Genomic DNA, 144,179 nt, shown 5'->3' on the forward strand with positions numbered 1-144,179 from the left:
CGGGGCTGTGGACACTCCCTGAGGAGGGGGGCGGGGCCATGGACACTCACTTGAGGAGAGGGCGGCGGGGCCGTGGACCCTCACCCAAGGAGAGGGGGCGGGGCCGGGGTCTCTGGGCAGTGGGGCAGGCTCAGTGCCGGGCCCTGGTGAAGATGCTTTACTGTCGCACTCACACTGTGGAGAGAACAGCAAACAGGGAGCGCAGGCGGTTGGGTGCGCGCTGGGGAGCTGTCCACAGCCTCTGCCGTGCCCGCCCTGGAGGCGGAAGGGCCTGCGGCTGGAGCCCTGGGCCTGGGCATTACAGAGGTGACGTCACACTCAGTCCTTGATGAGGGAAGCCCCTGATGGCGGGCGGATGCTGGCTTCGTCCAGATTTAGGCTAGACCTTGAAAAAAAGGAGGGGTGAATTGTTGACTGGACACAAAGTCCGATGACTAAGCTGGTGTCCAGCTGGGTGAGAGGGTACCAGTGGAGATGCAGGCTGGCTCAGCCCTGGCCACACAGACACACAGACACACTCAGATGCTCAGGTGCCTGGAGGAGGTGTCCATGAACACTGAGGGCAGAACACAGTCTCCCGGGGCTGGGAGACGGGCCATGTGTGACCTGTTTCCAGATGAGGGTCACCTGTGGGAGGAAAGGGCCTGGGCTCAGGCCCTTTCCAGGAAAACATAGCAATTATTTTTTTAAAGGTTTATTTATTTATGCATACAAGAACTGGGGTACAAGCCAAAGGTTGGGGGGGGTGGGTGAGAGGATTTACCAGAGACAGAGTGGGGAGCAGAACAGGCGGATCTACTGAAACACACTGCTGAGGGGAGCAGCGGGGAGACAGGAGAGGTCTGCCTCGCCCAGTGGGTCACTCCCTGGCCGGGGATTGAACTCATGCCTTAGTGGCTGGCGACAGCTTCACACTGCTGAGACTTAACTCTTGCACCACCAGGGAGGCCCAGCTATTAATTGTTTTTCCTGAGTTTGGCTCAGTGAGCCCCTTCTTACCTGTGGTTTTGAACATGGAACTTCTAGATCTCAGAGAGCCTGGTGAGTGGTGCTTGCTGAGCCCCTCCCCCAACTCTTGCACCTCCTTCGCCTAGTGGGTTGAAACTACAGTGGTCTAAATGCCAGGTGGAGCCGCACAAGTTCTTCCAGACAGCTGTCCTGGAGACAGGAGTGCTTGAAGACAATCTCTCATGTTCAACTAATCTTTGACAAAGTAGTAAAGACTTTGCATTGGAGCAAAGAAAGTTTGTTCAATAAATGGTGCTAGGAAAACTGGGTTGCTACATGCAAAAGAATGAAGCTTGACCACTACCTCAAACCATACACAAAAATCAACTCAAAATGGATTAAAGAATTAGACATAAGACCTGAAACCATAAAATACATAGAAGAAAATATAGGCGAAACACTACGTGATTTGCACATCAAAGACATCTTTACAGACACATCACCCAAAGCAGTGATAGTGAAGGCAAAGATCAACAGCTGGGACTACATCAATTAAAAGAGCTTCTGCACAGCAAGAGAGACAATAACCAAAACAAAGAGAAACCCCACAGATTGGAAGAAAACTTTTGCACACAACACTAATGATAAAGGACTGATCACAAAAATCTGCAAAACGCTGATGAGACTCAACAACAAAGAAAATAATCCTGTCAAAAAATGGGCAGAAGAGCTAAAAAGAAACTTCTCTGAAAAGGAAATGCAAATGGCCAACAGGCATATGAAAAAATGTTCAACATCACTTTTAATCAGGGAAATGCAAATTAAAACTACCTTGAGATACCATCTCACGCCAGTGAGAATGGCACATATTAAAAAAAAAAAATAGCAACAACAAATGTTGGCGAGGATGTGAAGAAAAAGAAATTCTCCTGCACTGTTGGTGGGAGTGCAAACTGGTCCAACCACTATGGAGAGCTGCGTGGAGATTCCTCAACCTACTAAACATAGAGCTTCCATATGATCCAGCAATTCCACTCCTAGATATTTACCCAAAGGACACAGAAACATCAATTCCAAAGAGCACCTGCACCCCTATGTTTATAGCAGCACTGTTTACAATAGCTAAGCTTTGGAAACAACCCAAATGCCCAAAAATAGATGACTGGATCAAGGAGATGTGGTACATATACACCATGGAATATTACTCAGCATTAAAAAAAGAGAAACACACGCAATTTGCAGCAACATGGATGGAGCTGAAAAGGATCATGCTCAGCGAAATAAGCCAGAAAGAAAAAGAAAAATACCGGATGGCCTCATTCATAGCAGGAATCTGGAAAACTTAAATAAGGGAACAGAAAAATGAATAACTATAAAAAAGTGAATATCAAAATCAACAAAAAACTATGAACCAGAGACATTCTATGGAGGGTGGTGGTCGGGGAGGGGAGGGATTTGGGTCAAAATAAGGGGGTTGCAATTGTATGGGGAATATAAAATAAAATTTATTAAAAAAATTTTTGGAAGGACATTAATGGTGATGTTTGAACAATATTGTGTTACTGTGTTGTACATTTAAGATTATTAAAATGGATAATTGCATGTGTATTTTACCACAATAAAAATAAGCAGCCATTGATTAAAAAAAAAAGAGAGAGAGAATAAAAAAAAAAAAAAAAAGCAAAGGGCAAATAGAAAACACACGGTCAGGATCTGACCCGGGAAGGGCGTGAAAACCAGGCGGTAAGGACTGTGGTCCCGTCACCCCCGTGGTGTGGTGACACTCGGGAGCAGCCATGAGCGGCTGCTCAGGCCACGCTGGGGAGAATCTGCACGCAAGTGACTCCTGGGCCGTGTGACTGGGACCTGGAATGGACTCCAGCTTGTGGCCCCTGGGCCTTCTCCTTGCGAAGCTCACTCAAGGACAGACAACGGTAGAGCCACTGGGAGAGTGTGGGGCACAGTGGCCTGCCCAGGAGAAAGGGCGAGAGGGGCAGAGCATCAACAGCTCGGTCCTCAGGGTCAGGGAAACGTGCGAGAACCACGGCCCTGCAGGGCAGATGCCGCGGAGAGACAGAAGTAGGCGACACCGCCCTACTCTCCTCACAGGATGGTTAAATAAGGAACAACACCGTCCCCAGCGCAGACACACAGTGAGCGCCAGAGTTCTCTGCAGGACAGTCGGGAAGGAGACCTGCCGCACATCGAGGGGCGACCTGGAACCTGAGGGGAGCTGCCCGTGAGCCTGAGGACAGCCCACGGCTTCAAAGTCATAAATGTGAAAAACAGAAATGTAGCTCTTCACAGTGATGCATTCTCCTTAGAGCTATTTTATTTCAAAATACTCTAGCCAGGCAGTGGAGAGACTCGATTGAAACAAGACGTGATGGCAGTGGACATGTCCGGCAGCCGCAGGCTTCAGTTGTCCATTCTGACTCCTTAAGTATCACTTTCCGCCCATCTCTGGCAGATTCAGGAGGAGATTCCTTGTCTTTTGAACAGAAACAAGAATGTGTCTTAGAGGAAGATGTTCCTGTAGGAATGGTGTGGGGGGGACCCCACTCACCTGTCTCCCCTCACCTCCACAGGGACGGGGCCCTCATCTCCACTGAGGCTGTGGGAACCGAGTGTCCAGATCCGGGTCCTGTGACCGTGTGCTCCTGAGGACAGAACCCATTCACCACCACTTGGTTTCGGTAAACATTGGTGATGTGTGAGTTCTAGAACATTCTTTCTACACCAAATACATGTTTTTAACCATGAGTTGGATTCAGTTTATGAACATCACGCAGGGAGAGGTTTGGCAAAGGATTGCATTATGTTAGGACAAGAGCACATTGACAATATGAGAATATGAATTTGGAATGAAAGAAATATACTAATGGGAAGCATCTTTACTTTGTGAATGATGTATGTATAGTTAGTGGGAAACTGAACAAATGTGGGTGAATAATTGATGATGCCTTATTTGTTGGAGAATAGGCCTTTTATCACTCTCCCCACAGCCCACTTTAAGGCTTTATTGCTCAGACTGCATATGACAGGACTAAAGGTGGGGGGTACCACCGTGTAGAACATAGAAATGTCCAGGTCAGACATGGACGGGGTCCCTGAGGTCGGCTTCAGATAAGGAAAGCAACCAGTGGAGAGAAACAGCACCACAACCAACAGGTGGGAAAGGTAGCTGGAGTAGACTTTGGACTGACCTTCTGTGGATGGGATCTTCCTGACAGCAGAGAAGATGTGGACATAGCAAATTACGATGAAAATAAAATAGCAGATACTCAACACCGCACTAATCAGAAAGGGAACAAGTTCACTCATTAAATTTCCTGAACAAGAAATAGCCAGTAGTTGGGGAACATCACAGAAGAACTAGTGGAACAAGTTGGACCCATAGAGGACAAGGAGAAGGTTCCAGCTGTGTGCAACACAGCCTGGAGACCCCCACCCAGCCAGGACACAGCTGTCAGCTGCAAACACCTGTCCTTGCTCATGATGAACTCATAGTGCACGGGGTGGCTGATGGCCGCCTAGCAGTCAAGGCTCATCACCGTGAGCAGGGTCATCTCTGTACCTGCTGATATAACTATCATGGAGACCTGGAGGACACAGCCCGGGAAGGAGATGGAGCTGCTGTGCCTCAGAGAGTTGGCAATGAACTTGGGGACCATGGCTGAGATGAGGCAGAGATCCGTCAGGGACAGACTCCTCAGGAAGAAGTACATGGGGTAGTGGAGGTGCCGGTCCAGGGTTGTAATGAGGATGATGAGCCCGTTCCCCAGCAGGATGCACAGGTAGATCAGGGCGAAGAGCAGCGGGTGCAAGAAGCACATGGTCCCCTTGTGGGGCACCCCAGGAGGATGAATTCTGTCATGGTCATTAGATTGTTCAACCCTAGAGCCTTCATCTGTGTAAAAGAGGAAAGAGAAACAAAATCTTAATGTTTCCGATATTGAAAATAAAATGGGTTATCAATGCAAGATAATAACTCAGTTCATTTTCTACATAACGATTCCTTCGAGTTCTATGGACACTAATATCATCTATGTCTTCTGTTTTATCAACCAATTTATTACCACCTCATGTGCATATGTCATTATTACACTCTCCACATAAGTCCTGAAAATTCATGAAATCTAAATATTTCAACTCTCCCCTACAAAACTTGAACAATTAGAAACTCATATCTGTCAAAAAAGCCAATAGACAAAGCTCCCCCACTACCCCCTAGTCTCATTGTTCCCGCCTCATGCCCAGGCCCCAGCGTCTCCGCCCAGCACACCTCCCAGAGGTTGTCCAAGGAAACACACACTTTCCCTTGGGAGGAAGGTCCCTGACAGCTGGAATCTGGTCCGTGTCCAACACGCGGACACCAGCTCCAGAGCTCAAATAGCCCAGCCCTGAGGCCCTGCTTTGTCCATGAGGCAGTGCAGGACGGGGTGGAAAATCCTGTGAGTGCTCAGAGGTGGCCCCACGAGCCCCGACCATGGAGTGAGAGGCCGGGACGCCCTCTGTCCTGCCATGGGGACAACCTCAGGAGAGAGATAGGACACAACAGCAGAAACTTCCCCCCAGACTGCAGGTATCTGCCCCAGCCATTTGCAGGGGAGAATCCACTCACACTTGACAGTTTTCAAAGTCAAGCTTAATTCTAGACTTGAGAAAGCACTCTAGGTAAACTATTAATTTTCTAAATCATGACAACTGATGCTGAAGGTGCCCACATTGCTTAATATCCCACTGCCCTGTCAGCCTGGGCGAGACTCAATGAGAGAAAACATTCTTTTTTTAATTTAGGATGGTCAACGATATTGACTTAATACATTGATCATATTAAAATAAATTGATTTATGGGAGATGTGACGATTAATGTTAATACCTAGGATTTTAGCATCAGCACAATCAGTGTGTTTTGGATACTAAACAAAAACACAACAATTAATGGAATTAGACTGTAATGAAGAAATGCTAAAGAAAATTAAAATAATACTTATTTTTAATTTCAGAATGTTAAGCATTTCTGTCCTAAACATCATGACAGACAAGAGTCAAAAGATACTCAATAACATTTTCAGCAACATATTGACCACTTAATGGCTCTGACACAAACATGAGGCTGGCAGGGACGTGTGACTATTTATGGATGTTAACTTGAGATTTTTCCCCAACTCCATTCTCAGGGATTGTTTGTAATATTTTAAATAAATTCACAATATTTAAGGAGGTCCTGCAGGAGATAGATGTCAAGTGTTATTTTATCATTTTAAATTTGTATATAAATCACTCAAGAGATATCAACATCATTAACAACTAAGTACCCTAATTTATTTCCTTGTTTTTATTAAATTTCGGGATTTATTCCCACCAATGTGTTGAATTATTTTATATTACCATATTCTCCTAAAACTCCTGCCTCCCCAGGGCCTGCCCCTCCATCACCCCACAGAGAGGGGAGAGTATGAGCATGGGGAGGGTGAGGAGAGAGGACAGGGCTGCCCCGTGTCCAGGTGTCCCAACTCACATACGGGCCTGGGGGGAGGAGCAAACCTGCACCCGGGGCACCCGGGTCCCTGGGACCAGCAGGGACAGCCACATGCACAGACCGTCCGGCTCAGACCCAGAGCGGCCTCCTCCCTGCACAGATGTGCATGAGTCTGAGGGGGACAGTGGGACTGGGAGGGACCCAGGGGTGGACGAGCCCATCCTGCAGGAGGGACGTATGGGTGTGACCCAGGAGGAGAATCTGCAGGAAACATGGTCTCTGGGTCCTCAGATGTGGGGAGTCAGGGGCAGGTTGATCAGGAGATGCGGGGGCGGACCAAGAGGCAGCAGTGGGGCCACAGGGGCAGAAATCTGACAGAGGAGGCATCAGGACACACCGCACGGGGACGCCGAGCCCAGATCATTCAGTTCCAGGACAGTGTCGGGTCCTGGGGAGTAGGAAACGGGGACGCACACACCACATCTCCCTGCACACTCGTCCCTGTGGGGCCTCCCCAGAGCAGGGCTGTGCTGGAGGAGCAGGGCCAGGCTCTCCAGGGTGGGGAGGGGCTGGTCATGGTCAGGTGTCCTCTGGGGCTGTGCCCTGGACATCCTCTGGGAGGTGTGCTGGGTGGAGATGCTGGGGCCTGGGCAGGAGGGGGAGCAGCAAGACTGGGGCAGTCAGGAGGCACAGTCAGTAGGGTTTGTTGAGAGGTTTGAGACTGTAATTCTTAAAGTTCTATAGGGTCAATTGAAATCTTCAAGCCTTCACCTATTTTCAGGACATGTTTGGACAGTGTGATAATGTCCCCTCACAGGAGATGGAAATGAAAGTTTGAACACAGCAGCACACGCACATGAGGGTACTAGACTCCGTGGGACGTAGAAGGAGTGATTACCAGCTAAATAGATTGAACAATTATCCTATGCTGATAATGCACTTATGTTCAATATTGGAAGATTTGACAAAGTTTTCTTCCTCTTTATTTTGTTATACAGATGACGGCTACAAGGGGGATGAATCTCTCAGTCATGAAAGAAATCATCCTCCTGTCATTCCCCACCCAGGGGACCATGGGCTTCTTGCACATGCTGCTCTTCTCCTTGGTCTACCTGTGCGCCCTGCTGGGGAACGGGCTCATCGTCCTCATCACCACCCTGGACCGGCACCTCCACACACCCATGTAATTCTTCCTGAGGAGCCTGTCCTTCTCGGACCTCTTCCTCATCTCATCCATGGTCCCCAAGTCCATTGCCAACTCTGAGGCACAGCAGCTCCATCTCCTTCCCTGGCTGTGTCGTCCAGGTCTTCATGATGATTATTTCAGTAGTTACAGAGCTTTACCTGCTCATGGTGATGAGCCTTGACCGCTATGCTGCCATATGCCACCCCCTGCAATATGACGTCATCATGAGCAGGGACAGGTGTGTGTGCAGCTCACAGCTGTGTCCTGAATGGGTGGGGGTCTCTATGCTGTGATGCTCATAGCTGGAACCTTCTCCTTGTCCTACTGTGGGTCCAACGTGGTCCACCAGTTTTTCTGTGACATCCCCCAGTTATTTGCTATTTCCTGCTCAGGAAATTTAATGAGTGAACTTGTCCCCATTCTCATCAGTGTGGTCTGGGGTATCTGCTGTTTAATATTCATCACCATTTCCTATGTGCACATATCTGCTATCAGGAAGATCCCATCCACAGAAGGGACAGCCAAAGTCTGCTTCAGCTGCCTTCCCCACCTGCTGGTTGTGGTGCTGTTTGTCTCCACTGGGCTCTTTGCTTATCTGAAGCCGACCTCAGGGACTCTGTCCGTGTCTGACCTGGTCATTTCCATGTTCTACAAGGTGGTGCCTGTAGGAACATAAAGTGTTAATGTTGTTTTGCCATGGACATTGGAAGATGTGCGACCACCTTTTGGCCTCTTGATCTGGGAGCCTGGCCAGCGCCCAGACCGGGAGCCAAGAGATAGGGATGGTTATGTAAGTGTTCTGTTAACGATGTCCAGGACCACCAAGAAATATGGCTGGTTATGTAACTCCGGGGCATCTTGCACAGAAACGTGAACAGCCCACCATGAATCCCTGAGCTTGGATAATGGCTGTATCCGACCTTGAGATATAAAAACACAGTGGTCGCCTAGCTGCTGCTGAACTTGGATACATCTCCCGTGCTGTTCTCCGGAGTACTGACTTTTTGCCTCTGTGATCCTGTTTTCTGGAGTGCTGACTCTTTGCCTCCGTGATGCTGATTTCTGAGGAAACTGTGCAGTATGTATTCAATGTATGCATGTTCATAGGTTTGGTTGAGTTTGGGGCACTGTTTATAATTTTGCTCGCACATTGACTCTGTTGCTCACAATAAATCATTTTTCCTTTAATACAGTGTGGTCATTGAATCCCACGGAATCGAGCTTCCCTCAAACACCTGTGCACAGGGCTAGCAATTATATTTTATTGCTAGTTACAGTGCCCGCCACCTTTAATCCCGCCATATACAGTCTGAGGAAACAAGCCATGAAGTCGGCTGTGGGAAGACTGATGAAGGGCCAGTACACCAGCATGTGAGGTATCATTGTTATCATTAACTAATTATCATTAACCAATTTACATTCATGCGCCCCTCAGTTATTTAGATTTTACATCCATTACCAGTCACCAAGTTAAAGTGATATAAGACTTTTCATTACAGATTTCCTTTGCAAATTTTAACATTGTTCTATTCTTCAAATCTCTATTTCCTAAAATAACACAGCCATTTCCAAAACACCCATCCATGTGACATACATCATATGAATTCTGTTCTTTAAATGTCATGGCTTTTATGTGAAAGCATGTTCTAGAACTCACAAACCCCCAACATTTTCATGAAATTCAGCAGTGGTGAGGGGGTCTGTCCTCGGAAGCACACGGTCACGGGACCCCAGTTCTGGGGCTCGGATCCCACAGCCTGTGTGTGTCTCCCCTGAGGCCCGTCCCTGTGGAGGGAGGGAGACAGCTGGTGGGCCCCACCCACCGATTCCTGATGGGGCAACTTCCTCTGAGAGACATTCATGTTGCTGCTCAAAGGTCAAGTAGAAATGACACTTGACATGAATCTCCCAGAGATGGATGGAAGTTTCTGAAAGAATCTGATTCTGTGATTGAACCTGTACTTGATGTTCATTTGTACAGCGTCTGATCTGGTTACAGCACCTTGAGGGTGTGGTTTTTTTAATGCAAATTATTTTTGAAGAACTATGTTTCACCTTTAAATTTTAAATGTTTTAGACATTCATTGTTGTTTTGTTCATTTTTAGGGGTTCCCGTGGTTTTCTAGGGTGTTTGTGTAAGTCCTACACCAGGTCTTCTTTCCTCTTTCTGGTAAGTCTGGGATTATGTCACTTTCTACATCATGTAAAGTGAATCAAGGCAATATCTGTAAATTTTATTCTCTGGCATCTTCTGTGCTGTAAACGCCAGGGCCTCATGGCTGCTCACCCACCCTGAAAACATGAGCTTGGGGGAGGCTCCTGCCTCACGCGTCCTCTCTGCAGCAGGACACGGTGTCTCCAAACACGCCTGACGGATCATAACAGACTCAGTCCAGACAATATTTGTCTTATGAAATGTATGTTTTTTAACATACTTTAAAATGCATGTTAACCTCCAGACTGCGTCCATTGAGATTTCAGAATAAAATTGTGTGGGGAAGTCTCCCAAGTAGCTCATCTTTCCATGAAAGACCCTGATGTCAGGTGTCTCCCCCCTGGGCCTCCATCACTCTCGGGCCATGGCCTTTACACACTTTCTGTCTTGGCTTTGAGCGAAGCCTCTAGACTCTGTTGAGAAGAGGATTTGACCCCACGAGAGTGGTGATGTGGGATCATGTTAATAATTGTCATTTGTCAAGTCTTTGCTGTCTTGTTTTGGGGTTCCATTGCTGCCCCTCTGTGTGTGCGTACCCCTCTCACACTCCACAGAACACCCTAGTGAACACCCTCCTGACTCCACAATTCAAAGACAGGGAAACCCAAGGATTAATAAACAAGTGGTCCCCCCACACTAGAGAGCTCCTGGGCCTCAGAAACCGCTGTGAGCACAGGCCCTGCATGGGGAGAAGCCATGTGCACCCCACACCTCTGACAAGAGCGAGTGTCAATCCACACAAGTGGGTCCCCACCACAACAGGGAGCAACACCCCAGTCCAGACAACGACCAGGCCTAGGTGGACAGTCTCTAAGGAGGATGTGCCGGTGCCTGCAGAGTAGCAGGCAGGTAGATTCAGGTCCAGACCCTGCTCCGAGCTCGCTGGCGCGTCCTGACCCCTGCACGGATGTGTTTGTTCCCGTCCCAGGATTTGCTCATCCTGCAGGGCCAGTGGAGTCCAGGGTGTGATCGTGTCATTATTCTGCGTTAATGTCTAATAAGCTGTGCAGACTCTGTCCTGCTGCTTCCTGGGATCTCTGAGAGCTGCTGATGACGATGCTAAAGCTCCTCACACTCAGCCCTCACTTTCCATCACGTCAGCGGGTGCTGGACACCGGGGTCCACATGGTGGACAGACTCGAGTCTGAGTCCGGAGAGATTAAATGTGGGGATGTGCTCCTGGGCTGAGAAACTTTTCTCAGCTGGGGTGAGCAGGAAGGACTGACCATTCTCTTCATGGGCTGAGGAGTTTCAACCAGAAGAGTTTAAGTGAGGAAGCAGGATCCCCCACAACCAACCTGAGCAGCACCCCAGCCCCTCCTGCGCCCCACATCCTTCTCCCTAAGGCCAAAAAATACACCCTGTCTGGCACTGATCCTGCCTGCCCCTACCACACAGGCAGAGCAGGGGAAAGGCAGAGTTGTCTCCCGGGCAGTGTGGGGGTCCAGAGCATCGGGCTTCACAGTTCCCAGAGGCAGGATACCCCAGGGGCGGTCATGTGTCGACCATGAGGACGAGGGACGGTCATGAGGGAGCACTGGTGGGTGGACGGGGCCTCAGTGTCTATCCACCGAAAGTCGCATGCAGGGATCCTTGGAGTTGGGAGAAGCGCCAGGTGCCATCACGTCTGCGGCCATGGCCAGACACCACTGGGCAGTGCGTGTCCCTCACTCCAGACTTGGCCAGCCCTGGGCCCTGAGTGGAAGCCACAGGTCACCCCCCACCCCGCACTACCCTCGGGACCGTGTCCACCTCACAGAGCCCTTTGGGCACAAATATCTGCATTTCAGTCAAAGACGAACACGCACCTGGGACGTTCCGGGACTTGTCATGTGTGTCCTCCTGTCCTGCGGGCGCCCCGGGGCCCGCATATGAAAGGATCACTTCCCATCAGGGGAAGAAACAGACTTAAGTCACTTTGTATCTATCCTGCAACTGCCTCATGGTTCCTGCATCTACCATGGGCATGGCCAGCTCTGCGCTGACCACTGTTCAGTTGGCTCCCATGCCAGAGAGTGATTCCCGCCAGTCACTGTCTGGAGGAGGCTCCTCGCATGTAGGTTCCTCAGTGTCCCCTGAGCCCTGTCCTCCCTGCCACGGCTGTCCACAGATCCCTTCCACCACCCAGAGGACCCCAGCCCCATCATGTCCACCCTGCCCGCACCTCTGCCTGGATTGTCCACATGAAGGCGATGTCCAGGCGACATCAGCAGCAAGTCAGGCTCTCAGGCACTAGAGGGGCCGGCAGGAGCGACAGGACAGGGATCTTGTTGCGGCGCCAATAACTCGCACTTCAGGGTACAGGTTCTGCCCTGTGTCGTCCATGTCCGGGGTGTCTGTAGTTGTCCTTCTCGCCCTGTCCCCCACTCTGCCCCACCAGCCAGTGCTTGCCCCCACCTGCCAGGACCAGGAGGGCCCACCAGGGTAGGGGCAACTTTCCTGCTCCCTGTGGATGCGGCTTGTCCTGGCTCTGATGACGGGGCCCTCCTGGTCCCCGTGGTGGTCAGGGGAGGGGATGGGACCTGGAGAACAGGATAAGTTACATTGCTTCCCACAAATAGTCCACCAGCAAAATTGCCCCTGACACACTCATACACCAATTATCACTGTGATGTGCCACAGGACCACACCAATTAAGACCGTGACCTGAGAAAGGGTGCTTGTCCCTCTGGAGTAAAGTCACTTGATGGATGGATCTTGGACAGTGTCCAACCCGCGGACAACAGTTCCAGAGCTCAAATAGCCCAGCCCTGAGGACCTTCTCTGTCCATGAGGCGGCGCAGGATGGGGTGCAATATCCTGTGAGTGCTCAGAGGCTCCCCACAAGCCCCGACCATGGAGTGAGAGGCCGGGACACCCTCTGTCCTGCTATGGGTACATCCTCAGCAGAGAGACTCGACACGGCAGCAGGAACATTCTCCCCAGAAAACAGGTATCTGCCCCCAGCCGTTTGCAGGGGAGAATCCATTCACAATTGAGAGTTTTCAGATCAAGCTTCATTTTAGACTTTAGAATGTGCCGTAGTTAAACTATTCACTTTGTAAATCGTGACAACTAATGCTGACGGGGCCCAAGTCGTCATATTCCGCTGCCCTGTCAGCCTGGGTGAGACTCGGTGAGAGAAAACATATTCTCTTGTAATTTACGATGCTCAAACACAATGACTTTTAACACATTGAGCGTATTAGAAGATTGTGACTTATGGGAGATGTGACGATTTCTGCTGCACACCCAGGATGAGCATCAGCACACACAGTGGGTTCTGGGCACTGAATAAAATCACAGCTATCAATAGAATTGGATGGTGAAGAAGACAGTCCAGAAGGAATTAAAAATTACACTTATTGTTCAATTCAGAATGTTATGCCTTTTCTCCTGAACATGATGAAAGATATGAGTCAGGAAGATATTCAGTATCTTGTCAGCGACTCTGTTGACCCCTTCATGAGTCTGGCACTAACATGATGGTGGCGCCGACATCTGTCTATTTGTGGATGTTAACTTGGGATTTTTCCCCAACTCCACACGCAGGGATTGTCAGTGTAATTGGAAAATAAGTCACAGTATTTAAACGGGGCCTGGAGGAGATATGTCAAGTTATTTTATCCATTTTAAACATGCATTTAAAGTCACTCAACAGATGTCAACATTTTTCACCACCACATATCCTGATTTATTTTCATGTTTTTATTAAATTTTTGGAAATATTCCCATCAATGAATTGCAATTATTTTATATTACGATATGCTCCTAAAAATCCTGCCCTCCTCTTGGTCTGCCCCTCCATCACCCCACAGAGGGAGTCGAGGATGAGATTGGGGACAGGGAGGAGGGGAGTGGGCAGGGCTGCCCCGTGTCCAGATATCCCCACTCACGCACGGGCCTGGGGGGAGGAACAAACCCGCACCCGGGAGACTGGGGTCCCTGGAACCTGCAGGGACAGCCACACACACAGATTGTCTGGCTTATCTCCAGAGTGGCCTCCTCCCTGCACAGACGTGCATGAGTCTGAGGGGGACAGAGGGCCAGGAGGGAGCCGGGGTGGACGAGCCCATCCTGCAGGAGGGACGTATGGGGGTGACCAGGAGGACACTCTGCGGGAAACGTGATATCTGGGTCCTCAGATGTGAGGAGTCAGGGGCAGGGAGATGAAGAGACGAGGGGATGGACCAGGAGGTAGCAGTGAGGCCACAGGGGCAGGAATCTGACAGAAGAGGCGTCAGGACATACCACACTGGGATGCTGAGCCCAGATCATTCAGTTCCAGGACAGTGTCGGGTCCTGGGGAGTAGGAAAACGGGGACCTGAACACCCCATCTCCCTGCACACCCGTCCCTGTAGGGCTTCCCCAGACCAGGGCTGTGCTGGAGGAGCAGGGACAGGCTCTCCAGGGTGGGGAGGGGCTGGGCATGGTCAGGTGTCCTCTGGGACTGTGCCCTGGACAACCTCTGGGAGGTGTGCTGGCGGAGATGCTGGGGCCTGGGCAGGAGGGGTAGCCGTTGGCCTGGGAATGACTGGGCAAGGGTGGTCTGTCAATTAAGTTCATTGAGAGACCTGATATTCAGGTTTTATCAAGGTCATTTAAAATTTTCATTTCTTCTCAAATTTACAGACACATGTTTTACAATATATCAATAGTACATTCACATGTAAAAATATAAATTTGCTTAGATAATGATAAATCATAAATAGATTGTGTGCTTCTTATGTGTTGATAACCCATTTTATGTTCAATATTAGAAGACTGACAATGTTTTCTTCCACTTTTTTTATTTACACAGATGACAGCTCCAGGAGTGACCAATCTCACGGCCGTGACAGAATTCGTCCTCCTGGGCTTCCCTACCCAGGGGACCATGGGCTTCCTGCACCCTCTGCTCTTCTCCCTCGTCTACCTGTGTGCCCTGCTGGGGAATGGGCTCATCGTCCTCATCACCACCCTGGACCGGCAACTCCACACCCCCATGTACTTCTTCCTGAGGAGTCTGTCCTTCACGGACCTCTGCCTCATCTCAGCCACGGTCCCCAAGTCCATTGCCAACTCTCTGAGGCACAGCAGCTCCATCTCCTTCCCGGGCTGTGTCGTCCAGGTCTTCATGATGGTTATTTCAGCAGGTGCAGAAATGACCTTGCTCACGGTGATGAGCCTTGACCGCTATGCTGCTATCTGCCACCCCCTGCACTATGAGGTCATCATGAGCAGGGACAGGTGTGTGCAGCTGACATCTGTGTCCTGGCTGGGTGGGGGTCTCAATGCTGTGATGAACACAGCTGGAACCTTCTCCTTGTCCTACTGTGGGTCCAACGTGGTCCACCAGTTTTTCTGTGACATCCCCCAGTTACTGGCTATTTTCTGCTCTGGAAATTTAATGAACAAACTTGTCGCCATTCTCGTTAGTGTGTTTTTGGGTATCTGTTCTTTTATTTTCATCGTCATTTCCTATGTCCACATCTTCTCTGCTGTCAGGAAGATCCCATCCACAGAAGGGAAGGCCAAAGTCTACTCCACCTGCCTTCCCCACCTGCTGGTTGTGGTGCTGTATTTCTTCACTGCATGCTTTGCTTATCTAAAGCCAACCTCAGGGACCCCATCCATGTCTGACCTGGTCATTTCTATGTTCTACACGATGGTGCCCCCCACCTTTAATCCTGCCATATACAGTCTGAGGAACCAAGCCATGAAGTCAGCTGTGGGGAGACTGATGAAGGGCCAATTCCTCAAGATGTGAGATATCACAATCTACAATTACAACCCCATATTAATTCTGCTTTTCCCCTCTAAGTCTTAGATGTCATCATGTAAGACTATATAAGTATAGTCATGATGTCATCTATATAAGTCATCATGTAAATCTATATAAGTATAGGTTTCTTGTGTTAGGATTATTTCCTTGTCACAAATTTATATTCTCATAATCCTCACAATACTCCTGTTTCCTATTGCTGCATCCTTCCCCCAACCCTTCCCTGTGTGATGTTCATAAACTGAATCCAGCTCGTGGTTAAAAACTTGTATTTGGTGTAGAAAGAATGATCTAGAACTCACATTCACCAACATTTACATAGTGTGAGCAGTGGTAAAGGGGTCTGTCCTCAGGACCACATGGCCCCAGGACCCCAGTCCTGGGGCTCAGTTCCCACAGCCTGTGTGTGTCTCCACCAAGAGCCTTGTCATCATTGATGGCAGGTGAGACAGAGAGTGAGGCCCCCTGTCCCTCATGATTCCTCACGGGGCGTCTTCCTCTAGGAGAAGTTCCTGTTGCTGCTCAAAGGACAAAGGAAACCACATTTGACACTGCCAGAGGTGGAAGGATGGATGCTTCCTTGGTTATTAGGAATCTATGAGTGAAACCTGGAATGGATGGAATGTTAATTTCTGTGATGCCAGTTTGGATGCCAACCTGACTGTACCACTCGATGTGGCGTTTTCAAAAGTAAAGTTAGATGAATTATCTTTGAAGAACTACATTTCTACGTAAAAGTTTATAATTTGTAACTTGTCATTGTGTTGATTTTTAGGTTTCCTTACTTTTCCTGAATGTATCTTTTTTTTTTATTATTGATTTATTTGTACAAGCACTGGGTACAGTCAGAAATGTGGGAGGGAGAGAGAATTCACCAGAGCCAGAACGGGGAGCAGAGCAGGCAGAAGGACAGAAATACACTGCTGAGGGGAGCAGCCGGTGGCAGGAGAGGTCTGCACACCATGTGGGACCCTCCCCGGTGGCCGGGGAGCAGCCGGGGATTGAACTGTCGCTGCAAAAGCTGCAGACAGCCTCGCAACCCAGCACTCAACCACTGCGCCACCGGGGAGGTCCCTCCAGATTGTATCTTGATCCTCTACCAGGTCTTCTCCACCTTCTTGTAGATTACACTTAAGTTCACTTTTCTTCCACTTGGGAACAATATTACTTTTTATTATGTAAAACATTATGCAAACTAAAGTACAGCATAATTGCATTTTTTTTACAGTCCTACATACCTGCACTGCACGTACGGTGGTGAGTTCATATTGTTCCCCTAACACAGAAAATGTGAGCTGGGGGGGTGACATTGCTCCTCTCTGGAGCAGGTCACTGTGTCTCCAAACTCTCCTGACTGATGAGCACATTTTGTCCATGAATCTATTTATGATAATAAAATGTAGTTAATCACCAGACATGACTCGTCCATTCAAATTCAGAATGAAACCTGTGCTAGAAAATCACTCAAAGTAATATTCATTTCAGTGATAGCATGAGAGCACATGGCCTCCCTGGTTGCACAGTGGGTTGAGCGCTCTGCTCTGAAGCTGTGTGCAGCCTCTGCAGTGCGGTCTCGATTCCCGGATGGCCAGGGAGAAACCCACATGGTGGGGCAGACCTCTCCTGTCTCGCCCACTGCTCTCCTCAGCAGTGTCTTCAGTCCATCTGCCTGTTCTGCTCCCTACTCTGTCTCTGGTGAAATCTCTCACCCTCCCGCACCTCTGACTATACCCCAATTCTTGTATAAATAAATAAATCTTAAAAAATAGACATGAGATCACAGTCCCCATCCACTTGGGATATGACATCATTCCTTGATCAGATTCCTGTTGATGCATTTTCTATTTTTCCTTGAACAAATCCAGTAAGAGTCTGTGAGAAGGGATATTTACCATGAGTGATTCATTGCAAGTCACATTAATTTCTTATTTGTTCTTATCAAAGGAGCAGTCTCATTTAGACTTTTTACTGTTTTAGCTTTGACTCCCCCACGTGCACCAGTGTCCACTCAGAATCTACTAAATTCCCTGCAGTGCCCAGCCCCTCTGTCAACACTCCTATGTTCCTCCCCGGTTCTGTCTGGTAATGAGCAAATTTTTGCACTCAGTCCAAAATTTCCTTTTGCTGTTTCGGATGAGGTTGCTCCATCCTGTGGTTGTCCTGTTGTCAGTGTCTGAAGACATCTCCACGCCATTCCCAGGAGAGGTGAGAGGCCATTTCTCTCCCTCCCTCAACTTTTTGCTCTGTCCAGTCTATTGATTGGTCCCTTCTCACAGGTGACAACAGTTTGGATTTCTATTTTTCTTATTATTAGAACAATTTGGAATGGGTTAAAATTTGCATTAGATAAACCCTTCAAATACCAGAAGGAACACACAGGTGCTGCCCACTGCACACTCACCCCACAGATGAACTTGGGGACACACGCCAAGGACCAGGGAAGAAGAGCACGTAGGAATAAGTGCCCCCCCACACACACTAGAGAGTTTCTGTGCCTCAGAAGACGCCATCCCCAAAATGGGTCCCTGCACTGGGAGAAAATTGTGCATATCACACATCTGACATGGGCAAGTGTCCAAAGTACACAAAACCTACAAACCCAGTAACAGAAAGAGACACCCCAATCCAACACAGCCTCAACCCCCAGAGACATTTTCCTGGGGAAGTTCAGGAGCCTGCAGCCTCTCACACCTTTTATTAAGGTTGTAATCGTCACGGCTCCTGAGTGCGTCCACCTGCCTCACACCTGCAGGACATGAACATGCCTTGATAGTCACAGGTGCCGGCTTGTACTGCATAAAGTCTCCTGCATTCCTGATACTTGTTTTTGATTTTAATATTGGATATACTCTGAGTCTCCTGAATTAGTTCTGTCAGGTGATTTCTTGAGGGATCTGACTGTTGCAAATTGATCCTCTTCATCCATCCCACTTGCTGTCCTGCTGTTTCCCCTCAGAGTCCTCCCAGGAGACAGAGCATCTGAGTCTGGTTTCTGAGTCTCACTCGTGGGCGCCCGGGGCTGGACGCTGCTAGCCGGGACAGTGGGAAGGACGGACATTACCTCCTGGGCCGAGACATGACAACAGTCCCGGTGACCACGCGGGTTCTCACAACACTCTCGAGCAGCTCCCCAGCACCCTGACCCTGTACCTTCTCCCTGAGCCCCTAAATGACACCCCGCCCGGGTGCTGACCCCGACTGCCCTGCCTCCCTGGCTGCCTGCTGAGCAGGAGGGAAGGGGGTGTCCTCTCCCTGGGGGCTTGGCTCCGGGAGGCTTCCGGGGCCACCGTCGGTCAGTGTGGACGGTCACTGGTCAAAGGTGACTTGAGAAAACACTGACAGCATGGTGCTAAGAACCGCGATGCCCCGGGGAGACACAGGCGAGCCTTGGGGGCCGCAGGCTGCCCAGCCGCAACCTGAGCTCGGAGGCGACGCCCCTGCCGGCCTCTGGGCGCTGGCCCCGTCTGCCAGCTTGCCAGTGCGCCCGTGGCCCCCCACCCCTGACCCCGGGCCCCCCCCCACCAAGCTCACGGCACCCACGTGTGACAAGGAAGCAAGGGCTCCCCCACCACCCGCAGTGTGGCCTGCACAGACCTGGATGGGCCTTGTCCCGGCCCCAGTTTCCTCAGAGCAGCGGCAGATCGTTCCTCTGTCACACGAACAACACATGAGACAAAATGGAAGAAGTTTTCTTTATCGTGGATGAAGAGAGGCCGCGGGGTGTATTCACAAGACAGAGGAGGTGACGTCAGAGGCAGAACATGCAGGACCCTAAACTGCATCTCCCTCACCCTCGCGTCCCTGAGGGAGAAACCTGCTCACACCCAAACAGACAACACTAACATTCTCTTCCTCTAGAGCAGCGGGCCTGGCCGCTTTCCCTGGACGGCTGCTGGCTCGGGCCTGGCCCGGGGCCTGAGACGGCGGCTGGGCCGAGCCTGGGGCTAGGTCTCCGGCGCCTGGAACCCGAGGCCGCTGGCCAGGGGAGGACGTGTCCTGGCCCCGCGTCAGGGTCCACATGCTTGTCCCTGGTGGGGCCGCTGATGCCCACACCTCAGAGCGCATGACATGTGAGAAAAGCAAAGACAGACACGCCAGGGCAGGGACAGGAGGCCGGCAGGAGGGAGACGCCACAGTGACCATCCTTAGACAAAACCTCAGCTGGGACGGGAGAGGGAGCCGCAGAGGGTGCCGGCCCTGATGGCCAGTGTGGTCCCCAAAGCGCCCACTATCTGGGCCGGTTGCCTATTAAAGGATGTAACAGAGGGGGTGGCGGGTGGTGTTCTCAGGAAATGGACTCAAAACAAGCGGCCTCTGTGGAGGATGCAGGGAGAATGATGCGCCCGTGCCCACCAGGAGTCCCAGCGAGGGGACACTGCCCGTTCCACACTGAGGGGTGGGGAAGAGAAAGCGACGACGCCTCGGCGGGGGCAGGTGGACTCCCGGACATGGGCAGGAGGACAGTGACCTGCACCTCAGGTCATCCCCGTGGGCAGAAGTGGGGGGAAGCGGACCTGGTAGAGGCCAAGGGCAAAGCTCTGGGCCTCCTGCTGCAGGAGGGTGTCCCCCGAGGTCACGCCACCAACTGACCTCAAAGCTGGGCTTGAGGGACTGGAGTCCCTCAGCCTCCAGGAGTCTTCAGTGTCCTTCTGTCCAGTCTCGGTGTTCCAGGGGCCCTGCCCACAGGTGCAGCCCGGGGTATGGCGGGATGGCTGGGCACTAGCCCTGGGTTGACGTGCCAGGTGTACCCAGCCTGGCATGAGCAACAGGAGAGTAGGCCCAGGGCACTCCCTGTCATCATGGTGGCTCCAAGCCCAGATGCAGTGGCTGGACCCACGTCTCAGCTGGGCAGTGAGGCGCCTGCATCCCGGCCCAGATACCCTGAAGTGCTTGGGGCATGCAGCATCAGGCCCACCAGTGCCGGCTCTGGCTGCGCCTCCCCTGAGCAAACTGCTGATGAGCCTGCATTGGAACTACAAAAGACAACAACTATACAAAGAGTCTTGATAATGAATAAATAAATAAATAAATAAATAAATAAATAAATAAATAAATAACAAGAACAAAAAAAAATGAGTAAGACAGGAATAAGCACACTTTCATACTTCAGTCCATACAATAAAGCTCGAATAACCAAAACAGCATGGTACTGGTGAAAAGCAGACACACAGCCACCTGGATATAAGGAGGGCCCAGGAACCCACCCTCATCAGGATGGACGGTGACTCTACGACAGAGGAGCCAGAGCAGGCAATGGAGCAGGAAAGTGAGGAGATGGTGCTGGGAGAAGCAGACAGACACACGCAGCAGAGTGAAGCAGGTTCCACCCCACCCCCTACAGAAGAGTAAACTCAAGCAGATAAACACCTGTTTCCATGTGTGATGTCACCATCGTCATGCAGCAAACCTAAAGATATGACACCATGAGCAGAAACCCTAATATTCTACTCCATTTTGTTAAGGTTAAAAGTAAAATTATTCAAACCTAATAACAGTTCTAATGTAAGTGCTGTGACAGGGGATGGGGTGGAAAAGAACCGCAGGATACACAATTTCAGAGACGAGTAAAGTTTCTCTTCCCGCAGGGCTGGTGACCCCCGTGGTCACTCACTTCTGCTGGACGTCCATTGTCTTTCCACCCCACTCCCCTCCCTGGGCTCCCTCCTGCCTCTGTCAATGTCCTTTCCCTCCCGCCCCCGGCCTTTCCACATCCCCCTCACGCCCATCCCCAGGGCCTCTCCATGAAGGGCACATGGGGGGTGACGGGCGACTGTCCAGCTGTCTAGACAGGGACTCAGGGCACTGTTATGACTGATGGTGCCCACCACGGCAGACCTGACAGGTGGGAAATGGAACCTGGACATGAGGATTTGTCTATTCACGTCCATAGAGGCGTGAGCCAGACACAACATCACATCTACACACCGAGTGTGATAATTACTCGCTGAGACACACTGCAGGACACTCCAATTAACACAGTCATTTAAACACACACTTTCCATATGGAGGAAGGTCCCTGAGGGCTGGAATGTGGACATTGTCCAACAAGCGGACACCAGCTCCAGAGCTCAAATAGTCCAGCCCTGAGTCCCTGCTCGGTCCATGAGGCAGCGCAGGATGGGGTGGAACTGCCTGTGAGTGCACAGAGACTCCCCACGTGCCCTAACCAAGGAGTGAGAGGCCGGGACACCCTCTTTCCCGCCATGGGGACAACCTCAGGAGAGAGACTCCACACGGCAGCTGGATCTTTACTCCCAAGACTGCAGGTGTCTGCCCCCAGCTGTTTGCAGGGGAGAATCCACTCACAATTGAGGGTTTTCAGATCAAGCTCCATTTTAGACTGGAGAATGTGCCATAGTTAAACTATTCACTTTGTAAATCACGACAACTAATGCTGACGGGACCCAAGTCGTCATGTCCCACTGCCCTGTCAGCCTGGATGAGACTCAGGGAGAGAAAATATATTCTCTTGGAATTACGATGCTCAAAGATACTGACTTTTAATACAATGCTCTTGGTTTTGATATATGGGAGATGTGACGATTATTGCTTCAAACCTGGGTTTTTAGCTTCAGGACACTCAGTGTGTCTTGGGCACTGAATAAAATCACAATGATGAATGGTATTAGACTGTAACAAAGGAATTCCAGAAGAAATTAAAAAAATAAAACTAGTTGTTAAATTCAGAACGTTGTGCCTTTGTGCCCCAAACATTATAACAAAAATGAGTCAAGTAGAAAATCAATAATTTTTGCAGCAACATGTTGATGACTTCATGTCTCTGACATGAACGTGACTCTGGCAGGGACGTGTGACTATTTATGGATGTGAACTTGTTTTTTTTACCCAACTCGATACACAGGGATTGTCCGTATAATTGCAAAATGAGTCACAGTATTACTTTATTTATTTTAAAGGTTTATTTTATTTATTTATGCAAGCACTGGGTACAGTCAGAAGCGCGGGAGGGCGAGAGAATTCACCAGAGCCAGAGCGGGGAGCAGAGCAGGCAGAAGGACGGAAATACACTGCTGAGGGGAGCAGCGGGTGGCAGGAGAGGTCTGCGCGCCATGTGGGACCCTCCTCTGGTGGCCACGGAGCAGCCGGAGATCGAACTGGAGCTGCAGAGGCTGCGGGCAGCTTCGCAACCAGCGCTCAACAGTTGCACCACCGAGGAGGCCCTGAGTCACAGTATTTAAACAGGGCCTGGAGGAGACGTGACAAGTTATTTTATCCATTTTTATATGTACTTAAGGTCACTCAGCAGATGTCAACATTTTTTAGCACCAATATCCTGATTTATTATCCTGTATTTATTAAATATTGGGAATATTCAAACCCATGTGATTCAATTATTTTACATTACTATAGTCTTCTAAAAAACCTGCCTCCCCAGGGCCTGCCCCTCCGTCACCCCACAGAGGGGGTAGAGGATAAGATAGGGGGGAGGAGAGAGGGCAGGTCTCCAACGTGTCCACACGTCCTCACTCATACACAGGCCTGGGGGGAGGAACAAACCACCACCCGGGGGACTCGGGGCCCTGGGATGGGCAGGGACAGCCACACACACAGACCTTCTGGCTCAGCCCCAGAGGGGCCTCCTCCCTGCACAGACGTGCAAGAGTCTGAGGGGACAGAGGGGCCGGGAAGTACCCAGGCTGGACGAGCTCATCCTGCAGGAGGGATGTGTGGGTGTGACCGAGGAGGAGACACTGTGGGAAACGTGGTCTCTGAGTCCTCAGATGTGGGGAGTCAGGGGCAGGGAGATGAGGAGACGAGGAGAAAGACCAGGAGGCAGCAGGGAGGCCACGGGGGCAGGAATCTGACAGAGGAGGCGTCAGGACATGCCGCACGGGTACGATGAGCCCCGATCATTCAGTTCCACGACAGTGTCGGTTCCTGGGGAGCAGGAAAACAGGGACCCGCACACCCAACCTCCCTGCACACCTGTCCCTGTGGGGCCTCCCCAGACAGGGCTTTGCTGGAGGAGCAGGGACAGGCTCTCTAGGGTGGGGAGGGGCTGGACATGGTCACGTGTCCCCTGAGGCTATGCCCTGGACAACCTCTGGGAGGTGTGCTGGGCAGAGACCCTGGGGCCTGTGCAACAGGCGGGATCAGCACAACTGGGGCAAGGAGTGTAGCGTGGGAGCTCTGTTGAGATTTTTGTCAAATACGAGATTCTATTTTTTTCATGTTTTGTAGGGGAAAGATAAAAATTTCAGTTTTCACCAATTTTCAGGACTTATGTGTAGAGTGTAATAATGACATATACACATGAGGTGGTAATAAATGGGTTGAATGAAACAGCACACATAGATGATATTAGTGTCCATAGAACTGGAAGGAAAATTATATAGAAAATACATTCAGTAATTATCTTATATTGATAACCCATTCTATTTTCAATATTGGAAGACTTAAGATTTTTCTGCTCTTTCCTCTTCTATACAGATGAAGGCTCCAGGGGAGACCAATCTCACGGTCGTGACAGAATTCGTGCTCCTGGGGTTCCCCACCCAGGGGACCATGGGCTTCCTGCACCCGCTGCTTTTCTACCTGGTCTATCTGTGCACCCTGCTGGGGAACGGGCTCATCGTCCTTATCACCACCGTGGACTGGCACCTCCACACCCCCATGTACTTCTTTCTGAGGATTCAGTCCCTCACGGACCTCTGCCTCATCTCAGCCATGGTCCCCAAGTTCATTGTCAACTCTCTGAAGAACAGCAGCTCCATCGCCTTCCCGGGCATTGTCGTTCAGGTGTTTGTGCTGATTATGTCAGCAAGTGCAGAGCTTCACCTGCTCACGGTGATGAGCCTTGACCGCTAAGCTGCCATCTGCCACCCCTGCACTATGAGGTCATCATGAGCAGGGACAGGTGTGTGCAGCTGATGGCTGTGTCCTAGCTGGGTGGGGGTCTCTATGCTGTGATGAACACAGCTGGAACCTTCTCCTTGTCCTACTGTGGGTCCAACATGGTCCACCAGTTCTTCTGTGACATCCCTCAGTTATTGGCTATTTCCTGCTCAGGAAATTTCATGAACAAACTTGTCCCCATTCTCATTAATGTGGTTTTGGGTATCTGCTGTTTCATTTTTGTCATCATTTCCTGTGTCCACATCTTCTCTGCTGTCAGGAAGATCCCATCCACAGAAGGGAAGGCCAAAGTCTACTCCACCTGCCTTCCCCACCTGCTGCTTGTGGTGCTGTTTCTCTCCACTGGATACTTTGCTTATCTGAAGCCGACCTCAGAGACCCCATCTATGTCTGACCTGGTCTTTTCTATGTTCTACATGGTGGTGCCCCCCACCTTTAATCCTGTCATATACAGTCTGAGGAACCAAGCCATGAATTTGGCTGTGGGGAGACTGATGAAGGGCCAGTACACCAGCATGTGAGATATCTTTCTTTTCCTAATTTTTTAAAGAGGTATGTATTATTTATTTATTTATTTATTTGTTTGTTTGTTTGTTTGTTTATACATGCACTGGGTACAGTCAGAAGCGCGGGAGGGTGAGAGAATTCACCAGAACCAGAGCGGGGAGCAGAGCAGGCAGAAGGACCGAAGTACACTACTGAGGGGAGCAGCGGGCGGCAGGAGAGTTCTGCACGCCATGTGGGACCCTTCACTGGTGGCCGGGGAGCAGCCGGGGATCGAACCAGTGCCTCAGAGGCCGCGGGCAGCTTCACAATCCAGCGCTAAACAGTTGCACCACCGGGAAGGCCCTCTTTTCCTAAATTAATTACACTATCTACATTCAGGAATCCAGCAGTTATTTAGATTCCCCTCTAACTATTACCATCACCATTTTAAAGTAAATAAGACTTTTCATTACAGATTACCTTTGACAAATTTTAACATATTTCTATTCTTCAAAAATATATTTCCTGGGCCTCCCAGATGGCACAACGTTTGAGCTCTGGGTTGCAAAGCTGCCACAGTCTCTGTAGTGCTAGTTCGATCCCCGGTCCCCGGCTAGGGTCCCACATGCAGTGTATTTCCTCGTTGGCCTGTTTGATCCCTGCTCTGGCTCTGGTGATTTCTCTCACCCTCCCGCACTTCTGACTGTACTCAATGCTTGTATAAATAAATAAATAAATAAATATTTAAACAAATATATTTCCTAAAATAATGCAGCCATTTCATTTCTCCAAACTCATGTCTGTGTGGCAATCAATATCTGAATCCTAGTTTTATAAATATTATGGCTGGTATATGAAAGAATGTTCTAGAACACACTCATCTCCAACTTGATTTACATGAAATCAAGAAGTTGTAAAGTGGGTTTGTCCTTGGGAGTACACGGTCACGGGACCCCAGTTCTGGGCGCTCGGTACCCACAGCCCCTGTGTGTCTCCACTGAGGACCCTGCCTTGTGGAGAGGAGGGGAGGGGAGACAGAACTTGGGGCCTCCCTACCCTCATGATTCGTAATGGGGCAACATCCTACAAGAGAAATTAATTCTTCTATTCAAAAGTCAAGTAGGAATTGCACTTGAAATGAATCTCCCACAGATGGGTGGAAGTTTCTTAAACAATCTGTATACCCTACCTATTGTAAACAGTGCTGCAATAAACTAGTGGTGCAGGTGTCCTCTTGAATTAATGTGTTTTTGTCCCTTGGGTAGATCCCTAGGAGTGGAATTGCTGCATCATATGGAATCTCCATTTTTATCAGGTTGAGGAATCTCCACACAGCTCTCCATAGTGGTTGGACCAGTTCATACTCCCAACAGCAGAACACGAGAGTTCGTTTTTCTCCACATCGGATGCCCCCTCATCGATGACTGGATCAAGAAGATGTGGTCTATGCACACAATGGAATATTACTCAGCAATCAAAAAGATAAACCCATGCCATTCACAGCAACATGGATGGAGCTGGAAGGGATCATGCTCAGTGAAATAAACCAGACAGAAAAAGAAAAATACCAGACAGTCTCACTCATGGCAGGAACGTAGAGGATCCAAATAAGAGAACAGGAAAAAAAAAAAGTAATTGTAATGAAGTAACAATCAACACCAACAGGCGACTATAAACCAGACTCACTACAACGGGGACAAGGGAGCAGGATCAAAACGGGTGGGAAGGGCACAGGGGACAGCAGTGATGCTCGCCAGGGAGTGGGTGCTGGGTCTCACAGGGACTACACCTGTGATGAAAAAGCATACATTGTGCAAAAAATGAAGAACAATGTAAAAATATACAAAAATTAGTAAAAATAAAAAAGAATCGGAGTCTATGATTGAAACCTCTGTTTCATGGTCATTTATACTGTGTTCGGATTTGATTACAGTCCTTCAAAATCTTGTTGTTGTTGTTTTTTTGTTTTTTTTTTTTTTTAAGTGTGAACTATTTTTGAAGAACTACGTTTCGTCAATTAAGTTTTATAATTTTTAAGACATTTGATGTGCTCTTGTGTTTATTTTTAGGAGGACACATTTCAGGGGTTCACAAGGTTGTCTGTTTATGTTGATGTCCTGCACCAGGTCTTCTTCTCCACTTTCTGGTATGTCTGGGATTATGTCACTTTCTACATCATGTAAAGTGAAGCACGGCCATATCTGTAAATTTTATTATCAGCAGCTTCTGTGCTGTCAACGCCAGGGCCTCTTGGCTGCTCACCCACCCTGAGAACATGAGCTGGGGGGAGGCTCCTCCCTCACGCACACACTCTGCAGCAGGACATGGTGTCTCCAAACACGCCTGACAGATAATAAAAGACTCAGTCAGACAATATTTCTCTTATAACATGCATGTTAATGACCAGACTGAGTCCATCGAGATTTCAGAATAAAATCTGTGTGGGGAAGTCCCCCAAGTTGCTCATCTTTCCATGAAAGACCCTGATGGCAGGTGTCTCCCCCCTGGGCCTTCATCACTCTCGGGCCACGGCCTTTACACACTTTCTGTCTTGGCTTTGAGCAAAGCCTCTAGACTCTGTTGAGGAGAGGATTTGACCTCCCAAGTGGGGTGACGTGGGGTCATGTTAATAATTGCCATTATTCATGTCTTTGCTGTCTTGTTTTGGGGCTCCATTTCTGCCCCTATGTGTGTGGTGCCCACCTCACACTCCACAGAACACCCATGTGAACACCCTCCTGCCTCCACAATTCAAGACCAGGGAACCCCAAGGGTAATAAACAAGTGGCCCCACCACACTAGGGCACTCCTGGGCCTCAGAAACCACTGTGAGCACAGGCCCTGCGAGGGGAGAAGCCATTTGCACCCCACACTCCTGACAAGGGCACGCATCCATCCACACACGTGTGTCCCCACCACAACAGGCAGCAGCACCCCAGTCGATACGTGGAACAAGGCCTAGGCGGACAGTCTCTAAGGAGGTTGCCCGGTGCCTGCAGAATCGCGGGCAGGTGGATTCAGGTTCCAGAACCTGCTCCGAGCTCGCTGGCGTGTCCTGACCCCCTCATGGATGTGGTTGTTTACGTCCCGGGATGGGCTCATCCTGCAGAGCCAGCGGAGTCCAGGGCGTGATTGTGTCATTATTCAGCGTTAACGTCTAATAAGCTGTGCGGACTCTGTCCTGCTGCTTCCTGGGACCTCTGAGAGCTGCCTACGAGGACGCTTCAGCTCCTCACACTCAGCCCACACTTTCCACCATGTCCCCTTTCCTCAGCGGATGCTGGACACCGGGATCCACACGGTGGACAGACTTGAGTCTGTGTCTGGAGAGACTTAAATGTGGGGATGTGCTCCTGGGCTGAGAAGCTTTTCTCAGCCGTGGTCAGCAGGAAGGACTGACCATTCACTTCATTGGCTGAGGAGTTTCAACCAGAAGAGTTTAAGTGGGAACGCAGGATCCCCAAAGCCCCACGAGCAGCACCCCAGCCCCTCCAGCCACCCACAACCTTCTCCCTGAGGCCTAAAGGACACCCCACCTGGTGCTGACTCCACCTGCCCCTACCACACAGGCAGAGCAGGAAGATGTGGGTGTCTTCTCCCGGGCGGTCTAGGGCATCCAGAGCATCGGGGTCACAACACCCAGAGGCAGGATCCCCCAGGGGTAGGCATGTGTTGTTTGCAAGGCCAAGGCGGGGGGGACATGTGGGCACACCAGCGGGCAGACGGGGTGCGGAGTCTGTCCCCCTAAACGGCACCAGTGGGGAACCCCAGAGTTGGGTGAAGTGCCAGGTGTCCTCCCGTCTGCGGCCATGATCCGTCCATGATGGGCAGCACGTTATCCCTCACCCCGGACTCTGCCAGTCCCAGGCTCCGAGCAGATACTCCCTGACCTCACCCCATGCCCTTGGGGCTGCCTCCACCTTGCAGAGCCCTTTGGGGAATTCTGGGACTGTCCTGTGTGTCCTCCTGTCCCGCGGGCCCAGCTGGGACCTCACATGAAGGGGTCACTTCCCATCAGGGGAGGAAAAGGACTTTGGTCACTTTGTGTCCCTCCCCTGGCCTCAGGGTCCACACAGCTCCCCCAGCGCGGACAGCTCTCCTCTGAGCACTGTCAGGTTGGCTCTGACACCAGAGAGGGACCTCCTGCTGGCTGCTCGCGTAAAGTAGGCTCCTGGCATGCAGGTTCCTCAGCATCCCCTGAGTCCTGTCCTCCCCTCCCAGCGGCTGACTACGATCCCCGGCTGCTGGCCATGCTCCGGCGGCCGAGGCGGCGGCCTGGGTGGCACAGACAGACCCAGACCCCTGCCCCCCAGGGGACCCAAGCCCAGCCGTTTCCACCCCATGCTCACCCGGGCAGGACGGTCCACGTGAAGGCGATGTTCACGCGGGGTTAGCAGCAAGTCAGATTCTCAGGCACTAGAGGGGCTGGCGGGAGCGTCAGGACAGGGAGAGTAGGTGCGGCACCAAAAACTTGGCTTCAGCGTCCAGCTTCTGCCACTCTCTTTCCCAGACTGGGGAGTCCACTCATTGTCCGGCTCGCCCTGTCGCCCATGCTTCCCACCCCCGCCCTGCCAGTGCCTCCCCCACCTGCCAGGCCCATAATGCACCTGCGGGTATCAGCTACTTTCCTGCTCCCTGTGGCCGAGCTCATCCTGGCTCTGACAACGGGGCCACCACGGTCCCCAAGGAGCTCAGGGAGGTGATGGGCCTGAGTCGGGACCAAGTCCTGTCCTCACAGGGGTAAAAAAAATAAGGAAATGGTCTCCGACACACTCAGGGCACTAATGATCACTGGGATGAGCCACAGGACGACGCCACTTAAGTCAGTGACCTGAACAAGGATGCTTGTCCCTCTGGAGTAAAGTCACTTGATGGATGGATCTTGGACAGTGTCCAACCCGCGAACACCAGTTCCAGAGCTCAAATAGCCCAGCCCTGAGGCCCTGCTCTGTCCATGAGGCGACGCAGGACGGGGTTGAACATCCTGTGAGTGCTCAGAGGCTCCCCACGAGCCCTGACCATGGAGTGAGAGGCCAGGACACCCTCTGCCCTGACATGGGGACAACCTCAGGACAGAGACTCGACACGGCAGCGGGAACTTCCCCCCAGACTGCAGGTATCTGCCCCCAGCCGTTTGCAGGGGAGAATCTGTTCACAATTGAGAGTTTTCAGAACAGCTTCATTTTAGACTTTAGAATGTGCCGTAAACTATTCACTTTGTAAATCATGACAACTATTACTGATGGGGCCCAAGTCATCATGTGCCACTGCCCTGTCAGCCTGGGTGAGGCTCAAGGAGATAAAACACATTCTCTTGTAATTTACGATGCTCAAACACATTGACTTTTAATACTTTGAACATATTAGAAGATTATGACTTGTGGGAGATGTGACGATTTCTGCTGCACACCTGGGATGAGCATAGGCACACTCAGTAGTTTCTGGGCACTGAATAAAATTGCAGCAATCAATAGAATTGGATGGTGATGAAGACATTCCAGAGGAAATTAAAAATTACACTTATTGTTCAATTCAGAATGTTATGCCTTTTCTCCTAAACATGATGACAGATGTGAGTCAGGAAGAAATTCAGTAACTTGTCAGCGACACTGTTGACCCCTTCATGGCTCTGACACTAACATGATGGTGGCACTGACATCTGCCTATTTGTGGACATGAACTTGGGATTTTTCCTCAGCTCCACACTCAGGAATTGTCAATGTAATTGTAAAATGAGTCACAGTATTTACACAGGGCCTGGAGGAGATATGTCAAGTTATTTCATCCATTTTAAAGATGTATTTAAGGTAACTCGACAGATGTCAACATTTTTCACCACCAAGTACCCTGATTTATTTTTTATTTTCATGAAATTTCTGGAATTATCCCCACCAAAGTGTGACAATAATTTTATATTGCTATATACTCCTAAAAATCTGGCTCCCCAGGACCTGCCCCTCCTTCACGCCACAATAGGGGGAGAGGCTAAGACTGGGGAGTTGTGGTAGAGAGGACAGGGCTGCCCCATGTCCAGGCATCCCCACTCACACACGGGCCTGAGGGGAGGAACAAACCCGCACAGGGGGACCCAGGGACCTGGGACCGGCAGGGAAAGCAACACAAACAGACCATCCATCTCAGCCACGGAGTGGCCTCCTCCCTGCACAGATGTGCATGAGTCTGAGGGGGACAGAGGGGCCGGGAGGGAGCCGGGGGTGGACGAGCCCATCCTTCAGGAAGGACGAGTGGGTGTGACCCAGGAGGAGACTCTGCGGGAAATGTGGTCTCTGGGTCCTCAGATGTGGGGAGTCAGGGGCAGGGAGATGAGGAGACGATGGGACGGAACAGGAGGCAGCAGTGAGGCCACAGGGGCAGGAATCTGACAGAGGAGGCGTCAGGACATGCCGCACGGGGACGCCAAACCCAGATCATTCAGTTCCATGACAGTGTCGGGTCCTGGGGAGTAGGAAAACAGGGACCCGAACACCGCATCTCCCGGCACACCCGTCCCTGTGGGGCCTCCCCAGACAAGGGCTCTGCTTGAGGAGCAGGGACAGGCTCTCCAGGGTGGGGAGGGGCTGGGCATGGTCACATGTCCTCTGGGGCTGTGCCCTGGACAACCTCTGGGTGGTGTGCTGTGCAGAGATGCCAGGGCCTTTGCAGGAGGGGGAGCCGCGGGCCTGCGAATGGCTGGGCACTGCTGGTCTGTCAATAAAGTTCACTGAGAGACCTGATATTCAGGTTTTATCATGGACATTTAAAAATTCATTTCTTCACATATTTATAGACACATGTTGGGAGAATACATCAGTAGTACATTCACATGAGATAAAATATGAATTTGCTCAGATAACTGTAAAGCATAGATTGCGTGACTGTTATATATTGATAACCCATTTTGTGTTCAACATTGGAAGATATGACAATGTTTCTTCCTCTTTTTTTTGTACAGATGATGGCCCCAGGGGTGACCAATCTCACGGCAGTGACAGAATTTGTCCTCCTTGGGTTCCCCACCCAGGGGACCATGGGCTTCTTGCACCCACTGCTCTTCTCCCTGGTCTACCTGTGTGCCCTGCTGGGAAACGGGCTCATCGTCCTCATCACCACCCTGGACCGGCACCTCCATACCCCCATGTACTTCTTCCTGAGGAGTCTGTCCCTCACGGACCTCTGCCTCATCTCAGCCACGGTCCCCAAGTCTATCGCCAACGCTCTGAGGCTCAGCAGCTCCATCTCCTTCCCGGGCTGTGTCGTCCAGGTCTTCATGATGGTTATGTCTGGAGGTATAGAGCTGACCCTGCTCACGGTGATGAGCTATGACCGCTATGCTGCCATCTGCCACCCCTTGCACTATGACATCATAATGAGCAGGGACAGGTGTGTGCAGCTGACAGCTGTGTCTTGGCTGGGTGGGGGTCTCTATTCTGTGATGCACACATCTGGCACCTTCTCCTTGTCCTTCTGTGGGTCCATCGTGGTCCACCAGTTCTTCTGTGACATCCCCCAACTAATGGCTATTTCTTGCTCTGGAAATTTAAAGAGCGAACTTGTCCCCATTCTCATCAGTGTGGTCTGGGGTATCTGCTGTTTCATTTTCATCATCATTTCCTATGTCCACATCTTCTCTGCTGTCAGGAAGATCCCATCCACAGAAGGTAAGGCCAAAGTCTACTCCACATGCCTTCCCCACCTGCTGGTTGTGGTGCTGTTTCTCTCCACTGCATGCTTTGCTTACCTGAAGCCAACCTCAGGGACCCCGTCCATGTCTGACCTGGTCATTTCTATGTTCTACACGGTGGTGCCCCCCACCTTTAATCCCGTCATCTACAGTCTGAGGAACCAAGCCATGAAGTCGGCTGTGGGGAGACTGATGAAGGGCCAGTATACCAGCATGTGAGATAATACTGTTTTCATTAATTAGTAACACCACCTACATTTATGGACCCAGCAGTTATTTTGATTTTCCCTACAACTATTATCAGTCACCTTATTAAAGAACAGCAAGACATTTCATTACAGATTTCCTTTACAAATTTTAACATTGTTCTATTCCTCAAATCTATTTCCTAAAATAATGTATCCATTTCCAAAACACCCATCCATGTTACATACATGACGTGAATTCTGTCTTTAAATACTACAGCTGGTATGTGAAAGCATGTTCTAGAACTCACACATCCCCAATATTTTCATGAAAATCAACAGTGGTAAGCGGTCTGTCCCCGGGAGCACACGGTCATGGGACCCCAGTCCCGAGGCTCAGTTCCCGTAGCCTCTTTGTGTCTCCCTTGAGGCCCATCCCTGTGGAGGGAGGGAGGCAGCTGGTGGGCCCCACCCCAACTCCTGATGGGGCAACTTCCTCTGAGAGACATTCATGTTTCTGCTCAAAGGTCAAGTAGAAATTACACTTGACATGAATCTCCCGGAGCCGGATGGAAGTTTCTGAAAGAATCCGAATCTGTGATTGAACCTGTTACTTGATGTTCATTTACACGGCGTCTGATCTGATTACAGCAACTTCAGGGTGTGGAATTTTTTATGTGAATTATTTTTGAAGAACTATGTTTCATCCTTTAAATATTATAATGCTTAATACATTTGTTGTTGTGTTTATTTTTAGGGGTTCCCCTAGTTTTCCAGGTTTTTTGTGGATGTCCTATAAGAGGTCTTCTTCCTCACTCTCTGGTATGTCTGGGATTATGTCACTTTCTACATCATGTAAAGTGAGGCACGGCAATATATGTAATTTTTTTATTCTCCAGCAGCTTCTGTGCTGTCAACGCCGGGGCCTCATGGCTGCTCACCCACCCTGAGAGCATGAGCGGGGGGGAGGCTCCTTCCTCACGCGTCCTCTCTGCAGCAGGACACGGTGTCTCCAAACACACCAGGCGGATCATAACAGACTCATTCCAGACAATATTTCACTTATGAAATGTGTATTTTTTAACATTCCTTAAAATTCATGTTATCCACCACACCGAGTCCATTGAGATCAGAATAAAATCTGTGTGAGGAAGACTCCCAAGTAGCTCATCTTTCCATGAAAGACCCTGATGGCAGGTGTCTCCCCCCTGGGCCTCCATCACTCTTGGGCCACAGCCTTTACACACTTTCTGTCTTGGCTTTGATTGAAGCCTCTAGACTCTGCTGAGAAGAGGATTTGACCTCCTGAGTGGGGTGGCGAGGGTTCATGGAAATAACGCCAATTGTCACGTCTTTGGTGTCTTGTTTTGGGGCTCCATTTCTGCCCCTCTGTGTGTGTGGTGCCCCCCTCACACTCAACAGAACACCCATGTGAACACCCTCCTGCCTCCACAATTCAATGACAGGGAACCCCAAGGGTAATAAACAAGTGGTCACCCCACACTAGAGCGCTCCTGGGCCTCAGAAACCACTGTGAGCACAGGCCCAGCACGGGGAGAAGCCACGTGCACCCCAAACTCCTGACAAGGGCGAGTGTCCATCCACACACATGTGTCCCCACCACAACAGGGAGCAGCACCCCAGTCCAGACCAGGGCCAAGGAAGACACAGAAAGCCTCTTAGGAGGATGCCCAGTGCCTGTAGAGTCCCGGGAAGGTGGATTCAGCCTCCAGACCCTGCTCTGAGCTCGCTGGCTCGTCCTGACCCCCGCACAGATGTGTTTGTTCCATCCCAGGATGGGCTCATCCTGCAGGGCCAGCGGAGTCCAGGGTGTGATCGTGTCATTATCCAGTGTTAACATCTAATAAGTTGGGCAGACTCTGTCCTGCTGCTTCTTGGGACCTCTGAGCTGCCGATGATGACACTTCAGCTATTCACACTCAGCCCATACTTTCCAACGTGTCCCCTTCCCTCAGAGTGTACTGGACACCAGGGTCCACTCGGTGGACAGACTCAGGTCTGTGTCCGGAGAGATTAAATGTGGGAATGTGCTCCTGGGCTGATGAGCTATTCTCACCCGGGGTGAGCAGGAAGGACTAACCATTCTCTTCATGGGCTGAGGATTTTAAACCAGAAGAGTTTAAGTGAGGAAGCAGGATCCCCCACAACCAACCTGAGCAGCACCCCAGCCCCTCCAGCCACCCACGACCTTCTCCCTGAGGTGGAAAAGACACCCTGCCTGGCGCTGTCTCCCGGGTGGTGCATGGGGTCCAATGCATCGGGGTTCCCAGAAGCAGGATCACCCAGGGGTGGTCATGTGTCGACCATGAGGACGAGGGGTGGTCATGAGGGAGCACTGGTGGGCGGACGGGGCCACAGTGTCTGTCCCCCTAAAGGTGCCTGTGGGGATTCCTGGAGTTGGGAGAAGCGCCAGGCGCCATCACATCTGTGGCCATGGCGCCGGACACCGCTGGGCAGCGCATGTCCTTCAACCCGGCCTCGGCCAGGCCTGGGCCCTGAGCGAAAGCCGCAAGACACCCCCCCCCTCACACTGCCCTCAGGACCATGTCCGCCTCACAGAGCCCTTGGGGCACAAATATCTGCATTTCAGTCAAAGACGAACACGCATCTGGGACGTTCCGGGAATTGTCATGTGTGTCCTCCCATCCCGCGGGCGCCCCCACGCCCGCATATGAAGGGGTCACTTCCTATCAGGGGAGGAAACCGACTTGAGTTACTTCGTATCCATCCTGTGACTGCCTCATGGTCCCTGCATCTACCCCGGGTGTGGCCAGCTCTGCGCTGACCACTGTTCAGTTGGCTCCCAAGCAAGAGAGAGATTCCCACCGGTCACTGTCTGGAGGAGGCGCCTCGCATGCAGGTTCCTCAGTGTCGACAGAGCCCTGTCCTCCCCGCCACGGCTGGCCACGAATCCCCCCTGCCCCACAGGGGACCCCAGCCCCACCATGAGCACCCTGCGCACACCCCGGGCCTGAATTGTCCATGTGAAGGCGATGTCCAGGCGACGTCAGCATCAAGTAAGACTCTCAGGCACTAGAGGGAAGGGCAGGAACGTCAGGACAGGGATCTTGTTGTGGCACCAACAACTCACACTTGGGGTCCAAGTTCTGCCCCATCAGGGTCCGGGGTGTCTCCTCGTTGGCCTGCTTTCCCTGTCCCACACTCTGCCCCGCCCGCCCTGCCAGTGCCTCCCCTCACCTGCCAGGCCCAGGAGGGCCCCCCGGGGTGGTGGCGACTTTCCTGCTCCCTGTGGATGCAGCTTGTCCTGTCTCTGATGATGGGGCCATCCTGGTCCCCATGGTGGTCAGGGGAAGGGATGGGGCCTGGAGAACAGGATAATTTACATTCCTTCCCACAGAGGAATCCACCAGCAAAATTTTCCCTGACACACTCAGACACCAATTACCACTGGTATGTGCCACAGGAAGACACTAATTAAGACAGTGACCTGAAAAGGGTGCTTGTCCCTCTGGAATAAAGTCACTTGATGGATGGATCTTGGACAGTGTCCAACACACGGACACCAGCTCCAGAGCTCAAATAGCCCAGCCCTGAGGCCCTGCTCTGTCCATGAGGCGGCGCAGGACGTGCAACATCCTGTGAGTGCTCAGAGGCTCCCCATGAGCCCCAACTATGGAGTAAGAGGCTGAGACGCCCACTATCCTGCCATGGGGACAACCTCAGGACAGAGACTCGACACGGCAGTGGGAACTTACCCCCAGACTGCAGGTATCTGCCCCCGCCATTTGCAGGGGAGAATCCACTAACACTTGGAAAATTTTCGATGTCAATCTTCATTTTAGAATGGAGAATATGCCACAGTAAAACTATTCACTTTGTAAATCATGACAAATAATGCTGACGGGGCCCTATTGTCTTGTCCCACTGCCCTGTCAGCCTGGGTGAGGCTCGGTGAGAGAAAACACATTCTCTTGTAATTTACGATGCTCAAACACATTGACTTTTAATACTTTGAACATATTAGAAGATTGTGACTTGTGGGAGATGTGACGATTTCTGCTGCACACCTGGGATGAGCATCGGCACACTCAGTGGGTTCTGGGCACTGAATAAAATCACAGCAATTAATAGAATTGGATGGTGATGAAGACATTCCAGAGGAAATTAAAAATTACACTTATTGTTCAATTCAGAATGTTATGCCTTTTCTACTAAACATGATGACAGATATGAGTCAGGTAGAAATTCAGTAACTTATCAGCAACATGTTGACGTCTTAAAGGCTCTGGCACTAACATGATGGTGGTGCCGACATCTGCCTATATGTGGACGTGAACTTGGGGTTCTCCTAAAAATCCTGCCCTCCCCTGGGCCTGCCCCTACGTCACCCCACAGAGGGAGTCGAGGATGAGATTGGGGGTGGGGAGAGTAGAGAGGGCAGGGCTGCCCCATGTCCAGGCATCCCCACTCACGCACAGGCCTGGGGGGAGGAACAAACCTGCACCCAGTGGACCTGGGGCCCTGGGACAGGCAGGGACAGCCACACGCATAGACCATCCAGCTCAGCACCAGAGCCACCTCCTCCCTGCACAGATGTACATGATTCTGAGGGGGGCAGAGGGGCTGGGAGGGACCCGGGGGTGGACGAGCCCATCCTGCAGGATGGACGTGTGGGAGTGACCCAGGAGGAGACTGTGGAAAACGTGGTCTCTGGGTCCTCAGATGTGGGGAGTCAGGGGCAGGGAGATGAGGAGACGAGGGGATGAACAAGGAGGCAGTAGTGAGGCCACAGGGGCAGGAATCTGACAGAGGAGGCGTCAGGACATGCCGCACGGGGACGCGGAGCCCAGATGATTCAGCTCCAGGACAGTGTCGGGTCCTGTTCAACAGGAAAACAGGGACCCGCACAACACACCTCCCTGTACACCCGTCACTGTGGGGCCTCCCCAGACCAGGGCTGTGCTGGAGGAGCAGGGACAGGCTCTCCAGGGTGGGGAGGGGCATGGTCACGTGTCCTGTAGGGCTGTGTCCTGGAGAACCTCTGGGAGGTGTGCTGGGCTGAGACACTGGGGCCAGGCAGGAGAGGGTGCCGTGGGAATGGGGCGAGGAGCATAGCATGGGAGCTCTGTTGAGATTTTTGACAAATACGAGATTCTAATTTCAAGTTTTATAGGGGACAGATGAAATTTTCAGTTTTCATCCATTTTTAGGACTTATGTGGAGAATGTAATAATGACATATTCACATAAGGTGGTAATAAATGGGTTGAATGAAACAGCAGACATGGATGATATCAGTGTCCATAGAACTGGAAGGAATAATTATGTAGAAAACACATTCAGTTATTATCCTGTATTGATAACCCATTCTATATTCAATATTGGAAGAATTAAGATTTTGTTTGTCTTTCCTCTTTTACACAGATGACGGCTCCAGGGGTGACCAATCTCACGGCCGTGACAGAATTCGTGCTCCTGGGGTTCCCCACCCAGGGGACAATGGGCTTCCTGCACCCGCTGCTCTTCTCCCTGGTCTACCTGTGCGCCCTGCAGGGGAACGGGCTCATCGTCCACATCACCACCCCGGACCGGCATCTCCACACCCCCATGTACTTCTTCCTGAGGAGTCTGTCCTTCACGGAACTCTGCCTCATCACAGCCATGGTCCCCAAGACCAATGCCAACTCTCTGAGGCACAGCAGCTCCATCTCCTTCCCGGGCTGTGTCCTCCAGGTCTTTGTGCTGGTTATTTCAGCAACTGCGAAGCTTCATCTGCTCACAGTGATAAGCCTTGACTGCTATGCTGCCATCTGCCACCCCCTGCACTATGACCTCATCATGAGCAGGGACAGGTGTGTGCAGCTGACAGCTGTGTCTTGGCTGGGTGGGGGTCTCTATGCTGTGATGCACGCATATGGAACATTCTCCTTGTCCTACTGCGGGTCCAGCGTGGTCCACCCGTTCTTCTGTGACATCCCACAGTTATTGGCTATTTCCTGCTCAGTAAACTTTATGAACAAATATTTCCCCATTATCATTAGTGTGGTGTAGATTATCTGCTGTTTCATTTTCATCGTCATATCCTATGTCCACATCATCTCTGCTGTCAGGAAGATCCCATCTATAGAAGGGAAGGCTGAAGCATACTCCACCTGCCTTCCCTACCTGCTGGTTGTTTTGCTGTTTGTCTCCTGAGGAACCAGGCCATGAATTCAGCTGTGGGGAGACTGATGAAGGGGAGACTCACCAAAATGTAATAGAGAAGATGACATCATGGCTCTATTACAAGACATTTATTTTAATTTTTTTCATCATGCTTTATATTGTAGTAGATAAGTTTAATTTAATTGTATAATGAAAAAATAAGCTTATTTTTAAATTATATTTAACATACTTCATATACTCCTATAGCTTATATTTTGCTCTTTTGAGTACTGAATGTTCTCTGGTATTCCATGTGTACTGGGGTAATTGGTCCTCAACATCTTTCTGCTGTTCTCCATTCTGTGCTCCCGGCTGAGGGAGGTGATGGTTGGATTTCATCTCAGTCATCAGCAGAGGTTCTCTCATGGGGCAGCATCTCCAGTCTCTATGGTGCTTCCCCTATCATGTCACTGATCAGGGATCATGGATAGGACAGAGGCCCCTTCTCTTAGTGAGTGAGGCCTTCACAGAATAAATAAGGCCTTGGGATCTGTAGTGGAATCTGAATAGTCATGACCTTCTGACGATAAGGACCACACCTGATGTGGTAGAGAACCTTCGGGAAGCTCTGGTGTGGGTGATGATGGCATTTACCGTAAACACACTCAGCATACAGTGGACACCAGAAATAAGACAGTGAGTGAAAGCAGTTAATTTCACGTGCAGTATAATCACTAAAAAGTTATGAATATATATTGGGTAGGGTTATTTAAGAAACAATAAAGGAACTTAGGAAGCTATAATGGTAAAAACAAAATAATAGTTAGTCGACTACACAATATTCTAATATTTCCAGAAATAGTTGAGTAATGGCACTCACAACATCATGCCACTCTTTACACAAGTGTTTATCCACATTTATTTAATTACCAAGAACGCCTGGGAATTTGAGGGCAATATCTTTTTGGGCACATTATTATGGCATCTCAGAGTGTTTGTGTTTCCATATGGAGTTGTTCAAATGAGAAAACTCACCAGATTTACATATCATAAATAATGCTATCCTTTAGTGTAGATGTAAAGACATAAAGAATTTGAAGTAGTGCCTCCCAGGTGGCGTAGCAGTTGAACACTGGGCTGTGAAGCTGCCAGCAGCCTCTGCAGTGTCGGTTAGATCCACGGCTGTGGGGTGAGGGTCCCATGTGGTGCACAGACATCTCCTGCTGCCCGCTGCTCCCCTCAGCAGTGTATTTCGTCAGTCTGCCTGTTCTGTTCTCAGCTCTGGCTCTGGTGAATTCTCTCACCCTCCCGTGCTTCTGACTGTACTCACTGCTTGTATAAATAAATGAATCTAAAAAAAAAAGAATTTGAAGATTTAAATTTGGGAAGTGAAATGCCCCAAATGTGTGGCTGCTGTCTGGCCTCAGCTCTTGTCTGCTGACTGCATCGAACCATGCTTTCCCATTTGTGACGTCCAATGTTTGAAAATTTCACACCAAAATATTTCATGATAAAATGTAATTCCAACTGGATATCAGATATTTAACTCATTCTCAGACATTCATGCTCTGAGGGTGCTAATCATGTTGATCTTGCCTTCAGCCCAGGCGAGTCCCATGTGTGCACAATGTCAGATTGGAGGCAGCCAGGAATAGTTAAAAAGATAGCAAAAACTCGATATATAAACTTCTAGGTTGACGACTTGCTACTGTTCTTTTAAATCATTGGCATTTTTATTTATCAATAAAAATATCAATTTTATTTATCAATAGTATTTATTAATACTTTCTTAATACTTAATTATTGATACTGTCATAGCTTACTGGTCAATAAAAGTTATGGAATATAATAAGAATATGTTATGGGATACAATGAGAATTCAAAACATGTATTGAATGAAGAAGCTGAATCAGACTATTATAAATTTATACTAAGACTATTCATATTAAGATGTATAAATTTATACTAAGACTATAGTAAGTCTATTCATTTTGTCACCTTTTTATAACAGAATTGAAATTTTTTAATTAATAAAACATTAACTGACTCTAGATTGTATGACTTTAAATATTTAAGCACAATTAAATTTGTTGTGGACGTATAATACACACTAAGAAAACTAAAGATTCCACTGTAAAAACAAATTAAATCAATAAGCCACTACAGTGTAGCTAGATTGCAAAATCAACACACAAAAATGAATTCCCTTCTTATACCCAAAAATTGAACTAGAAGAGAAGTGAAAAAAACAATCCCACTTACAAACATGAGACTAAGTACCATGGAGTAGACACAACTAAGGAGGTGAAGATACAAGAAAAGGGCAAGGCATTGTTAAAAGAAATAGAAAAGACAAATAAATGGAAATATATTCCCTGCTCTGGGCTTGGAAGAATCAACATTACCAAATGCCCATCTGACCCAAAGCAGTTTACAGATTCAATGCAACCCTAATAAGGACTTCAATGGCATTCTCCAAGGACATAAAACAAACATTACAGAAATGCATATTCAACAACCAAAAATCCTGACAAAAATGAGGAAGCATGGTGGAGGCAGCACACTTCCAGACTCCAGGCCATACACTAGAGCTCTAATACTTAAAGCAGCATGGCTCTGGGACAAAAACAGACACACAGACCTCTGGAATATAGAGGGCAGTCAGAGGAAACAAGCCATGAAGACAGCTGTGGGGAGACTGATGAAGGGGCAACTCAGCAAAACGTAACAGAGAGGTTGACGTCATGACTCCATTAGGAGACACATATTGTAAGTTTTCACATTATATTCCTCGGCTGCTCTGGGAGGCCCAGTGAGGCCCCGGGGCCCTGTGCCTGGTGGACACTGGCTGGAGCCCCGCGGCCCAGAGTTCGCTGAGGTGTGCTCAGACGCACAGGGTCCCCCCCCTGAACCCCAACAGGAGGCCCAGCAGGTGAACACAGCACAGCCCCAGTACGGGGTGTTGTGCAGAGTGTGAAGCTCTATCTGGGCAAGTGCAGCCAGCCAGGCATGGCCCCCTGAGGGTGTCGGGGTGCACGGGAGTTCCCCTCGCACCCTGCCTCAAGCCACCCCTGGACCTTTTTGCCTCTCCCTGAGCAGCGTCACCCAGGCCACTGGGAACGCTGACTGGGAGGCGCCTCCCTGCCCCATTGAGTCTGTTTCTTTGGGGCTGTGCTGAGCGCCCCTTTTATTCATGCTATGGCATGGCCCGGATGTGGCTCAATGTATAGAAATAAAAACCTGTGTCTAAGTGACCAAAATATCATTTTCATTAATTATTTTTAGGCAATATGGCTGTTTAGCACGATAAATCTCTTCATGTAATAACATTTCTAGACTCTTAGGGACTTAGAGAATCATGTCTCAAGAAAAGGTAATATATTGAACATAAACATAGTTTCTTTGCTGATTTTAAGAAAATAGCTAAAAATCATGAAATATTTTCATTAAATAAAAGAAGTATGATCCATCAACAAAATGAAAATGTAACTTATCAAATGGAGGAAGGTATTTGCAAATTATATATTTGATAAGAAATAATTTCCAAAAATATTAACAACTCATACACCCCATAGCAAAGTCTCAACAATCACACTGAAAATCAGGCAGACAATCTGAACAGACATGGCCACAGGCCCTTGAGAAAGTGGTTGACATCACTCATCCCCAGGGAACACAGTCAAATCACAAGGCAACAAGGCCTGTCATCTGGGAGTCAGGGGATGTGGGGAGAAGGGAGCGCCTGGGCACTGCTGGTGAGGGAACAGATCTTTGCCCTCATGTGGAAAGCTGTGGAGATTTCTTTTAAAAAATAGTAACATAAATGTTATATGACCCAGTAATTCCACTCTACAGATAGATGCATATTGGACAACAAAGAGACACAAACCCCCATGTCAGTACAACAAACAAATGAAATAAATAGTAGAAAAATCCACAAAAAAAAAGAGAGTTTTTCTTTGAAAGATAAGATAGGCAAGCCTTTAGTGAGACCAGGGGGGAAAAGACAGGAGCTGAATAAAATAAAAAATAAAAGAGGGATTGCAACTGTTACCACACAAATAAAAAAGAGAATAATGGCTGATTGTGAACAATTACCTATCATGTAACCTGGCAGGAATGCCTGAGTCCCTGAAGCATGTTTTGTGCCAACATTGAATAATGGAAAAATGGATCAGACAAGCCAATTAAGAGACCATGTGATTGAAAAACTAGTTAGAAAGTTCCCCAAGAGGAATGAAAACCAAGTGCAATTAAGCGAAACAGCGCTCAAAATGATAGAGGTCGTAGCAGAAAGCAGCCTTGGAGACACCGGGCTTTGCAAAGTGGTGGCAGGGGGCCAATTATCCACAATAGAGGTCTTCATTAAAAAGAGACTCTATCTTGAAACCCTTGGTAGCATCTCAAGATCTTTTACAAAATTCAAATGAGCAGCTTTATATTAAATTGGTATAATAATGGGTGGAGGTCCTTTCTGGAAAAAACGACTCCTTTACAAACGAGTATTCAAGACCTTTCAAATCCTCTGCATCCCCTTCCCAAGGAAGCTCAGCTGAGCACTGGCTCTGCCCCTGACACAGACTCCCCTGCCAATGTCCCACTTCCAATGATGAACTGAGAGACTGGGGTTGCACAGGGAGTGTGTGAAGCTTCTGATTTGAAAGCAAAGGGGAAAGTAACTTGATATTAACCGACAGAAGAAACCCAGTGGAAACAATGTGTTGCAGTGAACAGAAGAAAAAGGCTTAGAAAAGTGTATTCATATTCTTTGTCACTTTGAAGTGGGGAATTTAGCTTTTCCCTGTTGAGTTGCACGAGATCCTTATACATTATATTTTAATCATTTATCAAATATATGGTTTGAGTTGTACGAGGTCCTTATTCATTATATATTAATCATTTATCAAATATATGGTTTGCAACCTTTTCTCCCACTCCCTGGAAGCCTTCACATTCTGCTGAGCTACTCCCTTTGCCCTGCAGAAACTTTGTACTTTCATGTAGCCTGGCATGTTTATTTTCTTTCTTGTGGATTGTGCTTTTGGTAGCATTTTCCAAAGATCACTCCCCACACCAATGTAAAAAATGCTTTCCCGTGTTTCACTAGGATTGTTACAATTCCACCTCTTATGTTTAGTGTTTAATTCATTTGAGCTGACTTTTATGTAAGGTTTGAGATAAGAGTCCAATTTTTTCTGTTGATTGTGGATGTTGCATTGTGCAATACCACAGTGATGAAGACACGGGAGTCGTGGACCAGGCTGCACAAGGCAGGATGCTGCTGAGAGCAAGATCCTGGCTGTTTTTATTGGTAGAATAATCACAGAGCATCAGCTATGTGCATAGGAGGACAAGGAGAGAAGGATGGGTGAAACTCAGGAATGTTATCTAGGGCTTGGGGGACATGAGTCTGCTGACCATGTTATCACCTTGATGGCCAAGTGTTGTCATAGAAACTAGACCCCGGGCCCCCTGGGCATGGTCCTAATCTTATCAACTGATCAGCTTCTGGGGCCCCTTGTCATGCATCGGTCCTTGCCCCCCCCCCCGGGTTTTCCCAGTCATACCTCATGATGCATGAGTTGGGGGTAAGTTTATCAATCCGTCTTCAGCCCCCTGGGTATTCCCGGTCATACCTCTTGATGCACACCCTTCCCAGAGTGATCAAGATTTCTGCTCTTGATTGATAGGAAAGGCACCTTGTAAGTTTTGGCTCATATGACTATGACTGGACAGTGCTGACCTTTGTATAGGGCTTCATCATTATTAGTAATAAGAGCAGAGGGGATGTCTTGTACTGGGAGGTAACAGATGAGGAGTCAGAAATGATGTTATTGACTGGGAAGGAAATGAAGAAAGATCCAAAATAGCAGCTGCTAGTTCAGCATGTGGGGCCGAAGGATAAGGCACAATGCAGGAAGTTGGCCCCGGGGCAGCAGCCTGGGCTCCAGACCAAGACTCAGCAGCCTGGAGTGGAGGCGCCGTCCACGAGGGTCGAGAGAGCCTGGGGATGGGAAAACTGACCATGACATTGAAGGAATGACAAGAGAGAAGCTGTGGGGATTGAACGCATTTATTGGGTGGGGTAGAAGAGAAGAATGATCCACCATAATCCTGGACAACAATTTGAAATTGCTGTGACTGAGCGAGGAGCCCTTCTGTGTCCTGCTCGCAGAGGCCCATGTTAATAGAGCCGGGATCACAGCTGGATAAGGACTGACAACGAAAACGGCCTTTTTGTAATAAGGAACATCTTTGAGAAAAATAAGTAGATAATTGATTTTTTGGCTGGGAGGGAAGGAAAAGCCTTTCAATAATGTGAAAAGGTGAGGTCACAGTTTTTCCACTTATTGAAGAGACTGTTTTTAATTTCCCCATGTGTATCTCACTGGAAGGCCAATAAGGCAAGAAAAAAAAATAAAAGGAATCCAACATCAGAAAAGAAGAATTAAAATTGTGTCTCTTTGGAGACAGAATAGCCTTCTATAAGCAGCCCAAGAAACCCCCTCCAAAGACAATCAGGACTGACAAACTCAGCAAGGTTACGGGATACAAAACCAACTGATAAAAAATAGTTATGTTTCTGTACTAATGATCCAAAAAGAAAGAAACTATTCCATTTAGACAAACCTCAAAAAGAGTACATATGGAGGGAGATGTTGAGCCAAAGGGGTAGAAAATCCACATGCTAAAAACTATAGACACCAACAAATAAAATTGAAGAAGATACACTACGTGCAATGAGACCCCAACTTTATGAATCAGAAGGAGAAAGTGTCAAAAGGCCAGGAGCCAGCTACCAATTCAAGGCACACCCTGTGAGAATTCTGGCAGCCCTTTCACAGATGCAGAATAAATAATTTGAAAACGTCACAGAAACACAACCCTGGGCCACTCAAGGCAACCCTGAGAAAGGTCGAAGCTGGAGGCACCCCCTTCTCATCTTTAAATCCAAAGCTGACGCCATCCGGGAGGTGGGATGGGTCACACATCACCAGCCATGCCCTCCTGCTGGGCCACCTCAGAGTCTCCCACCATTCTATCCCACCCCCTGGTCTTGGCCTCTTGTGACCTCACAACAACATTTCGGACACAGGACACTGTATGTTTTGCGAGGCGGTGCCATGGGAGGGTCTGGCCTCAACCTGGGATGAATGAAGCATCGGAAACGGGGCCCACTGCAGACCAGCCTGCAGGAAAGAGCACAGAGGCGACAGGAAGCTGGGAGGGCCCTGCACATCACCCACTTGCTGAGATTTCCTGCAGGTGCCTGCCGCTGAGCAGCCCACGGGTGCAAGGGCACCGTCTCGAGGAGCAGGTCACGTGGTCACAGAGGGCCAGGAAACTGTCCAGGGCCGGAGGGAGCAGCAGGAGGGTGAAGTAGCCGAGCACTGCAGGCCCTTTGTCTGTCTTTCTGTCTGGGTGTCAGAGAAGCCAGCATTTTGAAAGTTAAGAGTTTTCAGAGAATCAAGCACATCCTTGCCCTGGCACATCTTAGGGCCCCACACACGTCACTCTCAGCGCCCTCTCGGGGTGCCATGCTCTGTGGGTTTAGACAACCCCACATGGCCGGAGTCGGGATCCTAATATTACAGGAGTCCACGGAACTCTCTGCTCCCCGTTTCTCCCCGCCACCCCACCCACTCCAGCCTTTTGACTGTCTTGGTAGTTTTGCTGTTGCAGGATGTCGCAGAGTGGGAAGAGATGGACACGTGACATTACTGGCCTCTGAGCCTCCCCAGCTCCACTGCCCACGCTGCTGACAGCTTGTCCTCTCCAGCCCCGATTGGCCCCACGGTATGCCTGGCCTCAGGCCTGTCCTCTGGGACCTGGGCCTTTGCGTACAGGCTCACTCCAAGGAGACGCCTTTGCCTCCCCTGCCCACCGCAGCGGGGTTCTCCTGCCCAGACACGAACAACCTCCACATGTGGGCTCATAGTCCTGCTGCTGGTTCTTTGTTTTCCCATGTAAATCAGTCTTCGGTTGCATTTTAACTCATATATAGTCACCAGTTTTGCACTCAGACAACTTCTCATTCCACGTGGATTAAAACATTCCAGAATAGTCTCTGCTAAATAAATCCTTTCCCAAACTAAATGAGCACATGTGACAAGAGGACCCAAGATTTTACAAATTCATTAATATTCAGCTGTGGCCTTACTGCACCGTGCACGCGTGCTCACTCTCAGGAGAGGTTCTGAGGTCACAGGGGCTCCGGCGTCACTGAGGTTCTGGGGTCAGTGGGGTCCAGGGGACACGGGGTTCAGGGGTCATTGGGGTGCAGGGGTCACTGGGGTTGTGATGTCACTGGGGCTCAGGTGCCACTGGGGTTCCGGGGTCACTGGGCTTCTGGGGTCTTTGGAGTGCAGAAATCACGGGTTCAGATGTTGGGGCAGCTGTGGTCACTACCGCTCATGGCTCACTGGGGTTCAGGACCCAGCCCTGACAAGGTTCTTTCTTCCTGGCCCTTAGTGACCACACAGGACACCGTGCTGACCCCAGGGACACTGGAGCCACCGGGACCTCAGAAACTCTCCTGAGAGTGAACATGTGTGCATTGTGCATTAAGGCCACAGCTGAATAGTAATGAATTTTTTAAATTTCACGACACAACCCTCGCGGCCTGTCCCCACCCAGGCCAACAAGTATCTCCAATGTATGGATAACTCCTGGGCGTGTCCCCCAGCGCGAACCACTAATAAGTCCTGTCCAGAAGCACGCAGGCCTGATGCAACACCAGCCCAGAGACAGCCCAGCGACGGCCACCCTGGGCGCATGCAGGCTGCGCTGGCCAAGGAGAGACACACCCGCTGGACACATCTTGGCTCCGGCGTGGGTGGGGCTGAGGTGGCAGTTCGGGGGTGACACAGGGATTTCTCACATGACAGGAACATTCCCGGTCCCGAGGTGCCAGCTCCAGCCTGCTGTCCTCCGGTTCTGCTGCCCTTCCTGTCTCTCCCACTGTTCCTCCCCGTGCTCCTTCCTCCTGTCTGTTTAACCCTCCTCCTGCCCCCCCCACCTGCCAGGCCCCAGGAGGGCGCACAGGGGGTGGCGGTGACTTGGTGGCTTTCCAGCTCCCTGTGGATGGGGCTCACCTGGGGCTCTGAGGGGGCCAAACCGGGTCCCTGCTGCGGTCAGGGGAGGTGATGGGGCCTGATGGGGGGGGGACCAGGTCCTGATCACGGAGTCCCCTAGGACGCCCTGATGGTGCTGCTCACTCGGGAGGCTCATTACTGGGGACGCCACCAAGAAGTCCACGGGGACAAGGGACACCCGGGCCCCTCAGGCGAGGTCCCTGAGGAAGGGGAGCCGGGGACAGTGAATATTAATAAATTTTTTAAATCTCACGACACAACCCTCGCGGCCTGTCCCCACCCAGGCCAACAAGTATCTCCAATGTATGGACAACTCCTGGGCGTGTCCCCTGGCGCGAACCACAAATAAGTCCTGTCCAGAAGCACGCAGGCCTGATGCGACACCAGCCCAGAGACAGCCCAGCGACGGCCACCCTGGGCGCATGCAGGCTGCGCTGGCCAAGGGGAGACACACCCTGGGTCTGAGGGGGCAGCAGGGGATGGAGATAATGAGCCCTGGAGCCCATCTGTGGAGTCAGTGAGCCAGAGGCCTGGACCCTTGACATCAGAGGCCAGCGCCATGGAGGGCAGCGAGTGACCAGGCCATCAAGAGAGGTTTGCGTTTCCTCCCATCTCTGTGAGGGCGAGTTTCGTGGGAAGCCACTGCTGGGCCCGCGGGCCCGTCCCTGCAGACTGGACATGTGGGTCAAATAAGGGGGAGAAGATCCCCTTGTAATTATTTTTTTTTCTATTCAGTATAAATATATATACCATTGAACTGCATTTCAAAGTGTCAGCCTTTCAATATGAACAACTGACCTTATTTTGTTGTCCTACAAAAGGGAATTTTATTTTTTTCTATTTTGAGGTAATGTGTTTTACAACCAAGTATCATTTCACAAAGCATTTTGCATTTCAGAGGAACAGTAGTTAAAATATTCATCTTATAAATGAAAGCTAATATTTAAAACTCACAGTTCAATTTCACAATGCCATATTTTCTGGGATGAATTTCAAAGAGGGAATTATTATTATTATTATTTTTTTTTACTTTTCTTCAACTAAAGGGCTACTGCAGCTTAGGTTTTTAATATATTTGTGGTCATATAATATTTTAATTATGGTCTATCTGACAATTATTGCTCATAACAATGATATTTCGGCATTGAGAACACTGAGATGAAAGTGCATCGCATGTTAAATATCATACATACGAGTGCTATTTAGGAACAGTGAAGAAGAATCTTAAGAGGACGTTAAAATTCACGTTAGTAGTTTAGAAGGGAAAGCTTCACATGTTCATCCCCAGAATATGACACAATCGTGAGTGAGATATTCATAAATTTTTAAGGCGATAAAAATTGATCTTATTTTCCTTCATACTGAAGTGATACTCACATGTAGAAATCAGTCTATCATGGATGTGAACATTTTACCTGATTCCACACAGCAACACAGCTATATAAAATATAATATTATCAACATAAATATTATTTTAAGTCACTGAAAAGGTTTTCCCAGAGGGCACAAAACAGCAGGTTCTGAATTTGTTTTCTTGTTTCCATTACAATAGCAAAAATTGTTCCTCTAGTCTCATAAAATAATTATAAATCACCACATTCTCCTAAAAAGCCTGCCTCCCCAGGGCCAACCATCCATCATCCCATGGGGAGGGGATGAGATTGGGGAGGAAGAAACCGGGCAGGGCTGCCCTGTGTTCAGATGTCCCCACTCACGCACGGGCCTGGGGGAGGAACAAACCCGCACCCGGGGAACCTGGAGCCCTGGGAACGGCAGGGACAGCCACACGCACAGACCACCTGGCTCAGCCCCAGAGCGGACTCCTCTCTGCACAGACGTGCATGAGTCTGAGGGGGACAGAGGAGCTGGGAGGGACCCGGGGTGGACGAGTCCAACCTGCAGGAGGGACGTGTGAATGTGACCCAGGAGGAGACTCTGTGGGAAACGTGGTCTCTGTGTCCTCAGATGTGGGGAGTCAGGGGAAGGGAGATGAGGGGACGAGGGGAAGCAACAGGAGGCAGCAGTGAGGCCACAGGGGCAGGAATCTGACAGAGGAGGCATCAGGACACGCTGCATGGAGATGCTGAGCCCAGATCATTCAGCTACAGGACAGTGTCGGGTCCTGGGGAGCAGGAAAACAGAGAGCAGTACACCCCATCTCCCTGCACACCTGTCCCTGTGGAGCCTCCCCAGCCAGGGTTGTGCTCGAGGAGCAAGGACAGGCTCTCCAGGGTGGGTAGGGGCTGAGCATGGTCACGTGTCCTCTGGGGCTGTGCCCTGGACAACCTCTGGGAGGTGTGCTTGGCAGAGACGCTAGGGCCTGGGCATGAGGTGGGAAAACAAGATTGGGGCAGTGGGGAGGGGCTGTCAATCAGGCTATGAGATCAACCAGAGCATAATCCCATGATCAGCCTCTACACTCTATACCCTGAGAGTGACTGCTAGGACATGCTTGTGACTGTCCCTGTAGGTGTCATCTAGACTCAGACTGTAAGGTTTCACATATGTTGTATTCTGCTCAATATTTTTATGCAGGGGCCTCCCCGGTGGCGCAATGTTTGAGTGCTGGGTTGCGAAGCTGCCCGCGGCCTCTGCATCACCATTTTGATCCCCGGCTGCTCCCTGGTCACTGAAGGAAGGTCCCACATGGTGCGCAGAACTCTCCTGCCGCCCGCTGCTCCCCTCAGCAGTGTACTTCGGTCCTTCTGCCTGCTCTGCTCCCCGCTCTTGCTCTGGGGAATTCTCTCACCCTCCCACACTTCTGACTGTACCCAGTGCATGTATAAACAAACAAATAAATAAATGAATAAATAACACATACTTCCTTTAAAAAAAAAAAGAGAATCAATGTGAGAATGTAATTAAAAAAATATTTTTATGCAGATGATGGCTCCAGGAGTGACCAATCACATGGCTGTGACAGAATTTGTCCTCCTGTGTTTCCCCACCCAGGGGACCATGGGCTTTTTGCACCCTCTGCTCTTCTCCCTGGTCTACCTGTGCGCCCTGCTGGGGAACAGGCTCATCGTCCTCATCACCACCCTGGACCGGCACCTCCATACCCCCATGTACTTCTTCCTGAGGATTCTGTCCCTCACGGAACTCTGCCTCATCTCAGCCACGGTCCCCAAGTCCATTGCCAACTCTCTGAGGCACAGCAGCTCTTCTCCTTCCCGGACTGTGTCTTCCCGGTCTTTCTCTGATTATTTCAGGAGGTTCAGAGCTTCACCTGCTCACAGTGATGTGCCTTGACCGCTATGCTGCCATCTGCTACCCTGCACTATGACACCCTCATGAGCAGGGACAGGTGTGTGCAGCTGACAGCTATGTCCTGGCTGTGTGGGGGTGTCATCTCTTTGATGCTCACAGCTGGAACCTTCTGCTTGTCCTACTGCAGGTCCAACGTGTTCCACCAGTTCTTCTGTAATGACCCCAGTTATTGGCTATTTAATGCTCAGGAAATTTAATGAATGAACTTGTCCCCATGCTCATTGATTTGGTGTTAATAACCTGCTGTTTCATTTTCCTTGTCTTTTCCAATGTCCACAACTTCTCTGCTGTCAGGAAGATCCCATCCACAGAAGGGAAGGCCAAGGCCTACTCCACCTGCCTTCCCCACCTGCTGGTTGTGGTGCTGATTGTCTCCAATGCATTATTTGCTTATCTGAAGCCGACCTCAAAGACCCCATCATTGTCTGACCTGGTCATTTCTATGTTCTACAGGGTGGTGCCCCCACCTTTAATCCCGTCATATACAGACTGAGGAACCAAGCCACGAAGTTGGCTGTGGGGAGACTGATCAAGAGTTCATTCAAATGAGATATCACATTGTACAATTATACTCGTCATTTATACAGATTCTCCCTCTAACTTTGATACATCATCATTACAATGCAGTGACTCCTGTTATTAGGTTTTAATCCTTTGGCAGAAATTTATTCTCAAATTCTTCCATAAGGTGTAGTTTCCAAAAATATTGCAATCCTTTGCCAAATCCCTCCCTGCGTGATGTTTATAAACTGAATCCAGCTCAGGACTAAAAACATGTACATGCTGTAGAAAGAATGTTCTAGAACTCACACATCACCAGCATTTACATGCAATGAAACAATGGTAAAGGGGCATCTCTCCTGGGAAGCACCTGGGGAAGGGACCCCAGTCCTGGGTATTGGTTCCCTCAGTCTGTGTGTGTGTCCACTGAGGGTCCTGCCCTTTTGGAGTGGGAGATAGCTGAGTGGGGGTCCCCACCCCTCACCATTCCTAATGGGGCGTCTTCCTCTAAGAGATAGTCACACTTCTGTTCAAAAGAAAAAGAAACTGCACTTGAAGGAAGGATGGATGGAGGGCGAGATGTGAGGCCCTTTCTCTCCCTCCCTCGCCTCCTGTTGTATCCAGTCCCTGATTGCTCCCTGCTCACGGGTGACCACTCACTGTGGCTTAGACCTGTGCTGCCCCTAGTATTACTGATGCAGAGCAGGTTTCATGGTTAAAGTCTGAAAAAGACACAAAACTGTAAATCACCAGAAAGAACATGGCGGAGCCCTACTGGACACCCCCCCATAAGTGGACTTGGGGACACAAGGCCAAGGACAGAGAAACCGGCAAAAGCAAGTGGCCCCACCACACTAGCGAGCTCCTGTGCCTCAGAAGACACCATCACAAAACAGACCTGCACCAGGGGAAGCTGTGTGCACATCACATGCCTGGCAAGGGTAAGTGTCCAAAGTACACAAAACCTCACGAATGCAACAACAGGAAGGACACCCCAACCCAACACGGCCTCATGCCCCCAGAGACGCTTTCCTCATAGGCGAGGAGGCCGCGGCCTCTCACACTTACTACTGAGGTTGAAGCAGCCCGCTGCTGAGCCGGTGACCGAGTCACAGATGCTGGTTTGTGCTGCATAAAATATCTTGCATTCCTGATGCTTCTTTTGATTTTATCATTGGATAGAATCTGAGTGCCCTGAATGAATCCCGTCACGTCATTTCCTGTGACGTCTGACAGTGTCAAACTGATCCTTTCCATCCCTCCCGCTCGCTGTCCCCTGTCTCCCCCCAGGGCCTCCGGGGCGACAGAGCACCTGAGTCTGTTTTCTGACACTTACACGTGGGCTGGACGCTGCACAGCCAGGACAGAGGGAAGGACGGACATTCTCTTCACTGGCTGAGAAGATTCAGCTAGAAAAGTTTTAGTGAGGAAACGGGGTCCCCGTGATCCCCACCAGAAGCACCCCAGCACCTCCTGCGCCCCACGACCTTCTCCCTGAGCCCCTAAAGGACACCCTGCCTGAGGCGATGACCCCACCTGCCCCTGGCATCCACGAGAAGCAGGACAAAGGGGGTGTCATCTTCCGGGGGTCTCAGAGGTCCAGAGCATCAGAGGTCACAGTGGCCACAGGCCGAAGTACACTGCATGGGTCGTCCTCCAGTCCAAGGGGGACGGACACGGGGCCGCAGTTGTGTCCCCCTAAACAAGCCTGTGGGAATCCCCGGAGTTGGGAAAAGCGCCAGGCACCCTCCCCTCTGCGGCCACAGCTCGTCCCTGCTGGGCAGCGCATGTCCCTCACCCAGGCCTCGGCCAGCCCCGGGTTCCGAGCAGATGCCCCTGACCCCATCCCCCCTGCCCTCGGGGCCACGTCCGCCTTGCAGAGCCCTTAGGGCACAAATATTAACATTTCAGTCAAAGGCAAACACGCAACGGGGAGGTTCAGGGATTTGACCTGTGTGTCCTCTCGTCCCGCAGGCCCATCCGGGACCATACATGAAGGGGTCACAACTGTCAGAGGAGGACATGGACTTTGGTCACTCCGTGTACCTCCACGCCCGGCCTCACGGTCCATATAGCTACCTCAGGGTGGCCAGCTCTGAGCTGACCACTGTCCGGTTGGCGACAATGCCAGAGAGAGATTCCCGCCGGCCACTCGTCTGGAAAAGGCTCCTCGCCCCCTGCGTGCCTCAGTGCCCCTGAACCCTGTCCTCCCTCCATACGGCTGCCCCCGGGTCCCCCCTGCTGCTGGCCCAGGCTTGGTCAGCAGAAGCAGACACGGACCCTGCCCTCCCTCCTGGCCGCCCATGCCCTCGGCCACCCAAGGGACCCCAGCCCGGCTGTGTCAACCCCATGCCCCAGGCAGGATTGTCCACATGAAGGCGACCTCCACGCGAGGTCAGCAGCAAGTCAGACTCTCAAGCACTGGAGGGGCCAGCAGGAGAGTCAGGACAGGGATCTTGTTGTGGCACCAACAACTTGCGCTACAGGGATCCAGCTTCTCCCCCGTCTCATCCAAGTCCGGGCTGTGTGCTCATTGTCCTGCTCAGACTGTGCCCCACTCTACCCTCCCACCCCCCCACCCAGGGCTTCCCCCCACTTGCCAGGCCCAGGAGGGTATATGAGGGTGGCGGCAACTTTCCTGCTCCCTGTGGACGGGGCTCGTCCTGGCTCTGACGACAGGAGTCCCCAGTCCCCGCAGCGGTCAGGGGAGTTGTTGTGACCTGAGGAGGAACCACAGTCCTGGCCACACAGGGGTAAAAACTAAGGAAATGATCTCTGACACACTCAGGGCACTAATGATCACTGGATGTGCCACAGGACGACACCAATTAAGACAGTGACCTGAAAAAAAAGGACTTGTCCCTCTGGAGGAAGGTCCCTGAGGGCTGGAATGTGGACAGTGTCCAACACACAGACACCAGCTCCAGATCTCAAATAGCCCAGCCCTGAGGCCCTGCTCTGTCCATGAGGCAGCACAGGACAGGGTGCAACATCCTGTGAGTGCTCAGAGGCTCCCCACGAGCCCTGACCATGGAGTGAGAGGCCAGCATGCCCTCTGCCCTGTCATGGGGACAACTTCAGGAGAGAGACTCGACACGGCAGCACGATCGTTCCCCCCAGACTGCAGGTATCTGACCCCAGACGTTTGCAGGGGAGAATCCACTCACACTTGAAATATTTTACATATCAACCTTCATTTTTAGAATTGAGAAAACTCTGTCGTTAAACCATGCATTTTAAAAATAATACAAACTAATGATTTCTAAATGAGCACAAGTCACTCAATGTCCCATTGCCATATCAGCCTGGGGAGAGACTCAATGACAAAAAATATATATATATATATATATATATATATATATATATATATATATTAAGATGATCAAAGATACTGAATTTTAATACATTGATCACATTAGAATATTTTGATTTATGGAAAATGTGACGGTTTTTGCTTCATACCTGGATTTTAGCATTCAGAACACTGAGTATTGTTTTGTACTGAACAAAATCACAACAATTAATGAGATTAGATTGTAGCAAAGAAAGTCCAGAGGAGGCGCAGCAGACCCCTCCTGTCTCCCCGCTGCTCCCCTCAGCAGTGTGTTTCAGTCCTTCTGCTTGTTCTGCTCCCTGCTCTGTCTCTGGGGAATCCTCTCACCCCTGCACCTCTGGCCTATACCCGGGTTCTTGTATAAATAAAAATTAAAAAAAAAGAAAATCCAGAGGAAATTAAAATTACATATTGTGAAATTCAGAATGTTATGCCTTTTCATCCTAAATAGTATGACAGAGAGGAGTCAAGTAGAATATCAGTAACTCTTACCACAAAATGTTGACCACTTCATGGCCCTGACACGAATGTGAGCTGGCAGGGACGTGTGACTATAGACGTGAACTTGGGATTTTTTGCCAACTCCCTCACTCATGGATTGTGAGCGATTTTGTAAAACAGTCACAGTATATAAACAAGGTCAGGAGGAGATAGATGTCAAAAATTATTTCATCATTTTAAATTTGTATACAAAACACTAAACAGATGTCAAAATTCTTGATCAACACGTATCCTGGTTTATTTCCTTATTTTCATTATTTGGCATTATTCCCAACAATGTGTTGCAATTATTTTATGTTACTACATGATCCCAAAATTCCTTCTTTAAGTGGAATGGGATGAGGAACAAAGAGGGCAGGGCTGCCCCGTGTCCAGGCGTCCCCACTCATGCACGGGCCTGGGGGGAGGAACAAACCTGCACACGGGGGACCCAAGGCCCTGAGACCAGTAGGGACAGCCACACGCACAGACTGTCTGGCTCAACGCGGACGGGCCTCCTCCCTGCACAGACATGCATGAGTCTGAGGGGGACAGAGGGGCCAAAAGGGACCTGGGGGTGGACGAGCCCATCCTGCAGGAGGGACGTGTGGCTGTGACCCAGGAGGAGACTCTGTGGGAAACGTGGTATCTGAGTCCTCAGATGTGGGGAGTCAGGGGCAGGGAGATGAGGAGACAAGGGGATGGACCAGGAGGCAGCAGTGAGGCGACAGGACACGCCGCACGGGGATGCTGAGCCCAGATCACTCAATTCCAGGACAGTGTTGGGTCCTGGGGAGCAGGAAAACAGAGACCCGCACACCCCACCGCCTTGCACACCCGTCCCTGTGGGGCCTCCCCAGACCAGGGCTGTGCTGGAGGAGCAGGGACAGCTCTCAAGGATGGGGAGGGGCTGTACATGGTCATGTGTCCTCTGGGGCTGTGCCCTGGACAACCTCTGGGAGGTGTGCTGGGCCAAGACGCTGGGGCCTGGGCAGAAGGCAGGAGCAGCACAACTGGGGCGAGGAGCGAAGCATGGGAGCTCCGTTGAGATTTTTGACAAATACAAGATTCTAATTTGTTCAAGTGTTGTAGGGGACAGATAAAATTTTCAGTTTTCACCAATCTTCCGGACTTATGTGGAGAGTGTAATAATGACATATTCACATGAGGTTGCAATAAATGGGTTGAATGAAACAGCAGACATAGATGATATTAGTGTCCATAGAACTGGAAAGAATAATCATGTAGAAAATACATTCAGTTATTATCTTGTATTGATAACCCATTCTATTTTCAATATTGGAAGAATTAAAATTTTGCTTCTCTTTACTTTTCTATACAGATGATGGCCCCAGGGGTGACCAATCTCAAGGCCGTGACAGAATTTGTGTTCCTGGTGTTCCCCACCCAGGGGACCATGGGCTTCTTGCACCCGCTGCTCTTCTCCCTGGTCTACCCGTGTGCCCTGCTGGGGAATGGGCTCATCGTCCTCATCACCACCACCGACCGGCACCTCAACACCCCCATGTAATTCTTCGTAAGGGGTCTGTGTTCTTGGACCTCTGCTTCATCTCAGCCATAGTCCCCAACTCCATCTCCAACTCTCTGAGGCACAGCAGCTCCATTTCCTTCCTGGGCTGTGTCATCCAGGTCTTCATGATGATTTTTTTAGCAGGTGCAGAGATGACTCTTTTAACAGTGATGAGCCTTGACCGCTATGCTGCCATCTGCTACCCCCTGCACTATGAGGTTCCTCATGAGCAGGAACAGGTGTATGCAGCTGACAGCTGTGTCCTGGCTTGGTGGGGGTCTCTATGCTGTGATTAACTCAGCTGGAACCTTCTCCTTGTCCTACTGTGGGTCCAACGTGGTACACCAGTTCTTCTGTGACATCCCCCAGTTATTGGCTATTTCCTGCTCAGGAAATTTGATGAACAAACTTGTCTCCATTCTCATTAGTTTGGTTTTGGGTATCTGCTGTTTCATTTTCATCATCATTTCCTATGTCCACATCTTCTCTACTGTCAGGAAGATCCCATCCACAGAAGGGAAGGACAAAGTGTACTTCACCTGCTTTCCCCACCTGCTGGTTTTGGTGCTGTATTTCTTCACTGGATGCTTTGCTTATCTGAAGCCGGCCTCAGAGACCCTGTCTGTATCTGACTTGGACATTTCTATGTTCTACACGGTGGTGCCCCCCACATTTAATCCCGTCATATACAGTCTGAGGAACCAAGCCATAAATTTGGCTGTGGAGAGACTGATCAAGGGCCAGTACACCAGCATTTGAGATATCACTGTTTTCATTAATTAATGACACCATCTACATTTATAGACCCAGCAGTTATTTAGATTTTCCATCCAACTCTTACCAGTGATCATTTTAATGTAAAATAAGACATTTCATTACAGATTTCCTTTGCAAATTTTAACATTGTTCTATTCTTCAAAAATATATTCCCTGAGCCTCCCAGGTGGCACAACCATTGAGTGCTGGGTTGCGAAGCTGCCCATAGTCTCTGCAATGCTGGTTCGGTCCCTGGTCACTGGCGAGGGTCACACATGGCAGGCAGACCTTCCCTGCTGCGCCCGCTGCTGCCCTCAACAGTGCATTTCGTCAGTCGGCCTGCTCTGCTCCCTTCTCTGGCACTGGTGAATTCTCTCACCATACCACACTTCTGACTGTACCCAGTGCTTGTGTAAATAAATAAATAAATCTTAAAAAAATATATATTTCCTAGGGCCTCCCCAGTGGCGCAGAGGTTGAGTGCTGGGTTGCGAAGCTGCCCGCATCCTCTGTAGCCTGGTTTGATCCCAGGCTGCTCCCCGGCCACCAGAGGAGGGTCCTGCATGGCGCGCAGAACTCTCCTGCTGCCCGCTGCTACCCTCAGCAGTGTACTTCAGTCCTTCTGACTGTTCTGTTCCCCGCTCTGGCTCTGGTGAATTCTCTCACCCTCCCGCACTTCTGACTATACTCACTGCTTGTATAAATAAATAAATAAATCTTAATATATATATATATATATATATATTTCCTAAAATAATGCAGCCATTTTTCAAAATTCATATCTGTGTGGCATTCAATATGTGAATCCTAGTTTTTTTTTAAATATTATGGCTGGTATATGAAAGAATGTTCTGGAACTCACTCATCTCCAACATTTACATGGAATCAAGCAGTTGTAAAGGGGGTTTGTCCTTGGGAGTACACGGTCATGGGACCCCAGTTCTGGGCACTTGGTACCCAAAGTCCCTGTGTGTGTCTCCACTGAGGACCCGCCTTGTGGAGGGGAGGGGAGGAGAGACAGAAAGTGAGGCCTCCCAACCCTCACGATTCGTAAAGGGGCAACATCCTCCAAGAGAAATTCATTCTTCTGTTCAAAAGTCAAATAGGAATTGCACTTGAAATGACTCTCCCACAGATGGGTGAAAGTTTCTTAAACAATCTGAATCTGGGGTGTTTCTGTAGCCTACCTATTGTAAACAGTGCTGCAATAAACTAGCGGTACAGGCGTCCTCTTGAATTAACGTGTTTTTGTCCCTTGGGTAGATCACTAGGAGTGGAATTGCTGCATCATATGGAAGCTCCATTTTAATCAGTTTGAGGAATCTCCACACAGCTCTCCATAGTGGTTGGATCAGTTCATACACCCACCAGCAGTGGAGGAGAGTTCGTTTTTCTCCACATCGGATGCCCCCTCATCGATGACTGGATCAAGAAGATGTGGTCTATACACACCATGGAATATTACTCAGCAATCAAAAAGATAAATTTGTGGTATTCACAGCAACACAGATGGAGCTGGAAGGGATCATGCTCAGTGAAATAAGCCAGAAAGAAAAAGAAAAAAAATACCAGATGGTCTCACTCATAGCAGGAACGTAGAGGATCCAAATAAGACAACAGGAAAAAGAAGTAATTATAATAAAGTAAAAATCAACACCAATAGGCGACTATACACCAGACTCACTACAATGGGGACAAGGGAGAAGGATCAAAATGGGTGGGAAGGGCACAGGGCATGGCAGTGATGCTCATGGTTGAGTGGGTGCTGGATCTCACAGGGATTACACCTGAGATGAGAAAGCATACATTGTGCAAAAAATGAAAAATTATGTAAAAATATATAAAAAAGTATCAAAAATAAAAAAGAATCAGAGTCTATGATTGAAACCTCTTTTACATGGTCATTTATATGGCATTCTGATTGGGTTACAGTCCATGAAAAGCATGTTATAAAAAAATGTGAACTATTTTTGAAGAACTATGTTTCTTCTACTAAGTTTTATAATTTTTAAGATATGTGTTGCTCTTGTGTTTATTTTTAGGAGTTCACATTTGAGGGGTTCAAAAGGTTGTTGATATCCTGTACCAGGTCTTCTTCCGACTTTCTGGTACTTTTATTTTCCAGCAGGTTCTGTGCTATAAATGCCGGGGTCTCACGGCTGCTCACCCATCCTGAGAACATAAGCTGGGTGGAGGCTCCTCTCTCACATGTCCTCCCTGCAGCAGGACATGGTGTCTCCAAACACGCCTGATGGATCATAACAGACTCAGTCCAGACAATATTTCTCTTATAACTTACATGTTAATGACCAGACCACATCCATTGACATTTCAGAATAAAATCGTGTGGGGGAAGTCCCCCAAGTTGCTCATCTTTCCTTGAAAGACCCTGAAGGCAGGTGTCTCCCCCCTGTGCCTCCATTACTCTCAGGCCACAGCCTTTACACACTTCCTGTCTTGGCTTTGAGTGAAGCCTCTAGACTGTTGAGAAGAGGATTTGACCTCCCGAGTGGGGTGACATGGGGTCATGGTAATAATTGCCAATAGTCACATATTGGCTGTCTTGTTTTGGGGCTCCATTGCTGCCCCTCTGTGTGTGTGGTGCCCCCTCACACTCCACAGAACACCCTAGTGAACACCCTCCTGCCTCCACAATTCAAGGAAAGGTAACCCCAAGGGTAACAAACAGGTGGCCCCAACACACTAGAGAGCTCCTGGGCCTCAGAAACCGCTGTGATCACAAGCCCTGCACGGGGAGAAGCCACGTGCACCCCACACTCCTGACAAGGGCAAGTGTCAATCCACACACATGTGTCCCCACCACAAGAGGGAGCAGCACCCCAGTCGAGACCCAAAGCCAAGGCCTAGGGGGACACTCTCTAAGGAGGACATGCTGGTGCCTGCAGAGTCACGGGCAGGTGGATTCAGGCTCCAGACCCTACTCTGAGCTCGCCGGTGCGACCTGACCCCCACACGGATTTGTTTGTTCCTTTTCCGGGATGGGCTCATCCTGTGGGGCCAGCAGAGTCCAGGGCGTGAATTGTGTCATTATTCAGCATTAATGTCTAATAAGCTGGGCGGACGCTGTCCTGCTGCTTCCTGGGGCCTCTGAGAGCTGCTGGTGACAACGATACAGCTCCTCACACTCAGTCCACACTTTCCGTAGTGTCCCCTTCCCTCAACGTGTACTTGACACCGGGGTCCTCACAGTGGACAGACTCGAATGTGTGTCAGAGAGATTAAATCTGGGGATGTGCTCCTGGGCTGAGAAGCTTTGCTCAGCTGGGGTGAGCAGGAAGGACTGACCATTCTCTTCATGGGCTGAGGAGTTTCAACCAGAAGAGTTTAAGTGAGGACGCAGGATCCCCCACAACCCACGTGAGCAGCACCACAGTCCCTCCAGCTACCCATGACCTTCTCCCTGAGGTCTAAATGACACCCCACCCAGTGCTGACCCCGTCTGCCCTTACCATGCAGGTAGAGCAGGAGGAAATGTGTATCATCTCCTGGGCGGTCTAGGGCATCCAGAGCATCGGTAGTCACAGTCCCCAGTGGCAGCATCCCCCAGGGGTAGGCATGTGTCGTCTGCAAGGCCTAGGCGGGGGGACATGTGGGAACATGAGCGGGCAGTCGGGTTGCGGGGTCTGTCACCCTAAACAGAACCCAAGGGGATTCCCAGAGTTGGGTGAAGAGCCAGGCACCCTCCCATCTGTGGCCATGGTCCATCCCAGCTGAGCAGCATGTGATCCCTCACCCAGGACTCAGCCAGTCCTGGTTTTCGAGCAGATATTCCCTGACACCCACCTCCTGCCCTCAGGGCCGCCTCCGTCTCAAATTGCCCTTTGGGGAGTTCTGGGACTATCCTGTGTGTCCTCCCATCCTGCGGGCCCAGCTGGAACCTCACATGAAGGGGTCACTTCCCGTCAGGGGAAGAAACAGACTTCGGTCACTTTGTGTCCCTCCCCCAGCCTCAGGGGCCACACAGCTCCCCTGGGCGCGGACAGCTCTACGTTGACCACTGTCAGGTTGGCTCTGATGCCGGAGAGTGACCTCCTGCCAGCTGCTCGCGTGGAGGAGGCTCCTTGCATGCAGGTTCCTCAGCGTACCCTGAGTGCTGTCCTCCCCTCCCAGTGGCTGACCACGATCCCCCAGCTGCTGTGGGGGCTCGGGCGGCCAAAGCGGTAGCCTGGGTGGCACAGGCAGACCCAGACCCCCGCCCCCCAGGGGACCCCAACCCAGCCGTGTCCACCCCACACGCACCTTGGCAGGACTGTCCACGTGAAGGCGATGTTCACACGAGGTCACCAGCAAGTCAGACTCTCAGGCACTAGAGGGGCTGGCGGGAGCGTCAGGACAGGGAGAGAAGCTGCAGCGCCAACAACTTGGCTTTGGAGTCCGGCTTCTGCCACTCTCTTTCCCAGACTGGGGAGTCTGCTCATTGTCCGGCTCACCCTGTCCCCACGCTGCCCCACTGACCCCAGCAGTGTCTCCCCCCACCTGCCAGGCCTGGAGGGCACACACGGGTAGCAGCGACTTTCCTGCTCCCTGTGACTGGGTTCATCCTGGCTCTGATGATGGGGCCACCTGGGTCCCCACAGCGGTCAGGAGAGGTGATGGGCCTGGGGGGACAGGTCCTGTCCTCACAGTGTGAAAACTAAGGAAATCCCCTCTGACACACTCGGTGCACTAATGACCACTGAATGTGCTAAAGGATGACACCAATTAACACAGATAAAAAAAAAAAAAGTATGTGTCTCAGCTCTGGAGGAAGGTCCCTGAGGGCTGGAATGTGGACCATGTCCAACATGTGGACGCCAGCTCCAGAGCTCAAATAGCCCAGCCCTGAGGCCCTGCTCTGTCCATGAGGCAGCACAGAATGGGGTGGAACATCCTGTGAGTGCTCAGAGGCTCCCCATGAGTCCCGACCATGGAGTGAGAGGCCGGGACGCCCTCTGTCCTGCCATCGGGACAACTTCAGGAGAGAGAATCAAAACGGCAGCAGGACCATTCCACCCAGACTGCAGGTGTCTGCCCATGCCATTTGCAGGGAAGAATCCACTCACACTTGGAAAATTTTAGATGTCAAGCTTCATGTTAGACTGGAGAACGCAATGTAGTTAAACTATTCACTTTGTGAATCATGACAAATAATGCTGATGGGGCCCAAGTCGTCATGTCCCACTGCCCTGTCAGCCTGGGTGAGGCTCAGGGAGAGAAAACATTTTCTCTTGTAATTTACGATGGTCAAAGACACTGACTTTTAATAGGTTTTGATACATGGGAGACGTGACGATTTTTGCCGCACACCTGGGATGAGCATCAGCACCCTCTGTGTGTTCTGGGCACTGAATAAAATCACAGAATTTAATAGAATTGGATGGTGATGAAGACATTCCAGAGGGAACTAAAAATTACACTTATTGTTCAATTCAGAATGGTATGTCTTTTCTCCTAAACATGATGATAGATATGACTCAGGTAGAAATTCAGTAACTTGTCAGCGACACTGTTGACCCCTTCATGGCTCTGGCACTAACATGATGGTGGTGCTGACATCTGTTTAATTATGGACGTGAACCTGGAATTTTTCCCCAACTCCACACTCAGGGATGTCAGTGTAATTGTAAAATGAGTCACAATATTTACACCGGGTCTGGGAGATATGTCAAGTTATTTTATCTGATTTAAAGATGTATTTAAGGTCACTTGACAGATGTCAACATTTTTCACCACCAAGTACCCTGATTTATTTTTGTGTTTTCATGAAATTTCTCGAATTATTCCCACCAAGGTGTGGCAATAATTTTATATTACTATATTCTCCTAAAATCCCTGCTTCCCCAGTGCCTGCCCCTCCGGCACTCCACAGAGGTGCGAGAGGGTGAGATTGGGGAAGGTAGGAGAGAGGGCAGGGTTGCCCCAAGTCCAGGCGTCCCCTCTCATGCACAGGCCTGTGGGGAGGAACAAACCCGCACCCGGGGGACCCGGGGCCCTGGGATCAGCAGGGACAGTCACACCCACAGACCGTCAAGCTCAGCCCCAGAGCAGCCTCCACCCTGCACAGAAGTGCATGAGTCTGAGGGGGACAGAGGGGCCGGGAGGTACCCAGGGTGGATGAGCCCATCCTGCAAGAGTGGTGTGTGGTGTGACCCAGGAGGAGACTCTGTGGGAAACGTGGTCTCTGGGTCCTCAGATGTGGGGAGTCAGGGGCAGGGAGGTGAAGAGATGAGCGGCCGGAACCAGAGGCAGCAGTGAGGCCACAGGGGCAGGAATCTGAGAGAGGAGGCATCAGGCTATGCCGCACGGGGTCGCCAAGCCCAGATCATTCAGTTCCAAGACAGTGTCGGGTCCTGGGGGCAGGAAAACGGGGACCCGCACACCCCACCTCCCTGCACACCTGTCCCTGTGGAGCCTACCCAGACCAGAGCTGTGCTGGAGGAGCAGGGACAGGCTCTACAGGGTGGGGAGGGGATGGGCATGGTCACTTGTCCTCTGGGGATGTGCCCTGGACAAACTCTGGGAGGTGTGCTGGGTGGAGACGCTGGGGCCTGGGCAGGAGGGGGACCTGAGGGCCTGTGAATGACCGGGCACTTGGTGTCTGTCAATTCAGCTCACTGAGAGACCTGATATTCAGGATTTATCAAGGACATTTAAAATTTCATTTATTCACAAATAAATGGACACATGTTGGGATAATACATCAATAGGGCATTCACATGAGTAAAAATATAAATTTGCTCGGACAACGATAAAGCATAGATTGCACAACTGTTTTATGCTGATAACCCATTTTGTGTTCAATATTGGAGGATACGATATGTTTTTTTCCTCTTTATTTTTTATACAGATGATGGTTCCAGGGGTGACCAATCACATGACCGTGACAGAATTCGTGCTCCTGGGTTTCCCCACCCAGGGGACCATGGGCTTCTTACACCCGCTGCTTTTCTCCCTGGTCTACCTGTGTGCCCTGCTGGGGAACGGGCTCATCGTCCTCATCACCACCCTTGACTGGCACCTCCACACCCCCATGCACTTCTTCCTGAGGTGTCTGTCCTTCGCGGACCTCTGCGCCATCTCAGCCACGGTCCCCAATTCCATTGCCAACTCTCTGAGGCACAGCAGCTCCATCTCCTTCCCGGGCTGTGTCCTCCAGGTCTTCATGATGGTTATGTCAGCAGCTACAGAGATGAGCCTCCTCACAGTGATGAGCCTTGACCGCTATGTTGCCATCTGCAACCCCCTGCACTATGAGGTCATCATGAGCAGGGGCAGGTGTAAGCAGCTGACAGCTGTGTCCTGGCTGGGGGGGGGGTTCTCCATACTTTGATGCACACAGCTGGAACCTTCTCCTTGTCCTGCTGTGGTTCCAGCATGGTCCATCAGTTCTTCTGTGACATCCCCCAACTAATGGCTATTTCCTGCTCAGGAAATTTAATGACTGAACTTGTCCCCATTCTCATTAGTGTGGTCTGGGGTATCTGCTGTTTTATTTTCATCATCATTTCCTATGTGCACATCTTCTCTGCTGTCAGGAATATCCCATCCACAGAAGGGAAGGCCAAAGTCTACTCCACCTGCCTTCCCCACCTGCTGGTTGTGGTGCTGTTTATCTCCACTGGATGCTTTGATTATCTGAAGCCGACCTCAGAGACTCCGTCCATGTCTGACCTGGTCATTTCTATTTTCTACACAGTGGCGTCCCCCACATTTAATCCCGTCATCTACAGTCTAAGGAACCAAGCCATGAAGGCGGCTGTGGGGAGACTGATGAAGGGGAGACTCGCCAAGGAGTAACAGGAAAGTCGAGGTCGTGGCTCCATCACAACACTCTTATTTTAAATTATCTCATAACACGGTGGACAGAACTGTGAGAGGAACCAGGGATGATGGAGGAGGTCTCACCGGGGATGGTGGTTAAGTAGAAAAAGTGGATTTAAATATTATCCTTCTCCAGGAGTTGGGGTCCGAGGTAGGTGTCTGTGGAGGAGGAAGTCAAGGCAGGTTTAGTCTCTGAACTTGGGGTTTCGTGCGTTGGGGCCCCAGGTTTTTGCAGCCTGGAGCCCAAAGACATGTCAGGGGGAGTGCCCTGTATCCTCAGAATTCCCACCAGACCTTTGGGCCATAGGTAGGCCGGCCCTGCTAGTGACCATCATGGGATCCCCATCTGCCAGGTCTCAGGGCCGTTCCATGGAATCCCTCAGTTCCCTGGTCTTTTGGGAACTCTCTCCTGGACCGAGGACACTGACCTGTTACCCACAAACTCAGGGTCCTGCAGGGAGGAGCTGACTCTCCCATGGGCAGCAGGGTCCAGCCAAGCCAGGGGGCAGTTGCCCTGGGTGTCCTGTCCGGGTCAAGCACTAACTGTCCTTTGCCCAAATCCCAGGGAGATATCATCAGACCTGGAGAAGTGATGACCGCCAGAGTTCTGGCTTCTCTGATGGCCTTGGGCCTCGCTAAGCAGCCCATCCTGTCCCCTGGGGAGCTGGTCCTGGGGATTGTGGCGTCACATGTTGGTGTTTCAGGGAAAGGAGAGAAAGGCCCAGGCAGGTCTAGGATACGGGTGGGCGGGTCCAGCCTTTGTCATAGACACAGTGGCGCTGCCCCCCAGCAGCAGTGGACAAAGGACTGGGGTGGACGTTGTATCCTGTACTAGCCCTAGGCTGACTCCAGGAACCCCAGGTGGGGGTGCACACCCCTCCGGAACTACTGGCAGTGCGTGGCCTCAGCGTGGCAGGTCCGGAAGGGGGTGGACAGGCTGCCAGAGGGTCCAGGAACTCGGGTTGTGGCAGGGCCTCAGGAGCAGTGACCACACACACCCACGGCCAGGATGGGGCCCCCGACACCGCCCACCCCAGGCCTCCAGCTTCACTTCCCCCAGGGTAGTGCCCTCTTGCTGGGAAGCTCTGGACTTGGCCTGGTGGATGTTGCGGACATAAATGGGACAGTGTGTGGGCCCAGGACTGTCCATCCCCTGTGTCCTCCACCAGTATCCCCTGTTGTCTAAGACCCTGACCTGTTGGGGCCGTGAGGTTCTGAGGAGTCCCACACCCGGAGAGGGTCCCCTACTCTGCTGTGTCAGAGCCCAGTCACAGACCATCCCAAGAACACTCCGACAGTGCCGCCTCAAGACAGACCTGAAGTGGAAGATAAACACAAGCTTCCCTCACACATGACATCTGTTCAAATGTGATGAGAGATTCACAGGCACTGAGAGTAAATGGCATTTTTAAATAAAATAATTCTGAGAGATGTGAACAAATTCCCATGTCAGAAGACCCAGGTGCTTCCCCCTCTCACTCCTAGGGGATTGCTCGGTTTCCCTCCCCCACCCCCCCCTCTGGCCTCCAAGTGCCCGTCCCCACCTGCCAGGCCCAGGAGGGCGCACAGGGGGTGGCAGCGACTTTCCTGCTCCCTGTGACTTGGCTCACCTGGGGCTCTGACAATGGGGCCATACCAGATTCCCCCTTCTGGTCAGTGGAGGCTGATGGAGCCTGAGGATGAGGATCCACAATCCAGTCCTTACAGGGGTCAAAGCAACAAAACTGCACCTGTCGCACTCAGCACACAAATGGTCAATGAATGTGCTATAGGACGATGCCAATTAAGACAGTCAACCTTCTGGAGGAAGGTCCCTGAGGGCTGGAATCTGGACAGTGTCCAACACACGGACACCAGCTCCAGAGCTCAAATAGCCCAGCCCTGAAGCCCTGCACTGTCCACGAGGTGGCGCAGGATGGGATGGAACATCCTGTGAGTGTTCAGAGGCTCCCCACGAGCCCCGACCATGGAGTGAGAGGCCGGGACGCCCTCTGTCCTGCTATGGGGACAACCCCAGGAGAGAGACTCGACACGGCAGCCCAGGAACTTCCACCCCAGGCTACAGGTATTTGCAGGGGAGAATCCACTCACATTTAAGAGTTTTCACATTCAAGCCTCATTTTATACTGGATAGTTAAACTATTCACACTGGTAATCACTACAACTAATACTGACGGGGCCCAAGTCGTTGTGTCGCACTGCCCTGTCAGCCTGGGTGAGACTCGGTGAGAGAAAACATATTCTCTTGTAATTTATGATGCTCAAACACATTGAGTTTTAATACATTGATCATATTAGGAGATTGTTACTTATGGGAGACGTGACGATTTCTGCCACACACCTGGGATGAGCATCAGCACACTCAGTGGGTTCTGGCTGCTGAATAAAATCACAGCAATTAATAGAATTGGATGGTGAGGAAGACATTCCAGAGTGAATTAAAAATTACACTTATTGTTCAATTCAGAATGGTATGCCTTTTCTCCTAAATGTGATGATAGATATGAGTCAGGTAGAAATTCAGTAACATGTCATCAACACTGTTGACGTCTTCATGGCTCTGGCATTAACATGATGGTTGCGCCGACATCTGTCTATTTGTGGAAGTGAACTTGGGATTTTTCCCCAACTCCACACTCAGGGATTGTCAGTGTAATTGCAAGATAAGTCACAGCATTTAAACAGGGCCTGTGGGGGATATGTCAAGTGATTTTATCAATTTTAGAGATGAACTTGAGTCACTCAACAGATGTCAATATTTTTCACCACCACATACCCTGATTTATTTTCTTGTTTTTATTAAATTTCGGTAATTATTCCCAACAATGTGTTGTAATTATTTTTTATTATTATATTCTCCTAAAAATCCTGCCTCACCAGGGACTGCCCCTCCGTCACCCCACAGAGTGTGGAGAGGGTGAGATTGGAGAGGAGGAGAGAGGGCAGAGCTGCCCCATGTCCAGATGTCCCCACTCACGTACGGGCCCAGGGGGAGGATCAAACCCGCACCCAGGGAACCCGGGGCCCTGGGACCGTCAGGGACAGCCACATGCACATACCTTCCAGCTCAGCGCCGGAGTGGCCTACTCCCTGCACAGACATGCATGAGTCTGAGGGGGACAGAGGGGCCGGGAGGGACCCGTGGTGGACGAGCCCATCCTGCAGGAGGGATGTGTGGGTGTGACCCAGGAGGAGACTCTGCGGAAAACATGGTCACTGTGTCCTCAGATGCGGGGAGTCAGGGGCAGGGAGGTGAGTAGATGAGGGGACAGACCAGTCATCAGCAGTGAGGCCACAGGGGCAGGAATCTGACAAAGGAGGCATCAGGAAATGCTGCACGGGGACACCAAGCCCAGATCATTCAGTTTCAGGACAGTGTCAGGTCCTGGGGAACAGGAAAACAGGGACCCACACGCCCCACATCCCTGCACACCCGTCACTGTGGGGCCTCCCCAGACCAGGGTTGAGCTGGAGGAGCAGGGTCAGGCTCTCCAAGGTAGGGAGGGGATGGGCATGGTCACATGTCCTCTGTGGCTGTGCCCTGGACAACCTCTGGGAGGTGTGCTGGGCATAGAAGCTGGGGCCTGGGCAGGAGGGGGAGCCGTGTGCCTGGGAATGACTGGGCACTGGTGGTCTGTCAATTCAGTTCACTGAGAGACCTGATATTCAGGCTTTATCAAGGTCATTTAAAATTTCATTTCTTCACAAATAAATGGACACATGTTGGGACAATACATAAATAGAGCATTCACATGAGTAAAAATATAAATTTGCTCAGATAACGATAAAGCATAGATTGCTGATAACCCATTTTGTGTTCAATAAAGGAAGATATGACAATGTTTTCTTCCTCTTTATTTTTTTATACAGATGATGGCTCCAGGGGTGACCAATCTCATGGCCATGAAATAATTCATCCTCCTGGGGTTCCCCACCCAGGGGACCATGGGCTTCTTGCACTCGCTACTTATCTCCCTGGTCTACCTGTGTGCCTTGCTGGGGAACGGGCTCATCATCTTCATCACCACCCTGGATCGGCACCTCCACACCCCCATGTACTTCTTCCTGAGGAGTCTGTCCTTCTCGGACCTCTGCCTCATCTCATCCACGGTCCCCAAGTCCATTGCCAACTCTCTGAGGCACAGCAGCTCCATATCCTTCCCTGTCTGTGTCCTCCAGGTCTTCATGGTGGTTATGTCAACAGGTACAGAGATGAGCCTCCTCACAGTGATGAGTCTTGACCACTTTGCTGCCATCTGCCACCCCCTGCACTATGAGGTCATCATGAGCAGGGACAGGTGTGTTCAGCTCACAGCTGTGTCCTGGCTTTGTGGGGGTCTCTATGCTGTGATGCACACAGATGGTACCTTCTCCTTGTCCTACTGTGGGTCCAACGTGGTCCACCAGTTCTTCTGTGACGTGCCCCAGTTACTGGTGATTTCTTGCTCAGGAAATTTAATGAACAAACTTGTCCCCATTCTCATTAGTGTGGTCTGGGTTATCTGATGTTTTATTTCCATCGTCATTTCCTATGTCCACATCTTCTCTGCTCTCCAGAAGATCCCTTCCACAGACGGAAATGCCAAAGTCTACTCCACCAGCCTTACCCACCTGCTGGTTGTGGTGCTGTTTGTCTCCACTGCACTGTTTGCTTATCTGAAGCTGATCTCAGGGACCCCGTCCATGTCTGACCTGTTCATTTCTATGTTCTACACGGTGGTTACCCCCACCTTTAATCCCGTCATCTACAGTCTGAGGAACCAAGCCATGAAGGCGGCTGTGGTGAGACTGATGAAAGGCCAGTACCCCAAGATGTGAGATACCACAATCAAAATTTATAGCCATTCATTAATTCAGCTTTTCCCCCCAACTCATAAATGTCATCATTTATAAGCATCAATATCTTGCAATAGGATTATTCCCTTGTCACAAATTCATATTCTCATAATCCTCACTAGACTCCTTTTTCCTAAATAGCTGCATCCTTCCACCAACCCCCCCCCGTGTTATGTTCATAAACTGAATCCAGCTCATGGTTAAAAACTTGTATTTGGGGCCTCCCCGGTGGTGCAGCGGTTGAGCGCTGGGTTGCGAAGCTGCCCGCAGCCTTTGCAGTGCCGGTTCAATCCCCGGCTGCTCCCAGGCCACCGGAGTAGTGTACCACATGGCATGCAGTCCTCTCATGCAGCCCGCTGCTCCCCTTAGCAGTGTACTTCGGTCCTTCTGCCTGCTCTGTTCCCCAGTCTGGCTCTGGTGAATTCGTTCACCTTCCCGCGCTTCTGACTGTACCCAGTGCTTGCATAAATAAATATAAATAAATAAATAAATAAATCTTTAAAAAAAAAGAAACAAAAACAAAATTTGTATTTGTTGCAGAAAGAATGTTCTAGAACTCACATTCAGCAACATTTACATAATGTGAAGCAGTGGTAAAGGGGTCTGCCCTCAGGACCACATGGCCACGGGACCCCAGTCCTGGGGCTCGGTTCCCACAACTTGCGTGTGTCTCCACCAAGGGCCTTGTCCTTGTTGATGGCAGGGGAGACAGAGAGTGAGGCCCCCCATCCCTCATGATTCCTCACGGGGCATCTTCCTCTAGGAGAAGTTCCTGTTCCTGATCAAAGGACAAATGAAACCCCACCTGACACTGCCAGAGGTGGAAGGATGGACACTTCCTTGGTTAGTAGGAATCTATGAGTGAAACCTGGAATGGATGGAATGTTAATTTCTGTGATGCCTGTTTGGATGCCAATGTGACTGCACCCCTTGATGTGGTGTTTCCAAAAGTAAAGTTAGATGAATTATCTGTGAAGACCTCCATTTCTACTTAAAAAATTATCATTTTTAATTTGCTGTATTCATTCTTAGCTTCCTTAATTTTCCAGATTCTATCTTGATTCTGTGCAAGGTATTCACCTCCAACTTCTTGTAGATTAAACTAAAGTTCACTTTTATTCTACTTGGGAACAATATTATTATTTTATTATTAAAAGTAAAGCATGGCATATTTGCAATTTTTTATAATTCTACACATCTGCACTGCATGTCAGAAGGTATCACTCTTATCCTAACATTGATAACATGAGCTGGGGTAACTTTCCTCCTCTCTGGAGCAGGTCACTGGGTCTCCAAGCTCTCTTGACTGATGAGCACATTTTGTCCACAAAACTATTTATTATAATAAAATGTAGTTAATCACAAGACATGCCTCGTCCATTCCAATTTCAGAATGAAACCTGAGTTAGAAAATCACTCACAGTAATATTTGTTCCAGTGATAGCATGAGAGCACAGTGCCCATCCCTTGGGATATGACATCATTCCCTGGTCAGATTCCTGTGGATGTATTTTCTGTTTTAACTTTAATAAATCCAGTGAGTGTCTGTTGAGAAGGGATGTTTACCATGAGTGTTTCACCCCAACATCACATTAATTTTGTTATTTGTTTTATCAAAGGAGAAGTCTCATTTATACTTTTTACTTTTTCACCGTGGGTCACTCTTCACTCCCCCACATGCACCAGTGTCCACTCAGAATCTACTAAATGCCCTGCAGTGTCTGGCCCCTCCGTCCACACTCCTATCTCCTCCTTGTTTCTGTCTGGTAATGAGCAAATTTTTGCACTCAGTCCAACATTTCATTTTGCTGTTTGCCCATTCCCCAGTTCCCCACCCGCAGCCCAACGGCACCGCCTGCACTGACCCGGGTGGGCCTCGGCCCGGCCCCTGTCTCCTCAGAGCAGCTGGCAGATCGTTCCTCTGTCACACAAACAACACATGAGACAAAAAGGAAGAAGTTTTATTTATTGTGGATGAATGGAGACCGTGGGGTGTATTTGGAAGAAACTTCAGAATCACCTTCAGTTTCTTGGGGCTGCAGCTTCTGGGACTGCTCGTCAGGGCAGGTCCCTCATGCTGGCTCCGTCCTCCACCTTCCCTCCTGCGCCTGCAGGGGAGGTTCCCCAGCGCCCGCCCACGAGCTTGTTTGTTGTGTGTGACCCTGACCTGGGGGGCCTGTGAGGATTTGGGGAGACCACACCCGGGAGAGGGCCCCCCACTCTGTGGTGTCAGAGCCTGAGGCACACCCACCACGAGGACACACCAGATGGCACAGCCGCAGGCCAGACCCCCATTGTAAGGTCACCACCCGCCTCCGTCAGACACACCCGTTCACATGTTGTTCCATTTCCAGGCGCTGAGGTAAATGGCCTTTTCGAATAACATAATTCTGAGAGACGTGAACAAACCCGTGTCAAAAGACCCAGGTGCTTCCCTGTCCTGCTCCTGGGGGATTTCTTGGTTGCCTACCTCTCCCCCCCTCCTCACCCCTAACCCCCTGCCAGGCCCAGGGTGTGCCCAGGGGTGGCGGCAACTTTCCCACTCCCTGTGGACGGGGCTCGTCCTGGCATGACACTGGGGCCACCTGGTCCCCGCGCGGTCAGGGGAGATGGGGTTGAGGGGGACCAGGTCCTGCCTTTGGAGCTTCCAGGGAGCCCCATGTGCTATGTAAAGGTCAGCATGACGCTATGTCAATTTTTCTGTTTTTTCTTTTATTTTTTTAAAGATTTATTTATTTATTTTACACGAGAACTGGGGTACAGGCCAGATGTGTGGGGGGTGAGAGGACTCACCAGAGCCAGAGCAGGGAACAGAACAGGCAGACTGACTGGAACACACTGCTAAGGGGAGCAGCAAGCCAGACAGGAGAGGTCTGCACGCCATGTGGGACCCTCGCTGGCCAGCCAGGATCGAACTGGCTCTCAGAGGCTGCGGGCAGCTTCACAAGCTGTGCTCAACCGCCTGTGCTGCCATGGGAAGCCCTGGTCAGATCTCTTTAATATTTTCTATTTTCCTGTGGACCAAACTTCTACATCTCTGTTGAGCCGGAAGTTGATGTCATCAGTGACGTCACATGAGGTTATGCGAGTTTACAACTTGCCACCAACCAATAAATGCATTATTCACGGGGTTTGTTGCTTATTTTGGGGGTTAATTTCCCACTCTGCAGGCACAGTGCCCCCCGCAGTTCACACAACACCCTGTTAGTGCCTCCTCTTCTTCCATGCCCGTCCCCTTGCTTCTCTCTGTTACCTCAAGAAACAGGACATTTTTTCACTAATCCTGACATCTGCTTTTGCTGCATTTGGTGATGGAGCTTCTCTGTATTTCTGTTCCACAGACGAGTGAGACCATCTGCATCTGTCTCTCACTCTCCGGCTCATTTCACTTCTCAAAACCAACTGAGGATCCAGCCACGCTGTCGAAAATGACACAATTTCATCATTTCACAGCTGGGTGGTCCCCTCTGAGCGTGGACCGACATTCTGTATTCACTGCCCTGTGGCCAGAACTTGGCGGGGGGCAGGACCGGCCTCTGTTGATAGTGCGGCTGTGACCACAGGAGCACGTGGTCTGCCACGACTCCCCCCCAGAGTGCTGTGAGGACACACTCCAAGGAGAAGGGTGCCGAGGGCACATGGACAAGTGGCCCCACACCCCAGGGAGTGTTTGAGCCTCAGAGACACCATCCGCGAAACCAGCCCCCTCTCTGGGTCTTGCGCATGTGTCTGTGATGTGGACAACGGGGCCAGAACATGGACACACACATGTTAATGGGGACCGTGTGCCAAGGCACGAGGGGGATGAGGGCAGTGTCGTCTTAGACCCAGAGGGCGGGAGAGGCCAGAGAAAAGCTGCGGGAGAGCCGGTCAGCCCCCGGGTCAGCGTGACAGGCCTGAAAACTTGACCAAGGCCACAAAAGCATCTTCCTGCGTGAGAACCGACCATGACCCCCGCGGCCTGCGATGGCCGCACAAAGGGGCCCAAACCAGGCTCCCGGAGCCCGTGTTGGAAGATACATTAGCCTTTCAGGACGATGGTAATGCGGGCGTTTCTCACCTCACCAGAGAAGCCGTTTTCATGTCGGGCCCGACAACAGGAAGGAGCCGCAGTGACGCCTCCATCCCCGCCATGTCTCCGAGAGAGTGATGTAAATGGTCTAGAAATGGCGGAGGACGTCGCACAGAAAGCGTCTCCAACCAGCCTCTCCCCTGCGGCCACACGCCCCGCCGTGGGACGGTCGTGTGGAGGTGGTGACGGCGGCTCCGGGCGCGGCAGGACGTGGAGACCGTCCCACGCACGTGCCACACGCAGCCGCTCTGGTCAGCATGAGGCGTGATCTGCTCGCTGAGGTGCGGCCCGTTCCAGGCCCCTCACAGTCCAGGCCACACACACAAGGCCTCTTCCCACGGGGCAGATGACAGGGCGGGCGTGCTGCCCACCCAGGAGCCACACGCCGCGCACAGCCGCCCATGACCGCGGCCCCCGCCACGGCCCCTCCCCGCGTGAAGACCACGGAGAACCCCCCACGAGCAGCAGCTGTCACACCCCACAGACGGGCGGGCGTGAGGCGGAGCAGCCACGTGCACATGACCAAACACACACGCTGCAATACGTTAGGGCTTGAAACCCCACTTCGAGGGTCCAGTTTTCTTCCCTCTGTCGTTCATTCTGGTGAATTTCTCTTTGTCCTCCTTCCCTCTTTCCATCCTCCCTTAGTTCTGTCCTACTTTGTTAATTTCCCTTCCTCCAGCCTCAACCTCTTCACAAGCACCTCTGCAGATCCCCCCAGGAAGGGCGCACAGGGGGTGACGGTCATTTCCCAGCTCCCTGTGGACGTGCTCATCTGTGGCTTTCGACGGGGCCACCCCTGGGTCCGCCGTGGCTGGTCAGCGGATGATGAAGGAGGCCTCAAATTAAGATTAATTACAAGCTTTTTACAGAGTGCAGACTACACGCAAAATCGCCTCTGACAACTCAGTGAACCAATTATCACTGAATGTGGGACAGGACGACGCCAATTAAGACAGTGAACTCAAAAAGGGCATTTGTCCCTCTGGAATATAGTCACCTAATGGGCAGAATCTGGACAGAGTCCAACACACAGACACCGGCTCCAGAGCTCAAATAGCCCAGCCCTGAGGCCCTGCTCTGTCCATGAGGCAGCGCAGGAGAGGGTGGAACATCCTGTGAGTGCTCAGAGGCTCCCCATGAGCCCCGACCATGGTGTGAGAGGCCAGCACGCCCTCTGTCCTGCCATGGGACAACCTCAGGAGAGAGACTCAATACACCTGGAAGTTTCCACTCATACTGCAGGTGTCTGTCCCCAGCCATTGTCAGAGGAAAATCTATTCTGATTATAAAGTTTAAAAATTTCAAAAACTTGAAACTTCATTTTAGTTTTGAGAAAGTACCATAATTAAAATACTGATAAATAATGAAAACTATTAAAATAAAAGGTGGACAAAAAGTTGAATTTCACAATGCTGTATTTATCTACAATATGTTTCAATGGGGGAAAATATTTTTTCTTTACATTGTTAGAAATATTATGGCATTTTTATACGTTTAAGATATTAAGAAACATTGATTTATGGCATAAGACAATTATTAGTTCATAGCTGTAATTTTAACATTCACCACATGAAGTGGGAGTGTGTTAAGTAAGGAATAAATCACAAATGAATGAACTTAAATTGAAATAAAGATATAATGAGAACAAAATTAAAAATGATACTTCTTATTCTATTCCAGATTGTTGTTCAATTTTGTCCCTAAATACTATAAGACATGAAAGACAAGTGGAAATTAAATAACTTTTACAGAAACACTGTGGACTGTTCGTGGCTTGGACACTGAAGTGAGGATGAGTGTGGAAATCTGAGTATTTTCAACGTGAACTTGAATTTTTTAACTCCATCGGTGATGAATTCTTATTCATATTTTAAAATGGAGAAGTGACAGATTTTAAAAGAACCAGGAAGATAATATTTATCAACATATATTTATTTTAAATCAGTGAAATGTTGTTTACATGCAGGATCACCAGTTATCCTGATATATTAACTTGTTTTTATTGGAACTATTTGGAATTATTTCCACAAATCTATTACAATTATTTTATATTATTACATTCTTCCAAATATACTTCCTAACCAGGGCCTGCCCCTCCATCACCCCACAGAGGGAGGACAGGATGAGATTGCTGGGGAGGAGAGCAGGCAGGGCTGCCCCGTGTCCAGACATCCCAACTCACGCACGGGTCTTGGGTAGGAACAAACCCGCACCCGGGGGACCCAGGGCCCTGTGACCAGCACACCCCACCCCATCTCCCTGCACTGACCTGTCACCGTGGGAGACTCCCCAGCCCAGGGTTTTGCTGGAGAAACAAGGACAGGCTCTCTAGGGTGGGAGAGGGGCTGTGCATGGTCAAGGGTCCTCTAGGACTGCACTGGACAACCTCTGGGAGATATGCTGGGCTGAGACACTGGGGCCTGGCAGGAAGCAGAAGCAGTGGGGCTGTGGTGGTAGGGAGCGGTTGAGTTTGTTGTAAGTTGAGTTGGTTGACACATATAAAATTTTAACTTGTTAATGTTTTGTGCAGAGAGTTGAAATTTTCAGCTCTTTACCAAATTTCAGAGACAAGTTGAACAACATCATAATGATAAATGACATGGAAATGAAAGGTTGAAGACAACAGGACACGCAGAGGAGAATATTAGACTCCATAGGACCTAGAAGAGGTAATTAACCCGTAGAGAGATTGAATACACTATCCTATGCTGATAACCCATTTCACGTTCAATACTGGTAGATTTCACAATGTTTTCATTCTCTTTATTTTTTTAAACAGTTGACGTCTCCAGGGGTGACCAATCTCACGGCCTTGACAGAATTCATCCTCCTGGGGTTCCACACCCAGGTGACCATGGGCTTCTTGCACCCGCTGCTCTTCTCCCTGGTATACCTGTGTGCCCTGCAGGGGAACGGGCAGATCATCCCCATCACCACCCTGGACCGGAATTTCCACACCCCCATGTATTTCTTCCTGAGGAGTCTGTCCCTCACGGACCTCTGCCTCATCTCAGCCATGGTCCCCTAATCCATTGCCAACTCTCTGAGGCACAGCAGCTCCATCTTCTTCCTGGGCTGTGTCTTCCAGGTCTTCATGCTGGTGGTTTCAGGAGCTACAGAGCTGACCCTGTTCACAGTGATTAGCCTTGACTGCTATGCTGCCATATACCACCCTCTGCACTATGATGTCATCATGAGCAGGGACAGGTTTGTGCAGCTGACAGCTGTGTCCTGGCTTGGTGGGGGTCTCTATGCTGTGATTAACTCAGCTGGAACATTCTCCTTGTCCTACTGTGGGTGCAACGTGGTCCACCAGTTCTTCTGTGACACCCCCAGTTATTGGCTATTTCCTGCTCACAAAATTTATTGAAGGAACTTGTCCCCATTCTCTTTGGTGTGGTGTTGAGCACCTGCTATTTAATTTTCATCATCATTTCCTATGTCCACATCTTCTCTGCTGTCAGGAAGATCCCATCCACAGAAGGGAAGGCCAAAGTCTACTCCACCTGCCTTCCCCACCTGCTGGTTGTGGTGCTGTTTGTCTCTGCTGGATACTTTGCTTATCTGAAGCTGACCACAGAGACCCCGTCCATGTCTGACCTGGTCATTTCTATGTTCTACACGGTGGTGTCCTCCACCTTCAATCCCGTCATATACAGTCTGAAGAACCAAGCCATGAAGTCGGCTGTGCGGAGACTGATGAAGGGGAGACTCACCAAGGAGTAATAGGAAAGTCGAGGCCGTGACTCCATCACTCCAAGAGTGATGACACTCTTATTTTAAATTTTCTCGTAACATGGTTGACAGAACTGTGAGGGGAAACAGGGAGACTGTTTGAGGCCTCACCGGGGATGGTGGTGTAAGTAGAAAAAGTGGATTTACTTATTATCCTCCTGCAGGAGTTGGGGGCAGGGGCTGGTGTCTGAGGAGGAGGAAGTTGAGGCAGGTTTAGTCTCTGAACTTGGGGCTTCCTGAGGTGGAACCCCAGGTCTTTGCAGCCTGAAGCCCACGCGGGTGTCAGGGGGAATGCCCTGTATCCTCAGAATTCCCATCAGCCCTTGCGGCCGTAGATGGCCTGGGCCCTGGTAGTGACCATCACAGGATCCCCATCTGCCAGGTCTCAGGAATGTTCCACGCGACCCCTCAATTCCCTGGTCTGTTGGGAAGTCTCTGCTGGGCTGTGGACACTGATCTTGTTACCCATAAACTCAGGGACCTGCAGGGGGGAGCTGACCCTACCATGGGCAGCCAGGTCCAGCCAAGACGGACGGCAGGTGTCCTGGGTGTCCTGTCCGGGCCAAGCACTAACTGTCCTTTGTCCAAATACCAGGGGACATCATCAGACTTGGACGAGTGACCATGACCTGGGCTCCAGCTTCCCTGACAATCCCAGGCCCTGCTGATCAGCCCGGCCTGTCCCCTCAGAGCTGGTCTTGGAGACTCTGGCACCAGCAGTTGGGGTTTCAGGGAAATGAGAGAAAGGCCCAGGCAGGTCTGGGACATGTGTGGCGGGTCCAGCCTCGGTTCACAGATACAGCAGAGCTGCAAGCTGCCCTCAGTAGACACAGGGCTGGTGTGGACACTGCATCCCGCACTGGTCTAGCAGGCCAGGCCAATACTAGGCCCCACGGACACAGGTGCACACCCTGCCGGCAGCCACTGAGTGGTATGTGGCCTCAGAACAGGAGGAGCCGGAAGGGGGTGGGCAGGCCATCGGGGGGTCCAGGAGCCAGGGCTGCCACAGGGCCTAGGGAGCAGCGCCCACGTGCACCCACAAGCTGGGATGAGTCTCCAAACCCACCCAACACAGGTCTCTGGCTTTGCCTCCCCCATGGCGGCACCATCTCCTTTGGCAGCTGTGGGCTTGGCCTGGCGGACTTTGTGGACACGGGGGGACAGCGCGTGGGGCCTGGGACTGTCCATCCCCTGTGTCCTCCGCCAGTACCCCCTGCTATCTGTGCCTAGCCTAGTGTGGCCATAAGGAATCTGGGGAGACCCACATACAGGAGAGGGTCCCTCCACTCTTCTGTGTCAGAGCCGAGGACACGCTGGATAGTGCTGCCTCAGAACTGACCTGCAATGGAAGATAAACACAAGCTTCCCTCACACATGACAACAGTTCAAATGTGATGACAGAGTTACAGGCATTGAGAATAAATGGCATTTTTAAATAAAAGCATTTCTTAAAGACATGAGTCAATTCATGTGTGAGAAGACCCACGTGCTTCCCCTTCTCTCTCCTGTGGGTATTTCATCCTGGTTTTTCTCCCTCCCCCTCCTGCCTCCACACTGCCCCGTCCCACCTCCCAGGCCAAGGAGGGCGCACAGCGGGTGGTGGTGACTTTCCAGCTCCCTGTGTACAGGGCTTGTCCTGGCTCTGACAATGGGGCCACCCCCAGTCCCCGAAGCAGTCAGGGGAGGTGATGGTGCCTGAGGAGGTCCTGACCACACAGGGGTAAAAACTAAGAAATTGCCTCAGGCACCCTCAGTGTCCTAATTGCTCACTGGGATGTGCTACAGGACAACACCAATTAAGACAGTGAACAACAGAAAAAATATATGCCCTTGTCCCTATGGAATAAGGGCCCTGGTGGCTGGAGCCCCCAGAGAACAAGCACATGGAGACCAAGAGGACAGACAACAGCTCCTCAGGCCCCTGGTCCTGCAACTGAGTCATCCCAGCGGCCAGAGGCTTAAATATTTGGAGATTTCTGAGGAATCTACAGTTACCATGCTGGGATTCTAACATTGTATCCCATGATGCAAAGATTCCAAGAGACGCCAACTCCACAGGACAAGTGGACTTTCCTCACAGGCTGTGGGGGCTGTGCTGGCGTGTGTTCGGGAAAGTCACTTGGGTTAAGGGGATGGTGTTAAGTGACGGAATCCAGAGTTGGAAGAGACCCAGAGGCCCTCCAGGGTGGCCTGGACCCGAACGCAGAGCTGACCCAGTCACCAACGTGCCGGGCAAGACCACAGGCGCAGGGCATGGGGCAGCGGCCGAGGCGGGTGAGGCCTGTGGTGCCGGGGTGGTGGGTTTGGAGACGCTATGGCTGTGCAGCTACCCCCTAGGTTGTGTGCACCCCGTCATGCAATGTTACCTCAGCGATGAAAAGATTAAAAAAAATAAATTAATATTTCTTAATCATTTTAGAATGAGAAAAACTATATCAAATCATTCATTTTACAAATAATTGAACTTAAATATCTAAAGGGATATTGTTGTTCTCTGATGCACAAATTGCTCTATTTAACACCAACTTATTCTAGGACGAGTTTCAATGGATTTTTTTCCCTTTAATTGAGACTGTAACACTGATGGAGAACTTAATCGCTTTGTGACCTCATTTAGTGTATTTATGACAACTGCTGAGTTGTGCGACTGTCAGGACCGCACACCACATCGAGCACACTGAGCCGAAAGTGTGTTCAATAACAAGGGAAGTCATAACACCTGAGGAGAGAGTAAGGAATGAAAGGACACTTGAGATAAAACAATAATGCTGAGAACTGAAAATGCTGGTGTTACACTTTCCAGTCCCGAAACATTAATGACATACACGTGAGTCAGGGAGAAGCCCACGGGCTCTCTGAGGGGCCATTTCCTGCCCAGTTTAGCTCTCGCTGGACATGGTGGTCAGCAGTGGTATCTGACCACCGGTGGACATGCATCTGGCTCTGTCAGCAGGGCTGCTGTTGTCTTGTAGGCCATAATGCCCGACAGAGATGCACCCCATCTCATGTCATCACTGCAAACAAGATTTAAGTCTTTCAAGACTTTTACATCTATGACTGGAATTTGTCCCACATTGTTTTGTTGTTTCAATACAATGTGACCCATTGGGTCCTGTAATAATTATAACATTTCATGTCACAGCTTCCCCGATCTACCCACCAGCTCCTTCTGTCGCTCCCCACGATCCATCGAGCAGAGAGCTCAAGCACAACATTCGAGGGTCAAACCGTAAAGAGAGAGCAGGTATGTCACATAGCACAGGATTAACACCTCCCTCACTTACGTGTGGGCGATACTGACAGAACCCTCACCCGGGGCACCAGGGCCCTGGGACCGGCAGGGACAGCCACACACACAGACCGTCTGGCTCAGCCCCGGAGCAGCCTCCTCTCTGCACAGATGTTCATGAGTCTGAGGGGGAGAGAGGGGCCAGGAGGGACCCGGGGGTGGACAAGCCCATCCTGCAGGAGGGACGTGTGGGTGTGACCCAGGAGGAGACTGTGTAGGAAAAAGTTTTTAAGGCATAAGAGATGGGAGGAAGGTTGTTTGAATGGCAAAATAACAAATGGAATTACTTAGTGCCCAGGGGTCCTGCAATCTCAGCTCAGGGAGTGTGGAATTGTAGGGACTCCAGTGCCCGGAGAAGCGTGACAGGGATCTGGACATTAAGACAAGTCATTTCAGGAGAGGCTGTGTGCTGAAAATGAGGAAGACACAGCTACATAAATCTCTCTTGAAATTTTGGATGTTAGAGTTTCTCTAAATTGAGTGCTTTGAGGATACAGTAAATGAAAGATTTGGGGGGAGAGAATGAGCTCACGGTCCCTAAGGCTTGTTGACAGTTCAGCTTCTTGGACATTGTGCTGACCTCGGCTGTTTGAAGATGGGAGAGGAGATGGGAAAGCAAGATCGGGGCACAATGTAGCAGTGCTGGTTGCGTCCTGTTGTTTTATTGAAAGAACTGGGAAGGCTATGCTAAGGTTCTGATGGGGTGGGCTGAAACTTCATAGCCTTCAGTGCCTTTCATGGACAACATTGCACATGAAACAGTGCATAGCTCAGCAGAGCACCACTCGGGCAATGAAAGGTGCTGAGGCTCAAGGGATGGAAGGAATGATGATGGTGTGTCCAGAGCCGTCTGGAGCATGTGTCATGTTGTGCATGCTCGTGATGAGTTAAGTTTTAACTTGCCATTTCACCTTCTGAGAAACCACTGCATTTTCCTGTAAATCACGAGAGACTGGGAGGTACGATGGGAGGAGCTACCACGGTATAAGAAGAGAACCACAAGAGAGTAGAGAGGATATTGCGAGAGGAGTAGCAAGAAGGCCAGGGAAGATAGAAAGACAGGGAAAAGAAAGACATGGAAAAGTAAGAGAAGGTAAAGAAAAAATAAAGAAGCAACCACTAGCGTCAAGTTGTCTCAAGCCCCTCATTTCAATCCTCAGCCCTTCTTTTTTCGTGCCTAAGAATCCCGCGGGTCGGGACAATGGTGAATGGATGGTGAGGTTATCATATAGACACGGACACTTAGGTCTAACATGGGGAGACTGGACGGTGGCATTTTATTCCTCTTTGTTTATACAGATGATGGCCACAGGGGTGACCAGAATTCATCCTCTTGGGATTCCCCACCCAGGGGACCATGGGCTTCCTGCACTCGCTGCACTTCTCCCGGGTCTACCTGTGCGCCCTCTGGGGAACGGGCTCATCATCCTCATCACCACCCTGGACCGGCACCTCCACACCCCCATGTACTTCTTCCTGAGGGGTCTGTCCTTCTTGGACCTCTGCCTCATCTCAGCCATGGTCCCCAACTCCATTGCAAACTCTCTGAGGCACAGAAGCTCCATCTCCTTCCCGGGCTGTGTCCTCCAGGTCTTTATGCTGGATTTGTCAGCAGGTGCAGAGCTGACCCTGCTCACAGTGATGAGCATTGACCGCTATGCTGCCATCTGCGAACCCCTACACTATGACATCATCATGAGGAGGGACAGTGGTATGCAGCTGACAGCTGTGTCCTGCCTGGGAGGGGGTCTTGATGCTGTGATGCACACAGCTGGAACCTTCTCCTTGTATTACTGCGGGTCCAACATGGTCCATCAGTTCTTCTGTGACGTCCCCCAGTTATTGGCTATTTCTTGCTCAGGAAATCTGATGCATGAACTTGTCCCCATTCTCATTAGTGTGGTGTTGAGTATCTGTTCTTTTATTTTCATTGTCATTTCCTATGTCCACATCTTCTCTGGTGTCAGGAAGAACCCATCCACTGAAGGGAAGGCCAAAGTCTAATCCATGTGCCTGCCCCACCTGCTGGTTGTGGTGCTGTTTCTCTCCACTGCATGCTTTGCTTACCTGAAGCCGACATCAGGGACCCCGTCCATGTCTGACCTGGTCATTTCTATGTTCTACACAGTGGTGTCCCCCGCCTTTAATCCCATCATATGCAGTCTGAGGAACCAAGCCATGAAGTCAGCGGTGGTCATGCTGTTCAAGGGGATACTCACCAAAATGTGAAAACTCTACTTCTCCTTTACAATAATAGTTACCTTGTACAGCTCTATTTCCAATAGTTCTTAATATTTTAATTCAAATATTTGTTTTCCAAGACTTGAATATTTGCAGTACTTTCTAAACAAAAATAGTGTGAAGGAGATGCAGGTTTTCCATACTCTCTTCAACTCACAAATGCACCGTCTCCCTCCCAAAGCAGCATGATTCATCAGAATCGTGAAGTTTTAACCAAGGATGTGTCCACTTTGGCGCCTCGTCTGGGGCTTCCCCCTCGGTGTTTTGCATTCTGTTGGTTTGTGCCAATGCATCGTGACAGACACTCATCATCATCACAGCACCCAGTGCGACTCACCAGTCACCCGACCATCTGCACCCTGCCGCTGTCACCCTCTACACCTGCAGACCACTGATCTTCTCCCTGTCTCCATCGTTCAGGTCTTTCCAGAACGCCATGGAATTGGACAGGTCCAACTTTTCAGTTCAACTTCTTCTACTTCGCAGAATCCAGCTCAGCTTCCTTCACTTCCTTCTTAGGCAGGGAGCTCCCTCCGCTCTCACTGGGTGACAGCCATCCTCTGCGTGCCTGGCCACCATTTATCCATTCTGAGGTGTGACTCACTTCCTTCCAAATTTTGGCAAGAAGAATAAAGTTACCGTAAACACTTGTGAAGCTTTGTGTGAGTGTAGAAGTTTCTCCCGCATTTTGGTTAATACAGAGTAAGTGAACACTTGACCGCGAGGTGAGAGACACTTCAGTTTCCTCAGACCCCCATTAAACTGTCTTATAAATGTGTGTCCAGTGGGCTTCTTCCTATAGGGGACATGTGAGAGGCCCTGATGTTCCTTTCATCATTAGTGTGTGGGGTTCAGTTTCTGGGCAAGTGTGTGGGGGCATCTCAAATGTCCTCTGCTGTTCTTGGTGATGGACGAGGGGAAAAGACTTTCAGCAGCCTGCTTGGCCGATGCCTGCTCTTTGGAGTGTCTAGTGAGCTTACCGGCCCCTCTGGTGGAACCGTCTCTGTTCTTTATTTTTGTTTGTTTTTTGTGAGACCCTCGCCAGAGGTGGGGCATCGAACTGTAACTGCAGAGGCTGTGGGCAGCCTTGAGCCCAGCGCTTAACCGCTGTGCCCCCAGGGGAGGCCAGGAACTGTCTCGGTTCTTGTTGAATCCTACAAGCATTTGCTTATTTTGTAAGAAGATCTTTTGTCAGGTGCATCTTTGGTAGGTATTTTCTCACAGAGTGTGGCTTTTTTCTCCTCTCTTGATATTTTCCTCCCCAGGTAAGTTTTTAATTTTCCTGAACTCCAGGGTATCATTTTTCCTTTTCATGCTTCATGACTTTGGAAATGTATCTACAAAGAATCACCGCACTCAAGGTTACCTAGACTTCAGGCTGTGTCAAGTGCTGTGTTTATGCTATGGTGTTTTACATAAGGCCAGTGATCCATTTGGAGTTAAACTTTGTATAGGTTCTGGTCAAATCAATGTAATATAAATGAAGGGGATATCATAAAATTAATTGAATAGATTCAGAAGGAACAACTGGCAAGACACATCATCCATTTGATCAGAAAAAAATCTTCTAAATAAAATGGGTATAAGAAACAAGTACTAACAATTAATAAATCATAAAATTACAATCCATACCTAACATAACAGTTGGTGGCAAAAAAAAAAAAACCTGTAAGCTCTTCCTCTACGGTCAGGAGGGAGACTGAGTGGCCTCTCTCACCAGTGCTGTTCAACCTGTTGCTGCAGGTCCCACCAGAGGGGTCAGGCAGGTATGAGACATAGAGAGTATCCACACTGGAGTAAAGTTGTTCCTTTGTGCAGGTGACATGGAGGCAGACGTGCATGCCCTGATGACTCAAGCAACAAAATGAAAATAATAAATAGTGCAAAGTTGCACACTACAAAATCACTGTACAAATTTCAGTGGTTTTTGTACACAGACAAAATCTATCTGAAAGAGAAATAAAGACAAGCCCATGACAATGACATTAACAAGAATAAAATACCTAGGACAAGTTTAATCAGTGGGTTAAACACCCACACACTAAGATTTTCGACAGCAATGAAATAAGTTAGGAAGGACAAAGCAATAGGAAAACATACTTTTCTCATGGATCAGAAAAATTAGCATTTTTAAAAAGGTCATTATCCATAAAGCAATGTACAAATTCATATAATGCCTATCAAAATTCCAGTGGCATTCTTCACAGAATTAGAACAAAGAAATCCCTAACATTTGCAGGAAGCACAAAAGATCTTGACTAGCAAAGCGATTGAGCAATAAAAGCAAAATGGAGGTTTTATGCTCCTGATTCAAACCATGCTACAAAGTGATAGTAATCAAAAGAGCACGTTGTTGGGAGGAAACCACACATGGATCAGTGGAACAAGGCCCCACACATAAATATACACATAACTCTTGCAGCAATGACTAATGGGAGTCTCTTCAATAAATGGTGCGGGGAAGTCTGGACAACCACATGCAAAAGAATGGAACTAGACCATTATCTCACACTATATACAAAAGTTAATAAATGCACTTATTATTTTAATATAAGATATAAAATGATAAAATACAGGGAAGAAAACATAGACTCTTTGACCTCAGCTTCAGAGATGTCTGTGTGGATTCAAAGCCACCAGCAAAGGAAACAAAAGCAAAAACCAGGATTAGATCAGAGCAAGAATTCCTCCACCACCAACATCCAAAAGAAAAAGACAACTTACTGAATGGGGGGAGCTATTTGCAAACCACCATTCCACCAGGGCTTAATAATCAAGAAATATAAACACGCAAACAAAGTGTCAACAAAAAAGCAAACAACTCAATGGAAAACAGACATAAGATCTACAGAAACACTTGACCAAAGACGAAAGCCCCCCGGAGCTGGGAGCACAGACTGAATGGGATGTGCCCCCGCTCTCCAGGCCAGGCCGCTCCAGGTCCTGCACAACCCACAGTGCACAGGTCTTCTGTTCTTGAGAAATTAATAAAGTTTTGACTTTACTAATGCATTTCCTTTACTGTGTGTTTTGAAAGGGTATTGAAATTATCTTCAGCAGTTGAGGTAAAATGAGGTTAATCTAAGTTTGTCATAAATGCTACCGTAACATCTGTGTCATGTTGAAATATAAGCAGATCTACATCGAGCCCATGAGAACCCATCACATATGCGTGTTAACAGACGCTGGGATTCTCAGCGGATAACACCATACACACCACGGAATTTGGGGGAACCACAGAGTTCACTTATCACCCGTGCACCAACCTCCCCTCAAGGAAAGTGCAAAGACCATGCACGTGTGCACACCCACACACCCACATGTGCACACACATGTACACATGCACACCCACGCACACATGCACACACAGTCACCTTGAATCTAGCTAATGTTGTCACATAAATATGTCTTTAATTTTTATGAGCCTGCGTCTAACCATATTACACTAATTAAATCCATAAATAAAAAAGGTCTTTTCCAAGAACTTTCCAACATGAAAAGCCACTCTAATCATGAGATCAAGACCCCAGTAAAGCCGCCATGCACAGAAGCCCAAAACCTATCTCATTTACTAAGGTAAAGTCAAAATGCTTAACAATAATAAGTACGCAAGCTGAAATGCAAAGTTACAGGTATTGAGAGTGGAACAAATCTCGTAAATAATATTTAAGTGACACGAAGACACACATTTCAGAATATCCAGGCTATACCATTAAACTTCACATCTGTTGAGTTTTTCCTTGTCTGTCCACCTCACAACCTCCCACCCATTGCCCCCTGCCTCAACCCCTGCTCCATCACCCTCCCCCAAAAGCGTGCAGTGGGTGATAGTGACTTTTCAGCTCCCTTTGGGTGTGGCACATATTGTGGCTTTTAAGGACGGGCAGCTTTTAAGGCTTTTAAGGAAACAAAAGCAAAAACCAGGATTATATCAGAGCAAGAGCATGAAGTCTGCTGGGCCACAAGCAGGTCCCCCGTGGCCGGTCAGTAGAGGGTGATGGAGACTGGCAAGGAGTAAAAACAGACCTGTCCTCACAGGGGTAAAAACTAACAAAATTGCCTCTGGCACACTCAGTGCCCTAATTGCTCACTGAATGTGCTACAGGACGACCCAATAAATACAGTGAAGTAAACACACACTTTCCCTCTGGAGGAAGGTCCCTGAGGGCTGGAATCTGAGGGTTGGACAGTGTCCAACACACAGACACAAGCTCCAGAGCTCAAATAGCCCAGCCCTGAGGCCCTGCTCTGTCCATGAGGCAGCACAGGACGGTATGCAACATCCTGTGAGTGCTCAGAGGTTCCCACGAGCCCCGACCATAGAGTGAGAGGCCAGGACGCCCTCTGTCCCACCATGGGGACAACCTCAGGACAGAGACTCGTCACGGCAGCTGGAAACACCCCACTCAGACTGCAGGTATTCTGTTCATAAACAGTTTTCAGAATAGAAATCGTTCAGACTTGAAAGTTTTTAGATTTCAAGGTTCATTGTAGATTAGAGAAAGCACATCATCCAAAAGAGTCATTTCATAAATAATGAAAACTATTGCTTCTAGAGTTGCACAAGTTCCTCAACGATGCACTGCCGTATCATCCTGGGGTTAATATTCAATGACAGAAAATAACTTTTTTTAATTGAAAAATCCAAATATTATGAATTTTAATAGCATCATCATATTAGTAGATTTTAATATACGATGCATAAGACTTCATAACTTTGATCTGGGCACTCAGCTCAAAGAGTCAGTGTGTATAAATGTCAAATAAAATCAAAACAATTGATGCAATTTAATTGGAATTAAAAAACTCAAAATCAAATAAAAAATACTTATAGTTAAAAATCAGAAAGTTAAGCCATTTTGTTCTGAAATATTGCAACAGATATAAGAGACAAGTGGAAATTCAAAAACTTTTTAAAGCAACATGATCACAACTTCATGGCTATAACACTAATGGGAGGGTGGCACAGCAGTCTGCTACTTTTGGACATGGAATTGGGATTTTTCCCCAACTCATCACTCAAGGATTGTTAGTGATATTAAAATGAAAACAACACAATATGATAAAAATACCTGGAGAGAGATGTATCAAAAATTATTTCATCATTACAAATAGTATTTTAAATCACTCCTAAGATGTCTACATGTATAACCACCTGGTAATAACTAAAAATCTTCTAGTTTTTATTAAATTACTTGGAATTGTATGTACACTGATGTACAGTCACAAGTTTATTCCCCACATTCCCCTTAAGAGTCCTGACTCCCCAGGGCCTGCCCCTCTGTCACCCCACAGAGCGGGGAGAGGATGAGATTGGGGAGGAGGAGAGAGGGCAGGGCTGCCCAGTGTCCAGACGTCCCCACTCACGCATGGGCCTGGGGGGAGGAACAAACCCGCACCTGGGGGACCTGGGTTCCTGGGACAGGCAGGGACAGCCACACGCAAAGACCTTCCGGCTCAGCCCCAGAGGGGCCTCCTCCCTGCACAGACGTGCATGAATCTGAGGGCAACAGAGGGGCCGGGAGGGACCCGGGGAGGACGAGCCCATCCTGTAGGAGGGATGTGTGGGTGTGACCCAGGAGGCGACTCTGCGGGAAATGTGGTCTCTGGGTCCTCAGATGTGGGGAGTCAGGGGCAGGGAGATGAGGAGACGAGGGGACAGACCAGGAGGCAGCAGTGAGGCCACAGGGGCATAAATCTGATAGAGGAGGCGTCAGGACACGCCACACAGGGACGCCGAGCCCAGATCATTCAGTTCCAGGACAGTGTCGGGTCCTGGGGAGCAGGAAAACAGGGACCCGCACACCCCATCTCCCTGCACTCCTGTCACTGTGGGGCCTCCCCAGGCAGCGTTGTGCTGGAGGAGCAGGGTCAGGCACTCCAGGGTGGGGAGGACCTGGGCATGGTCACGTGTCCCCTGGGGCTGTGCCCTGGACAACCTCTGGGAGGTATGCTGAGTGGAAATGCTGGGGCCTGGGCAGGAGGCAGGAGAGTGGGGCTGGGCGGTGGGGAGGGGCAGTCAGTCAGGCTATGAGATCAACCAGAGCAGAATAATATGATCACCGAAATGTCCCTCCTTCCCAACCCCAGATCCAGTGTGATAAAGGCACGTTTCTGGAGCTGAATGCAAAAGGCTCAACAGAGAGTGAGAGACATGGAGCTGCTTCACTCCACAGCCTCAGAGTGACCGCTGGGACACGCCTGTGACTGTCCGTGTAGGTGTCATGTTTTATTCAGCTCGATGTTTTTACACAGATCATGGCTCCAGGGGTGACAAATCTCACAGCCGTGACAGAGTTTAACCTCCTGGGGTTCCCCACCCAGGGAAACATGGGCTTCTTGCACCCGCTGCTCTTCTCCCTGGTCTAGCTGTGCACCCTGCTGGGGAATGGACTCATCGTCCACGTCACCACCCTGGACCGGCACCTCGACACCCCCATGTACTTCTTCCTGAGGAGTCTGTCCTTCTTGGACCTCTGCCTCATCTCAGCCACGGTCCCCAAGTCCATTGCCAACTCTCTGAGGCACAGCAACTCCATCTCCTTCCTGGGCTGTGTCCTCCAGGTCTTCATGGTGATGGTTTCAGGAGCTACAGAGCTTCACCTGCTCACGGTGATGAGCCTTGACCGCTATGCTGCCATCTGCCACCCTCTGCACTATGAGGTCATCATGAGCAGGGACAGGTGTGTGCAGCTGACAGCTGTGTCCTGGCTTGGTGGGGGTCTCTATGTTGTGATGCACACAGCTGGAACCTTCTCCTTGTGCTACTGTGGGTCCAACGTGGTACACCAGTTCTTCTGTGACATCCCCCAGTTATTGGCTATTTCCAGCTCGGGAAATTTAATGAATGAACTTGTCCCTATTGCCATCGGTGTGGTGTTGGATTTCTGCTATTTCATATTCATCGTCATTACCTATGTGCACATCTTCTCTGCTGTCAGGAAGATCCCATCCATAGAAGGGAAGGCCAAAGTCTACTCCACCTGCCTTCCCCACCTGCTGGTTGTGGTGCTGTTTCTCTCCACTGCATGCTTTGCTTACCTGAAGCCAACCTCAGGGACCCCGTCCATGTCTGGCCTGGTCATTTCTATGTTCTACACGGTGGTGCCCCCACCTTTAATCCCGTCATATACAGTCTGAGGAACCAAGCCATGAAGTCGGCCATGGGGAGACTGATGAAGGGGAGACTCACCAAAATGTGATAGAGAAGATTAGTTCATAACTGCGTTATGAGACATTTATTTTAAATTTTCACATTATTGTCCCCTTTATAGTCTTATAATTTCATATAATTATATTGTACAAGTTAATTATATATGCTAATTTTTAAAATATATTTACGATCACTTCATATATTCTTCTGCTCATTCACTCGATTAGCATTGATTGTTCCTCTCTTTAACACTTTGTTGCACTTTAATATTCTCCGTACAATGAAGGTCACCTAACTTCAGTGTATGTCTGCTGTTCTCCATTTCCGTGCTCTCAGCCGAGGGGCGATGGCTGGGTTTCATCTCAGTCTTCAGCAGAAGTTCTCTCACTGGGGCAGCATCTCCAGTCTCTAAGGCACTTCCCCTTTCATGTTACTGACTCTCGTGGTCACGTGTGGGATCAGGGGCTATTGGTGGGTCAGAGGCCCCTGCACTTGGTGAGTGAGGCCTTCATCACATAAAGAAGGCCTGCGGGCCCAAGTTGGAAACAGTGATCACGACATTCTGTGGACTAAGACCCACACATGATGGGGTAGAGACCCTCCTGGAGGCTCTGGTGTGGATGTCACTGGTTTTACCATAAACACAGCACACAGTGGACACCAGAAATATGACAGTGGCTGTGAATGCTGTTAATACAGTGAGTAGGGTTTTTCAAGAAACAATAAAGGAACGTTGGAAGCTATAATGGTAAAAAAAAATACTATCTGGTGGACTACGCAATATTCTAGTATTTCCAGAGATAGTTGAGGAAGGGCACTCACAACATCACGCCACACTTTTCTCGTGTGTTTATCCCCATATATTTAATTTCATAGAATTTCTGGGAATTTGAGGACAATGTCCTTTTGGCCACATTATTATGGGATCTCAGAGTGTTTGCGTTTCCATATGGAGTAGTTCAAACTAGAAAACTCATCGGATTTACATACCATAAATAACACTATCATTTAGTGTAGATGCAAAGACAAAGAATTTGAAGAAGATTTAAAATTGGGAAGTGAAATACCCAAGTGTGTGGCTGCTGTGTGGCCTTAGCTCTTCTCTGCTGACTGCATCGACCCCTGCTTGCCCATCTGTGACATCCAATGTTTGAAAATTTCACACCAAAATATTTCATAAGAATATGCAGTTCTAAGTGGATATCAGATATTTAACTCATTCTCAGATATTCACGCTCTGAGGGTGCTAATCAGGCTGATCTTGCCTTCAGCCCAGGCGAGTCCCATGTGGGCACAATGTCAGATTGGAGGCAGCCAGGAACAGTTAAAAGATGGCAAAAACTCGATATATAAACTTCTAGTTTGACAACTTCCTACTATTATTTTAAATCATTGGCATTTTTATTTTTTCTGATGATAGATAACATTCTTAATATTAATTCTAGTTACTGTCATAGTTTACAGGTCAATAAAAGTTATGGGCTATCAAGAGAAAAAGTTTATGGAATATAATGAGAATTCAATGCACATATTGAATGAAGAAGCTGAATCAGACTATTATAAACATATCCTGAGACTATTCATTGCCTACAATCTGTCAGTTTTTTGTAACATAATTAATTTTTTTAAAATAATAAAACATTAACTGTTTCTAGGTTGCTTGGATTTATAATTAAAACAATTAAAACTGTTGTGGAAAATGTAATATACACTAAGAAAATAAAAGATTCCACTGAAAAAAAAACCAATTAAAATAATAAGCCACTTCAGTGTAGTTGAAAACTTAAAAAATCAACACACAGGGCCTCCACAGTGGCACAACAGTTGAGCGCTGGGTTGTGAAGATGCCTGCAGTCTCTGCAGCACCAATTCGATCCCCGGCCGCCGATAAGGGTCCCACATGGCACGCAGACCTCTCCTACTGACCACTGCTCCCCTCAGCAGAGTACTTTGTCAGTCTGCCTGTTCTGCTCCCCGCTCTGGTTCTGGTAAGTTCTTTCACACTCCTGGGCTTCTGACTGTACCCAGTGCTTGTATAAATAAATAAATAAATAAATAAATAAATAAATAAATAAATAAATACACAAACACAATGTTTTCAACTTGTGCTAACTCAATAAATAAACCAACCTTAAAAAAAAAACAACACACAAAAATCAATGGTGTTCTATATGCACAAATCAACTAGAAAAGAAGTTATAAAACAATCCTACTTATAATCACAACGTGAAGTACCATGGAGTAAACATCACAAAGGAGGTAAAGATACAATGAAAATAGTAAGATATTGTTAACAGAAATAGAAAACACAAAAAATGGAAAGAAATTCCCTGCCCTTGGCTTGGAAGAATCAACATTACCAAATGTGCATCTGACCCAAAGCAATTTACAGATTCAGTGTAATCCCAATAAGAACTTCAATGGCATTTTCCAAAGATATAAAAAAAAACCCTCAAATATATATGGAACCACAAAGACCCCAAACAGCCAAAACAACCCTGACAAAAATGAGGAAGCATGGTGGATGCAGCACATTCCAGACGCCAGTCCATACGATAAAGCTCTAATACTTAAAGCAGCATGGTACTGGGACAAAATCAGACAGGCCGGCCACTGGAATATAACAAGGGCCCAGGAACCCACCCTCATCAGGATGGACAGTGACTCTACGACAGAGGAGCCACAGCAGGCCTTGGAGCAGGGAAAGTGGGGAGATCGTGCTGGGAGAAGCAGACAGACGCACGCAGCATAGTGAAGCAGGTCCTGCCCCACCCCCTACAGAAGAGTAAACTCAAGCAGATAAACGCCTGTTTCCATGTGTGACGTCACCATCATCATGCAGCAAACCTAAGGATATGACACCATGAGCAGAAACCCTAAAATACTGTTTCCTAAAGATTAAAAGCACATTATCACAACAAAAGGACAATTCTAATATAAGTGCAGGGACAGGGCTGTGGTGGAAAAGAACCACAGGATACACAATTTCAGAGACGAGTAAAGTTTCTCTTCCTGAAGGGCTGGTGACCCCCATGGTCACTCACTTCTGCTGGACTTCCATTGTCTTTCCCCACCACTCCCCCTCCCTGGACTCCCTCCTGCTTCTCTCTGTGTCCCTTCACTCCCGCCTCAGGCCTTCCCGCATCCCCCTCACATCCATCCCCAGGGCCTCTCCGTGAAGGGCACACGGGGGATGACGGGAAACTGTCCAGCTGTCTAGACAGGGACTCAGGGCACTGTTATGACTGATGATGCCCAACACGTTGGACCTGACAGGTGGGGAATGGAACCTGGACATGAGGATTTGTCTATTCACGTCCATAGAGGTGTGAGCCAGACACAAAATCACATCTACACACCGAGTGTGATAATTACTCGCTGAAACACACTGCAGGACGCTCCAATTAACACAGTCAAGTAAACACACACTTTCCCTCGGGAGGAAGGTCCCCGAGGCCTGGAATATGGACAGTGTCCAACACATGGACACCAGCTCCAGAGCTCAAATAGCCCAGCCCTGAGGCCCTGCTCTGTCCATGAGGCGGCGCAGGACCGGGTGAAACATGTTGTGAGAGCTTAGAGGCTCCCCACGAGCCCCGACCATGGAGTGAGAGGCCGGGACGCCCTCTGTCCTGCCATGGGGACAACCTCAGGACAGAGACTCGACACGGCAGTGGGAACTTTACCCCCAGACTGCAGGTATCTGTCCCCAGCCTTTTGCAGGGGAGAATCCACTCACTCTTGAGGGTTTTCAGATCAAGCTTCTTTTTAGACCGGAGAACGCACCATAGTTAAACTATTCACTTTGTAAATCATGACAACTGATGCTGACTGGGCCCAATTCGTCATGCCCCACTGCCCTGTCATCCTGGGTGAGACTCGGTGAGAGAAAACATCTTCTCTTGTAATTTACGGTGCTCAAGGATACTGGCTTTTAATATATTGATCATAGGTTTTGATATATGGGAGATGTGATGATTATTGCTTCAAACCTGGGATTTTAGCTTCAGGACACTCAGTGTGTTTGGGCACTGAGTAAAATCACAACGATGAATGGGATTAGATTGTAACAAAGGAACTCCAGAAAAAATTAAAAAGTAAAACTAGATGTTAAATTCAGAATGTTGTGCCTCTTTGCCCCAAACATTATGACAAAATGAGTCAATTAGCAAATCAATAATTTTTGCAGCAACATGTTGACGGCATCATGGCTCTGACATGAACGTGATGCTGGAAGGGTCATGTGACTATTTATGGACGTGAACTTGGGATTTTTACCCAACTCTGTACTCAGGGATTGTCTGTATAATTGCAAAATGAGTCACAGTATTTAAACAGGGCCTGGAGGAGACGTGTCAAGTTATTTTCCATTTTAATACGTAGTTAAGTTCACTCAGCAGATGTCAACATTTTTCACCACCAATATCCTGGTTTATTGTCTTGTTTGTATTAAATATTGGGAATACTCAACACATGAGATTCAATTATTTTATATTACTATACTCTTGTAAAAATCCTGCCTCCCCAGGGGCTTCCCCTGAGTCACCCCACAGAGCGGGGAGAAGAAAAGACTGGGGGGAGGAGAGAGGGCAGGGCTGCCCCGTGTCCAGATGTCCCCACTCATGCACGGGCCTGGGGGGAGGAACAAACCCGCACCCGGTGGACCCTGGGCCCTGGGACTGGCAGGGACAGCCACATGCACAGACCGTCCAGCTCAGCCCCGGAGCCACCTCCTCCCTGCACAGACGTGCATGAGTCCGAGGGGGACAGAGGGTCCGGGAGGGACCCGGGGTGGGCGAGCCCATCCTGCAGGAGGAACGTGTGGGTGTGACCCAGGAGGAGACTCTGTGGGAAATGTGGTCTCTGGGTCCTCTGATGTGGGGAGTCAGGGGCAGGGAGATGAGGAGACGAGGGGACGGACCAGGAGGCAGCAGTGAGGCCACAGGGGCAGGAATCTGACAGAGGAGGCGTCAGGACACGCTGCACAGGGACGCCGAGCCCAGATCATTCAGTTCCAGGACAGCGTCGGGTCCTGAGGATCAGGAAAATAGGGACCTGCACACCCCACATCCCTGCACACCTGTCCCTGTGGAGCCTCCCCAGACCAGGGTTGTGCTGGAGGAGCAGGAACAGGCTCTCCAGGGTGGGGAGGGGCTGGGCATGGTCACGTGTCCTCTGGGCTGTGCCCTGGACAACCTCTGGGATGTGTGCTGGGTGGAGACACTGGGGCCTGGACAGGAGGTGGGAGCAGCACAACTGGGGCCATGAGCATAGCATGGGAACTCTGTTGAGATTTTTGACAAATATGAGATTCTAATTTGTTCATGTTTTGTAGGGGACAGATGAAATTTTCAGTTTTCATCAATTTTCATGACTTATGTGGAGAATGTAATAATGACATATTCACATGAGCTGGTAATAAATGGGTTGAATGAAAGAGCAGACATAGATGATATTAGTGTCCATAGAACGGGAAGGAAAAATCATGTAGAAAATACATTGAGTTATTATCTTGTATTGATAACCCATTCTATTTTCAATATTGGAAGAATCAGATTTTGGTTCTCTTTCCTCTTCTATACAGAAGATGTCTCCAGGGGTGACCAATCTCACCGCTGTGACAGAATTCATCCTCCTGCGGATCCCTACCCAGGGGACCATGGGCTTCCTGCACCCACTGCTCTTCTCCATGGTCTACCTGTGTGCCCTGCTGGGGAATGGGCTCATCGTCCTCATCACCACCCTGGACCGGCACCTCCACACCCCAATGTACTTCTTCCTGAGGGGCCTTTCCTTCTTGGACCTTTGCCTCAGCTCAGCCACGGTCCCCAATTCCATCGCCAACTCTCTGAAGCACAGAAGCTCCATCTCCTTCCCGGGCTGTGTCGTCCAGGTCTTCATGATGATTTTTTCGGCAGGTGCAGAGATGACCCTCTTAACAGTGATGAGCCTTGACCGCTATGCTGCTATCTGCCACCCCCTGCACTATGACGTCCTCATGAGCAGGGACAGGTGTGTGCAGCTGACAGCTGTGTCCTGGCTGGGTGGGGGTCTCTATGCTGTGATGAACACGGCTGGAACCTTCTCCTTGTCCTACTGTGGGTCCAACGTGGTCCACCAAATCTTCTGTGACATCCCCCAGTTATTGGATATTTCCTGTTCAGAAAATTTGATGAACAAACTTGTCTCCATTCTCATTAGTTTGGTTTTGGGTATCTGCTGTTTCATTTTCATCATCATTTCCTATGTCCACATCTTCTCTGCTGTCAGGAAGATCCCATCCACAGAAGGGAAGGCCAAAGTCTACTCCACCTGCCTTCCCCACCTGCTGGTTGTGGTGCTGTTTCTCTTCACTGTATGCTTTGCTTATCTGAAGCCAGCCTCAGAGACCCTGTCTGTATCTGACCTGGTCATTTCTATGTTCTACACGGTGGTGCCCCCCATCTTTAATCCCATCATATACAGTCTGAGGAACCAAGCCATGAAGTTGGCTGTGGGGAGACTGATGAAGGGCCAATACTCCAAGATGTGAGATATCACAATCTATAATTATAACCACTCATTAATTCAGCTTTTCCCCCTAACTCTTACATGTCATCATTTATAAGTATAGATTTCTTGCATTAGGATTATTCCCTTGTCACAAATTCATATTCTCATAATCCTCACTATACTCCTTTTTCCTAAATTGCTGTAATCCTTCTCCCAAGCCCTCCTTGTGTGATGTTCAAAACTGAATCCAGCTCGTGGTTAAAAGCTTGTATTTGGTGTAGAAAGAGCGTTCTAGAACTCACATTCACCAACATTTACACGACATTGAGCAGTGGTAAAGGGGTCTGTCCTCAGGACCACATGGCCTTGGGACCACCTTCCTGGGGCTCGGGTCCCACAGCCTGCATGTGTCTCCACCGAGGGCCTTGTCCTCATTGATGGCAGGGGAGACATTTGAGTGGGGCCCCCCGTCCTTCACAATTCCTCATGGGGCATCTTCCTCTAGAAGTTCCTGTTGCTGCTGAAAGGACAAAGGGAATCCGCACCTGACTCTGCCAGAGGTGGACAGATGGAAGCTTCCTCGGTTAGTAGGAATCTATGAGTGAAACCTGGAATGGATGGAATGTTAATTTCTATGATGCCTGTTTGGATGCCAACGTGACTGCACCCCTCGATGTGGTGTTTTCAAAGGTCAAGTTAGATGAATTATCTTTGAAGAGCTGCTTTTCTATGTAAAATTTTATAATCTGTAACTTGTCATTGTGTTGATTTTTAGGTTCCCTTACTTTTCCAGATTGTATCTTGATCCTCTACCAGGTCTTCTCCACCTTCTTGTAGATTACACTTAAATTCACTTCTCTTCCACTTGGGAACAATATTATTTTTTATTATGTAAAACGTTATGCAAACTAAAGCACGGCATAGTTGCATATTTTTTTATAATCCTCCACATCTGCACTGCATACTGGAGGTTCTCATACTGTTCCCCTAACACTGAGAACGTGAGCTGGGGTGACGGTCCTCCTCTCCGGAGCATGTCACTGTGTCTCCAAACTCTCCTGACCAATGAGCACATTTTGCCCATGAAACTATTTGTGATAATGAAATGTAGTTAATCACCAGACATGACTCGTCCATTCAAATTTCAGAATGAAACCTGAGTTAGAAAATCGCTCAAAGTAATACTCATTTCAGTGATAGCATGAGAGCACACGGCCTCCCTGGTGGCAAAGTGGGTTGAGCGCTGTGTTGTGAAGCTGTCCACAGCCTCTACAGTGCGGGTTTGATTCCCAGCCAGGCAGGGAGAAACCCACATGGCACGGCAGAACTCTCCTGCCTTGCCCACTGCTCCCCTCAGCAGTGTCTTCAGTCCATCTGCCTCTTCTGCTCCCTACTCTGTCTCTGCTGAATTCTCTTACCCTCCCACGCCTCTGACTGTACCCCAGTCTTGTATGAATAAATAAATCTTTAAAAAATACACATGAGATCATAGTCCCCATCCCATTGGAATATGATGTCATTCCCTGGTCAGATTCCTCTTGATGTATTTTCTGTTATTCCTTGAACAAATACAGTGAGTGTCTGTGAGGATCTTCCCATGAGTGATTCATCCCAACATAACTCTAACTTGTTATTTGTTCTTATCAAAGAGGACACTCATTTTCACTTTTACTGTTTTCACTGTGGGTCACTTTTCACTCCCCCACATGCACCAGTGTCCACTCAGAATCTACTGAATGCCCTGCAGTGCCTGGCCCCTTTGTGCACACTCCTATCTCCTCCCCTGTTCTGTCTCATAATGAGCAAATTTTTTCCACTCAGTCCAACTTTTCCTTTTGTTGTTTGCCACTATATATTTTTTAATTGTTGGCTTTTATATTATAATCCACAGATTGGTAAGACCAGCCAATATCTTTCACTTTTTGACTTATCTTGCTAGCATATGCTCTCCAACTTCAGGACACTATTTCACCTCTTTAATAGCCGTGCAGTATTCCATTGACTGTGGATCCACATTCTTTATTCATTCCTCTGTCCATGACACTTGGGTTGGGGACACGGCCGGTAACAGTGGATGGTGCTGCTGGGAACACTGGTGTGCGTGATCTGCACTGTAGAGTCTGCACATCTGGGACAAATACCAGGATAAGGTTGCTCCATCCTATGGTTGTCCTGGTGTTAGTGTCTGAAGACGTCTCCACGCCATTCCCAGGAGAGGTAAGAGGCCTTTTCTCTCCCTCCCTCACCTTTTTGCTGGGTCCAGTCTCTGGATTGGTCCCTTCTCACAGGTGACAACAGTTTGGATTTCTATTTTTCTTATTATCAGAACAATTTGGAATGGGTTAAAAATTTGCATTAGACAAACCCTTAAAATACCATCAAGAACACACAGGTGCTGCCCACTGCACACTCACCCCATAATTGAGCTTGGGGACACACGCCAAGGACCAGGGAAGAAGAGCACGTAGGAACAAGTAGCCGCCCCAACACTAGAGAGCTTCTGTGCCTCAGAAAATCCATCTCCAAAATGGGTCCCTGTACTGGGAGAAAATTGTGCACATCACACACCTGACTAGGGCGAGAGTCCAAAATATGCAAAACCTACAAAACCAGCTACAGAAAGAGACACCCCGATCCAACACGGCCTCAACCCTCCAGAGCCATTTTCCTGGGGGAGTTCAGGAGCCCACAGCCTCTCACACCTTTTATTCAGGTTGAAAACTTCTCAGCTCCTGAGCGCTTCCACCTGCTTCACACCTGCAGGATGTGAACGTGCCTTGATAGTCACAGGGGCCGGCTCGTGCTGCATAAAGTCTCCTGCATCCCTGATGCTTGTTTTAGAGTTTAATATTGGATAGAATCTGAGTCTCCTGAATTAGTTCTGTCAGGTGATTCCTGCAGCATCTGACTGTTGCAAATTGATCCTTTTCAAACATCTCACTCGTTGTCCTGCTGTCTCCCCACAGAGGCCTCCCAGGAGACAGAGCACTTGAGTCTGCTTTCTGAGTCTCACTCGTGGGTGCCCAGGGCCAGACACTGCTCAGCCCAGCCAGGATGGGCGGGAAGGACAGACACTCCCTCATTGGCCGAGACACGACAATAGTCTCGGTGACCTCAGTTCTAACAACACTCTCGAGCAGCTCCCCAGCCATGGCCCCCTTCTCCTTGAACCCCTAAAGGACACTCCGCCTGGGCGCTGACCCCACCTGCCCTGCTGCCTGGGCCGCCTGCTGAGCAGGAGGTAAGGGGGTGTCCACTCCTGCGGGGCTCAGCTATGGGAGGTGTCCGGGGCCACCGTCAGTCAGTGTGGACGGTCACTGATCAAAGGTGACTTGAGTAACCACTGACCGCGCGGTGCTCACAATCACAATGCCACAGGGAGACGCAGGCGAGCCTTGGGGGCTGCAGGCAGCACAACTGCGCTCCGAGCTCGGAGGCAACGCCCCTGCCGGCCTCTGGGCACGGGCCTGAGTCCGCCAGCTTGCCAGTGCGCCCGCTGCCCCCAACCCCTGACCCCAGGCCCCATTCCACAGACTCAAAGGAATTTACAGATTCATGCAATCCAAATCAAAATTTCAATGGCTTTCTCAGACATATGAAGCAAACATTACAGAAAGCATATGTAACTACAAAAGACTACAAACAGCCAAAACAGTCTTGACGAAAATGTAAGAATGGAGGCAGCACACTTCCAGACTCCGGTCCATACAATAAAGCTCTAATACTGGAAGCAGCATGGCACGGGGACAAAAACAGACAGGCTGGCCACTGGAATATAACAAGGGCCCAGGAACCCACCCTCATCAGGAGGGATAGTGACTCTACGACAGAGGCGCCAGAGCAGGCACTGGAGCAGGAATGTGGGGAGATGGTGCTGGGAGAAGCAGACAGACACACGCAGCATAGTGAAGCAGGTCCTGTCCCACCCCCTACAGAAGAGTAAACTCAAGCAGGTAAACGCCGTTTCCATGAGTGATGTCACCATCGTCATGCAGCAAACCTAAGCATATGACACCATGAGCAGAAACCCTAAAATACTATTTCCTAAAGATTAGAAGCAAATTATCCCAACAAAAGGACAATTCTAATGTAAGTGCAGGGACAGGGGCTGGGCTGGAAAAGAACCGAGGATCCACAACTTCAGAGACGAGTAAAGTTTCTCTTCCTGCAGGGCTGGTGACCCCCGTGGTCACTCACTTCTGCTGGACATCCATTGTCTTTCTGCCCCACTCCCCATCCTTGGGCTCCCTCCTGCCTCTCTCCGTGTCCCTTCACTCCCACCTCAGGACTTCCTGCATCCCCCTCAAGCCCATCCCCATGGCCTCTCCCTGAAGGGCACACGGGGGTGACGGTGGACTGTCCAGCAGTCTAGACAGGGACTCAGGGCACTGTTATGACTGATGGTGCCCACCACGGTGGACCCAACAGGTGGGGAATGGAACCTGGACATGAGGATTTGTCTATTCACGGCCATAGAGGCGTGAGCCAGACACAAGATCATATCTACATGCCGAGTGTGATAATTACTCGCTGAGATGCACTAAAGGACGCTCAAATTAACACAGTCAAGTAAACACACACTTTCCATATGAAGGAAGGTCCCTGAGGGCTGGAATGTGGACAGTGTCCACACGTGGACACCAGCTGCAGAGCTCAAATAGCCAGGCCCTGAGACCCTTCTCTGTCCATGAGGTGGCACAGGAGGGGGTGAAACATCCTGTGAGCGCTCAGAGGCTCCCCATGATCCCCGACCATGGAGTGAGAGGCCGGGACGCCCTCTGTCCAGCCATGGGGGCAACCTCAGGACACAGATGGACATGACAGCGAGAATTTCCCCCCCAATTTGCAAGTATTCGGTTCCTAGGCAGTTTTTAGAATGGAAATCATTCAGACTTGAAAGTTTTTAGATTTCAAGCTTCATTTTAGATGAGAAAGCACAGTAATTAAAATACTCATTTTATAAATCATGAAAAACGAAAAAATTCTGAAGGTGCACAAATTTCTAAGTGCCCCACTGCCTTACCATGTTGGATGAGTCTCAGTCAGAGGAAATATACTCTCCTTGCATTTAAAGTGTTCAAAAGATTGACTTGTAGTACCTCTATATATTAGAAGGTTTTGATATATGTGACAATTAATACTCCATTAACTGGCATTTGAGCATTCAGCACCCTGAGTTGTTTTGGACACTGTATAAAGCACAACAATTAATGGAAATAGATTGTGATGAAGAAATTGCAGGGGACAAGCCAGATGTCTTCTGGCCAGCAGTGAGAGCCCAGAGTGGAGCGGGCAGCCAAAGCTGGGGTGGACCGTGCATGCAGGAAAGTGCGTCTCCAACTTGCCATTTTAGAACAGGGACTTCCCTTTAGTAAAGACTGCTTGAAACCTGCAGAAGGCTCCCCGAGGAGACAGATGTTAACTGGGCAGCACCCCCACACCAGGCCCCTTCTGGCACCAGTCAGAGCCCAGAGGGGGAGTGGGCAGCCAAAGCTTGGGTGGACTGTGCGTGCAGGAAAGTGCATCTCTGACTCGCCATTTTTGAACAGGGACCTTCCTTCAATAAAGACTGCTGGAAACTGGCAGAAGACTCCCCAAGAAGCCAGATGTGATCTGAAGGCCCCCACAAGCCTGGTCCGCCCTGGCAGGGAGATAGAGCCCAGAGGGTTATCCAGCGATTTGGAGCCCAGAGTGCAATCCAGTCGCCCCACCTCCAGGGAAGTCTGTGGGACTTCAAGACACACCTTTGGATCTAAACAAACAGAAGGAGGCAATATTCTGTGACAGCGACCATTAACATACTCAAAGTACCACTGCCTCACTGTATTTCTGGCATAAATGTATTTGACTTGTTTGGACAACCAGTTTCCAAAATCCCAGAAAAAGCACACCAAAAAGATGCTGGCAAGTACCAGCAACACAGTGTCCCAAAGCACAGCAAATAAGAAGGCAGGCAGCAGGGAGAAGAAAAACTACATGCAATCTAGCAACTCCTCCGGAAAAAGATACACCACCGAAAGAAAACAACCCACTGTATTGCAACTACAGTGACTTGGAAGAACTTCTGACCCTTCCAGAAAGAGAATTTACAACTGCCATGATTAAAAAACTGAAGGAAGTAAAAAATGATATGGGAAAAATAATCAACGATCAGAAGAATAAAATTGAGTCCCTAAAGAGGGAAGTAAAAGAAATGCAGGACATCAAAGAATTAATGGAGGCACTAAGAACTCTGGGAAAAGCAATGAAAGCAGAAAAGATGAAATGGAAGAATGAATAAGTACTCTTGAAAACACAGAAATAAAAAGAACCAAAACAGAAAAGGAAAGAGAAATATGAAGGAAAAAGACCAAAGAAAGACTTCGGAAACTATCTGTCTCCATGAGGAAAGGAAATATAAGAGTTATAGGAATACCAGAAGGAGAGGAGAGAGATGTAGGAACAGAGAAAATATTCAAGGAGATAATTGAAATAACTTCCCAAAAGTGAAGAAGGAGCTGAGAAGTGATATAAAAGAAGCAAGAAGAACACCAAACATCCACGAAGAAAGGAAAAATACAGCAAGACACATAATAGTAAAGCTCCCAAGAATCCAAGACAAGGAAAAAATAATGAAGCTGACAAGAGGGAAGAAACAGATAACATTCAAAGGAAAACCAATCAGACTGACATTAGACTTCTACGAAGAAACACTATGGGCAAGGAGAGAGTGGAGGAACATAGTCAACAGACTCCAAGTAAACAGATGTCAACCAAGAATACTCTATCCTGCAAAGCTCTCCATCCTCTATGAAGAAAGAATAAGGAACTTCCCAGACAAACAGAAACTCTTGAATTTTATTATGACTAAACCCCCACTCCAAAAAATACTACAAAGAGTCCTAAAGCCAGATCCTCAGAGGGATGAATAACAATGGTAGAAGGCCAACAACAACAAAAAAAAGTTATTAAATGAATAAATAAATAAAATCGAAGGAAAGACAAACGCAATGTCAAATATAGATGCTAACATATCAATAGTAACTCTAATTGTAAATGAACTAAACTCTTCAATAAAAAGACACAGAGTGGCAGGCTGGATTAAGAAACAAGAACCAACCTTTTGCTGTCTCCAGGAAACACATTTAGCTACAAAAGATAAAAATAGACTCAAAGTTAAGGGAAGGAAAATGGACCAAAAGCAAATGGACCAAAAGAGAAAGCAGGAACAGCTATACTTATATCAGATAAAACAGATTTCAAACTCAAAAAGGTAAAAAAGAGACCCCAACGGTCACTACACTATGATCAAGGGGACAATATTTCAAGAAGAAATAACACACATTAACATATACTCACCCAACAAAGGAGCACCAAAATATATCAGACAACCATTAGAAAACATAAGTAGTAGGAGACTTCAACGCACCACAATCAACAATGGATAGATCAATGAGACAAAAAATAAGTACATTAAAGCTCTAAATAAGGATCTAGAGTGCTTGGGCTTAACGGACTTCTACAGAACACTAAGCCCAAAAATCTGAGTACGCATTTGTCTCAAGCACACACGGATCATTCTCCAGGATCGATCACATACCGGGACCCAAGACAAATATCCACAGATACACCAAGATTGAAATCATAGTAAGCATCTTCTCTGACCATGAAGGCATCAAACTAGAAATAAACCATAAAAATTAGACAAGGAACTCATCTACCTCATGAATATTGAAACCCACACGACTGGAAAACCACTGAAGTAATGAGGAGATCAAAGAAGAAAATAAAAAAAATGCTTTGAGTTGAATGACAAGGGGAACACCAATTTCCTAAACATATGGGACACAGCAAAAGCAGTAATAAGAGGGAAATATATAGCAATAGAGGCTCATGTCACGAAACAAGAAAGTTCTCAAAGAAACAACCTAATCACAAAGCTCAAATAACTAGAAAAGGAACAACAACAACAACAAAAAAAAAACAGCAGACGAAAAGAAATAATAAAAAACAAAGCAGAAATAAATGAAATTGAAAAAAAAACAAACAAAAATAAAACAATCCAAAAGATGAATGAAACCAAAACCTGGTTCTTTGAAAAAATAAATAAAATAGACAAACCCCTAGCCAGGCTCACAATGGAAAAACAGGAGAAAGCACAAATAAATAGGATCACAAATGAAAGAGGAGAAATCACAACGGACACAGCAGAAATCAAAAGAATAATCAGAAACTACTATGAACAGTTATATGGAAACAAGCTCAACAATGTAGAGGAGATGGACAAATTCCTACAACTCTACAATCACCCAAAGCTAGATAAAGAAGAAATAGAACACCTAAACAGACCAATTACAAGCAGCAAAATTGAAATGGTAATCAAAAACCTCCCCAAAAACAAAAGCCCAGGACCTGATGGATTTACAAATGAATTCTACCAAACTTTCAGAGACTAATTAGTGCCTATCCTTCACAAACTATTCCAAAAAATTGAGAAGGAAGGGACTATACCAAACACGATCTATGAAGCCAACATTACACTAATACAAAAACCGAACAAGGACAACACAAAAAGGAAAACTACAGGCCAATCTCCCTAATGAACACTGATGCAAAATTCCTCAATAAAATTTTAGCTATCAGAATCCAATAATGTATCCATAAGATAATTCACCCCGACCAAGGAGGATTCATTCCAGGGACACAAGCATGGTTCAACATCCGAAAATCAAATAATGTCATCTAACACATCAACAAAAAGAAATATAAAAACCATATGATAATATCAACAGATGCGGAGAAAGCTTTTGACAAAGTGCGACAACCGTTCATGATAAAAGCCCTTGAAATTCTTGGCATACAAGGAACAAACCTCAACATCATAAAGGCCATATAAGACAAGCCAACAGCCAGTATCATTCTCAATGGTGAAAAGCTGAAATCAATTTCATTAAGATCTGGAACAAGACAAGGATGTCCACTCTCACCACTGCTTTTCAATATAATACTGGAAGTCCTAGCAGAGCAATAAGACAAGAGAAAGATATAAAAGGAATCCAAATAGGAAAAGAAGAAGTCAAATTATCACTATTTGCAGATGATATGATAACACACATAGAGAACCCCAAAAACTCCACAGAAAAACTAATTCAACTCATCAGTTCAGTAAAGTGTCAGGATACAAAATCAACATGCAAATTCAGCAGCATTCCTATACACAAACAATAAATCTGAAGAAGGAGAAATAAAAAAAAAATCCCTTTTATTATCAAAACAAAAAAAATCAAATATTTGTGAATAAATCTAACAAAAGAGGTAAAGGACCTATACAAAGAAAACTATAAAACACTGTTAAAAGAAATAGAAGAAGACACAAAGAAATGGAAAGACATCCGCTGCTCATGGATTGGAAGAATAAACATTATTAAAATGGCCATCCTACCAAAAGCAATCTACAGATTCTATGCTATTCCAATCAAAATTTCAAAGACATTCTTCAAAGAAATAGAACAATTATTGATGAAATTCATATGGAATCACCAAAAACCCTGAATAGCCGAAGCTCTCCTGAAAAAAAAGAAGGGGATGGAGGCATCACACTGCCACACTTAAAACTATACTACAAAGCCATAATCATCAAAACTGCATGGTATTGGAACAAGAACAGACACATAGACCAATGGAATGTAATAAAAAAAAATCCAGAAATAAACCCACAGATTTACGGTCAACTAATCTTTGACAAAGGAGCAAAGACTATGCATTGGAGCAAAGAAAGTTTGTTCAATAAATGGTGCTGGGAAAACTGGGTCGCTACATGCAAAAGAATGAAGCTTGACCACTACCTCACACCATACACAAAAATCAACTCAAAATGGATTAAAGAACTAGACATAAGATCTGAAACTATAAAACACATAGAAGGAAATATAGGTGAAACACTATGTGATATTCACATCAAAGACATCTTTACAGACACATCACCCAAGGCAGTGATAGTGAAGGCAAAGATCAACAGCTGGGACTACATCAAATTAAAGAGCTTCTGCACAGCAAAAGAGACAATAACAAAAACAAAGGGAAACCCCACAGCCTGGGAGAACATTTTTTCACACAACACTAATGATAAAGGACTGATCACAAAAATCTGCAAAGAGCTGATGAGACTCAACAACAACAAATAAAATAATCCAGTCAAAAATGGGCAGAAGAGCTGAAAAGAAACTTATCTGAAGAGGAAATGCAAATGGCTAACAGGCATATGAAAAAATGTTCAACATCACTTGTAATCAGGGAAATGCAAATCAAAACTACCCTGAGATACCATCTTGCACCAGTGAGAATGGCACATATTACAAAAACTAGCAACAGCAAATGTTGTTGAGGGTGTGGAGAAAAAGGAACTCTCCTGCACTGTTGGTGGGAGTGCAAACTGGTGCAACCACTATGGAGAGCTGTGTGGAAATTTCTGGACCTACTAAACATAGAGCTTCCATAGTATCCAGCAATTCCACTCCTAGGTATTTACACAAAGGACACAGAAACATCAATTCCAAAGAGCACCTGCACCCCTATGTTTATAAATAGCACCCCTATGTTTATTGTAAATAGCAGCACTATTTACAATAGCTAAGCTTTGGAAACAAACCAAATGCCCAAAAATAGATGACTGGATCAAGAAGATTTGGTACATATATACCATGGAATATTACTCAGCATTCAAAAAAGGTAAACACATGCAATTTGCAGCAACATGGATGACGCTGGAAGGGTTCATGCTCAGTGAAATAATCTAGAAAGAAAAAGAAAAATACCGGATGGTCTCACTCATAGCAGGGATCTAAAAAACTTAAATAAGGGACCAGGAAAATGAATAACTATAAGAAAGTGAAAATCAAAATCGACAAAAAACTATGAACCAGAGACACTCTATGGGGGGTAGGGGGCGGGAGGGGAGGGATTGGAGTCAAAATAAGGGGGTTGCAATTGTATGGGGAACATAAAAATAAAATTTATTATTTTAACATATATGAACAAATGTAAATTGAGTCATAAACATGAAAGTAAAATGTAATAGTATAAAACTTCTCAAATAAGACATAATAATACAAATATATGTGACATTGGATTTGCTAATAACTTTTTATTTTTTTATTTATTTGTTTGATGTTTCTGTGTCTTTTGGGTAAATACCTAGGAGTGGAATTGCTGGATCCTGTGGAAGCTCTATGTTTAGTAGGTCCAGAAATTTCCACACAGCTCTCCATAGTGGTTGGACCAGTTTGCACTCCCACCAACAGTGCAGAAGAGTTCCTTTTTCTCCACAACCTCGCCAACATTTGTTGTTGCTAGTTTTTGTAATATGTGCCATTCTCATTGGTGTAAGATGGTATCTCATGGTAGTATTGATTTGCATTTCCCTGATGACAAGTGATGTTGAACATTTTTTCATATGCCTGTTGGCCATTCGCATTTCCTCTTCAGAGAAGTTTCTTTTTAGCTCTTCTGCCCATTTTTTGACTGGATTATTTTCTTTGTTGTTGTTGAGTCTCATCAGCTCTTTGCAGATTTTTGTGATCAGTCCTTTATCATTAGTGTTGTGTAAAAAAAAATGTTCTCCCAGTTGGTGGGGTTTTTCTTTGTTTTTGTTATTGTCTCTTTTGCTGTGCAGAAGCTCTTTAATTTGATGTAGTCCCAGCTGTTGATCTTTGCCTTCACTATCACTGCTTTGGGTGATGTGTCTGTAAAGATGTCTTTGATGTGCAAATCACGTAGTGTTTCGCCTATATTTTCTTCTATGTATTTTATGGTTTCAGGTCTTATGTCTAATTCTTTAATCCATTTTGAGTTGATTTTTGTGTATGGTTTGAGGTAGTGGTCAAGCTTCATTCTTTTGCATGTAGCAACCCAGTTTTCCTAGCACCATTTATTGAACAAACTTTCTTTGCTCCAATGCATAGTCTTTGCTCCTTTGTCAAAGATTAGTTGACCATAAATCTGTGGGTTTATTTCTGGATTTTCTATTTGATTCCATTGGTCTGTATGTCTGTTCTTGTTCCAATACCATGCAGTTTTGATGATTATGGCTTTGTAGTAGAGTTTGAAGTGTGGGAGTTTGATGCCTCCATTCCCTTCTTTTTTTTTTTTTTTCAGGAGAGCTTTGGCTATTCAGGGTTTTTTGTGATTCCATATGAATTTCATCAATAATTGTTCTATTTCTTTGAAGAATGACATTGAAATTTTGATTGGAATAGCATTGAATCTGTAGATTGCTTTTGGTAGGATGGCCATTTTAATAAAGTTTATTCTCCCAATCCATGAGCAGAGGATGTTTTTCCATTTCTTTGTGTCTTCTTCTATTTCTTTTAACAGTGTTTCATAGTTTTCTTTGTATAGGTCCTTTACCTCTTTTGTTAGATTTATTCCCAAATATTTGATTTTTTTGTTTCAATAATAAAAGGGTTTTTTTTTTTTTATTTCTTCTTCTTCAGATTTATTGTTTGTGTATAGGAAGGCTACTGACTTTTGCGTGTTGATTTTATATCCTGCCACTTTACTGAACTGATTGATGAGTTGAATTAGTTTTTCTGTGGAGTTTTTGGGGTTCTCTATGTATATTATCATATCATCTTGGATTTTCTAATAACTTTTTAGATAAAAGACTAGAAGCATGACCTATGAAATTATAAACAGACCTTTGCACTTTATTAAATGTTAATGCTCTGCATAAATGATGTTTAAAAGACAAGTAACATATTGGGACAATACTATGAAGACAGCTGCATTTAACAACATGTATTTGTCAAAACTAAAAGAACCCACAGCACTAAGAATGACCCTTGGTCTACCTACATTTTAAAGAATCATTTTGCAAATTCGGGTATCCCAGAATGTGACACAGACGATGACAATAGAATGTAACTGTATTACATTGTATGACACATGCTTACAGAAAGAGATTTGGAAAAGGTGCTATAGACTCAAAAAGAAGGAAAAAATTCTATAGTTTGCTCTGCTGGAAATGTCCTTTCCACACTGTCAAGGCTGCCTGGGACAATAAAGTCAGCAAGACAATAACTTTGTTTGTTTTGAAGAGTTCCTCTGGTGAGAACCAAAAAAAAAAATGTCCAGAAGTCCACAGTCCTATCGTGTTTATGAGTCGCTAGACGGAGGAACATGAGCTAATGCCCTGAGGGTCGAGCATCTCTATGAGGGTATTTGTCAAAATAAGAGATTTCAATAACCTTTGGCCCTTACATCTTCCCCCACACAGGGAACTCTGACTGACTTGACTTTGTAAAATCTAGATGTTACTTTGAGGTTATAGCAATGCTTCTCCTCTATCCATCAACTAAGTCTGTTGGAAACCTCATTCAGTTAACTATGTTAGAAATTAACTGGAAGTCTTCCTTTCTTTATTAAAGAATAATAATGTACTTTTTTCTGTTAATGTAACTTATAACCCGAGACCACATCTCAGAGGTTAGGGGAAGTCAAGCAAAGAAATCTGATGGCAGTCTCCCTAGCCTAGGTCCTCACTTTGACTCTGAATAATCTCTTTAATACATTTCTCTTTTATTAAACTTTGAATTTGCTTCACAGTGGTGATTATTTCATTAGAAATTGCAGATCAAGGTAGTTTTGGAAATGTGTGGGCTCTGCAAGTTGAAAGGAAAAAGGGCCAGTACAACAGCACACTACTCAAACAATAATGTTGATGCACACAGGACAAAAGTTGACACCACTGAAATATCTAAATGTGTGTTAAAAAGTATTAAAGAAAATAATTTCAGTGAATCAAACACTTCAGAAAGTCTTCATTCAGAAAACTGTAAAATGGGATGCAGCGCCAGTTCAATCCCAGCAACCAGGTTAGGGAACCACATGGCGTGCAGAACTCTCCTGCCATGCCCGCTGTTCCCCTCTGCAGTGTACTTCATCAGTCTGCCTGTTCTGCTCCCCATTCTGGCTCTGGTGAATCCTCTCACCCTCCTGCACTTCTGACTGTATCCAGTGCTTGTATAAATAAATAAATGAATAAATAAATAAATAAACAAACAACAACAAAAAAAATAATTAAAAATAAAAAAGTATCAGGCTTTCCTGCCCTCCTGCCATTAGGATGGATGACAGAACCCTGGATGCCCTGAATACATGCCTGATGGCAGCACCTGGTGTAGGGTATGGGCATAGGTAGATGGGATTCTTCTGGACTAAGACTTGGCATTTAAGGGCGGCATCACGGGGACACCGGTAGAAGCCAGAAAGAAGCAGAGAAGCAGTGAGAACACCAGAAAACACCAGAGAGCCCTGATAGAGTGAAGACTTGAAGACAGCACCCCTGCCTGCCGTGTACCCAGTAAATCCCAATAAAAGCCAGACAAGCCACTGATGACCCCAGGACTCCTCCTTTACCCGGTCTGCTGGATCACCAGTGTCCTTCCTGGATTACCGGTGTCCTTTGCAGGGACTAATCATGAGACTCAACTGCAGGCATACACAAAAGAGTTTATTTACAAAAAGGGGAAAATGGAGAAAGGAATATCTGGGAGAAAGAGGGAGAGAGAAATTGGTGAATGTGTCCTACCAGTTCCACTGAGCTGGAACACCAATAGCACGCTGAAGATTGGCAAAAAGCCAAGAGCCCCCCAAGGCCCACATGTCTGCTTATATACCAAGCCAGGCTGTTGAACTACACCCTCATTTCCCAGCAATCACCCTTTGGTGTTGATGACTGTATGGCAACCAACCCATTCCGAGCAGGTTATGAACGGTTTTAGCAGCCACATGCTTTTTGTCGTGGTTTGTAGTCGCTCCAACACTCCTTCATACACTCCACTCCTCCACCCTTAACACCGCACTCCCACCACACCGCACTCTGCTGCACCACCCTTATAAATCAGTCTCTTAGCTCAGGTGTACCCACTTCAGGTGCCCGCCATCAGGCATGCACCCAGGATCACAGGGCTCCCTCATCTATCCTGATGGAGGAAGGGCAGAAAAGCCTGATACTTTTTACCTTACCCTACAGTCCACCCCCTCAGGGTTTTCTTCCATATAGTCCACGTATGTACAAATTTTTAAGCAAACATAAACAGTGCAGCCATGGACCACAAAAGCAAATACATCACAAAATGACTAAACTTAATTTTCCTAGGGGCAGAAAGACAGAGAAGTTACCAGTACCAGCAATAGGAGATCCCTCCCATCGGGCAATATACATGCCGATTTGGCATCCGAAGACAATATTGTCGCTGGCATCAGTGGCCTTCCAGGGCGTGAATACCACACTCGCTTTGCCAGTGAAGAGGCATCAGTGGGTTCTACATGCAGCAGGAGTGGAGAGCTCATAATAGGCCACAGAGTTATTACAAATGTCCCCTTGAGGATTGCCTGCTGATCTGCCACTCCAGGGTGGGTAACACGCACCCGTGGCGGCCACTGCGCACTCACCCATGGTTTTATCTGTAAATGGGCCTCCAGGCCACGACCCCAAGGGGCTATCAGAGCCACCCACCGCATGTGGGGAGCCTTCACTGTCCAGGGACATTCCCAGTCCACGGTCTGCCCTGGGTCCACTCCAGTTGGGGCTGGCAATAGGATGTTGCCCTGCTGTCCAAGTCCTGGTTTTAATAAGACGTCTGACGTCTTTATTTGTAATTGGATGGGAGCAGCGGCACGATGTAGCAATGCCTCCACTGGAGCCAGGCCGCCTCTCCTGCTCCTCTCATTCAATGTCTGCAACACCCCCCATAGCCATCGGCTACACCCAGCCAGCATCTGAGTGAGGGCAGTGGCTCTTAGTCCTTGCTTCAGTAGGCCACTATACCTCTCTATAATCCCTGCAGCTTTGGGATTATAGGGAGTGTGAAACTTCCATTCAACACCCATGTTCTTGGCCCACTGCTGCACCCGGGCTCCTGTAAAATGAGTCCCTTGATCGCTCTCCACTACCAGCAGACGTCCATATGCAGCACATAGGCGTGCCAGTGCTGCCAACACTGCCTTTTGGTCCGCATGTGGAGCAGGGTAAGCTGCCAATAACCCAGTAGCAGTGTCCACACAGGTGACAGCATATTGTTGTCCATCGGAGTGAGGTAGTGGTCCAATGATGTCAATCTGCCAGCGTGTCAGGGGTACCTGCCCCCACAACACCTGGCCTGTAGATGCAAAAGGTCTCCGGGGGTAAATCCTAGAACATAGTACACATGTTTCACATGCAGTCTGGATTTCTTTTAAAGTTACAGGTAGACCCCAGGCACGCACAGTGGCCCACATTGTCTTCTGTCCTGCGTGGAGCAAGCGTCTGTGTAGCCACTGCGCAACATCCTGCCCTGGAGCAGTTTCAAGCCATCGAACCCGGGCTAGGGTATCTGCCTCATCGTTGCCTGGTGAGGCTAATGGGGCATGTCCTGTGACATGATAAAAAGTCACCTTCTTCTGATGCCCCAGATCCCATAGATCTTTCCAAAGGGCTTGGCCCCACAATGGCCAATGCATAACTGTCCAGTCATTTAAATTCCATGTGGAAATCCACAGTGTCAGACCCCTGTACACAGCCCAACTGTCAGTACAGATTACTAGAGGGGAAGGCTCATGGGCTACCACCATCCATACTGCTCGCATTTCAGCCCATTGGCTGCTCTGTCCCATCCCGGTTTCAAACCAAATAGTGTCTATTTCTGGGTGGACAGCCACCACTGTCCAATAGGCTGGCTGGCCCCGGCTGGAGCCGTCCATATACCAGGCCTCTGCTGGAATCGGTGCTTGACGCTCCTTGTAGGGACTAGCTTCAGGTTCGGCTCTATACAGGCTTCTGAATTTGGTTCCATACTAATATATGTCACAGGACCAAGAACCTCCTGCAACTCCACCCTTAAGGGGCTAGTTGACAGGGTGCAGTGCTGTTCTAAGTATGCCCCCCACTTCACCAAAGTGGGCATTTGAGCAGTGCCACTATGGGGCTTTGTTGTCCAGTCCCATACCCATCCAGCTAGTGGGTAAGTGGTTCTCACTAAGACAGGGGCTGTGGCAGTTATACTTTCTGTGGCTAGTAAGGCTGCATATACCGCAGCTAGCTGTTTCTCAATTAAGGAGTACCTAACCTCAGCCCCCTTCCAGAGTTGGGACCAGAACCCAATAGGCTGTCATAGCCTCTCTGATTTCTGCCAGAGTCCCCACCTGAACCCTTCCTGAGTAACATGCACATCAAGCTCACAGGGTCGGTCTGGGTCAAAAACCTGCAAGGCCTGAGCAGTCTTTATAGTTCGTTTGGCTGTGGGAAATGCTGTGTCTGCCTCAGCTGACCAATCCCACCTGGCTCCCTTACGTATTAACATATAAGAGGGTCGTAAGAGTTGGGCCATGTGAGGTATAAATGCCCTCCAGTAACCCAACAGACCCAGAAAGGCTTGCAGCTGCTTCACTGTGGTTGGAGTGGGGTAAGCTTGGACTTTATCTATCACAGCTTCAGGGATAACCTTTGTCTTACCTGACCAAACAACTTCCAGGAACTTAACTGACAGTCCAGGCCCCTGCAGTTTGCTTTCATTGATTGCCCGGCCACATGTTTTCAGGTGTGTTAATAAGAAAGGTACTGCCTTTTCCAGATCTGTAAGAGAGTCACTTGTCAATAAAATATCATCAATATAATGGTATAAACGCACTGAAGATGGCCTTTCCCACCGGGCCAAATCTGCTGCCACCAGCCCGTGACACAGATTAGGGCTGTGCAGGTATCCCTGTGGCAGCACAGTGAATGTCCACTGCTGGCCTTCCCAGGTGAAGGCGAACTGGTCTTGACTTCCTGGGGCTATATCTACTGAAAAAAAAAAAGCATTTGCCAGATCGGCTACAAAATGGTACATTCCCAGCTCGTGGCTCAGACGATCCATCAAATCTGCCACTGAAGGCACTGCAGCATGCAAGGGGGGAACTACCTTATTCAATTCACGATAATCTACTGTCATGCGCCAAGAGCCATTGGGCTTCTTCACCGGCCACACTGGCGAATTGTAGGGGCTGTGGGCAGTACGCACAATGCCCACTTTCTCCAGCTCTGATATTGTGCCTGTAATTTCTTTGTAGCCTCCGGGCAACCGATATTGCTTGGTATTAGTCACTTGCCTAGGGACTGGCAGTTGTAGGGGCGGATGCTTAGCGTGTCCTCTTACCACTGCCTTTACCACACGCACTCTAAGGCGAAACTCTCTGACTGTGGTTTCTAGCCATAAGCCACGTAGTACATCCACCCCCAGGATGTACTCCGGGATGGGCGATACATATACTTTATACTCTTTCGGGGGTAATCGCCCAATCCCCAGAGATAGTTTTACTGCTGTCACCTTGACACTCTGGCCTCCATAGCCATCAATATAACAAGTAGACCCATGAAATCTTTCTGGATTTCCATAGAGCAGAGTACATTCTGCTCCTGTGTCTACCAGAGCTAAGACCCTTTGTACGTTAGTCGGGGACCAGTGGATGGCAAGCTCCACATGTGGCCTCCGGTCACCGCCCATCCCCTGTGGACGGGTTCCTTGGCCCTCACCCTATTCAAAGGATATCAGGCCATCACCCGAGGACAGGGCTGGCAGCAAGTGGTCTTCCAGCCGCAGGGCGCGCGCCTGAGGCCTGGGGTTTCCAGGCTCCCCTTGAGCAGCAGCCCTTCTCATGGGTGTGAACCTCTGGTCTTCTCGCAGCTGCTGCCATAATTCCAATAAATCTGCATTGGGCTGTGCGTCTATTTTAGTGCCATCTACCCCTGCTCTTATTAAATCCATCCACATTTGTTTATGGGTGACTTTTATAGGTTCTGTGATGCCAAGAGGCCTCCTTGCCCTCCTTGGCATTCCTTTTGACCTTTCAGAAACTACCCGTATTCCTTTCTGACAGCGCCGGCTCTCAACTTCTGCCAAGCTGGCTATCATTGTGGTGACATCATGTATCTGATGTCCCACATAGGGTGCTAGTACTGCCATGAGAGATCCAAATGTAGATGAGGGGGCATTCTTTAATACCAAGTCTCTCATTCCTGCTGTGAAACGCTCGTCGTCAGGACCCTGCATATTCACATTAAACATGGCCTGCCGCATCCCCAATTCCCAAAGTACCTGCACCAGCTCGGCGTTCGTCTGCCATCCGCTTACTGTCTCCGGCACGTCTCCTGCATCTGCCCATACTGTCCGTATGGCAGCCATTATCCACTCCAGGAGGGTGTGGTAGCCCTGGCCATACCGCCGGCTGTTCTGCAGCCTCTGTCACAAGGATGGGTGTGAAGTCACGGAGGCCAGTCTCTCCATCTCTTGAGCCGTGCAAATAATCCCATCCACCCCCAGGTCCCATAAACGTAGTAGCCAGGCTGCCAAGGGTTCCCCTGGTTTCTGGCAGAACTGTTTGCCCAAGTCCACCAGTTCCGCCTGGGTGTAAGGTCGGTAGGTAGTAAATTCCGTCATCTGTGGTGGTCCCACAGCCAGACCCCCTGGGGCCATGGGTCATTGCCGCTTCATTTTCTGAGTCACCACCGGGCGGGCCCGGAGCATGGGCCCAGCCTCCCCCTCCTCTCCAGAGTAGTCTGGCATCTCCGGGGTGGCGGGTTGGTTTACCACCACCGGTTGGGACTCAGGCAAAGGTTCAGCCTCCCTCTCCTCCTGTCCTGAGCAGGGGTCTGGCATCTCTGGAGTCGCAGGCTGGTTTGTCACCACCGGCTGTGATTCGGGCAAAGGGCCAGCCTCCCTCTCCTTCCTTCCTGAGATGGAGTCTGGCATCTCCGGAGGGGTGGGTTGGTTTCTCCGAACTTCTTTCTCCAGAATCCTCAAATGTTGTTGCTGTATCCGCATCTCTTCTTGCATCTCTTCTCGCATCTCATCCAGTACTTGCTGGATCCTAGATTGCTCTTTCCACCTGGACTCTTGCAGAGCTGTGAGAAACACCCATCCCACGGCTCCTGCTGCCTCGCGGGCACTGCATCCACTCAGGGTTTCTTTTATTTCATACAGGGCCTGTTCCAACTATCCCGGGGATCCATCTACCTCTGGCCATTCCTGGGGAGGTGCCCACTGGGCGAGGAGGTCGGCCACCAGGTACCAGCTGCTTGTGGCTGGCCATCCAGGGATCCCTCTCCAGATTTCAAAGGGTTTTGTCTGCATAGAGCTGTCCTGCCTCGAACCGTCCTGCCGTCAACACCAGTTGTAAAGCAACCAACCCATTCTGAGCAGGTTTATGAATGGTTTTAGCAGCCACATGCTCTTCGCCGTGGTTTGTAGTCGCTCCAACACTCCTTCGTACACTCCACTCCTCCACCCTTAACACCGCACTACCACCACACCACACTCTGCTGCACCACCCTTATATTATCAGTCTTTTAGTGCAGGTGTACCCACTTCAGGTGCCCGCCATCAGGCATGCACCCAGGATCACAGGGCTCTCTCATCTATCCTGATGGCGGAAGGGCAGAAAAGCCTGATACCTTTTACCTTACCCTACATATTGTCAGTCCAAGTTCATCAGTGAGTCCATCAGTCCAAGTCCGTTGGCCTCTCCCTACATCAGCACTGACCGAGCTCTGAATCGTGGCCCTGTCTTCCCGATGATTCTTGCTGCCTCAGGAGTAATTGGCTGGTCATTTTGGGTGTCGTTGACTGGTCCTCTCGGGCGTCTCCTCCTCCAGGTATGGTCTTGTCCTGTAGATCCTGGACCTTGTCCACCAGTCCCTCCAGGTCTTCAGAGGACTCCATACCCGTCTGCATGGATCATCTTGCCGACTTACGCCAATTGTAAGTGACAGGAACAGACTCTGAAGGTTTTCTGATCCCATGCAGATGGGGTAAAGGAGGAGTCAGAGTCCTCAGTCGTTTTTTGCAGGTCTTTTATGGGGGTTCACCAGGCATATGGCAGGCAGGGGTGCTGTCTTCACTCTATCTGGGCTCTCTGGCATTCATTCTGCTGCTTCTCGGCTTCTCTTTCGGCTTCTGCTTTGGCTTCTTCTGGCGTCCCCGTGACGCCACCCTTAAAAGCACAGTCTTAGCCCAGGTGTACCCACTCTAGGTGCCCACCATCTGGCATGCATTCAGGATCACAGGGTTCCCTCATCTATCCTGATGGCAGGAGGGCAGAAATATCTGATATTTTTCCTTACCCTACAACAAGCAATTTTGATTCTTTCTTTTGGTCTCCTTCTGAGATTCTTGCTGTCAGTATGTGCCCTCCTAGGGTATACCCCAATCTCTGCTGGCTTTGTTGTTTTGGAATGCTATGGAGGCACATGTAGCCCCTGACATCAGTAGGCAGGGGCAGGTCTCCAAGTGACCATCAGGTGATACATGAGCTTGAGCTGAGGCTGAACGTGGTTCATGGATTTCAATTGGGAAATTATGTTTAGGCTGAGATCAGGTGGGGCAGATGAAGCGTCATGGTTGATAGTGACGGCAGTTCTAATAGGCCTTTTGGAGTGACGGGGTTTTGCAAGGTCTGGATGGAAAAAGTAGAGTGTTTTCATCTGGATTACAGGTGAAGGGGTAACTTCTGGGACTCTTTCTACACGGGGGCATGTTTGCCATTTGAGTCTTTGGATTTGTTTGATTGCTGGTGAGAGAAATGTTTCTAAGGCCCTGGCTGGCTACGAAGAGAGGATTGTATGGAGGAAGCCCTCCGAGGGAATTAGGAATGCATTCCAGAACCCTGATGTTTGCAGGCGGTTACCTGAGAACTATCAACAAGTGGAGGAGATTGCCACATCGTTTAAATGCCATCTTGAAAAAGAGAAGTGTTCAACAAGGAGGACACAAGGATCGCTCACTCCGACACAAATGTTTGAAGTAGCAATTAGAAATGAGTTGCACAGACACACTCAAAGTCTCTACAAGGCCAAGGCCATTTTTCTGGCAACTGCACCTCGTTTTGAGAACAGCTTGGCCTGGTGCCACTGCAAGACAAAATTGTGTGATCTTCCCTCTCCACCCCTACCCACTTTTGGGAATGGAAATTTTACTTTGATTTTGAGTTTTGACTTCTGTGGAAATTCTGTAATTTTTTTCATTTTTTTCCCTTTTCATCCCTTTTTCTATTGCAGGTCAACGCATCCAGAGAACAAACCCTCCAACGACTGCACAATGTATTAAATTTCAGTTTACACAAGAGTATACACCTGGCTTAATGAAAACTAAGAGATATCAACTGTGTATGTTTGTATGTTTCTGTTTTTCCATTGTTAGTTGGTGATTAAAATACATAATTTGAAATTAAAGAATTTAATCTGGAAACTGTGCCTATAGAGTTATAGGATTAGGAAGAATACTTTTTATTTCACCTGGATTTATAAATTTCACAAGTAGGGTTTCACATCAGTGAAAGTTTGGTGGAAGGAAAATGGTTACTTTTGGAATGAGAGAATATAGGACATGGAAAGGTCGTTTTGTCACCACTGTGCTGCTGAGTCTATCCAGAGCATGGCATTTCAAATTGTCACTACTGAGTAATTGAATGCCATCCCCCTTAGTATTTATGGCAAAGGTCCCCAGAAATCTAATTCAGGAAATAATGGGTGTCTTTTATTTCATTGATCAGAGGAATTTTTATAATAAATTTATTTTTTATATTCCCCATACAATTGCAACCCCCTTATTTTGACCCCAATCCCTCCCCTCCCGCCCCATTCCCCCCATAGAGTGTCTCTGGTTCATAGTTTTTTGTTGATTTTGATTTTCACTTTCTTATAGTTATTCATTTTCGATCAGAGGAAATTTTATGGAACATCCATGGAGCTGCAAAGCCACCCCACAAAATTTCTCCTTTTCTTTATGGGAAAGACATTAAACACACTTGCCTACTGGGCATTTATCTGATGAAGTCGAACTTAATGGGAAGTATTTTCCCTTGAGGGAAATATTTAACCTTAATATGTAAATGAACGTTAATATAGGGTTCTAAAATTTTTGTGAGACTTCTTCGATATATACTATATTTTGATATAATATTGCTTGTCAATTCTGATTATTGTTGTTTTGGAATGCTGTAGGTTATAATATTCAACAACTTTCCTTGTCAATGATATTATCAGATTTTTAAAAAGGTTTTATTTATTTATAATATTCAACAACTTTCCTTGTCAATGATATTATCAGATTTTTAAAAAGGTTTTATTTATTTATGCATACAAGAACAAGAACCAGGGTGTAGGCCAGAGGTGTGGTGATTGAGAGGATCGCCAGAGACAGAGTGGGGAACAGAACAGGCAGATTGACTGAAACACACTGCTGAGGGGAGCAGCGGGCCAGACAGGAGAGGTCTGCTGCGCCGTGTGGGTTGCTCCCTGGCTGGGAATAAAACTCATGCTGCAGAGGCTGCTGATAACTTCATCTGTTCTGTCTTAACCCCTAGCGCCACCAGGGAGGAAGGCCCTAGTATCAGATTTTTGATTTTGGTTATCTCAGAGTTCTGGCACTTGTAGAAATTGTTTCTGGAGAAATGAACAAGAGAGACATCTTGACAATTTTTAAAACCCATGGTAATAGATGGAATTTGAGGTGGAGAGATTTCTACATATGCATGAGTGGATTAACAATCCTGATAAGTTTACCTTGGAATGAAACTTGTTTTGTTTTGTTTACACTCATAGAAGAAGTTTTTTTTTTTTCTTTGAGCTGAACAGTATCTGTAGCAAAGTTAAATTGTCATTTTGTGAAAATAACTAAATTCTTTAGTTCTTGACATTTTCTCTCTACTTCACACCATCATAATATGGAAAATAGTAAAATGTATGATAGTACTCATCAGAATGTGTCTGTCTTTGAATAATTTCAATAGGGAATTTCATTGCCTTCTCCTTAAATAAAGAGTTAAGTGTCAAAAGACACTGTAATTGAAATATTATAGTCCAGACCAGATTGTTTTTAGTAGTTGGATTGAGAAGAGCCAAGAAGAAAATGCCTGCCATGTGCTTGTAGGATTTCAGAGTCGGTTGGAAGCTGGCCTGCACTGGTGACCCCGGATAAAACCCTTCAGAAGAGAAATCACAGGCAGAGTCTGAGGAGAATGAGGCCTGGCTGCTGAAGCATGTACTGGCCAAATGTTGAGAGCTTAATCTAAGATTTTTTAAGTACAGTTCCATTAAAGCCAAAAAAAATTCTGCTTGGTTGTTCTGCCCTATGAGTTTATACAAACACAGAAAAAAAAAAAGATTGGAATTAGAATTACTTACTTGTGATGAAGATGGAGAAAATATTATTTCCTCTCTTAACCTTTATTTTAAATAATTTTTGGCTTTGACTAATTGACTGTTTTCTAGGAATGAAGGACATTACCACACTGGCTATACATGGAAAATGCCTAGCAATTGCTCTTGTTTTTGTCACCCCAGAAGAGACTGTTTTCTGATACAACACCCTAACACCTACACATTTGAACTCAATCACCATAGCTTTTGGTGGCAAAAGTTGGACTTGGAAGTTGTAAGAGGGCTATGATCTCACCCTTTGCCCTGTCCCTGATTTCTCAAGGGACATACAAAAACTGGGGGTGGAGCCTCAGGGTAGACTTTAAAGACAGAAGTAGTGAGTCAGAGGGGGTCGTTCAGTTTCTGCAGGGTCTCCCTCTTATGCTGCTCCTTGAATTTTGTTGGCCTTCTCACGTGGGTCTCCTTCTGTGATGAGATCCAGCAGCCCCAATTCTGTGGCTCCTTCCTGCCTATCTTTTTCTGGCATCAGCAACATCCTGCTTTCTTGAGAATCAGTGGCAGCCTCCATCTTCACGTCATGGTGTATTCATCCTGGGCAGTGTACTGTAAACTTGTCCTGTTTCCTTCTCTCCTAGCACCATCTACCCTGCACAAACACTTGCTTCTCTTTTCTGCCAGAACATTGCCTGGAATTTGCTGTCCTGAAAGCTCTGCTCTTAGGCCTTTCCCATTCCACTTTGGACCCTGTTTTTTTCGCTGGATGTTTACACACAAGGGGATGGTTGATTCTGGAGTTTGATTGTGAGTCTGTATTTTGAAATCCGTCTCTCCTCTATTCTTCTTCTCCCTCTCTCTTCCCTTTGTTCCTTTCAGTGATTAAAAATCTTTGAGTGTGTCAGATTTTGATGAGTTTGCTTTCATGTGCACAGGTTGATACAAACCCTTACAATGGGAATATAGGATTTTCCCCTTAACTACTTGGGGTCATTGGGCACCTCCCAGTTTTGCTTAGTGACATATACATTTCTAAAATGCCTTCACTGGGACTCCCCGATGGCACAGCAGTTGATCGCTGGGTTGCAGAGCTGCCTCTGCAGCATGGTTCAATCCCTGGCTGCCATACGAGGGACCCACATGTCCTGCAGACCTCTTCTGCCACCCGCTGCTCCCCTCAGCAGTGTACTTCGTCACTCTGCCTGTTCTGCTCTCCCCTCTAGCTCTGGTGAATTCTCTCACCCTCCCACGCTTCTGACTGTACCCACTACTTGTATAAATAAATAAATGAATAAATAAATGAATAAATAAATGAATAAATAAATAAATAAATCTTTAAAAAATTAAAAAAATAAAAAATTAAAATGCCTTCACTGTTTGATGAAAGACAAAATATGAGACAGCTATTTCCTACCGATTTTGGCTGCTTCATACTCCTGGTTCACAGCATCCCTCTCAACATACACTTTTTTTAAGTTACTTTAACTTTTTTTTTTTTAATATTATCATTTATTTTTATATCATTATTTATTTTTAAACAATATTTGCTTCCCACTCCACCAGGTGTAGTCTCCATAGAATTTCCTTCACCAATGCACCCATGCACCATCACCTCAGTGCCCTATCAACACACACTTTTTCCAACATCAGATATTTCAGTGTTTTTTCAAAACCTAAGATTTTTAATATAGTCAGATTTTATTTTTTATTTTTTTAAAGATTTATTTCTTTATTTATATAAGTACTGGGTACAGTCAGAAGTGTGGGAGTGTGAGAGAATTCACAAGAGTCAGACTGGGGAACATAACTGGCAGACTGACGACACACACTGCTGAGGGGAGCAGCGGGCGTGGCAGGAGAGGTCTGTTGTGCCATGTGGGAACCTCTCCGGGGCCGGGGTTCGAACTGGCACTACAGAGGCTGCAGGCATCTTTGCAGATCAGCGCTCAACTGCTGCACCATCAGGGGAGGCCCTTAATATAGTCAGTTTTTAAAAGAGACTCAAGTGACTGTTTCCTTTTAAATAATAATAGTTTTTTTTTATTTTAATAATGATTCTAATCTGGAATTAAAGTCTGTCTTTAGGTAACATAGATAAGCAATCATGGTATGTAAGAATCAGAAAGCACTGTTTTCTAATGAGGGGAAATGGAGGAGGAGGCAAAGAAGTAATAAGGAGTTCACTTAGGAGATGTGTTTCAGAGGATGTGGTGAGGATTCTGGTGAAGGAATGGAGGCATAAATGCAAAAGTGGGGGAAAGCATGTGGGTGACATGCTCAGTAACAGGTTAAACAGTTGAGTTCCTGACAGCAGAAATAAATAAAATATCATTAAAAAAAAGACAATCCAAAAGATCAATAAAACCAAAGCTGAGTCACTGGAAAAATAAACAAAATAGACAAAACTTTATCTGGGATCACGGAGAAAAAGAGGGAAAAATTCAAATAAATAGGATCATAAGAAAGAGGAGACATTACAACAGACACAGCAGAAAGCCAGAGGCAAATTAGAGATTACATGAACATTTATATGCAAACAATTTCAACAATCAAGATGAAATGGGCATAGTCTTAGAACTATACAATCACCCAAAGTTGAACAAAGAAGACATAGACTATTTAAAACAATTACAGCAGCAAAATTGAAAGAGTAATTAAAACCCCCTCAAAATGCCAAAACCCAGGACCAGATGCTTTCGAAGTGAGTTCTACCAAATATTCAAGATGAACCAATGCCTGTTCTACACACACTCTTTGAAAATATCAAGAAAGAAAAAATACCACCAGAAACATTTTATGAAGCCAACTTTATACTTACACCAAAACCAAAAGAAAACAAAAAAACACCAAAAATGAAGTCTACATACCGATCTCACTAATGAACACTAATGTAAAATCCTCAATAAAATCTTTGCAAAATGAATCCATCAAAAGGATTATACAGCATGACCAAGTGGGATTTATTCCAGGGATACAGGGGTGGTTCAACATCCAAAAATCAATTAATGTAAATCACCACATCAACATAAAGAAAAAGAAACAAATATGATCATATCAATATGTGCTAAGAAAGCATTTGATAAAGTTCAACATCCTTTTATGATGAAGTCCCTTGAAAAACTAAGGAGAAGAGGAAGTTATCATGACAATTTAGACACCATCCACATCTAACATCGTTCTTATGGTGAATGATTGAAAGCCTTCCCATTAAGATATGGAACAAGATAAGGATGTCCACACGCACCACTGCTTTCGACATACTAGTGGAAGTCCAAGCTAGAGCAATTAGGCAACAGAAGACAAAAAAGGATTCCAAATTGATAAAGAAGAAGTAAAACTACTATTATTTGCAGATGATATGACAATAGACAAAGTACTCTAAATTCCACAGAAAAACTAATGAAAACAAGTAACCAGTTCAATAGAGTAGCAGGTTACAAAATGCATACACAAAAATCACTAGCCTTCCTATATGCAAGCAATCAGTCTGAACAGGAAGAAATTAAGAAAATCATCCAGTTTACAATTGCACCAAAAAACCATTTAATACCTGGAAATAAACCTAACAAAGGAGGTGAGAGGACTATACAAGGAAAACTACAAAACACTGTTAAAAGAAACAGAACATAGACATGTAAAGCTATTCCCTGCTCATGGGCTGGAAGAAATAACACCCTCTAAATGGCCATCCTACCAAAAATAATTTACAGATTCAATGAAATTCCAATAAAAAGATAATGGCATGCTTTAAAGTTATGGAACATATATTGCTAAAATCATATGGAATCACAAAAAAGACCCAATGGCCAAAGCTTTCCTGTGGGAGAACAACAGAGTTATTACACTCTCAGACTCCAAACTATAAAACAAAGCCATAATGATAAAAAACAACATGGTACTTGAAAAGAAACAGACAACACAGACCAGTAGAATAAAATCAAAAGCCCAGAAATGAAATCAACATATATGTTCGACTAATCCACAACAAAGGAGCAAAGAACATACACTGCAGCATGGAACCCTCCTCAATTAATGGTGATGGGGAAACTGGACTGTGGCATGCAAAAGTATTAAACTAACCTACTCTCTCACACCATACACAAGTCAATTAAAAATAGATAAAATACTTGGATGTAAGACTAAAATCATAAAATATATAGAAGAAAACATAACCTAAACACTCTATGATATAAAACTCAGGAAACTCTTTGAGGACTCAGCTCCAGAAGTAAAGACAATAAAGAAGATAAATAGGTGTTACTACATCAAACTAAAAAGCTGCTATACAGTAAAAAAGACTGTAACCCAAACAAAGAGATATGCTACTGAATGGAAGAAAATATTTGCACTCCACACAACTGATAAGGGACTGATATCAGAGATCAACTAAGTTTTAACACTATTCACCAAAAAATAAAGCAAACAATACAGTCAAAAAATGGGCAGAAGAGCTGAAAAGACACTTCTCCAAAGAAGAAATGTGGATGGCCAACAGGAATATGAAAAAAATCATCATCACGTATAATCAGGAAAATACAAATCAAAACCACAATGAGATACTACCTCACTTCACTGAAAATGGCTTATATTAAAAAAACAAAACAAAACTGGAAACAATAAATGCTTACAAGGGTGTGTTGAAAAAGGAAACCTCTTACACTGCTGGTGGGAATGTAAACTGGTCCAGCCACAATGGAAAGCTGTGTGGAATTTCTTCAAAACACTAACTATGGATCTGCCATATGACCCAGGAACTCCATTCCAAGGAATCTACCCAAAGGACACAAAAACACTAATCCAAAAGGAGACCTGCACTCCTGTTTATTGCAGCACTATATGGAAACAATCTAAAGGCTTCAAAATAGACAGATGGATCAGAAAGTGGTGGAATATATACACAATGGAATAGTACTTGGCAATCAAAAAAGGTAAATTCATGCTATTTCTGGCAACATGGATGGAGCTAGATGGGATTATGCTCAGTGAAATAAGTCAGAAGGAAAAAGATAAATGTTGGATTGTTTCACTTACATGTGTGCTATAGAGAAACCAAACAAAAGCTCAAGAAATAGACAAAACTTGCAAGCTGACATTAGATCTGAGACAAACAGCAGAGGAGGGGGCGGTAAAAGGCTCAAAAAAGTGGAGAGAAAAGCACCAGGTTACGATGGTGATGGATAATAGAGTCTCTGGTGGTGGGGGATTTACGGGCACTACACCTGAGAGGAGAAATCAAATACCTTACAAAAATTTACAAGAAAGTTCAAAGGAAATTTAGAAACTGAAATTTATATATATATATATATATATATATATATATATATATATATATATATATATATATCTGTCCCAATGTCCTGGCCGAGTGATCCAGAGCTGTGGGAGTGCTGAGATGAGAGGGTAAGGTGTTGAGTGTCATAGTCCCCAGCTTAATTTCTGGTTTGTGGGGGGTTTCCCAATGAATGGAATGGGCTTTAGTACCCTTGGCGATTCTGTGTCTCATTCCCACATTCATGCCCTCAGGGTCACCATTCAAATGGAAGAATGGGTAAGAAGTCTCAGGGGATGGGGCAGTGAGTAAATGGCTCGAGGTGGCCCAATGAACCTTGGAGGGCATGGTGGGGATGCAGTCCTGCCATCAATCTGGTGTATGCTCAGTCTGATGGTGTTGTTGGCACTGGGGGATATAAGGTGGCCAACACCATGCAATTTCCAGGAGCAAGGCAGTCCATCTTCTAAAGAAGGCATGGAGGAGCGGAAGGCCATGCAGGATCTGGGGGCACATTGGATAGAAGGTGCCTACGGTCAGATCTGATCCAATCAGGTAGCCCAGTCCAGAGACATCTGAATTCTCAGACTGAAAACACTATCAGTGACACCTCCTGTAGTTAGGTGTCTAGTCCTGGAAAGGCCTTGCTAGAAATCAGCATGCAAACTATATACCAGGTGTTACATCTGCAGCATGTGTAGGAAGACCGCTCCCTAACTTCCAGCTCCCCCAGCCCAGCAGCAAGGTGCAATGGGGCATGACCAGCTCCATTGCAGAAGGGGACCCTTGCACTAGAGTGGTTTTGGGTACATGACAGTCAGGTTTGAACCTGGCCAGTGCCATTTAAAGGCAGCACAGCCTGCCTGCCTGGTTCTTCTGCAGAGCCCACTGCTGGCACAAGACCACACAACCTCAGGGCAGATAGGGTTGCACATGCGGGTGGGGGTTCTGTTTTAAAGAACATGTGGCATTGTAAAAGGAGCAGTCAGATTTTATCTCACACAGGAGCCAATCAAATCTTGAAATGGTGTCAGTTTGGAAGATGCACCAATCCAGTTTGAAAGGGGGATACCACTGAAGGAAGTATAATCTGGGACAGTAGCTGGTTTTGTGCGTTGATTGGGAGACTCCATTTGGACACTCATTTACTGAGACCTTCATTCATCAAAACCTTCATTCTTTGGAGACCTTTACATCTGATCTCTCCTTGGAAACACTGCTTCACATTTGCTTCTGCCTCTAACTCTGCTCCCACATTGCCTGTTGACTGGTGTCCCTGGCCTATGTGTAGCACCTCTGAAAGAACTTTCAATTGGTGCCTGATCCTCTGACACCACTTGTGAAAAGAGCTGTCTCCTGTAGGCCTATGTTTGGCATCTTTAAAGATTGTGTAACACCGATGCCTGATCTTCCACATCCCCACCTGCTGACTGGCACTGCAGGCATGTGCACAACCACCTCTAATCAGCAGCTTCTGATCTTCCAGCACCACTGCTCACTGCCGCCCCTTCCTCCAGTATGCCTGACACAACCTCTTGGTGCACTTGCATTTGACACGGTCCAGTCCAGCCTTCAGATTTCTGCCTCAGCACCTCCTATTAAAACAATGTGGCTGCTTGCACTGGGAGTGGCAAATAGTGAAAAGTTTGTGGCCTCTGCTGCTTTCAGAGCAGGCTGCACATACTGAGACAGTGGGGCGGGAAATCACTGCTGCCACTCAGTCTCCGGGCACCTTTGCTTAGGCAGCAGGCTTCAGAAAAGCCTCTAGGGCCCCTCTGACTTTAGGGACCTTGCAGTCACTGTTGCACTGTGACTACCTCCAGTTGCCACTCTGAGTCAGGTCCTGTTTCATCACTTATTGGTGTGCACCACCTCCAGGCTCTCATTGACAGGACGGGGCCATCCTGCATAAGCAGGTTTTGGTTTGGACTACTGGACGCTGTGGGCACTCTTTGGGGTAGGACAGCCAGCCATCCGTGGCCTTAGAAAGTTTCCTTTTCCCCAGTTCCCCCTCATTGCACCCTGAGCCTGACCTGTGTCTTGCAGTTGTGAGCACATAGATGAGGACCCACAGACTGTGTCATCCCCTCAGCTTTGCATGGTTTCACATGACACACAACTGTGACTGTGCTATGACCAGAGCTGCTTAGCCACACTGACTTGGAGGACCGAGGAAAGCTACACTCACATTCTTTTTTTTTTAATCACATTATTCGCTTTTTTCTTTTTTCATCAAGATCTATTTATTCATTTATACAAGCACTGGGCACAGACAGAAGCGTGGGAGGGCAAGAGAACACACCAGAGCCAAAGCGGGGAACAGAATAGGCAGAAGGAGAGAAGTACACTGCTGAGAGGAGCAGCGGGTGGCAGGAGTGGTCTGCGTGCCATGTGGGAGCCCCGTCCAGCAGCCGTGGATCGGACTGGCGCTGCAGAGGCTGCGGGCTGCCTCACAACCCAGCACTCAAACGCTGCACCACCGGGGAGGCTCTCCACTCCCATTTTTGACTCAAAATGGCAATAAGCAATGTTATTATTTACACCTCTAAGCTAGGGAGTGATTTGTTTCACTCAGTCAATGTATATATCAAATACCAGAGTGTTAACTGAAAATCACTTCCTGTTTGAAGCACCCCGACAGTGTATGCTTTAACTCAGAAGCTCTTCCAAGGGGCAGATGTCTCTTCCACAGGGCTCCCGGTGACTCCTCTAAGGCACTGCTCACCAGGGCTTCAATTTCAGGTTGAACCCAGTCTCTTCCAAGGCTGAATTAGGTCTTCTGAGCCCAGAAAGCTCCCAAGGGATTCCTGAGTCCTCTTAGTCAAGAGGGCCATCTCCCATTGGCACTAAAGAACACAAGCCATCTTGGTGGCTAATAAATTATTATTGGTATTTGATTCACAGAAGCCTTATCAGGTTTGTGTCTGAGGGGCAAAATCGAAATCACAGGAAGTAAAAATCCTAGTCAGGATGCCTACCCCTGTGTAACACCCTGATGCTCAGCAGGAACTTGGAAGTAATGGGGTCGGGAGGGCCTGCTCCACAGTGTGAGCTGAGAAATCAGGGCAATCATTCTTGATGTTCACCCAGCAGAGAACATGGGGAAAGGCTTCCTGATACAAATAGTTAAACTAACTCCTGACATAAGGATTTTGCAGAGAAAAAATGGACATTCCAGACAGGAGTAACACATTCTGGAAAAAGCTGAAGGAATATGTAGTTTAGTACAACTGAATAGTTACAGAGAAGGTAAGATTGCTTAGAGAGAATGGAGTCAGACTGTAAAACCCTTGATTGTCATGCTAAGACACGAGGGCTGCTAATAAAGACAATATTAGTTGCCTCCCCAGTGACACAGCGGTTGAGTGCTGGGTTGTGAAATTGCCCGCAGCCTCTGCAGAGATGATTTGATACTCGGCTGCTCCCAGGTCACCTGCGAGTGTCCCACATGGTGTGCAGACCTCTCTTGCTGCCCGCAGCTCCCCTCAGCAGTGTGCTTCATCATTCTGCCTGCTCTGCTCCCCACTCTGGCTGTGGTGAATTCTCTCACCCTCCCACACTTCTGACTTTACCCAGTGCTTGTGTAAATAAATAAATAAATCATTAAAAAATAAAGACAATAAGAAAAGGACCTCGGACTTCCATATGGAGATTCTAATTACAGTGGAGCAAGACTGGAGACAAAACGATGAGTTAGGAAGCTGCCCAGAAACCAGTTTGGGAGTTGGGAGGTAGATGGGTTGAGATTTACCTACTCAGGAATATCTTAGCATAGGTATCCAGGAGGCAGGTTTAAAAAGGTCAGATCAGGACAGGAGGTTGAGTTGGAATTCATCAGTTTGTAGGTAATGTCATGTGGATGAGATGATCTAGTACTGTGTGCAAAGTAAGACGAGACTAGGGCTGATGGGGGAGCCCTATGAGGTATTTATATAATGAAGAAGAGAAACAGAACCCACAAAGGAAAAAAAAAAGAATCATAAGCAGGGGATTAAGGACATAGAAAATCAGAGCATTTTATAGTTTCCAAGTCATATTCCAAATGAGCAAAATCCCAAAGTCATATTCCAACAGTCAACAGCATTCTTCCCATAAGCACAACAGTGTCAGGAGCTCAAGACACAGGAGGGAATTCCATTCTAGCATGAAATTCTGAAAACATGTTAGTATGATTTAGATGCAGATGACACTGTGAAGGGAGTAGAGGATGTGGTTCAGGAGGAAATCTGCAGCACTTGCCTGCAAGGCGGACAGAAGTGACATGTGGGTTGGAGGAAAGCAAGGTCAGAGAGCTGGTAGGCACATCTGGGGATACTGCAAGAACAGGAGCAAATGCCCCAGGTGGCAACAGGATGTGGCAGAAAGAAGGACACCCAAATATCCCAAAATAGATGACAGGATCAAGAAGATGTGGTGCATATACACATTGGAATATGACTCAGCAATCAAAAAAAAAAATAAGCTCATGCAATTTGCAGCAACATGGATGAAGCTGGAAGGTGTCATGCTTGGGCAAAATAAGCCAGAAAGAAAAAGAAAAATACCGATGCTCCTACTCATAGCAGGAATTTTGAAAACCTAAATAAGGGACCAGGAAAATACTAATTACAATAAAGTAAAAATCACAATCAACAAGCAACTACAAGCCAGAGACACACTACCATGTTGGGGAGGAAGGAGTAGGATCATCAAGGCGGGTGGGGATTGTACGGGAATTATAACCAAGGTGAATATGCGTACATTGGCAAAAATGAAAAATGAGGTAAAAATACATAAAATTAAAAACAAAAAAGAAGGGCAGCTCACCCAGCAGGGCTTGACAGGGAGGGGCGGCGGGTGGGGGCAGGGCTGAGGGCAGCGGGGCAGGGAAGCCTGTGCAAAGGGGTTTTGGGGAAGTGTCAAGCCAGTAGGGAAACGGGAAGGCGTGAGGCCAGCGAGCGATGATCTGATTGATGCTCTCGCTCTTCCCTGGTGTGGGGGAGGTTGAAGGAAGGGGAGGAACCAGTGCGGGGTAGCTGCCCTGGCCCTTGACGCGCAGCATCCCAGGCTGGTGGGGGCATCATGGGTTCTCAGAGGCGAGAGGGATGCGGAGCCTCCATGGGGTTTGCAGCCCCTGAGGCTGAGGCGGGCGTGGACACGGGCGGCTGCAGGGGGCGGACTCCCCCGAGGCGGCCTTGGAGGTTGGGGAGAAAGACAGGAACGGGCCTGCGAGTCAGACCCCGACATGGGAGAGGCCGCGACCTCTCTGTGTGGCAGCCTGGAGCAGCCGTGGTCGCAGGAGGAGCAGCACGACCTCTTCCGGCAGCTGCTGGGTCAGGTCCCCGGGGGTTGGGACCAAGGGAACCTGCCCTGGGCGTCCTGTCCCCCGAGAGGATGACACCCTCCGCCCTCCAGGCCTGGGACATGCGGCGCAGGGGCCACTGAGCCCGACCCCCTGAGCCCAGGCTCTGAGCCTCGGGGCTCTGGCCGCGCCCCCGGCTGCTCAGGGGAGATCTGGTCCTCAGCGGATGCTGTGCGTGAGTGATCAGGGTTGGCCAGGCGGGGGGAACCTGCAGCCTGAGCAGCAGCGGACCCCACTGCTCACGCAAACCCACCGCTTCCACAAGACAGGCCATTCCCGGCGCGGCGCACGGTCACAGCATCTGGACCTGGCCTTTGCCAACCTCTGCACCCCGACACCGAGTTCGAGCAAGAAGCAGATTTTTTTTTTAAATAGTCTTTTTTTAAAAGATATATTTATACAAGAACTGGGGTACAGTCCAGATGTGTGAGGGTGAGAGGATTCACCAGAGACAGAGTAGGGAGCAGGACAGGCAGACTGACAAAATACACTGCTGAGGGGCGCAGCGGGCAGGAAAGGAGAGGTCTGCTCGCCTCCCTGGTGGGCCGGGAATCCAACCGGCGCTGCAGAGGTGTGGACAGAGGTGCGGACAGCGCTGTGCTCAACACTCTGCACCAACGGGAGCCCCAGACGCAGTTTTTTCCAAGCCAGAAATCTTGGGGGGAGCTGACCAGCCCCAGCTGACCCCAGCCCAGGCTGAGTCAGGTCAGGGGGTGTCCCCACAGAGCTGCGGACACCCCCTCCAGGGCCCGCTTTATAGCCTCTGCCACCCTGGGAGCCGCCCCGGCCTCCGGCCTGCGAGGACGCCGAGGGGCACACGCAGCTCGTGGGCCAAAGGGGGGGACCATGTCCCAGAGAGTTTTCAGTGTTGGGGTGTGAAGAGCAGACTCTGCCGCGTCTCATGCTCCAAACATGGTGTCGTTTATTGTGCCCGTGGATGTGTCGTGTCATGTGAGACGCACCAGGGTTTGAGGGGGACTGTGCGGAGAGACCCTAAAAGCCGAAACCTGGGACAGGTGCTCGTGACAGAGGACACGGCCTCGCCAGCGCCCCGCGGGCTTCTGGAACGGGGTGGATTCCGGTCTCCAGGGAGTCTGTCCACACACCTCTTGGCGGTTGCTGTCCCGTGAAGGCTGAATGGCCCCCGGGGTGCCCTCTGCCGGGGGCGTGGCCTCTGCTCTGACGCCACAGAGAGCTCTGTGATGTCACCCGCGGAGCCTACTTAAGCCCCAGCGCTGCCCGCGGCGGTGTAGGTAGAGCGAGGAGTGTTGGGATCGTGACGGTGGACTCGGAGGGAGAGAGAGGCGTGTTGGTGGGTTGGATTGCTTTTGCTTTGTTTATTTCTTATTCAGTTATTTATTTTAGCCATTTTATTTTAGTTATTATATTTATTTTTAATACTTTGTTTTTTTATTTTCCTTTATTTTATTATTTGCTTATTTTTTATTACTTTAATTTTGTTTGTTTTTATTTTTTTTTATTTCCCCCATTTTCTCTCGTGTTGTTATTTTTGTGTGTGTTGTTTTCTCCCCTTTGTTGTTTGTCTTTTTTTTTTTTTAATTTAGTTGTTAGTTTGTAATTGTTTGTTCACTTGTGGTTTGTTCCTTTTGTCTGTGTTCTTGTTAACTTTAGTGGTTAGTTTGTTTTTTTTTATTATATTTTTAAATATTTATTTTTGTTAATTTTTTGGTTTTGTGTTTTCATTTTTGGGTGCGTAGTTAGTTAGTATTAGTATCCTAGTTAGGTTAGCATAGTTAGTGTTTCTGGTAGAGGTAAGTTAGCATCCTTAGTGTTTCGGTAGTCAGAACGGGGAGCATTTAGTTAGTTTTGGGGATCCTTTCACGTACTACTAGCTCTAGGCTAATAGTGCACTTGTTAATCGGGTAGCGGAGTTAGTGCCTAGGGCTCTAGACAGCCAGGGCCTGTGAGTGTAGGAGCGGGTCCGCCCTCACTGCCCAGATGTGCCTGTCTGCCAAGGGAATGGCCCTGAGAGAGTATGTGATGCTCGGCAAGCTGGGGGAGGGCGGCTACGTCAAGGTCAAGCTGCCGCGGCACCTGCCGACATGCACAGAGGTGGCCATAAAGGTCATCCCCAAGTCCGGCATGCCTCAGAGGTTCCTGGCCCGCGAGGTGGCCTGCATGAAAGTCCTTCGGCACTTGAAGGTCCTCCAGCTCTTCTAGGTGGTGAACAACGAGGACAAGGTGCTGCTGGTCCTGGAGAGTGCGCAGGGTTGTGACCTGCAGGACTACCTGTTGAAGTGCGGGTACATGGGGAAGATGGAGGTGTGCCACCTCTTCCAGCAGATCCTTGCCACACTCAGCCACTGCCATGCCCGTGGTGCAGTGCACCGGGACCTGAAGCCAGAGAACCTGCTCCTGGACCAGCACCAAAACATAAAACTGGCAGACTTTGGGCTCAGCGCCCAGTTATCTGGGGCGGCATTGCTCAAGACCCCCTGTGGCAGCCCGCAGTTCATGGCGCCCGAGATCCTCCATCACCAGGACTAAAGTGGCCCCGCAGCGGACGTCTGGAGCCTGGGGGTGGTCCTCTATGAGATGGTCACCAGGGAGCTGCCCTTCAAGGGCACCAGCTTCGGGGAGCTATGGGGCAGGGTGCTGAGTGGCGTCTACCACAAACCACACTACCTCTCCCAGCAGTGCCAGGACCTGCTTAGGATGATGACGACTCTTGACCACCAGAGCCGCAGCAACCTGGACAGCATCATCCAGCACCCCTGGGTGGGGCTGACAAACAGACTCCCACCCTGCCGGGAGCCGTCCCCGGGCCAGCACAAGGCCGTGACTGAAGCTATGGTCCGCCTGGGGCTCCAGAAAGAGGTCATTGACAGGGCACTTTTGGAGGGCAGGTATGACCCTGTGATGGGGACCTACCTCATGCTGCTCTCCAGGCAGCAGGCAGACGAGCAGGAGCCAGACCCCGCCATCTCCCCCAAGCTCCTCAGTCCAGATGGGGCCCACTGCGCCCCGATACTGGAGGTCCACCGGCAGCCTGAGGTATCGGGGCATGAGACCTTGCAGTGGGACTGTCCCCGAAGCAGGACGCCCAGAAGCCCACCACCACCTCTGGGCCAGGCATGCCGCAGGAGGACTCTGGTGTGCAGAGCTCTGTCTCCAGCTCAGGTTCCCTGCTGCTGGACACCTGGAAGCCCAGCATGGCCTCCAAGTCAGGGCCCGTGCTGCGGGAGGCCTGGGGGCCCAACACCACATCGCTGCCAGTCCCCCTGCAGGAGGAAGTCCTGCGGCCCAGCACCACCTTGCTAGGCCCCCAGCTGAAGGGGGGCTAGGAAAGCATTAGGAAGACCACGAGCCCAGTCCCCCAGCTCTCCAGCACCACCCGAATAAACCCAAGAAGGTGCCTCCTGTTCACCCCACCCCCTGCAGAGACAGTGGGCCATGAACACCATTCCCATTCTACCCTTCAGTCCAGCAGAGGATACAAGGCCAGAGCTCGAGGACTCCTTAATAGGATTTTAAAATGTTGCCTCTTCCCTGCACCCTTTGGAGGAAAACACAAGAGCAGAGTTCACCCTGCTGGTGATTAGATGATCAGCAGCACCTCCCTAGAATTCACTTCCCTGCTCCAAGGCTGCCACTCAGTGGCCAAGGTGAAAGGAGCACACCAGTGGAGGCCGAGGCCCTGGAGAGGTGTCAGGGGATGTGCCCAGCCAGATGGCCAGGAGCAGCATGAGAACATAGGAGTGGAGCACAGATGTCTGCAAGCACAGCAGTCCCAGGAGCAGAGCAGGTGAAGGGCCGGGAGGGCAACAGAACTGGTGAAGCACCTGGAGGAGAGCAGAGTGGGTAAAGGGGAGTAGAGGAGGGCGTGGGGCAGCTGAGCAGATGCAGGGCCCGGGATGGGAGTGGAGCTGTGAGGGCTGAGCCTCCAGAGGCCCCAGGGCCAGAGGCTGGGACACCAGGGCCTTGCTTCCCCATCTTAGGACCTATCCCACGAGGGCCCTGCTGGTGGCCCCTGGGCACCCGGAAGACAAAGACAATGTAGGAGCTCTTTGGGCTGACTGGCGCTGTCAGGGACTGACATACACGGCAGGAAGTCCCCCTCTACTGATCCCCTTTTCACAACGGAGATTCCAAGTTGGAGAATTGCTCACCTGCCAGCAAGTGGCGCCTCGGTAGGGCCTCCTGGTTTCCATCTGCACTTTGTCGCATCTGAGTCCGTGCAGCACTCCCTGGGGGTGTCACTAAGGAAAGAGCCTCCTCCGTGCTTGGGCTTCACTGGCTCTGCTCTTCCCATGCAGGTCCAATAGGGTGCAAGGGGGCGGCCGCTTTCGCTACACTGGTTCCCACTGCAGGGGCACCTCCAGGTGACCCGCTCTGCCTGCTAGGCCCTGGTGCATGGAGGCATCTGGATACACTTTCTCCGCCTGGAGGAGACAGTCTGAAATGGATTATTTAGTTAAATAATCTTTAGTTAAATTGATTATTTAGTTAAATAATAACCCAGGACAAATTGAAATTGTATATGAAACCGACCACATTTACTTCCTATTTATGACTGCACCCACACTTCCAAAAACATCAGATGCCAGAGACCTAAATTTCCTTTAACATTCTTGCATCAGCAGTGAAAAATTTAGAAAATTTTGGAAAGCATTTAGAAAATTTTAGAAAAGTCAGAAGGGTCACGTGGTGATAAGACAGTGAGAAAGGAGTGTGAAGCAGAGCTAGCTGTGAGTATGGAATTAGGTATTTGCACTATTTTCTTTAGGTGTATGTGCATATCTTGCACTGTGTGCAAGTGTGTGCATGTGAGTCTACATGAGTGTGACTTGTGTGTGCTTCTATAGGTATGAAGTATTTATGTACCTTCTACCATCAGAAAAACAATCCCAGCTGTAGAGAATTGGTACGATGTCTTCAAAAATGTGGCCTCCCGGATGGCCCAGAGGATTGAGCCCAGCGCTGAGGGAAGTGCCGAGTCTCCAAATTCCCCAGTGTGGCTTGTGTCCCGAGTCCACATCTGTAGGGGGTTTAATTCTGCTCCAGTATAACTGTAGATGCAGGTCAGTTAAAGTTTTCTCGGTTTCTTGTCATTGGTCCCAGCTCCTGGTGTGTGACCTGGTCACCCATTTCTCTTTCAGGGGCATCGATGTTGTCCTGCACAGTGTTGTGAGTTTATGGTGGCGGTGAGCCCAGTGTCTTCACTCTGCCTCCGTATTGCCTCTCAGGCATAACCCAATTCATTTTTGAGACCATAATTACTTTGTAAACCAAAACAACTAAATACAATAAAAAGACAGTAAAACTGAAAAAACTAGAGAATTTAAAAATTCACGTCCAGTGACTTGTATTGAAATTATTGAAAAAATATATACATTATGGCTAAGTGTGGTTCATTCCTGTAATACAAGACCAGTTCAACACTTACATATCAAGTAACATAACAGTTTACATTAAGATAAGAAAATAACATATTACTATATTAACAGACATAAAAACACTCAATATATTTCAACACACATTCGAAATTTAAAAAAAAAATCAAAAATCCAGGATTTAAAGGGATTTTCCTTAAACTAATAAAATGTATAAAAGAAAACATACAACTAACATAATACTTAAAGATGAGCCACCAAATAGATTTCCTCTTCAGATGAAGAAAATGGCCGTTTTGTCCTCTGCCACTACACCAATTCAGAACTGTGGGACTGTCCTAACTGATATGATAAGTAAAAGAAAAGAAAAGCTATAAAGGGAATACATATTGATATGAAACAATCAATTATGTATTCCAGGTAGAAAACCACTAGAAAGCTTAAAAAATCTCAGAAATAATTAGCAACTATAGGAAGTTTGCAGGGCATGTGGTCAATACAAAAAATTTTATTAGTTTCCCCATAGCAACACAAACAACTGGGATTTAAAATTTAAGAAACATTATCTTTTATAAGAAAAAGTACCCCAAATGAAATACCTAAGCAGGGCCTCCACTGGTGGCACAGTGGTTGAGCGCTGGGCTATGAAGCTGCCCGCAGCCTCTGTAGCACTGGTTCGATCCCTGGCCACCAACTAGGTTCCCACATAGCACACAGACCTCTCCTGCTGACCGCTGCTCCCCTCAGCAGTGTACTTCATCAGTCTGCCTGTTCTGTTCCTGGCTCTGTTTCTGGTGAATTATCTCTCCCTTCCATGCTTCTTACTGTACCCAGTGCTTGTATAAACAAACAAACAAACAAACCAATAAATAAAGCTTTAAAAACAAATAAATAAAAACTGAAAAAAATAAAGAAAAAATAAATGCCTAAGCATAAATTTAACAAAATTTGCAGGAGACCTATACACAGAAAGTCAACAAAACTAATAAAATGGACCTAGATACAGACCTAAACCTATTAAAAAATGAACAAACGCAAATTGAATTATAAACATGAAAGTAAAATGCAATACTATAAAACTTCTAGAATAAGACACAATAATACAAATAGATGTGACTTTGGATTTGCTAACAACTTTTTAGATAAACCACTAGAAGCATGGCATATGAAATAATAAACAGACCTTTGCACTTTATTAAAAGTTTATTAAAATGACCTTAAGACAATTAACTTATTGGGAAAATACTATGAAGATACCTGCATTTAACAACATGCATTGGTCAAAACCCATGGAACTCACAGCACTAAGAATGACCCTTGGTCTACCTAAATTTTAAAGAATCATTTTGCAAATTTGGGTATCCCAGAATGTGACACAGATGATGACAATGGAATGTAACTGTATTACATTGTATGACACATGCTTACAGAAAGAGGTTTTGGAAAAGGTGCTGTAGACTAAAAAGAAGGAAGGAATTCTATGGTTTGCTCTGCTGGAAATGTCCTTTCCACCCTGGCAAGGCTGTCTGGGACAATAAAGTCAGCAAGACAATAACTTTGTTTGTTTTGAAGAGTTCCTCTGGTGAGAAGTAAAGAAAATGTCCAGAAAGTCCACAGTCCTATCGTGTTTATAAGTTGCTAGACAAAGGAACATGAGCTAATGACCTGAGGGACAAGCGTGTCTATGAGGACACTTTTCAATATAAGAGATTCCAATAACATTTGGTCCTTACATCTTCCCCCATACAGGTAACTCTGACTGACTCCACTTTGTAAAATCAAATCTGGACTTGCTATTGGTTTTTAAATTGGGGGTTGGAGTCATAGACCTGTCAGAACATTCCTACAGGTCCAGCATAACCTGTGCAATATGATCTATCCCTGGAAGGCATTGAGTTGATTGGTTAAACTGTTAACCTAGCCTACTAGATGTACAAGGACTCTGTTGTCCCCTGCCATCAAGGTGCTGGTGTCCTATGTAAGAAGACACATCACCAAAAATTGAATCTAAAGTTTGTCTCTGACAAACTTTCTTTGGTTTCTTGATATTCCACAGAAAAGTAACATCATCCAGTATTTATCTTTGCCCTTCTGTCTTATTTTGCTTGGCATAATAGCTTCCAGTTCCATTAATGTTGCCATAAATGGTGTGAACTTATCTTTTTTTGATTGCAGAGTAGCATTCCATTGTGTATATATGAATATATACCACATTATCTCTTCCATATGGCCACTGAGATTTCTTTCATTTGGTTCCTCTATTCCTTTAAAAAACTCCATTTGGGGAAGGAAATCCATTCATCTCTGCTAAGCACACAAGTACAGGTTTTTGCACCTGAGGGGGGAAATTCTATCCAAAAACACTAACAAAAATGTAAACCAATGGTGCTTCTATAATAAAAATGAAAAAGATGACACATCATCAAAATCGCTAAGCTTGCAGTGTGTTGGATAGCTTGACGGTTAACACTATGGAGAAGAAATAAACAAGGAAGAATAAAGGCCATATTGTTTTAAATCAAGACTTCAGGGAAAGCCTCTCTGAAAGCAAGGAAGGACAAGCAGGAGGACCAGCAGGGGCAAGCCTTGGGTGGTAGTGTGCTTGCAGTCTTTGAGGGGCAGAACTATGGCCTGAAGAGCAATGTTTTCTCAAATCTACATGCCCTGGCGTGGCTCTTTCGGGATGTGTGAGGGGCCCTACATGCTTAAAATGCATTCAGCTTTAAATGAGGACTGCACCAGAGATGGTGATTATATAACCCTACCCAGTCCAGCAACCATTAATTCAGGGCTAATTAGCACACTTCCTTTTCCAGCTGTGCCCTCAATAACATTAGTGCTGACACCCACTGTCACCTACAGATTCAAGGTAATAGACCTCATCTCTTCTACAACACGATGGGTTTCCTGAAGGAATTGAATCATTTCCCAGGACTGCCTTGGGCAAAGTGGGACACAGAAATGGGGGCTGAATTAGAATGGGGGTGAGGAAGGGGAAGCTTTGCTGCATGTGAAACATCCAGAAGAAGAATTTGATAGGCAACTTCATGCTTCCAAGGAGAGCCTGCCCCAGGTGGACTCAGGACACCAAACACTCAGTAGATAATGAATGTCCCTCCACCAAAACATCTGTGCTCTCTATGTCTAGACACACCCGTGAGACTCTCACCTTTTTGTGTCTGCATTATGTTCTGTGACTGACACCACATGGTCACCCTGCTTGCAGTTTTATTATACTAAGCAATCACAGCCTTCCATTGCATAACACTGATTTTATTGAAGAACAAATATGCCCTGTTTGTTTACATTCTGGACACTGATAAAATAGAATAATGATTTCAGTTAGTATCTTGAGTGAGTCAAATTTATAATTTATCCCAACTTGATATGCTCCAAAAATGAAAGAAGTGGAAGATTGTGGACAGTATGAAATGACAGCTTAATTGTTAGGAAAAGAAAACCCAGATCCAGAGAGTTAAAGGTTTTCTTACTGATGTTAAAATTGTTTTCAGAGAGGACAGACATGCAGCATTTGATGCCGAGGAAGACAAGTTTCCTTTGGTGAATAGGGCAGAGAAATAGCCTTTATATGTACATTTAGAACAATTTAAAAAGTGCCCGTTATTTCTGTAAAGGGCTAATACAAGTAGTACAGACTTGAGTGGGGTAGTGCAAATCCAGGAATCAAGGCTCCCTGTATATTAATCTATGACTCACTCCTGATGCTTTTATATGAGGTTCACCAAAGCACTTTGGATGTCAAACCATCTCTGCCTTGTACTCTGGGGTCTGTTTTTCTCTCTTGCATGATACATGTGTTAGATTGATACTGATCAGTATGGATGGGATGAGTGAATGGGATATAATGCACTTAACAAACATGTATGATTCCTTCTGCAAGCCCAGCACAGCAGGTGCTCAGTACAGGAGACAAAACCTGGAAGACATGGCCTTGCCTTGTACATATTAGAGTCCAGGGAGGGTAAAGAGGAATCTGCCCCTTAGATGCAGACAGCAAGCATAAATGTCACCCAGAGGATAGAAATTGTCTACCAGGACAGGTTCTGACCTCAAGTCAGTATCGTTTGTGGTCTTACAGGTTTTGTTTAAAAAAAAAATATTTGTTTATTTATGCATACAAGAGCTGGGGTACAGGCCAGCGATGCAGGGATTGTGGGCGGTGAGAGGATCCACCAAAGACAGTGAGAAACAGAACAGTGGATTGACTGAAATACACCACTCAGGGAAGCAGTTTTGTGTGAGACAGGAGAGGTCTGTTGCACCGTGTGGATATCTCACTGGTGGGGATTGAACCTGGGCTGCAGTGGCTGAAGACAGTTTCATAGGTTGCATCTAACTCCTTGTGCCACCAGGGAAGCCCCCTTACAGGGTTTTTAAAATTGAATTTAAATGCCCAAGGAAGCAATCTCTTCATTTATTTTATTATTTTTTAAGATTTTCTTTTTTTTTTTTTATTTATAAAAGAGCTGGGGTACAGGGCAGATGCACAGGAGGCTGAGAGTATGCACCAGATATAGAGCAGGGAAACAGAACTGTCAGAATGACAAAATAAAATGCTGAGGGGGGAATCAGGGAGACAGGAGAGGTCGGCTGAGCCATGTGGGACCCTTGCTGGCAAGCCAGGATTGAACCCGCACTGCAGAGGCTGAAAACATTTTCACAGTGCAGCACTCAACCACCTGTGCCACCGGGGAGCCCCTCCTCAATAATTAATTAATTTGTTTTCTAAAAAAATCATTTATTTATTCATTAATTCATTCAAGCACTGGGTACAGTCAGAAGTGTGGGGAGGGTGAGAGAATTCACCAGAGCCAGAGTGGGGAGCAGAGCAGGCAGAGGCATGAAGTACATTGCTGAGGGGAGCAGCAGACAGCAGGAGAGGACTGCGCACCATGTGGTACCCTCTTCTGGTGGCCAGGGAGCAGCCAGGGATCGAACTGGCACTGCAGAGGCTGCGGGCAGCTTCAAAACCTAGTGCTCACCCGCTGAGCCACCAGGGAGGCCCTCTTCCTTTAATTTAAATATCAACTAGTACACTTATATTCATAGACCAAAAATTCCCCTTTTTAAAGTGTACAATTCAGTGGGTTTAAGAAACTCATAGTTGTAGAACTGTCACAACTTAATGTTAGGACATATTCATGAACTTCTGAGGTAATGAAATTTAACCCATTAACAAATCCTCCCTGTGTCCCTACCTCTCTAGTATAGAAAAATCGCCCATCTGTTTTCTGTATGTGTGGATTTATTTATCTACTACAGACAATTCATGTAAATGCAATCACACAATAGGTATAATTTGTGACTGGCTGCTTTCACTTATTCTATTTTCAAGGTTCATGCATGTTGCACAATGTTTGTATCAGCACTTCATTCCTTTTCCTTGCTAGATAATATTCCATGGCATAAGTTAGCATGTATTTGTTCTGCATCCCATTTGCAGCACAGATCTTCCAAAACCATGGCAATTTCCTAAATGATGAGTATGAAATTAAGGCATAAAATGCATAAGAGAAAAGAGGCAATGTGCTCAGAGATCTCAACCCTTGATCACTTTGATTTTATTCTACCCTTCAAGTTTTCTAGAGGGTACAGAGCTCTCTCTTAGTATGAACATCAGTGTACTCACATCCCCGATCCTTGGCAGGGGGAAAGGAACCAGTAACATGACGATTACTGTAAATCATTCCATTGTGGTCATAGAAGAACTTTTCATAAGGATGAAAATGCGGCCTTTCTGCTAGTCAGGAAGGCACAGGCAGAGTGGCTTCATGTAGAGAGAGAGTCAAGCTCACCTCAACTATTTCAGTGAAAGAGTTTGTGTTTCTGGCCTGAACCTAGACTCCTGCTCATCTGTTAATACCAATAAATGTATTTTGCCATTTTTTTTAGTTTAATTTCTAAAATTTTAAGTTTATTCTGTTTCACCCAGAAGCTTCATATTGATTTGATTTGGTTTAAAAAAAAAGTGAAATAAGACACTCTTTCAAAGTCCAGACCCACCCAATTTTCAGACGCAAGAGTTGTGAAAGTTGTGCAAGTACATGCCAGTGGAAACGAAAAATGCAAAATGGTGAGTGGAGCCACAGCATTTCTTAACACAAAATTTGAAATGACAGGAAGATCCTTGCTCTGACCTGTTCATTGCCTTTATCAAAACACAAACCAGATAAATAGGACAGAATAGAATGAAATTCCTGTTTTCCCAATGAACTCACCCCACAGTGAAAGCCATCCCAGTGTCCTCCCAGATGGCACCCTGTCATTTTCTGTCTCCCCCTAGAGCTGAGATCCTGAGGGCAGCAGAGGGTCCACAGTCAACAACAAAGATGGTGGCGGCAGAACAGAGAGCTCCACTATGCTGAAGTGCAGCGTGGGCTGACTTCCAGGCAGGCTTGCCACCCTACGAGACCAGAACACCTTCAATAATTTGGGTGCTAAGTCACCAATAAGGAAATGAGGAAGGAAAAAAAAAACTCTGCAAATGAGCAGAACCATGTCAAGGGAC

This window comes from Talpa europaea (assembly GCF_964194135.1).
Source record: "Talpa europaea genome assembly, chromosome: 8".
Taxonomy (NCBI): Eukaryota; Metazoa; Chordata; class Mammalia; order Eulipotyphla; family Talpidae; genus Talpa; species Talpa europaea.